This window comes from Manihot esculenta, chromosome 10 (genome assembly GCF_001659605.2).
Source record: "Manihot esculenta cultivar AM560-2 chromosome 10, M.esculenta_v8, whole genome shotgun sequence".
NCBI classification, from domain to species: domain Eukaryota; kingdom Viridiplantae; phylum Streptophyta; class Magnoliopsida; order Malpighiales; family Euphorbiaceae; genus Manihot; species Manihot esculenta.
In genome coordinates this window covers 31,601,757-31,745,461 of record NC_035170.2, presented here as the reverse complement: position 1 = coordinate 31,745,461, position 143,705 = coordinate 31,601,757, and the positions used below count along the sequence as shown (strand labels likewise).

At 36.1% G+C, this 143,705-nt stretch overlaps 9 protein-coding genes and 1 long non-coding RNA gene across 19 annotated transcripts; 9 read left to right on the top strand and 1 right to left on the bottom strand.

Annotated features, from left to right (window-relative positions):
- Positions 1–6,424: 6,424 nt before the first annotated feature.
- On the top strand, positions 6,425–22,352 carry LOC110624372 (beta-glucosidase 13). 4 transcript variants are annotated; one of them, XM_021769466.2, is made up of 11 exons: positions 6,425–6,552; positions 8,406–8,475; positions 18,626–18,738; positions 19,093–19,162; positions 20,012–20,070; positions 20,171–20,246; positions 20,376–20,453; positions 20,546–20,633; positions 20,795–21,035; positions 21,391–21,503; positions 21,603–22,352. In XM_021769466.2, the coding sequence occupies exons 1-11, from the start codon at positions 6,439–6,441 to the stop codon at positions 22,231–22,233; spliced, it is 1,653 nt and encodes a 550-aa protein (XP_021625158.2). In that variant the 5' UTR covers positions 6,425–6,438; the 3' UTR covers positions 22,234–22,352. The 4 variants fall into 4 exon arrangements, with proteins under 4 accessions (XP_021625158.2, XP_043816954.1, XP_021625159.1 ...); XM_043961019.1 differs by having other exon boundaries at positions 21,388–21,503; XM_021769467.2 differs by lacking the exons at positions 6,425–6,552; positions 8,406–8,475 and adding an exon at positions 8,882–9,017 and having other exon boundaries at positions 18,534–18,738; positions 21,388–21,503.
- A 692-nt stretch (positions 22,353–23,044) lies between these two features.
- LOC110625143 (beta-glucosidase 12-like) lies at positions 23,045–25,772 on the top strand. Of its 2 annotated transcripts, none has more exons than XM_043961216.1 (13): positions 23,045–23,246; positions 23,351–23,420; positions 23,498–23,556; positions 23,677–23,752; positions 23,834–23,911; positions 23,998–24,085; positions 24,168–24,423; positions 24,501–24,607; positions 24,675–24,895; positions 24,974–25,005; positions 25,100–25,202; positions 25,286–25,394; positions 25,477–25,772. In XM_043961216.1, the coding sequence occupies exons 1-13, from the start codon at positions 23,106–23,108 to the stop codon at positions 25,643–25,645; spliced, it is 1,509 nt and encodes a 502-aa protein (XP_043817151.1). In that variant the 5' UTR covers positions 23,045–23,105; the 3' UTR covers positions 25,646–25,772. The 2 variants fall into 2 exon arrangements, with proteins under 2 accessions (XP_043817151.1, XP_043817150.1); XM_043961215.1 differs by having other exon boundaries at positions 24,492–24,607.
- Positions 25,773–26,620: 848 nt separating this feature from the next.
- Positions 26,621–29,464, top strand: LOC110625145 (beta-glucosidase 12). Its single transcript, XM_021770692.2, has 13 exons — positions 26,621–26,882; positions 26,962–27,031; positions 27,123–27,181; positions 27,291–27,366; positions 27,500–27,577; positions 27,655–27,742; positions 27,836–28,091; positions 28,168–28,283; positions 28,362–28,582; positions 28,684–28,715; positions 28,796–28,898; positions 28,976–29,084; positions 29,174–29,464. The coding sequence occupies exons 1-13, from the start codon at positions 26,754–26,756 to the stop codon at positions 29,340–29,342; spliced, it is 1,506 nt and encodes a 501-aa protein (XP_021626384.1). The 5' UTR covers positions 26,621–26,753; the 3' UTR covers positions 29,343–29,464.
- A 36,845-nt stretch (positions 29,465–66,309) lies between these two features.
- On the top strand, positions 66,310–70,554 carry LOC110625272 (beta-glucosidase 17). 4 transcript variants are annotated; one of them, XM_021770881.2, is made up of 14 exons: positions 66,312–66,595; positions 67,050–67,244; positions 67,359–67,428; positions 67,562–67,620; positions 67,692–67,767; positions 67,971–68,048; positions 68,134–68,221; positions 68,304–68,556; positions 68,809–68,924; positions 69,003–69,220; positions 69,302–69,333; positions 69,894–69,996; positions 70,117–70,219; positions 70,309–70,554. In XM_021770881.2, the coding sequence occupies exons 2-14, from the start codon at positions 67,083–67,085 to the stop codon at positions 70,529–70,531; spliced, it is 1,581 nt and encodes a 526-aa protein (XP_021626573.1). In that variant the 5' UTR covers positions 66,312–66,595; positions 67,050–67,082; the 3' UTR covers positions 70,532–70,554. The 4 variants fall into 4 exon arrangements, 3 of the variants coding, with proteins under 3 accessions (XP_021626573.1, XP_043817142.1, XP_021626574.1); XM_043961207.1 differs by having other exon boundaries at positions 66,703–67,244; XM_021770882.2 differs by having other exon boundaries at positions 66,312–66,648.
- A 2,099-nt stretch (positions 70,555–72,653) lies between these two features.
- Positions 72,654–85,754, top strand: LOC110625268 (beta-glucosidase 17). Of its 3 annotated transcripts, none has more exons than XM_021770875.2 (14): positions 72,654–72,786; positions 73,237–73,448; positions 73,557–73,626; positions 73,780–73,838; positions 73,932–74,007; positions 74,115–74,192; positions 74,553–74,640; positions 74,779–75,031; positions 75,114–75,229; positions 75,333–75,550; positions 75,644–75,675; positions 85,022–85,124; positions 85,209–85,311; positions 85,399–85,754. In XM_021770875.2, the coding sequence occupies exons 1-14, from the start codon at positions 72,717–72,719 to the stop codon at positions 85,604–85,606; spliced, it is 1,686 nt and encodes a 561-aa protein (XP_021626567.1). In that variant the 5' UTR covers positions 72,654–72,716; the 3' UTR covers positions 85,607–85,754. The 3 variants fall into 3 exon arrangements, with proteins under 3 accessions (XP_021626567.1, XP_021626568.1, XP_043816741.1); XM_021770876.2 differs by lacking the exon at positions 72,654–72,786 and adding an exon at positions 72,811–73,110; XM_043960806.1 differs by lacking the exons at positions 72,654–72,786; positions 73,237–73,448; positions 73,557–73,626; ... (1 more) ...; positions 73,932–74,007; positions 74,115–74,192 and having other exon boundaries at positions 74,554–74,640; positions 74,784–75,031.
- Positions 84,997–85,857, bottom strand: LOC122724874. The gene is made up of 2 exons (XR_006352275.1): positions 85,748–85,857; positions 84,997–85,292 (listed from the first exon to the last, which is right to left on the bottom strand). It is a non-coding gene; the product is annotated as an uncharacterized LOC122724874 (long non-coding RNA).
- A 10,868-nt stretch (positions 85,858–96,725) lies between these two features.
- Positions 96,726–99,992, top strand: LOC110625271 (beta-glucosidase 12). Its single transcript, XM_021770880.1, has 13 exons — positions 96,726–96,915; positions 97,172–97,241; positions 97,323–97,381; positions 97,472–97,547; positions 97,663–97,740; positions 97,986–98,073; positions 98,197–98,452; positions 98,546–98,661; positions 98,764–98,984; positions 99,071–99,105; positions 99,202–99,304; positions 99,400–99,508; positions 99,588–99,992. The coding sequence occupies exons 1-13, from the start codon at positions 96,742–96,744 to the stop codon at positions 99,832–99,834; spliced, it is 1,632 nt and encodes a 543-aa protein (XP_021626572.1). The 5' UTR covers positions 96,726–96,741; the 3' UTR covers positions 99,835–99,992.
- A 13,666-nt stretch (positions 99,993–113,658) lies between these two features.
- Positions 113,659–117,185, top strand: LOC110625269 (beta-glucosidase 24). The gene is made up of 13 exons (XM_021770878.2): positions 113,659–113,854; positions 114,162–114,231; positions 114,466–114,524; positions 114,623–114,698; positions 114,805–114,882; positions 115,110–115,197; positions 115,318–115,573; positions 115,655–115,770; positions 115,865–116,082; positions 116,204–116,238; positions 116,335–116,437; positions 116,536–116,644; positions 116,726–117,185. Exons 1-13 carry the CDS (start codon positions 113,663–113,665, stop codon positions 116,982–116,984), a joined length of 1,659 nt encoding a protein of 552 aa, XP_021626570.1. The 5' UTR covers positions 113,659–113,662; the 3' UTR covers positions 116,985–117,185.
- Positions 117,186–124,265: 7,080 nt separating this feature from the next.
- On the top strand, positions 124,266–127,586 carry LOC110625270 (beta-glucosidase 24). The gene is made up of 13 exons (XM_021770879.1): positions 124,266–124,451; positions 124,639–124,708; positions 124,799–124,857; positions 124,958–125,033; positions 125,155–125,232; positions 125,401–125,488; positions 125,614–125,869; positions 125,953–126,065; positions 126,157–126,374; positions 126,473–126,507; positions 126,706–126,808; positions 126,909–127,017; positions 127,097–127,586. The coding sequence occupies exons 1-13, from the start codon at positions 124,284–124,286 to the stop codon at positions 127,380–127,382; spliced, it is 1,659 nt and encodes a 552-aa protein (XP_021626571.1). The 5' UTR covers positions 124,266–124,283; the 3' UTR covers positions 127,383–127,586.
- Positions 127,587–139,007: 11,421 nt separating this feature from the next.
- On the top strand, positions 139,008–142,623 carry LOC110625267 (beta-glucosidase 12). The gene is made up of 13 exons (XM_021770874.1): positions 139,008–139,200; positions 139,424–139,499; positions 139,867–139,925; positions 140,019–140,094; positions 140,207–140,284; positions 140,526–140,613; positions 140,721–140,976; positions 141,080–141,210; positions 141,291–141,508; positions 141,600–141,634; positions 141,732–141,834; positions 141,933–142,041; positions 142,136–142,623. The coding sequence occupies exons 1-13, from the start codon at positions 139,024–139,026 to the stop codon at positions 142,422–142,424; spliced, it is 1,695 nt and encodes a 564-aa protein (XP_021626566.1). The 5' UTR covers positions 139,008–139,023; the 3' UTR covers positions 142,425–142,623.
- The last annotated feature ends 1,082 nt before the right edge of the window (positions 142,624–143,705 follow it).

Here is a 143,705-nt window from a genome sequence, read left to right as displayed (position 1 = left end):
CTGAGCTTGGCAACCCCTTACTTTGTTCCTGTTGTTCTGTATTGAAAGAGCACTCGACTATGAAGTCAGATAGGGCTTGGGCTTTGATGGTCATCCGAGGTCGGTATTCAAGGCAGTACGGGTTGATTTCGCATCTGTTCTAAGGTTTCAGGTCTGTGTAGAATTTTCTTCAGGGGCTGGTCTATCATCACGACTCCCTGGTGGCTTTCAAGGTATACTCTGAATTTCCTCACTGCTCTCAATAAGGCAAACAATAGTTTTCGATATTCATGTACCTGATTTCGGCATCTTTGAACACCTTGCTAACATAAAAGATTGGCTTCTGCTTTCCCTCTTCTTCTCTCACCAGCACGACACTTATAACTTGTTCTGAGACTGCTAAATATATCAAGAGTTCTTCCCTGGCTAGAGGGCTGCTGAGCATATGTAGTGAACTGAGTTCTTCCCCGGCTTGAGGGCTTAAGGTTTTTGAAGGCCTCTTGGTAATCCTCCGTCCATTCGAAGTTTGGGACTTTCCTTAGTTTTTTGAAGAATTGAAAGCACCTTTTTGCAGACTTTAACATGAACCGGTTGAGTACTACCACACTTTCTGTGAGCTTCTGCACATCCCTGACACAAGTCGGCTCTGGCATTTTCAATATGGCTTCCACCTTCTCTGGGTTTGGCTTAATACCTTTCCCACTAACCATGTAGCCTAAGAAATTGTCCCCTCTGATAGAAAAAATGCATTTAGCCGGGTTTAACCTCATTTTGTACTACTCTAGCACCTCAAACACTTATTTTAGATCGGCAGTGCTGCTGGAAGGTTTGGCTCTTCACCACCATGTCATCAACATATACCTCTATATTTCTCTTTATATGGCCTTTGAAGATCTTATTCATTAGTCGTTGAGTCGCCTTTGCATTTTTCAGCCTCATCCCGCATCTTTGCCAAACGAAGAGTGAGGTCATCGAGCTGGCTCTTGAGTGCAACTATATGCCCCCGAGCATCACCGGTCGCCATGAGATTCTCCTCACGGTGGGCTTCATCAAACTACAGGTCCATTGAACTCTAAAAGGACTAATCTCGAGCATCGATCTCCATATAAATGCCAAGAGCCTAACAGAAAGGAGACAACAAGCAAACTTAGAAAACAATAGAAACAAAGTAGATTCAAAAACAACAAAATGACTTACCATGAGGAGCATCTCTCGGAGGCTATCTCCCAACTCCTCCCAGGACCGCAAGCGAAAAGCCACCTGTTGCTTGGTGGAGCAGGCCAGATGGCTAGCGAGGGCGAGGAAGCGCGAATCAGAGACATCAGATATCTCGCCAAACTTCTTCTCCCGCAACAACTCAACCACATAGATCACTGCAGACCCAGGAGTTATTTCAGCAGCGTTAAGGTGCTCATTGTCAAGGCCAGAAGACAACAGTCCCACAACTTGCTTCCTCTTTTTCATAGGAGGGAGAGTGGCCTCGGGCGACCTAGCCACACGAACCTTCTTGAAGGTTGGGCCCTCAGGAGGGACCTCGGTAGGCAAGGCCCGCTTGCCAGTATCGTCCCGGATCACGATACCACCACTGGCAGCGGCCTATTTGGGCCGAGGTGCAGAAGGGATGACCTCAACCCCTCCCTTTGAGCCACCCTCCGTAGATTCTTCAATGGTAATGGGCTCTTAGGAGATTGGACTGGAGGTCGACTTGGGCTTAGGAGCCGCAGGAGATCTGGAGGAGCTCGGAGTCCTGCCATAGGTGGAAGCTTTAGAGGCCCCAGAATGGGAGCCCTTGGAGACCGGAATGAGAGCACGAGATGAAGCTAGGGCAAAGGGAGTAGTCCGGACAGCTACAGGAGGAGAGATGGCATGAAAGACGTCCCGGGTCACATCAGCCACAGATCGACCGGCCCAGAAGGCCTTCAGAGTGGCCTTCCTGTTCTCCCTGGAGATCATGAAGTTCTTCGGCGGCTTGATTTGTTCCATTGGAAAAGAAGAGGCTGTGAAAGGCAAAAATAACCAAACAGTTAGAAACAAAATGCAAGAAAGGGTAAAAACAGAAGAAAGACAGAATATCAACAAGCAAATACCAGCTTCCTGGCAGTTCTGAAGACTGGACACGATATGCACTTCTCGACATCATACTTCCGAGAGACAGAGGTCAGTCTGAGAAGGCAAATTAGGTCTAACAAGGGCAGCCGAGGAAAGTCATTACGGACATCCCTCCAAGGGAGGTCCACCTCCCAAGATAGTCCCGAGTCTTCCTTCAGCTCCACCATGGCGAAACATTTCGCCCAACCCTTAATGGAGTCTTTATGACCCGAAAAGATAGATAATCCTCCTCGGAGAGCAAAATAATAAAATCCTTAGCTAGTCCTGACCAAGCGAAAAAAGGTGGAGAATAGGGCAGCAGACGGGGCACAATCCCAACACAGGCTAATGGACTCAAAAGAACACATAAAGAGGATGGAGTTGGGCGCAAGCATACGGGGGTTACCCTGAAATAGTGAAAAGCCTCTGTGAAAAATGGGGAAAAGGAAAAGGTCAAGACAAATTCGCGTTGCTTGACAAAGAAAACCAAGCTACAATCCCTCTGGGGATCAATCAGACTAAGAGGTGGAGGAACAGGAAGAACAATCCTCTTGTTATGATGAGCACTAATACAGAATAGGAGGGTATCTAGGTATTCCTGAGAAAAGAAATTGGAAAGAGATGCAGGGGTGATGTTAGACTTCAGATTCATAACATTGGGAAGTCTAGGAATAGCCATTAGACAGAGCAGAAGACGTACCTCAAAGAAATTTTTGCAGAGGGTGATAAGAATGAAGCACACAGAGAGCAAAGTGAGAAGAAGAGTCTGGAGAGGAATGGGGATTTTGAACGTTGCTTCATAAAATAAATCCAAGTCATTCTAGAGTAATCATCCACAAAAGTGATAAAATATCTAGATCTAGTCTTATATTCAACTAGGCATGGGCCCCAAACATCCGAATGAAGTAATTGAAAAGCAGATTCAGCTCGTTTATTGACTCTACGACTTAAAGAGTTTCGATGATGTTTTGCAAAATGACATGACTCACATTCCAGTAAAAATACCTTATGAAATTGAGGGCATAGCTTCTTCAAAACCGATAAAAAAGGGTGTCCCAATCGATAATGTGCTTCAAACGGAGACACGATACTGGAGCAGGTAATAGACCGCGGCATCCATACATAAAAAATGTAGAGACCCCCAGATACATATCCTTTACCAATAATCTACTTCGTCACAAGATTATGAATGAGAAAATGATCAGGAAAAAAGGAAACACAACAATTTAGGTCTTTAATAAGTTTACTTACAGAGATTAAATTAAAGGCAAGATTAAATAAACTTAGTACATATGATAGGATAATAGAAAGAGTAGGTTTAATAGTCCCAGAATCCTCAATATTATAGGTTGACCTATTAGCTATAATAACAGGAGAAAGCTAGTAAAAATATGAGGATTACTTATCATGTGATTCGTAGTACCAGAATTAATGACCCATTTATATGAAAAGGAAATAAGACATGTTTTACCTATCTCAGCCGCTACTAAAGACGTTAGGATAATTTTAATAATATAGGTCTTACTGTCAGAAACCATTTCAACCAAAACCCCTATACTTTAAAATGAATTAAAGAAAGATAACAAAACCTAATCTAGTGAACAGTATCAGAAAAACACCTCCACCCAATATCCAAATGGTAAACGAATCACAGATCTGATAAAAGGGCTGCAAGGCGACTTCTGCGTCCTCCCTAAGTAGACAGTGAGAGACAAATATTACCTTAGATGGGTAACACAAAAGAATAGAAGTTATAAGTCTTAAAAAATTTAAAACTTGACGAGAGAGAAAAAATTAAATTTCTACGAAAATGACTCTAATGCCATGTAATAAGATAAGAAATAATTATGCAATTTAAGTATATTTATCTATTGAAATAAGCGGGTATATATACAGATTACAAAGCCGTATTAAGGTAACTCCTAATAATTCTCTATCAATCAATTAGCATATGATTATGTAATCTCTTATAATTATTTACAGATTATGTTCACATTCTAATACTAATAAAATGATATTGAAATGTGAAGGTATAATACTGATTTCTCATAGCTTGACAAAGAGCATGTAGTAGAGCCCTTGATTTTATGCATGGATGGTGAGTGCATAATCAAATTAAGCAGTAATCAGTATTATTATGAGGCTAATTGATCTTGATTAATCAGGTACATGGACCCATACCTGTGGTGAATACCCACAAGCGATGCTTAACCTTGTTGGAAACAGATTGCCTAAATTGACCAAAGATCAATCTGAAATGCTGAAAGGATCCTTTGATTTTATTGGATTAAATTATTACAGTGCATTTTATGCAGCTGCTGTACCTGCTAATTCTAATCCAATTAATATTACAATGCCTATAGATTATCTGGATAAGCGAAGAAGGCTGCTTACGTGTCCATTCATATAAATAATTTTTTTATATAAAATAATTATTTCACATTTCATATCAAATTAACAAAAAACGATTTTCTAATATAAAATAAAACGTATACAATTATAATAGTTTTAGAAAAATAATATAATGAAATATAAGGATCAGCACAGATGAATGCTTACGTGTTCGTTGTGGATTTTATTTTATTTTTATATAAATTCAAGTAAGATTTGTTTTATTTATTTTATATAAAAAAATTCATTACCATGAAATTTTTACATTTATCACTACCATTTATGTAAAAAAATATTTATTTTTAAAGTAATTATTCACAATTTCATGTTAAATTAACCAAAAAATGATATTGTAATATAAAATAAGATACATGTTTGTAATAATTTTTATACAAGGAAATATTACATAAACTAATAGTAACATGAACTGTTCTCTCAAAAAAAAAAAAATAACAACTGAAATTGTTTAGATTTAATCATAAAAATATAAACAGCATCCTTCAATTTCATTATTAAGAAATTTATATTTTTTAAATACCATTATTAACAAATCAATTTTTATATTTTCAAAAATTTATTAAAATACTTTTATGTTTTCGTCCATCAATAAAATAGTCTTTTCATCCTCTTTTTTATTAAAAATAAATAAAAAATAAGAAAAATTTTTTAAAATCTAATCTTACTCTTAAATAAAACCCTTTATTTAGTTTCTGAATATTATAATTATTAATAAGTCAGTTTTTATATTTTCAAAAATTTATTAAAATTTTTTATTTTTTTTTTAAAATTATTAAAATATATATATATTTTTTCGTGAATGAAATAATCTCTCATCCTTTTTTTTTTTTGAAAAAAAAAAAAGAGAAGGCGTCTAGCATAAGAAGACGAAGAATCAAAATTAAAGAAGAAAAAGAATCAAAATCAAAGAAGAAGAGGAGGAGAAGAAGAAAGAGAAAGCGTCTAAAAGAAAAAGAAAAAAACAAAAGAAGAAGAGGAGGAAGAGGAGGAAATGGCGTTTAGAAGAAAAAGAATCATCAAAATCAAAAAAGAAGAAAGAATAAAATTGATGAAGAATCAAAAAAAAAAAAAAAAAGAGTGGTAATTTGATAGAGAAAAGATAAGGGTATTTTAATAGATTTTTGAAAATACAAAAATTGATATGTTAATAATGGTAATATCTAGAAATTAAATAATATAACTTTCTAAATTTCATATTAATAATAGTGGATATTTTATCCGTTCGATTTAAAATTGAATCAAATTAAATAAATTAAAAATTAAAATTTTAATGTTTATGAAAATTAAATTAAATTTATTAAATCAAATTAAATAAATTAAATTGATTTGATTCAATTTGATCGAACAGACTTTTTAATAATTTTTTTATTTTTTATATTATAAAATTTAATTAAAATAATTTAATTATAATTATAATTTAATTTTTTATATTATAAAAAATAATATATTATTATAATTTATCGATTTGATTTGATTTTTTATTTTTTTATTAAAATTAAACTGATTTAAAATAATTGAAAGTCTTAAAATTAAAATTAAAATTAAAAATTAAATTAAAATAAATAAAAATTTAAATTTAAATTTAATTTTTTTAATTTAAATCAAATACCGATAATTATTAATATTTAAATTGATTAGAATTAATATAAAAATCAAGTATAATTGATGGCCTATATAATAAAAAATATTTTTATATATTTTTAGTATAAAATAAATATTTTAAAATAAATAGAAAAAAAAAATCCGCCTGAAAATTTACTATTTTATATATTTAAAAACTAAGAAAGATAATATCATACTGTTATTAGCAAAAATTAGGAAAAAAGAAATTACCCTTGAAAGTGCAAAAGAATAAAAAACTCATGATGGTAAAAATGGTATTTACCAAGAAAATTGAAATCTATTTATTCTGACGCTGGTGCCATCTTTCTAGCAACTTCAGCGATGAAAAAGAAACTAACCATGAAAGTTATGATCTTTCTTTCTTCTCTATTTCTCCTAGTTTCAGTAGTCTTCAGTGAAGATTCTATAGAGCATTTGGCTCCCGTTCACCGGACTGCATCATCTGCATACCAGGTTTGTCCAAAGTTTCCTGCCTTGTTAACTTACTATTAGAACAACGGAGGATGGAAAATTAATTTGAAGGTCTAGAAAAGGAGATATATAGAGACTATGGTTAAGCTAGAAAATTCATTGAGACTTGGGTTGGTAGATGTGCAGAAGCCGCTTTTATTTCAAATAGGATTAAGAATGACGTTATACATATGTTCTGGAAGTACCAATTTCTCTTATATCAAACAGTACCACATGCGCAAAACATGTGTTCAACTCATATCATCAAAATAACATAGTTTAAATGTTTTAGATGTTCAATATAAAATAATTACAATAAACAGTAAAACGACGTAGTTTTAACACTCCTTTCTTAAGTTGAAACTGATAAAGACAAAAAATTCAACTTGCGGGTGAGAGTCCCACGGTGAGAGGTACAAACTGCCCAATCAGAGTCAAGATGAAATTAGTGTTTTTACTAGGTGCCTTTACTAGGTGCCGAAGTAGTGCCTTCGACAAACTCTAATTTTATCTTGACTCTTAGATCTATTTTAACAACCCTACTCTAAAATATGAAATTAGGTCCTACAAGAGGTCCGAAGACTAGGCTCATACCTGAATGGTCAGATGCTTGAAGATTCAGGGGGTTTCCTATTCCCATATTCGCGATCTGCAATTTTTCTGGTGTTCCGGTCGCCTTCTGTTCCTTGCGACTGCTCGCCATGATCAGATCTCTTAAAAGAATCAAGGATCTCTCGCATGCAGTCGGCGACGGGCCGCCGTGAGCTAGGATTCCCGCTCTGATACCATGTGTAGAAGCAGAAGAGAGAGAGAAAAATGGAGAGCTTTTATTTTAAATAGGATAAAGAATGATGTTTGTGGAAGCATCGCTTTCTCTTATATTTAGGGGTGAGCATTCGGTCGATTCGGTTCAAAATCGAATCGAACTGAAGAAATCGAAAATTGAAATTTTAGTATTTATGAAAATCAAACCGAACTGATTTTGATCAGAAATTGAATCGAACCAAACTGGTCTGATTCAGTTCGATTCAATTCGGTTTAATTGATTTTGATTTTTAATAAATTTTTTATTTTTCACACTTTATTTTTAATATTTTAAATTTTAATTAAAATATTTTAATCTTAATATGATTTAATTTCTCAATATTATTAAAAAAATATATTATTATCACTAATCGGTTCGATTTGATTTTTTCGCTTTTTTCTGATCAAAATCAAATCGAACCGAAATAATCAAAATTTCTAAAATTAAAAACTGAATCGAACCGAAATAAATAAAAAACCGAACTGAATTTTTAAATTAATTCAGTTCGGTCGATTTTTTCGATTTAAATCTGCTCACCTCTACTTATACCATACAGTACCACATGCACAACACGTGCTTAGCTCATACCATTAAAACGACATAATTTAAACATTTGAGATTAAACATTTTAGATGTTTAACATAAAACAATAACACTAAACAGTAAAATGACATAGTTTTAATAATAAAAAAATATTTACCACACATTTTAGTGGATTGAGTATTTAGAAAGAAATTACCTGACCAAAGAAAAATAAATAATTTTGTTAACATTATTAGAAGATTATATGTATTTTGTTAATATTTTATTAATATCTCGATCAAATGATTAAAAATAAATGCTTTTCATGAAAATAATTTAGTTTATTAATATTTTCAAGTATTTTCTGATAAATTTTTATTTGAAATTAAGGAATTTAATTTTTTTAATTTAAAAAAATAAAAATTTTACATAATTTTATAAAAATCTATTTAAATCCTTTTATTACCAAAAGCACATGAATTTCTTGCTGTAAATAAAGGAAGTCTAAGTATCTTATGTGATTGTACAGTATGAAGGGGCAGCACATGAAGATGGTAGAGAAGCAAGTACTTGGGATATCTTCACTCAAAAATACCCTGGTTTTCCTCTTTCTCTCTCATCATCATACACATCTAATTTACATGGATATATATATATATATATAAAAAATTTACCAAACATTTCTTGTTATATAAAATTTTTACGTACAAACTTTCTACCATAAATTTCTTGTTATTAGCTTTCTGTAATGCATTTTCTAACCTAATATTCTCGTCTCTTTCTTTTCTTTCCTTCTATTTTGCAAGTAATTATATGTAAATATTAAAAATTACTCCTTTATAATTCTAGAATTCTGATCTTAACTGTTTAATTTATTTTTTTAATTTGTAAAGATACTTAAAAATAAAACACCAAGATAATTACTATCTGATCGCGATTTATTTTTTATTTGATTTAAAATAATTAATTTAATTTATTTAAAATATTTATTATTTATTTATAAATCCATAATTTTTTTTATAAACAAAGTTGGTTAGAGCTAACCTAGTACGCCGGCCGGCGATCAACTCCACTGATGTTTCTTCTCTTAAACGAAACAGTTTTATCTAAGACATAATATAGATATTAATCAAAAGACAATGTGCGAAAGAGAGAGAGAAAAAACTTTTGAATTCTTATTTCAGAAATAAAATGACGTTACAGAGAGATCCAGAAGCATCCTGCTTCCTTATGTACTCAGACAACTACACATGCACATCTCGTGCCAATTACAGCCCTATTACAATGGAAGGAGAAATAAAAGAAACGACACAGTTTCAAACATATGCATATACATTTAATTTAAAACGATGCAGTTTCAACACCCCCTCCTCAAGTTGAAGCTGGTAGAGGCAGTAAATTCAACTTGCCAGTAAGATTGTCATGGCGAGATGCAGGCAGTGCTTTTGTAAAGATGTCTGCCAATTGTTCTTGAGTGGGGAGATGACTAGGAAGAATGAAGCCTTGTTGGAGTTGGTCCCGGACGATATGACAATCTATTTCAATATGCTTCGTGCGCTCATGAAATACTGGATTAGCAGCAATGTGCATTGCTGCCTTACTGTCACAATGCAGTGGAATGGGCAGCTGGATGTCAACCTGCAAGTCCTGCAAAACATAACTAATCCAAAGCAACTCACAGACAGTGTTAGCCATTGCACGATATTCAGCCTCAGCTGAAGACTTAGAAACAGTGGTTTGTTTCTTAGTCTTCCAAGATATGAGGCAAGGACCCAAGTATATGCAATATCCGGATAGAGACTTCCTTGAGTAAGTACAGGCAGCCCAATCAGAGTCACAATAGGCATTCAAGCATAAATCATTGCTCACAGGGTAATGAAGCCCTTGATAAAGGGTGCTTTTGAGATAACGAAGCACATGTAAAGCAGCCTCCCAATGAGGCTTTCGTGGCATGCTCATAAATTGACTTAAGTGCTGCACAGCATAGCATATATCAGGCCTTGTGAGATTAATATAAAGAAGCCTCCCAAGGAGCCTTCGGTACATGTCAGGCTCATCAAGAGTTTCTCCTGAATCAGGAGTTAAATGTAATCCTTGAGGTAGAGGACAGGATACTGGTTTACAATAAAACATCCCAGCATCCTTTAACACATCTGAAATGTATTTAGTTTGGCTGAGAATAGTTGCTTGAGAGGATCTAGCAATCTCCAGCCCCAAAAAGTATTTCATAGGTCCCAAGTCTTTGATAGTGAACTTTGAGTCTAATGCAAGCTTGCACTTGTTTATAGCATCAATAGAGTTTCCAGTTAAAATGACATCATCAACATATACAAGGAGAATCAGAGTCAAACTGCCAGTGTGTTGTGTAAAGAGGCAGTGGTCATGGGAAGATTGAACAAAGCCTAAATTTTTTAGAAAATTAGTAAATTCAATGTTCCATTGTCTGGAGGCTTGTTTAAGCCCATATAAAGACCTTTTAAGCAAGCAAACTTCCCCTGGTTTGGCTTTGTGATAGCCCTGAGGTGGTGTCATGTACACCTCTTCATTTAGATACCCATGAAGGAATGCATTATTAATGTCCAACTGAAAAATTGGCCACTGTCTAGAGGTGGCCATAACGATGAGAATTCTCACAGTTGTAAGCTTTGCTACAGGTGAAAACCTGTCTTTATAGTCCAGCCCTTCTATTTGATTGTAGCCTTTGGCTACCAATCGGGCTTTATACCTTTCTACATCACCATTGGGCTTAAATTTAACTTTGTAAACCCATTTGCATCCTATTGCCTTCTTATTCTTAGGCAAAGTGGTGAGTATCCAGGTATTATTGGTTTCCAAGGCCTGAAGCTCTTGCTTCATGGCCTCAACCCAATGAGCATCTCTGGATGCTTGAGAATATGTGCAAGGTTCATAAACCTTATTGACATTACAAATATAAGACTTATGTGATGGATGAAAGGACATAGAAGATGTGTACAAAGAATTTACATAGTCCTGCATCCAACCAGGAGTCTGTCTATGTCTTTGAGTCCTTCTAACAGAGGGACTTTTCTGAGGCTCATCATTGATATGACCAGATTTATAAGGAATGGGATTTGGAGACTCACATTCAACCACAGGTATAGGAACCACAGAATCCTCTATTTCACTTGACCCTTGGAAGGGAAAGATATTTTCATGGAAAACAACATCCCTACTGATAAAAAAGGCATTATCAGCAATGTTATAAAGCTTATATGCCTTATGAGTGTTGGCATATCCCATCATTATGGCTTTAATGGCTCTCTCTTGAAATTTATCTTTATGTGTACCCACAGTAGTTGCATAGCACAAGCATCCAAATTTTCTCAAGTGAGAATAGTTAGGTAAGGTGCCATACAGTCTTTCATAAGGGGTAGTCCACTTAAAACCCTCCATAGGCATTCTATTAATTAAGTAGGTGGCAGTTAAGATGCACTCTGCCCAGAATTGGGTAGGGACTTGGGATTGCATTTTCAAGGCTCTAGCAGTGTCAAGTATATGTCTGTGTTTCCGTTCCACCACTCCATTCTGCTGGGGAGTGTATGGACATGATTTCTGGTGTATAATCCCCTTACTAGCAAGAAGAGAGTTATAAGCATGGCTTAAAAATTCCCTTCCATTATCAGTTCTAATGGTCTTAATGGTAGTGTTGAATTGATTTTCTACCATATGAATAAAGTGTTTAATAAGACCAAAAGTTTGGCCTTTTAAGTGCATCATGAAGGTCCATACGGCCCTACTGTAGTCATCAACAATGGTGAGGAAAAATCTAGCTCCAGTGATGGAACTTGTCCTATAAGGTCCCCATATGTCGATATGGATCAATTCAAAAGGCCTTGAAGCTAGAGTATGACTTCTAGGAAAGGGTAATCTAGCTTGCTTAGCAAGAGGACAGATGGGGCAGCAAGTCACAGCATTATCAGTAATGTTTATGCCCTTGATATGTTTGAGTTTGTTAACAGATGCATGCCCTAGTCTATCATGCATGTCATTCATGCTCACAGTATAATTGTGTATCCTTGCACATTGCACAAAGTTTCTTTTATTCAAATCAGATATAGGAACCATGGCATTTACAATGTTGTGAAGATTAGCATCTAAGTTCATGATCTGAATTAGGCAATGTCTAATCTCAGTTTGACAGAAACTCATCTTATTCAGTCTGAATAGATCCCTTTGTTTCTTTCCTATGGCCACCACCTTCTTATTCAGAGGGTCCTGTATAATACAGTAATGATGGCATATCACAATACAATATCCATGACTATTCATCAATTGACTAATGGATACCAGATTGTATTGAAAATGAGGAATATATAGAACATCATTCAGAAGTAATTTTCCAAAGAGGTTTAGCCTTCCAGATTGGGTAACCTGTGTTGTGTTTCCATCTGGAAAGCAAACAGATATGTGCTTGTGTAGTGTTTGTAAAGTGATAAACAAACTGCTGTTTGAGCACATGTGATTAGTGGCTCCAGTGTCTAGGATCCAGCTATCATCAGTGTCCAATTGTGCATAACAAGTTTTATGGAGTTTAGAATTACCTGCAAAGTCCATGAAGTGTGACTCAGGTTCAAGGCATGTTCCAGGGGCTAGGCTCCCTTTCCCTTTGACAAGTTGAGAAACTTCTTGCTTTAGGGAGGTCAACATGGATGTCAGTTCATTTATTTTACTGGATGTATCAGTATAGTCAAGAGGGTTGTCCTCTTCAGGCCTATTTTGTTCTACAGCTGCCATAATTCTGGTGTTTCCATATCCCTTTACACCTTGTGTCCCAATTTTGTTCTTTGACTTGAACCAATCGGGGTATCCAATCAGTCTAAAACACCCCTCCCTAGTGTGTCCATTCATATTACAGAAGGTACAATGTCCCTTCTTGTTGTCAGGCTTTCTAGGTCTGGCCTGACTTTGAGTGTAGGTTTTGTTTAGTAACACAAGGGATTCAGAGTTGTCACTCATGGCTCCCAAAATCTCCCTCTGAGACTCAAATTTCACCACCATTGAGTATGCCTTATTCACTGTTGGCAAGGGATCCATTCCCAATACTTGGTCCCTTACAGACCCAAAAGACTCGTTCAGTCCCATCAGAAACTGCATGAGTCTGTTTCTGTTGGTTATATCTGCTATAGCCCTAGAGGCTCCACATGTACAGGTAGGGAGGGTCTCCATACATCCTAACTCATCCCAAAGTCTCTTTAGCTTAGTAAAGTAGACAGCAACAGGAGCATTCTCTTGAGACATAAGAGAAATTTTTCTGTGCAATTCATATATCATAGGGCCATTGCATTCTCCAAACCTTTCACATATTTCTAACCAGAGATCTCTGGCTGAAGCAGTGTATATAAAACCATCCACCAGTTCCTTGGAGATGGAGTTAAGGATCCAGGATGTGACCATGAAGTCACATCTCTTCCACTGTTCGTAACCCTCAGATTCTTTACTAGGTGCCGAAATTGTTCCTTCGACAAACCCTAGTTTCATCTTGGCACCCAGGGCGATTTTAATCGCTCTGGTCCATGATCTGAAGTTTGATCCTATAAGAGGGGCTGAGACAAGACTCATACCTGGATGATCAGAAGTTTGGAGACTCAAAGGATCTCCCATTCCTTGGGTCACGCCTTGTGGTCTTTCCGGTGCACCCGTTGCCTTCTGTTCCTTGCTACTGTTCCCTCGCTCCGTCGCCATCAGATCTCTCAGCAAGCCTCTAGATCTCACTCATACAACGATTGACGCGCCGTCGTGAGCCGAAACTAGGCTCTGATACCATGTGCGAAAGAGAGAGAGAAAAAACTTTTGAATTCTTATTTCAGAAATAAAATGACGTTACAGAGAGATCCAGAAGCATCCTGCTTCCTTATGTACTCAGACAACTACACATGCACATCTCGTGCCAATTACAGCCCTATTACAATGGAAGGAGAAATAAAAGAAACGACACAGTTTCAAACATATGCATATACATTTAATTTAAAACGATGCAGTTTCAACACCCCCTCCTCAAGTTGAAGCTGGTAGAGGCAGTAAATTCAACTTGCCAGTAAGATTGTCATGGCGAGATGCAGGCAGTGCTTTTGTAAAGATGTCTGCCAATTGTTCTTGAGTGGGGAGATGACTAGGAAGAATGAAGCCTTGTTGGAGTTGGTCCCGGACGATATGACAATCTATTTCAATATGCTTCGTGCGCTCATGAAATACTGGATTAGCAGCAATGTGCATTGCTGCCTTACTGTCACAATGCAGTGGAATGGGCAGCTGGATGTCAACCTGCAAGTCCTGCAAAACATAACTAATCCAAAGCAACTCACAGACAGTGTTAGCCATTGCACGATATTCAGCCTCAGCTGAAGACTTAGAAACAGTGGTTTGTTTCTTAGTCTTCCAAGATATGAGGCAAGGACCCAAGTATATGCAATATCCGGATAGAGACTTCCTTGAGTAAGTACAGGCAGCCCAATCAGAGTCACAATAGGCATTCAAGCATAAATCATTGCTCACAGGGTAATGAAGCCCTTGATAAAGGGTGCTTTTGAGATAACGAAGCACATGTAAAGCAGCCTCCCAATGAGGCTTTCGTGGCATGCTCATAAATTGACTTAAGTGCTGCACAGCATAGCATATATCAGGCCTTGTGAGATTAATATAAAGAAGCCTCCCAAGGAGCCTTCGGTACATGTCAGGCTCATCAAGAGTTTCTCCTGAATCAGGAGTTAAATGTAATCCTTGAGGTAGAGGACAGGATACTGGTTTACAATAAAACATCCCAGCATCCTTTAACACATCTGAAATGTATTTAGTTTGGCTGAGAATAGTTGCTTGAGAGGATCTAGCAATCTCCAGCCCCAAAAAGTATTTCATAGGTCCCAAGTCTTTGATAGTGAACTTTGAGTCTAATGCAAGCTTGCACTTGTTTATAGCATCAATAGAGTTTCCAGTTAAAATGACATCATCAACATATACAAGGAGAATCAGAGTCAAACTGCCAGTGTGTTGTGTAAAGAGGCAGTGGTCATGGGAAGATTGAACAAAGCCTAAATTTTTTAGAAAATTAGTAAATTCAATGTTCCATTGTCTGGAGGCTTGTTTAAGCCCATATAAAGACCTTTTAAGCAAGCAAACTTCCCCTGGTTTGGCTTTGTGATAGCCCTGAGGTGGTGTCATGTACACCTCTTCATTTAGATACCCATGAAGGAATGCATTATTAATGTCCAACTGAAAAATTGGCCACTGTCTAGAGGTGGCCATAACGATGAGAATTCTCACAGTTGTAAGCTTTGCTACAGGTGAAAACCTGTCTTTATAGTCCAGCCCTTCTATTTGATTGTAGCCTTTGGCTACCAATCGGGCTTTATACCTTTCTACATCACCATTGGGCTTAAATTTAACTTTGTAAACCCATTTGCATCCTATTGCCTTCTTATTCTTAGGCAAAGTGGTGAGTATCCAGGTATTATTGGTTTCCAAGGCCTGAAGCTCTTGCTTCATGGCCTCAACCCAATGAGCATCTCTGGATGCTTGAGAATATGTGCAAGGTTCATAAACCTTATTGACATTACAAATATAAGACTTATGTGATGGATGAAAGGACATAGAAGATGTGTACAAAGAATTTACATAGTCCTGCATCCAACCAGGAGTCTGTCTATGTCTTTGAGTCCTTCTAACAGAGGGACTTTTCTGAGGCTCATCATTGATATGACCAGATTTATAAGGAATGGGATTTGGAGACTCACATTCAACCACAGGTATAGGAACCACAGAATCCTCTATTTCACTTGACCCTTGGAAGGGAAAGATATTTTCATGGAAAACAACATCCCTACTGATAAAAAAGGCATTATCAGCAATGTTATAAAGCTTATATGCCTTATGAGTGTTGGCATATCCCATCATTATGGCTTTAATGGCTCTCTCTTGAAATTTATCTTTATGTGTACCCACAGTAGTTGCATAGCACAAGCATCCAAATTTTCTCAAGTGAGAATAGTTAGGTAAGGTGCCATACAGTCTTTCATAAGGGGTAGTCCACTTAAAACCCTCCATAGGCATTCTATTAATTAAGTAGGTGGCAGTTAAGATGCACTCTGCCCAGAATTGGGTAGGGACTTGGGATTGCATTTTCAAGGCTCTAGCAGTGTCAAGTATATGTCTGTGTTTCCGTTCCACCACTCCATTCTGCTGGGGAGTGTATGGACATGATTTCTGGTGTATAATCCCCTTACTAGCAAGAAGAGAGTTATAAGCATGGCTTAAAAATTCCCTTCCATTATCAGTTCTAATGGTCTTAATGGTAGTGTTGAATTGATTTTCTACCATATGAATAAAGTGTTTAATAAGACCAAAAGTTTGGCCTTTTAAGTGCATCATGAAGGTCCATACGGCCCTACTGTAGTCATCAACAATGGTGAGGAAAAATCTAGCTCCAGTGATGGAACTTGTCCTATAAGGTCCCCATATGTCGATATGGATCAATTCAAAAGGCCTTGAAGCTAGAGTATGACTTCTAGGAAAGGGTAATCTAGCTTGCTTAGCAAGAGGACAGATGGGGCAGCAAGTCACAGCATTATCAGTAATGTTTATGCCCTTGATATGTTTGAGTTTGTTAACAGATGCATGCCCTAGTCTATCATGCATGTCATTCATGCTCACAGTATAATTGTGTATCCTTGCACATTGCACAAAGTTTCTTTTATTCAAATCAGATATAGGAACCATGGCATTTACAATGTTGTGAAGATTAGCATCTAAGTTCATGATCTGAATTAGGCAATGTCTAATCTCAGTTTGACAGAAACTCATCTTATTCAGTCTGAATAGATCCCTTTGTTTCTTTCCTATGGCCACCACCTTCTTATTCAGAGGGTCCTGTATAATACAGTAATGATGGCATATCACAATACAATATCCATGACTATTCATCAATTGACTAATGGATACCAGATTGTATTGAAAATGAGGAATATATAGAACATCATTCAGAAGTAATTTTCCAAAGAGGTTTAGCCTTCCAGATTGGGTAACCTGTGTTGTGTTTCCATCTGGAAAGCAAACAGATATGTGCTTGTGTAGTGTTTGTAAAGTGATAAACAAACTGCTGTTTGAGCACATGTGATTAGTGGCTCCAGTGTCTAGGATCCAGCTATCATCAGTGTCCAATTGTGCATAACAAGTTTTATGGAGTTTAGAATTACCTGCAAAGTCCATGAAGTGTGACTCAGGTTCAAGGCATGTTCCAGGGGCTAGGCTCCCTTTCCCTTTGACAAGTTGAGAAACTTCTTGCTTTAGGGAGGTCAACATGGATGTCAGTTCATTTATTTTACTGGATGTATCAGTATAGTCAAGAGGGTTGTCCTCTTCAGGCCTATTTTGTTCTACAGCTGCCATAATTCTGGTGTTTCCATATCCCTTTACACCTTGTGTCCCAATTTTGTTCTTTGACTTGAACCAATCGGGGTATCCAATCAGTCTAAAACACCCCTCCCTAGTGTGTCCATTCATATTACAGAAGGTACAATGTCCCTTCTTGTTGTCAGGCTTTCTAGGTCTGGCCTGACTTTGAGTGTAGGTTTTGTTTAGTAACACAAGGGATTCAGAGTTGTCACTCATGGCTCCCAAAATCTCCCTCTGAGACTCAAATTTCACCACCATTGAGTATGCCTTATTCACTGTTGGCAAGGGATCCATTCCCAATACTTGGTCCCTTACAGACCCAAAAGACTCGTTCAGTCCCATCAGAAACTGCATGAGTCTGTTTCTGTTGGTTATATCTGCTATAGCCCTAGAGGCTCCACATGTACAGGTAGGGAGGGTCTCCATACATCCTAACTCATCCCAAAGTCTCTTTAGCTTAGTAAAGTAGACAGCAACAGGAGCATTCTCTTGAGACATAAGAGAAATTTTTCTGTGCAATTCATATATCATAGGGCCATTGCATTCTCCAAACCTTTCACATATTTCTAACCAGAGATCTCTGGCTGAAGCAGTGTATATAAAACCATCCACCAGTTCCTTGGAGATGGAGTTAAGGATCCAGGATGTGACCATGAAGTCACATCTCTTCCACTGTTCGTAACCCTCAGATTCTTTACTAGGTGCCGAAATTGTTCCTTCGACAAACCCTAGTTTCATCTTGGCACCCAGGGCGATTTTAATCGCTCTGGTCCATGATCTGAAGTTTGATCCTATAAGAGGGGCTGAGACAAGACTCATACCTGGATGATCAGAAGTTTGGAGACTCAAAGGATCTCCCATTCCTTGGGTCACGCCTTGTGGTCTTTCCGGTGCACCCGTTGCCTTCTGTTCCTTGCTACTGTTCCCTCGCTCCGTCGCCATCAGATCTCTCAGCAAGCCTCTAGATCTCACTCATACAACGATTGACGCGCCGTCGTGAGCCGAAACTAGGCTCTGATACCATGTGCGAAAGAGAGAGAGAAAAAACTTTTGAATTCTTATTTCAGAAATAAAATGACGTTACAGAGAGATCCAGAAGCATCCTGCTTCCTTATGTACTCAGACAACTACACATGCACATCTCGTGCCAATTACAGCCCTATTACAATGGAAGGAGAAATAAAAGAAACGACACAGTTTCAAACATATGCATGTACATTTAATTTAAAACGATGCAGTTTCAACAGACAAGGCAGTAATTTATCTAAAATAACAAGTTACTAGGTCACGTGAAAACTACAGGTCTCCATTATCTATTTTTCAGTTTCTTGCTTGCTTGCTCAGTGGCTCACAGTCATCAAGGTACGCCGGCCACCAACACTAAGGGTGCTTATTCTCTTAAGCGAAACAGTTTTCCGGCAGATTTTGTGTTTGGGACTGCATCGTCAGCCTATCAGGTTCTTTCCTCTCGTTTTTTTTTCGTACTTTTTTATAATTCATAAATTGAAGAGTGGGGATTGAACTTCTGCGAATACCGTAATGTATTTGGAGGGAGTGGATGGAGGTTTTACAAAGCTAAGTTAAAGTGAGATAATGGAAGATAATGCTTCAAAATTTGGTCAATTTTTTAAAAATTTTGAAACCTTAAAAAGTCTTACTTCCTCTCAAACAAAAAATCTCTGAAAACTTCCTCCGAACATGGTCCTAAAGTTTTCCGTTTACTTGGTTCATGTTTTTTTAATGGTTTTTAGAGCAATTTTAATTAATGGGAGTTTAAATACTAAGAAAATCTATATGTGTATGATTCACAGTATGAAGGTGCTGCATCTGAAGATGGTAAAGGACCTAGCATATGGGATACCTTCACTCGGAGATATCCAGGTCTCTTTCTCTCTTGATCTTTTCTATAATTTTCTTTTTTTGATAAGCAATCTTATTTGTACGTATTATTGAATATTGGATTGATCTGGTTTAATTATGGTTCAAGTTTTTGTTTGTCACAAGCAAGGCTGTTCTCACCTACTTCAGTGACTAACATAAACTAATGCCGACATTTCTGATGTAAAAAAATGGAAGAAAATTAATGTTAATAAAAACTCAAAGATTGAGATAGCACCACCTAAGGGTCTATCTCAAGATGATGCATCACTGTATACTTGATGAGCTTAAAGTGTTTGGGGAAATGCCTTACAACCCAGCAGTATCTAAGGTTTCCAGTTCTACTTGGGTTTGATTCCTATTTTGCTGCTCTACTGCATGCTGGTAATTCCTTGGGTTGGTTGTTTTGGAATTTGCATTTTCAGTCTCCTTTTCTACTGCTGTGCTTGGTTCATATGAGTTGTTTATCTTTTAATAATTGCCACAGAATTGAATTTCTAGTCATATGTTTCATATTTTGCTAATTGCTCAGCTTCTCTAGCCGTGCAGTATCCTTATCAGTTGTGATAAACTCATTTTAGGTTTTGATTTGGTTTGCTTGTAGTCTATTTCGTCTGGTTTTTTCTGTTATTTTGTTTGTTTTGTCCTAAAATGCATTGCTCCTTTAGCTTTTATTACTGTGCATTCCAGGGGCTCATATTCTATCTGCTTTTGGGCTTCAATTTTCTGTTTTTCTTGGTTTGGCTTGTGCCCTGTTTTGCTTCCATGGATTTTTTTAATAAATTAATCATTTTGCTTATTTAAAAAAAAAAAGATAGACTTCATTTTGTGAAGAACTTGGGTGTGGTGCAGGGGCGATCAAGGACAACAGTAGTGGAAAGATTGCAGACGACTCATATCATAGGTACAAGGTATAATATTCTCTCCATGCAAATTGCATATGTGAACTGAACCACTTTCTTTATTTTTTCTTAATGAATTATAGATTAATCTATTTGATGGATTGATCAGGAAGATGTGGCTCTAATGAAAGGATTAGGTTTTGATGCTTATAGATTTTCTATCTCCTGGCCTAGAATTTTGCCTTGTAAGTTTATGCTGCATTTATAGTTTTTTTTTTTGGTAATTACATAGACTCACAAATCTTATTCTCAAGTGTAGCTCTATATGACATAATTATTATAATTTTTGTTGTTTTTTTTAATCTTTTTTTTAGTTGGTCATGTTAGTGGAGGAATAAATCAAAAGGGTATTGATTACTACAACAATCTCATCAATGAACTCTTGTCAAATGGTATTAATTAATCCTAAACCAACCTCCCTATATTTTCTCTCCTCCTGCTACAGACACCTATTTGTTCATACATATTTATGCCTTAATTACAGGAATCAAACCTTTTGTGACTCTATTCCACTGGGATGTTCCACAAGCCCTTGAAGATGAATATGATAGTTTTTTAAGCCCCAAAATTGTGTAAGTACTAATGACAATGTCAAAGTTTATTTGCAGTCTTTGTAAGGTCTTGATATCGAGTCTTAACAAAGTCAAAATACTTTTTCTTTTTTTTTGCAGTTTCTCAATTATGTATACATATCTTCAATATTTAATCAAGTTATTTGATCATTTCTGCACAGCAAAGACTTTAGAGACTACGCAGAATTATGCTTTAGCAAATTCGGAGATAGGGTTAAGCACTGGATTACGTTAAATGAGCCACTATCCTATGCTGGTACTGTATATGTAGTTGGTAGATGTTCAAAGTCCTTCTCTACAAACTGCAGCGGAGGTGATTCCAGTACTGACCCATACACAGTTGGCCACTACCAGCTTCTTGCTCATGCTGCTGCAGTTGAAGTCTACAGAAAAAAGTTCCAGGTAAATTTATATATATAACTTTACAATAAAAAATTTATAAATAAATAAATCAAAAGACATTGTCCAAGTAATTGAAATATAGGAGAATACTTAAGAAATGGAGCTCAATGGAATAAAGGATTGAGATCCTGCTACCACAATTGAAGGTGACGCAATTGTGCAATTTGTATCATTGCTTAGTTATGAAGTTTCTCCATTTCTTATCAAAAAAGGGGAAAAAAAAAAAAAAGGAATGTGGGATGTGCATCAATTCATGGTTCAGACTGTATATTCGCATTCCTCTGTGTACTTAAATTCACTAGATAATAATATAAATGAGGTTTTGAATAAGAATTTTTTTTCCCATTTCTAGAAGTCTCAAAAAGGCCAAATTGGGATTACCTTGAATGCCGGTTGGTTTGTGCCCTTCACCGAGTCAAGTAATGACCATAAAGCAGCATCTAGAGCCATTGCTTTTCAATATGATTGGTAAGTGTACATTTTATATCCATTAGCAGTTTTATTTATTGAACTAGTAATTTATATGGCTCTTTTACTTCCTATTTTCCCCCCTTCTCTTTCTTGAAGGTTTATGGAACCACTAAAGTCCGGTTCATACCCTATTGATATGGTTAAGCTTGTGGGAAAACGATTGCCAACCTTCTCTGAAAAGGAAGCTTCATTGGTTGAGGGATCTTTTGATTTCATTGGAGTAAACTACTACACTGCAAATTATGCAAAGGATGTTCCTTGCAAAAACAACAGCTTCAGCTACTTAACAGACTCTTGTGTCAATGTTTCATCCTGTAGAAATGGGGTTCCAATTGGCAATAAGAGTGGGTCAAGTTGGCTTTATGTTTACCCAAGAGGGATTCAAGATCTTCTGCTCTATACCAAGTACAAGTTTGATGATCCTGTCATCTACATAACTGAGAATGGAGTTAGTGAGTTGAATACTGGTTCGGTTTCTCTAGAGGATAACCTTAGGGTAGATTACTACCGTGAGCATTTGTCTTACCTTGAAAATGCAATGGCAATTGGCGTCAATGTTAAGGGATTCTTTGCATGGTCATTATTGGACAATTTTGAATGGAATTATGGTTATACAGTTCGATTCGGTTTGATATTTATAGACTACAAGGATGGATTGAAAAGGCATCCAAAAAAATCAGCAAATTGGTTCAAAGACTTTCTTGCTCCTGGGAATCACACAGCATAGGATGAGGAACTTTGAAGCTTTAGTTCAAGGAAACTTGCAATTTAAATTGCAACTCTGTTTTCTATCAAGTGTAGTTGTTTGTAACTCAAACTTTTATCCTTTATATGTTTCAAGTCTGATATCGCATAAAGTTTGAAATTATAAGAAGTAAATAAGAACAGGTTCCAAGGTTTCATGGAAGGAGCAGGTTCCAGGGTTTCATGGAAATGTTTAAAGTTTCAATATCCATCCAACCCAGAAAGAGTTCAAAATGTGGATAAAAAAAAAAAAATTATTTCCCCAAAATTTTATTTTAATATAGTATTAAAATATATATTTAGTGGTTTGTCAATTTCTCATTAATTTATTTTATTAGATTAAATTATATACCTGAATGCAGCAAGCATTTTCTATAATAAGGATTAGTTGAGTTCAGCAATATTCCTTTTCCCACCATTTGGCAGAATTTGTTTTATCCATCATTGAAAAGAATCAAGCAAGATGACAGTGTAATCTTCCAGAAGATCAGACAATGAAATAAATTTATAAACATGGCCTGCAATAAAAATATTAGGTACTAAAATATTTCTAGAAATTAATACATCCTTTGTTTAAAATAATTACAAAAAATTGTCCAGTGGTGTAAATAGGTTTATCTACTTTTAAGGTTTAAAATATATATATGTTTACAAAATGTTAGGGTTTAAAATGTAATTACTCAAATTAAAAATTAATTTTAAATGGTATATCAGCATTTTTTAGTCACAAATAAAATTAGAGGTAGCTTTTTTTTATTATTATTATTGTAATTATCGTCGTTGTTTATGCATGATATTAGTTGATGGGTCTTGAATGTTGAAGAATATATTGAAGGAAAGCATTAGCTTGCCGTAATGGCAAATGAAGGTTCCTCAGGGATAGGGCTGTTGCTTCTGTGCAACCTGTTGGCTCTTACAGGGCTCGTTTCAGCTTCTTTTAATCGCAGCAGTTTTCCACCTGGCTTTCTTTTTGGAACATCTGCTGCTTCTTACCAAGTGCTAATTTCTATATGCAGTTTTTTTTTTTTTTTTTTTTTTTCCCAATGTTGTTTGTGGGAATTTTGATAATTTTTCTCTTTAATATTTTGAATGAATTTTAGTACGAAGGTGCAGCAAGTGAAGATGGAAAGGGACCAAGTATTTGGGACTTCTTTACTCACGAATATCCAGGTTTTTTTTCCTCCCCATTAATCTGTTTATTCAATTTTTTTTTTTTTTTTGTTTAATGGTATTTTGTGGCATTACAGAAAGGATTGCAGGCCGTGCTAATGCAGATGTAGCTATTGATTTTTATCATCGTTATCAGGTTTGCTCAATATAATTTCTACACATATATTCTCTATCTACTTTACTCTTTTGTTTTGTTTTTGCTTTCTAATTATGTTGTTCTTGTAATTTACATAGATAGAATTGAATGTTTTGACAGGAAGATGTTGAGATTATGAAGAATATGAGTTTAGATGCTTTCAGATTCTCTATCTCCTGGTCTAGAGTGTTACCTCGTAAGACACTAACAACTTTTTTTATTGATAATGAGGTTGCAAATAGATTAAATGACAAACTTCCTTCCATTCATTGCACAGGTGGAAAACTAAGTGGAGGAGTAAACAAGAAGGGAATTGAATTCTATAATGATCTCATCAATAAGCTTCTTTCAGAAGGTCAATATTTCAATTAGATTGTTATCAGTTTTCTTAAGCTGTTTTCCTCTAGATATATGTTTGAGGATTTGAATTTGCACGTTCAGGTATACAGCCTTTTGTGACTTTGTTTCATTGGGATCTACCTCAAGCTCTTGAAGAAGAATATGGTGGATTTTTAAGCTCTCACATTGTGTAAGTGAAGAACAAAAAAGGACTATAATTTTTAGCAAATTACTCTCATTTTGTTAATGAAATTTAGTTGGAACTTGCACAGAGATGATTTCAAGGACTATGCAGAGCTTTGTTTCAGAGAATTTGGGGATAGAGTGAAACACTGGATCACATTAAATGAGCCCTGGAGTTATAGCACCACTGGCTATAACACAGGCCAATTTGCACCAGGAAGGTGCTCCAAGTTCATGAATCCAGCATGCCAAGCTGGAGACTCTGCAACTGAGCCTTATTTGGTTGCTCACAACATGTTACTTTCTCATGCAGCTGCTGTAAAACTTTACAAGCGAAAATACCAAGTTAGTAACATCTGCCTGCCTACAACATCTATATAAATTTTCTAATAAAATGATTTTGAAATGTGAAGGGATCTCAGAAAGGAAAGATTGGGATAACACTGATTTCTCATTGGATGGTGCCATTCTCCAACTCTAAGCTTGACAAAGAGGCAGCTAGTAGAGCCCTTGATTTTATGTATGGATGGTGAGTGCATAATCAAATTAAGCAGTAATTAGTATTATTATGAGGCTAATTAATCTTGATTAATCAGGTACATGGACCCATTAACCTGTGGTGAATACCCACAAGCGATGCTTAACCTTGTTGGAAACAGATTGCCTAAATTGACCAAAGATCAATCTGAAATGGTGAAAGGATCCTTTGATTTTATTGGATTAAATTATTACAGTGCATTTTATGCAGCTGCTTTACCTGCTAATTCTAATCCAATTAATATTAGCTACTCCACAGATTCCTTCACTAATTTAACATGTAAGTTTCACTTTTTAGTATTTAATCTCAATTCTTTACTTTCACTCTCTTTTTCATTTTTTCTTTTTTAATTTGCAGCCGAGCGAAATGGAATTCCTATTGGTCCATCAGTATGTACAACAAATAAATTAATATCTTCGGAAAGAAAAAAAAAAAAAAAGAGTTTTCATGTGAATTAATAATTTTGAGTGCATGATATTGCAGGATGGTTCGATTTGGATTCATTCATATCCAAAAGGCCTTGGAAATATTGTCAAATATACAAAGGAACGGTACAATAATCCAATAATTTATATTACTGAAAATGGTAAGAAAAAAAAATATATCTTATTAATTGCATTATAAATTAATCCTGAATTTAGATTAAAAAAATTAGAATTTGAATTTCAGGAATTGATCAGTTTGATGACGGTACCTTAACACTTGAAGAACTTCGAAATGATACATACAGAATAGACTATTACAAGCATCATCTTGTGTATCTAAATAAAGCCATTCAGTGAGTTTTCTTTTTTTTTTTTTTTTGTAAGCTTTTTAATTATGATTATTTTAGTTAAAATTAATTAATGGGTTGTTTACAGGGAGGGTGTTAATATTAAAGGTTACTTTGCATGGTCATTGTTGGATAACTTTGAATGGGCTGCTGGTTTCACTATGAGGTATGGAATTAATTTGGTGGATTACAAAAATGGGTTGAAAAGATCCCCCAAGGACTCAGCTATTTGGTTCACCAACTTCCTCCAGAGATAAGACCAATTATGCAGAGCAGATTCCATTTTTGGCTCAGAAAAAAAACAATTATATATGTTGATGTTGTTTTTCTATCCCATATGTTTTATTAATTAATTTCTCAAAAATAACACCTCCGATCTCTGTTTGCTTGTGATGTTCTAAGATAAAGAAAATAAGATTTTACGATGTGTGTAAGTTTAGGTTGGAAAAAAACGTTGATTCCCTTTTATTCTTTTTTTTTTTTTTTGCTGCTAGTGACGCCTAATGACTTTTCTGCTGTAATGCCACCTCTCTATCATTTAAATCCGTACTTATGACGCGTTAGAGCCCTTCTTTACGTCTAACGACCATTTAATTCTCCTGACGCGCACGCAGGTAGGGTTGCGAAATGACTAGGCCTGCTGTCTTTTCTAGCGTCACGTCACCGGATTGGACTTCTTCCTACTGGTCTTGGACTCGCGGGCGACCCGATCTGTCCCGTGTATCTGTGTCAAGACTAAAGATGCTGGACCGGCTTGATGAAACGAGCCTCCAAAACCTTAGGCCTGCTTCGTTTCTCTGGACTTGGCCTCCTTAATGTAAATAAGGCACCCCGGTCATCAACTTGGTTTGCTCTATAGTCTAATGTAATATTTCCAGAAACAAAAATTAGAATTTAAATCTTTAATAATAATAATAATAATAATAATAATAATTCGAGCTCCTTAAAATTCTGAGAGATCCCATCCTACCGCTACGTTTTCTAATTTCTCTACGTTTGATCATTTCTCCATAGTTCTCTCGTACCCTCATCTTAATTTAGCAACGCTATTTATAACAAAACAAATGTAGTCACCACTTAACCTAGTGCCCACACTTTCTTTCACCATGTCAGCTTCGTGCATGCGATGACAAGATCCATCTCCACCCGCTAAAAGGAAAAAGTTTTTCATCTCCTAGGAGTTACTGGCCATCGCCTCTCATCCTCTTTTTTTCTTTTTTCGAATTTCTTTTTATATCCAACAGGTTCCTGGTAGCCGTTTGTGCATTAGAAACGAGAGAGAGAGGGTGATTGATTTAGAGTAACAAATTAAGCAAGTACCTAATAATATATTGAAGGGTGTATTGAAACCATTAGCCTATTCTAATGGCGATTCAAAGCTCTTCAGGAATAGGCCTGTTGGCCTTGTGCAACCTGTTGGCTATTGCAGCTGCTTTTGATCGCAGCAGTTTTCCACCTGGATTTGTTTTTGGAACAGCTGGTTCTTCTTACCAAGTACTCATTTCTATTAGCATTTCCATTCGCTGTTTTTTCTCTTCATATTTTTTTCTCTAATATTTTGAATGAATTTTAGTACGAAGGTGCAGCAAGTGAAGATGGGAGGACCCCAAGTATTTGGGACACCTATACTCACAAACATCCAGGTTTTTGTTTTTCTTTCCCTCTCTCTTCGTTAATCTGTTGAATCAAAAAAACAAAAAAAAAAAAATTTGATGGCATTTTGTGGCATTGCAGAAAGAATTCTGGGCAAGGGCAATGGTGATGTAGCTAATGATTTTTATCATCGTTATAAGGTTTTCTGAATATAATCTGTATATTTACATATTTGTTGATTTTTATTTTTTTGCTTTCTAATTAAGCTGTGCTTATGATTTATATTCATAGAATCGAATGCTTTGACAGGAAGATATAGCCCTGATGAAGAATATGAATCTTGATGCTTTCAGATTCTCTATCGCCTGGCCTAGAGTGTTACCTGGTAAGTCATTACAACAACAATTTAATCCTAAAAATCTCCAACGAACCTCGTAATTGGACAATTCTGGAATAAATACTATAACAAATGTTGTTAACTGAAGGAACAAAACTCCTAACATTAATTTATTGCACAGCTGGGAATCTAAAAGGAGGAGTGAACGCCAAGGGCATTGAGTTCTACAATAATCTCATCGATAAACTCCTGGCAGAAGGTCAACATTTATATATTCGAAAAATTACAATTTGATCATTGAATTTGTGTTTTAAGTGAGAATGAAATGATTTGCAGGTATACAGCCTTATGTGACTTTATTTCACTGGGATCTACCTCAAACACTTGAAGATGAATACGGTGGATTTTTAAGCCCTCGCGTGGTGTAAGTGAAGAAAGAAACACACAGTAATTAATTAACTAAAATTATATATATATATATATGGTGTAAATTGAAATGTATTTGGAATGTGGACAGGGATGATTTCAGAGACTTTTCTGACGTTTGCTTCAAAGAATTTGGGGACAGAGTGAAGTATTGGATTACATTAAATGAACCTTGGAGTTATTGCAACCCTGGTTATAACACCGGCCTATTAGCCCCTGGAAGGTGCTCCAAGTACATGAATCCAGCATGCCAAGCTGGAGACTCTTCAACTGAGCCTTATATGGTTGCTCACAATTTGTTACTTTCCCATGCAGCAGCAGTTAAACTTTACAAGGAAAAATACCAAGTTAGTATATATATATAAACATTTTTTTTTGCTATCATAGCAGTAAGTGCTAATCAAACCATATTGAAATGTGAAGGAGTCTCAGAAAGGGGAAATTGGGATAACACTTGTTTCTCATTGGATGGTGCCATTCTCCGATTCTAAACCTGACATGGAAGCAACTAAGAGAGCCATTGATTTTATGTATGGATGGTGAGTGAATAATCACAATCACAATCAGTCAAGCAGTCATTAGCATTATTATAAGACTAATTAATCTTAAATAATCAGGTTCATGGATCCATTGACATCTGGTGCATACCCAGAAAGCATGGTTAAACTTGTTGGAAATAGATTGCCTAAATTCACCAAAGAACAATCTGAAATGGTGAAAGGTTCTTTTGATTTCCTTGGATTAAATTACTACAGTGCATTTTATGTATCTGATATGCCTGCCAAGCCTACTCCAGTTAATGTTAGCGTCTCCTCAGATTCGCTTGCTAATTTAACCAGTAAGTTTCACTTCTCAATAATTCATCTATTATTATTATTATTATTATTATTATTATTATTATTTTTAACTTTCACTCTCTTTTTTTTCATTTTGGTTCAGACCACCGAAATGGAATTTTTATTGGTCCATTGGTATGTACAACAAGTAAATTAATATCTTTAAAATATTTTTTTTTTCAGAAAAATGAATTTTCTTGTGAATAATATTGCAGGGTACTTCGCTTTGGATTCGTGCATATCCAAAAGGCCTCGGAGAATTTGTCAAATATACAAAAGAAAAATACAATAATCCAATAATTTATATTACGGAGAATGGTAAAATAATTACGATATAAATTAATATTAAATTTACATTTAAAATTAAAATTAATATATTTTAATTTATATTTCAGGAGTTGATCAAAATGATAATGGTACTTTTACATTTGAAGATCTTCAAAAGGATACATATAGAATAGAATTTTTCCAAACACATCTTGAGAGCTTAAATAACGCCATTAAGTGAGTTTTTTTTTTTAAATCTTTTTATAAGCTTTTTTAATTATGATTAATTTAGTTAATTTTAATTAGCGAGAGTGGTTAATTTGCAGGGAGGGTGTTAAAGTCAAAGGTTATTTTGCATGGACATTATTGGACGACTTTGAATGGACCGGTGGTTACATTATGAGATACGGACTTCACTTGATAGATTACAAAAATGACCTCAAAAGATCCCCAAAGGAGTCAGTTACTTGGTTCACCAACTTCCTCAAGAAATAAAGGAATTGTTTTAATGATGTTTATGTTTGCTAATTAATTTCTCAAATGTTCTTTCTTTTATTATTCCTTGTAAATTTATTGTTTAATTAGAGAGCGAATAACTCATGTTATTACATTTTTTGAAATTAATAAATTTCACCTATTCAATTTATATTAAATAAGATCATATTTATGAGTTTAATTATAAATAAATTATCATAAAAAATGCAATTAAAAAAGTTCAATGGTTGTGATGTAACACAACAATCGTTCAAAATAAATTATAAGTTATCATTATAAGATATAGCAAGAGTCTAATAAACTGATACACGGTCCCACTTGTAAAAAAAGGACCTGAACATAATAGCATTTGTTTCTTTATTAAGAATCGCCCTCACTTAAAGAGGTTGAATTTTCATATAAAGTTATGGTTAGCAGACATAATTCAACAAATTTTCGTTACGTCTGTAATTATAGAATTACCGAACATTTAGCTTGTGAAATCTTCTATCAATTTGTCAGCACCAGTCGAATTTTCCAAGAAATGTTGTAATTAACTCCATCTTCTTATAATATAACAATTAATGACCACAGAGAAAAAAATACGCAATTCTTATACAACTACTCTAGAGTTCTAAGAAATTCCTTATATTCACCCTTTCACTTTAGTTTACTGACTTACTCGTCGGAATGACTGTCATAGGCGCCAATCACCTCACATTCTCTTTCTTGTAGGATTGACCAATTGCAGCACAGCTCTATTTTGACCACATTATTTGGTTTCGTTGCTGGAAACTCCATTGAAGTCTCTCTGATTCATTTAGATTAAAACTAGTCTCTTATCCCCTTTCTCTTAAAAAAAAAATATTTCTTTTCTCTTTCTCGAAATGGCCGACAGTTCACGAGTTGCTGCTAAAATTGCTACCAATGAGGGCGCTATCATTTCTTCCGCCCCTGGCAGTGGACAAAACATACCCTCTATGGTTAACGAAGTAGATCTCAATAATCTGAATAATTAGCAAATGATCCAATACATCAAAAGGTTGCAAGTTGTTCTTGAGTAATATAAAGCTCGGGGGAGGCATTATTCATGACTCCTAGAGAGAGGAAGGAAGCCTCCATTGATACTCCAAGAACTCGGACAGAGGCAATCCAGATGTGGTCCAAAGGGAAGACTAAGTTCAAGGAAGAAGAATCATTAGACGAGACTCCGAAGGATATCGACTAGAAGCTGGTATGGGCTATTCAGAGCTACCAGAAAGAGGAATTTGACCTGGATGATGTCTCACCTCTTTCAAAAGAAATCTTCGCAGAGACATTCCCCTCTAAGCTCAAACTCCCAAGTTTGGACAAATATGATGGGATAGCAGATCCCAAGAGTTACCTGGCGATATTTAAGATGACCATGCAGCTTTAGGATATCAATGACTTTGCATTGTGCCGAGTGTTTCCGTCAACACTCACAGGTTTGGCTTAGAAATGGTATCAATATCTGAGTCCAGGTTTAATTAAAAACTGTATGCAATTCGCTATGTTATTCAAATTCAGGTTTATTACTTGTATACCTCCTAAAAAACTCTCATCTGATTTACGAAAGATGCGCCAAGGAGAGGACGGGTCTTTAAGGAGATTTATCTCATAGTTTAATGCAGAAGTAATACAGGTGGAGGAATTAAAATCATGAGATATGACTGTGCGGTTGTCAAAGCCGGTTAAAAATAACCTTTCTAGTTATCAACAATCTTACAACTGTAGATAGTGGTGAAAGGATCGAATCCACGGGGAATTGAAAACTTACCTATCTTCCTTATCAAGACCAAGAAAATAAACTAAAAGCAAATAAACTGAAAGCAAATAAACTGAAAATAAAGTAAAAGAGAGGTTATGAGATTGATTCAATTAAACTAAGACTGAAAGCAATAAAGTAAAGCGAATAACAAAAATAAAGAGATTCAATAATGAGAGAAGCTCTAGTTGAAGAATTGGATCCACTTCAGTTGTTCGGATTGATCATTGATACTTAGGTTCCTTTATTTGATTCAATAAATTAGTTATGGAGATGAAAGACGCTTCTCACCACCATGTCTCTCCTTAAGCATAAATTAATTAGGGAACGTCCTTTAACCAATCACTAATCAACAAGTTGCCAAGGAACGTCCTTTAACCAATCACTAATCAACAAGTTGCCAAGGAACGTCCTTGGGCCTTAGGCATCAAAACAACTGTCAATTGCATTAAGAAATAGAGAGATCTAATTCTAGCTACCCAAACGCATGGAGATATCGCTAGATCATGCAATTTCCTTAGTTTTTACACTAAGAGTTACTTGTGTTTGAACAATCCAAGCAATTATGGACTTAAGACTATCCAAACTAACAAATTATTACCTTGCAATCAAGAATCAATTAGCCATATTGATCAAAATAACAAAGCAACAATGGAATTAAGCATGAGATTGCATGAATATTGAAAAATAAAAGATAAACAATGTATGTTCAGATCTCCCAATCCATAAAACAACTAAAGTATCAACCAATCTTCAACTAGAAATAAAGGTTTCAACCATTCATGGCTGAAACAAAACCAAAAATAAAGAAAGAGATGAAGAACAGATGTGGCCACTTGCAATCCCGTATGTGTATCCAAGAGAGAGTAGAAAAAGCATGGGGAGGCTCCTTATGTGTCTTTTTATAGTCAAAAGTATTACCCTATGTCTCATTGCTGTCCAAGTTGGTCTTCCTTGCTGCCCAAGTTGGTCTTCCTTGCTGCCCAAGTTGGTCTTCCTTGCTGTCCAAGTTGGTCTTCCTTGCTGCCCAAGTTGGTCTTCCTTGCTGCCCAAGTTGGTCTTCCTTGCTGCCCAAGTTGGTCTTCCTTGCTGCCCAAGTTGGTCTTCCTTGCTGCCCAAGTTGGTCTTCCTTGCTACCCAAGTTGCTGCCCTTGCCGCCCAAGTGTACATTAATGAAGTGGAGCCTCCTTTTGAATTTTGAATTTTGAATGTGCAAGACTTGGGGGCCAAGTATGTCTTCTTTGGCTTCTTTAACAAGCTCAATTTTGAATTTCAAATTTTGAATGTGTATCTTCTTGAGATTTGGCTTCCTCAATAAGGAAAGAGATTCTTGAAAATTTGAAATTTGAATTTCAAATTGCTCTGCTGACTGCACTTTCCTTATTTGCCACTTTTCTTATTTAGCACTTTCCTTAATAAGCTGAATCTTGAATTTTGAATTTTGAATTTTGAATGCTCTTGGAGATTTGAAATTTGAATTTCAAATTACTTTCCTTGTTTATCTCCTCTTCAGTTGCAACTTGGCATGCTTGCTCTACTTTGTTCCATTTTAGGCAGTTTTAAGGGCATTTTCTCCAAATTACCTCTTTTACACCACTTTCTGCAAAATAATATCAAAACCACAAAATTAGGCAGAAAAAGTGTAGATTAACATCAATAACATCATGATAAAAAGGTCTAAATTTGGACTGATCAAGATAGCATGTAAAGCATTAAAAAAAGGGACATACAACGTCAAGTTCATGGATTCCCTAATCAAGAACCCAGCCGCTATGTACCAACAGCTAATAGATAAAGGCCAGAAGTATGTATGGATGGATGATGAAGTCCAAGTATTGAGAGAAGACAAAAGGACGAGTTAAAAGCAAAACCAAAAGACAGAGAGGCGATGATATAGAGGAGACCACAGAAGTTATCTGGTATCCCGAAGGTGCGATTACTAAAGTAAGTATGAGATTTATACTCCATTGAATGACTCACGAACACATATTCTAATATGGATCAGGAAGAATGACAAAGAGGTCATGTAGCCTCCCAAGCTCAACCTAGAAAGCAAGATAAGACTAAGTACTGCCTCTTTCATGAAGACCACAAACATACAATAGAGGAGTGTTGACAGTTAAAAGACAAGATCAAGAGATTAATAAGGTATGACACACTTTGAAACTTTGCCAAAAAGAGTAGAGAAGAAAGGAGGCCCAAGCCCGAGGTAACAACTCCTAAAACTATCTCTGACAATGAACCTATAGAGGTTATATATATATATATAATTATAGGAGGACTCATCGATGGCAAGGGAAAGAATAAACGTGTCACAGAGAACGTCCTATTGGTTGAGCAAGAACTATAGGCCAAACAGGAAGTAAGGTTCAGACTTGCAGACAAGGCAATAGGACTTTTTCAAAATGACTCGCTGATCGTCGACATCCATCTAAACAATATGAAGTAAGGCGAGTCTTGTTGGATACAGGTAATTTCATTAATGTAACGACCCGAAAATCCGGACCGCTACCTACGCTAGGATCCAGGTCGACTTAAGGTCGTCGGGACCCGTAGCAAGCCTAACATACATCCTGTATAGCTGGTATAATCCCAAACATGATCAAACATAACCATAAAACATTTAAAACTTTACCTTTTACCCAGCTTGACCTGTGTATGCACTATGACTGAACTCATAGAACCCCTAGGGTCAGCATACCCTATGTCAAACTCGGTTCAACACATATATCGACATGAAATAAAACTCATGTATAAAGGGATTAACCAACTCGGGCCAAGCACAATACTATAACTCTGAACATATAACATAATATCATTATGCAATACAACTCTTTTTACATCAATACATAACCTTACATTACATCATGTCCACTACTATTCTATTACATGCCATAACCATAACCGTATCTCGTCGTCTTCCTGAACTACCTCTGACCCTGCAAGCCTGGGGTTAGGGGAGAGGGGTGAGCTAAAAAGCCCAGTGAGCAGAAACCATAAAAGAAAACAGTTCATTTTAACGTATGCTATCATGGAATGCGTCACATCACAAATATATCACCTCAAGGATGAACCTGTCACCAATAGCCCTCTACATATCAATCTCGTACCATAACAAGTCAACAATACTCTATGCCAGGAGCGATACGGCCACGCCTGGACTTCATATGCTCTATGCCAGGGGCGATACGGCCACACCTGGACTTCACATCTCATATCATATCATTCCACATCATGTCATAACATACTGAGGGCTAGAGGATCATCCAGTATCCATCCACATCATTATCATCGTATTATGCAATGCATCATATTCGTGAATTCTAATGCAAACAACCTATTGCATAACATGGTATTCATGATGCATGAACATGCTTGAACATGCTGAAAACATTTGATTTAAAACATAAGGGTTAGTTCCACTCACCTCTGGCTAGCTCTGGACTAACTTTGAAGCAGCTAACACTGCTAAACACCTCGGTTCCTCGGGTCCGATCCTACACAGGTGGACTCCAGTGAGGTGCCAAACATACTCTAAACAACTACCCAAAAACCCCCTAAAGCATCACTTAAACATGCATAGAAAACACTCATGAAAAGGCTGGACAGGGCACTTTCGGCGGCACCTTCGGCGGCCGAAAGTCCCAGACAGAGACGAAAGTCAGGCAGGTTCGGGGGCACCTTCGGCGGCCGAACCCTCTCTCCAGAGACGAAAGTCAGGCACTTTCGGTGGCCGAACATTACCTTCGGCGGCCGAAAGTCTGCTTTCAAGCCAAAACTCAACTTTTGGGGGCAAGGTTAGGCGGCCAATCCCTGCATCCTCAAGCAGGTTCGGCGGCCGAAACCACCTTCGGCGGCCGAACCTGAGTTCATCCAGAACTCAGCCTTTGTGCATTTCAAGCCTCCCAAACCTTCCATACACCCCAAAACAAGCACCCAACTTCTCAAACACATGCATACATCCTTAACCATGCACAAAGGAGCTCAAACAAGCTTAAACTCCCAAAAACAACATCTAAAGCATACATAGATAGTTTATGACCCACATAGGCCAAAACCATCAAAACAAACCAAACCTCACATACTCTCTCCCAATCATGCATACTCTCTCCCATATGCTCAAGGGGCTTGAAAACTGACCTAAACCCCAACACAAACATCACATGAACATACATTATCATACATTGGGCATAAAACCCACATAAACCCTAACATGCATATCTACCCATACTCAACCATCAAAACCATCTTAAAACTCACTTAAAACTTCATGAAACGTAAAGGAAAGCATAGATCCACACTTACCTCTTGAAGATCGAGGGTTTGTGCGAGCTCTAACTTGGAGATGGGAGGAAACTACTCCTTGGGTCTCCAAGCTCCCAAAACTTGATCTAAGCTTGAAAACTCTTCAAAACAACCATGGAACTCATAAAAATATGAAGGAGATGAAGAGAAAACATGAAAATGACCAAAGGAGGACATGAACACACCTGAGCTCGAGAATGGGGAGAAATCTCGCCCATTTTCAATCTGAGGGGCTTTTATAGGTGGCCAGCCAAACCTCCTTCGGCGGCCTAACGTGCATGCAAAACACCCCCATGTTCGGCGGCCGAACTTGAGGTTCGGCGGCCGAACCTGGTTTGTTCAAACAAGGCTTTCGGAGGCCAAAAGCACTCCCGAAACCTTCCCATGTTCGGTGGCCGAACTTCACTTTCGGCAGCCGAACCTGGCAAAAACCTCCTTGGTCTTTTCTTTTCAAAACTCAATTCTTTTTCATTTAAAACCATGAAATCAGTAAAAATCATTTTAGAAATCACATCTTACCTGTAATACCCGGCTAGACTCCGGTATCGGAATTCCTACCGTCCGGTGGAATCTCGGATGTCGGAAACCTCTAAAATGGGTAAAACCATGTTTTATGAAATGTTTTTAATGTATTTTATGCTTTTAAGTGAAAAGGAATTGAGTTTTTAATGAAAAAGACCAAAGGAGGCTTTGCCAGATTCGGCCGCCGAAAGTCAAGTTCGGCCGCCGAACATGGTGGGGTTTTGGGAGCGCTTTAGGCCTCCGAAAGCCTTGTTTGAAAGACTCAAGGTTCGGCCGCCGAACCTCATGTTCGGCCGCCGAACATGCATGAGATGTGGGGGCACGTTAGGCCGCCGAAAGGTGGCAGAACCAGCCCTATAAAGGACCCCGTGACCGAAACAGGCGAGGTTTTCTCTCCCATTTCGGCCGACGGTAAGCTTTAGCCCTCCTATGGTCATTTTAAGTGTTTTTCCTCAAATCCTTTAGATCTTAACAAGTTACATCTTGTTTTTGAAGAGTTTTAAAGTTTAAGCAAATTTTGGAGCTTTGAGGTTCAAGAACTCGAATCTCCCCATCTTCGAGCTAGGATCGTTTCTCTCTCGATCTTCAAGAGGTAAGAGCCGATCTCTAGTTCTATATGTGTTTTAAGTAAGTTTTATGCAAGTTTTTGGGGTAGAAATGCATGAGTAGGCTTGATGGGTTTTTATGAGAAATCCATGGTTTTAATGTGTGTTTATGTGCAATGTGGCTTGCTTGTGTGTTGTAGTTGGGGTTTAAGTTAGTTTGAGGCCCCTAGGAGCTTGCATGCTTATGTATGAGTGTTGTAGAAGAGTTTTATGCATGATTAGGAAGTTTGGGAAACTTGGAGGCAAGAGGAGCCAAGTTTCTGCCCTTTGGCAGAAACCAGGTTCGGCAGCCGAAGGGAGTTTCGGCCGCCGAACATGGCTTGTGAGGCAGCTTTAGGCTGCCGAAGCTTGCCCCCGAAAGTTGGAGTTTCGGCTCTGTCCGAGACTTTCGGCCGCCGAAGGTGCCGCCGAACATGCATGAGTTTCGTCTCTGTCTGGGAGTTTCGGCCGCCGAAGGTGCCGCCGAACCTGCCTGACTTTCGGCTTTGGAGGGACTTTCGGCCGCCGAAGGTGCCGCCGAAAGTGCCCTTCCCAGCCTTTTCTTGCATGTTTTCTATGATGTTTTGAGGTGTTTCTAGGAGGTTTTTGGGGGTATGTTTAGAGTGATGTTCTTGTTGTTTGGTGCCTCATTTGAGTCCACCTGTGTAGGTTCGGACCCGAGGACCCGAGACCCCCGGTTGTGAGATAGTCTTTCAGAGTCCGTCGTTAAAGCTTCGGTCACCAGGTGAGTGGGATTATTTCCCTAAGTTTTTAAGTAATGAATAAATGAACAAATGAATGAATCTGCTAGCATACTCATGCATCATTAATGCCATGCGATGTTTCAGGATGTTTGCATTAGAAATTCACGAATATGTTGCATTGCATAATTTGATGTTGATGTGGATGGTTATTGGGTGATCCATAGTCCTCTAATGTTATGTTATGATGATATGTTATGGAAGACCAGTGAGGCCCATTCTACGCCCCTGGCACTATGTAAGAGAAAGACCAGCGAGGCCCATTCTACGCCCCTGGCACTTTGGAATGTTATGTTATGTATGTTATGTAAGAGAAAGACCAGCGAGGCCCATTCTACGCCCCTGGCACTTGGAGATGTGAGGACTAATGGTGACAATACCATCCTTTATGTGATTAAATGTGATGTGTTGCATTTCATGAAAGCATGTAAAGTAAAAGTCATGTCATTTAATGTTATTAATAAAATGAATAATAATATACCTAAAAAGTGTGGAATTAAAGCAAATGATAATAATAATAAAATGAAGAATAAAATACCTAAAAAGGGAGGAATTAATATCATGTTTTTACTTTTTACTCACTGGGCTTTTTAGCTCACCCCTCTCCCCTAACCCCAGTCTTGCAGGTACCGTGTAGATAGAGAAGTCAGAAGAGTAAGAGAAGTTCATGTAATAGCATAGCTGTGGACATGGTTTATTCATAATGTAAAAGTATGTTATATTATGTAATGTAAGTTTTATAGTGTGCTTGACTAGAGTCTGTTGTAATCCCTTAAATACATGAGATAAATGTTTTATGATGTTTATGTAACCCAAGCCTGCTATATGTTATGTACCCCATTGGAGTATTTGTTGAGGACTCCAATGAGGGGTTTATGTTATGTTTATGCATGCACAGGCTAGGCTGGGTAAAGAAATGTTTGAATGAAAGAAAAGTTTTAATTTTTATGTATGTTTTGGTTCATGTATGGGATTGAACAGGTTCACAGGATGTATGTTTGGCTTGCTACGGGTTCTGGCGGCCTTAAGCCGACCTGAATCCTAGCGCCGGTAGCGGTCCGGTTTCCGGGTCGTTACAGAATGGTATCAGAGCCTGGTTCATATGGTCGGACCTAGAGTGTCGGGCTCATAGATGTGATAGAAATGTCAAGCACAATAGGAAATCATGTCCACTAGGATAGGATGTAGAGTCCTGTCTAGAATGCAAGTATGTATGCCATGAGATATGCTATGAATATGATGTGTATATGATGTGGGTTCATGTGTTTCCACATGAACCATTTGATGCTAATGTTTGTTATCTGTGCTGTTTTTCAGTAATCAGAATGCGAGGAACTCGTCGATCAGCTAGATTGACTAGAGTACCACCGGAGGATGAGGGCACGAGTGCCCGTCCTCCAGCATTGCCAAGGGCAATGTCAAGCAGGTCCAACAGGGACAGAACAGTGAGGGACCCTAGAAGGTCCTTGGATCTGGGTAGAAGCAGATCAGTAAGGGGTACAGTTCAAGAAAGGATGTCAGTTGATGAAGAAGTAGAGATGGATGTGGATCAGAGGAGGGATGGTAACCTTGGTGTAAACATGCCAGAAGAGGGCATGGGTGAGTCACAGGGAGGCACTCAGGCCTCGGGGTTTGTTCTACCACCCCAGTACCCACCTTTTTCACCATACCCCGGGTATTCGATGGGAAGTACATCGGATTACCCCAGTTTTAATCCTTACCCTTCTCACATGCCATACCCACCTTTCTACCCCCAGTATCCACAGTACCCTATGTACCCACCTCCATCCTTCCATCCAGGCACAGCAAACCCTATCCCAGGGGATGTCGCACCACCACCACCAGCAGAACCCACAGTTCCAGAAACCCAAAGACCTCAACCTACCTCATCTAGAGGGAGCAAGGCCAAGATGACCGACTACATGAAGTTGGGTGCTCCCCAGTTTGATACAGGTGATGATCCGTTTGTGTACCTGGAGAAGGTCAAAACAATTACAGATGAGATAGGTGCTGATGACAGCAGAGCCATTCAGATGGCTGGTTTCACCCTGAAATGCAAAAAGGCCCGTGAGTGGTTCAAGGGCTATGTGAAACCAAGGGTGGACAGTCTTTCATGGGAGGAGTTTGCGAATGAGTTCGCAGGATGGGCGTTCCCTGACAGTTCCAGGGAGCTGAAGATGATTGAATTTGAACAGCTGAAGCAGACAGACGAGATGGGTGTCGATGAGTACACCGATAGATTCTTAGAGTTGTTGCCGTTTGCCGGGCAGCATCTGGACACAGATTCGAAAAAGTCGAGGAGGTATATCATGAGGCTAAATTCCAGGTATTCCTCCTTGGTTCAGTCAGCTGATAGAGAAAGTTTCCATGCCATTGTAGACATGGCCAGGAGAATGGAGGCTAGTGCAATCATCGAGGGGACTGTTAAACAGTCAGTGACACAGCCTTCAGGTTCTAAGACCCCAGGTGGGGGAAGGATAGACCCTTCATCCTTGAGTTCAGCTAGTAAGAAGTGGAGCAGTACCACTAAGAAACCAAAGAAGAGTAAGTTCTGGAGCAAGATCAAATCAGGTCTGGGACTAGGAAGTGGCTCAAGCTCTGGTGCTGATAATGCAGTGTGTGCAAGGTGTGGTAAGCTACACAGAGGGGTATGCCGTTTTGGGACAACAGCCTGCTACAGGTGTGGGCAGGAGGGACACATGTCCATGGAGTGTCCTAGAGCAGTTCCTATGGCACGGCCCCAGCAGACTACTTCAGGTAGTGTGGCACAGCCAGCAGCTTCAGCCGCAACACAGGCTAGTGGCAGAGGCCGAGGGAGAGGGTCAGCCTCTTCTTCATCAGTTTACAGAGGGGAAGGTCCGTCAGCTCCAGCACGGATCTTCACAATGACTCAGCAGGAGGCAAACGCATCCAACACCGTGGTGTCAGGTAATATCATCATTGGTTGTTCAGATGCTTATGCCTTAATGGACCCGGGTGCATCCCATTCTTTTGTTTCTCCGAGAGCGGTCGAGAGGTTGGGTTTGATGGTCTCTGGGTTAGAGTGTCCCCTATGGGTCAGTGGACCCAAGTGTGACCCGTCAGTGGCAGAGTCAGTCTGCCAGTACAGTCCAGTTTTCATAGAGGGAAGATGCCTATCCGCCGACCTTGTGGTTCTAGACTTGACAGATTTTGACGTCATTCTAGGGATGGATTGGCTATCTACCCATGGTGCTACCTTGGATTGCAGAGACAAGGTAGTTAAGTTCAGATGTCAGAATGGGTCAGAGGTTGTCTTTAGAGGAGACAGGGGGAGTACACCTAGAGGTTTGATATCAGCCCTACAGGCTCGTAGGCTGCTCAGGAGGGGTTGTCAGGGTTATCTAGCTCATGTGAGGGAGCTAGACAGAGATGTCAGAGAGCCCGCCTCAGTGCCTGTGGTTAGAGAGTTCTTAGATGTCTTCCCAGACGAACTGCCAGGTTTACCGCCTCCTAGGGAGATAGAGTTCGAGATAGAATTGATGCCAGGAACCAGACCGATCTCTATCCCTCCCTACAGGATGGCGCCAGCAGAGCTGAAGGAGCTTAAAGAACAGTTGCAAGAGCTGGTAGATAAGGGTTTCATCCGACCGAGTACCTCACCCTGGGGTGCTCCAGTGTTGTTCGTGAAAAAGAAGGATGGATCCCTTAGACTTTGTATCGACTACAGACAGTTGAACAAGGTCACTACCAAGAACAAGTACCCGTTGCCTAGGATCGATGATCTATTCGACCAGCTAGCAGGAGCAGGTTGTTTCTCCAAAATAGATCTGAGATCTGGGTATCATCAGCTGAGGATCAGAGATGAGGACGTGCCGAAGACAGCTTTCAGAACCAGATATGGGCACTATGAGTTCCTAGTGATGCCGTTCGGGTTAACAAACGCCCCTGCAGCATTCATGGACCTCATGAACAGAGTATTTAGCCAATACCTGGATCACTTCGTTATTGTCTTCATAGATGATATCCTAGTGTATTCCAGGAATGTAGAAGAGCATGCCCATCATCTGCGGTTGGTCTTGCAGACTTTGAGGGAACATGGCTTGTATGCCAAGTTCTCTAAATGTGAGTTCTGGCTGAGGAGCATTTCGTTCTTGGGGCATGTAGTGTCAGAGAATGGTATTGAGGTGGACCCCAAGAAGACAGAAACTGTGGCTAACTGGCCTAGACCCACTTCAGTAACAGAGATTAGAAGTTTCTTGGGTTTGGCAGGTTACTACAGGAGGTTCGTCCAGGATTTTTCAAAGATAGCAGCTCCTCTGACCAGGTTAACCAGGAAGAATCAGAAATTTCTGTGGACCGACCAGTGCGAAGAGAGTTTTGAAGAGCTTAAGAAGAGGTTGACTTCAGCACCAGTTTTAGCTCTGCCATCTAGTGATGAGGACTTTACAGTCTTTTGTGATGCGTCCCGTGTGGGACTAGGTTGTGTACTGATGCAGAACGAGAAGGTGATTGCTTATGCTTCTAGGCAGCTGAAGAAGCATGAGTTGAATTACCCCACACACGACCTGGAGATGGCAGCAGTAATCTTTGCACTCAAGATGTGGAGGCACTACCTCTATGGGGTAAAATGTGAGATCTTTACAGATCATAAGAGCCTGCAGCACATCCTGAGTCAAAGAGATTTGAATTTGAGACAGAGAAGATGGGTAGAACTGCTCAGTGACTACGATTGCAAAATCCAGTACCATCCGGGTAAGGCTAATGTGGTAGCTGATGCCTTAAGCCGGAAATCACTCGGCAGTCTATCCCACATCACAGCAGAACGAAGACCAGTAGTAAAGGAGTTCTACAAGCTCATCGAAGAAGGGCTACAGTTAGAGTTGTCGGGTACAGGTGCCTTGTTGGCTCAGATGAAAGTGACACCCGTGTTCCTTGAGCAAGTCGCTCAGAAACAGCATGAGGACCCCGAGTTAGTGAAGATTGCCAGGACTGTTCAGTCAGGCAATGATAGTGAGTTCAGATTCGACAGTAAGGGGATCCTCCGCTATGGGAGTCGATTATGTGTACCAGACGACATAGGGCTAAAAGGAGACATTATGAGAGAGGCTCATAATGCAAGATACAACATTCACCCCGGAGCCACCAAGATGTACCAAGATCTGAAGAAAGTTTATTGGTGGCCAGCAATGAAGAAAGAAGTGGCACAGTTCGTGTCAGCCTGCGAAGTGTGTCAGAGGGTGAAGCTGGAACATCAGAAGCCAGCTGGAATGCTTAACCCGCTACCGATTCCAGAATGGAAATGGGAAAATATAGCTATGGACTTTGTAGTAGGGTTACCGGCGGCGTCCAACAGAGTGGACTCCATATGGGTGATTGTGGACAGACTCACCAAATCTGCTCACTTCATTCCTGTCAGGAGTGGCTACTCTGTGGACAAGTTAGCGCAAGTATATGTGGATGAGATTGTCAGGCTGCATGGGGTTCCAGTGTCTATAGTGTCTGATAGAGGGCCCCAGTTCACTTCCAGATTTTGGCGGAGTCTGCAGAATGCCATGGGTACTAGGTTGGATTTCAGTACTGCCTTCCACCCCCAGACTGATGGACAGTCAGAAAGGACCATCCAGACTATCGAGGATATGCTCAGAATGTGTGTGCTGGACTTTGGCGGTTCTTGGAGGCAGCATCTACCTTTGGTGGAGTTTGCCTACAATAACAGCCATCATGCTAGCATCGGGATGGCTCCATATGAAGCTTTGTACGGAAGGAAGTGCAGATCACCTGTTTGCTGGGAGGAAGTTGGAGAGAAGGCCTTGGCAGGGCCTGAGCTAGTAGAGATTACCAGCAGGGTGGTACCCATAATCAGAGAAAGAATCAAGACTGCTGCAAGCAGACAGAAGAGTTATACAGACTTCCGCAGAAGGCAGTTAGAGTTTCAGGAGGGGGATCTGGTATTGCTTAAGGTGTCTCCAATGAAGGGAGTGGTTCGCTTCGGGAAGAAAGGTAAACTAGCCCCACGATACATCGGACCCTTTGAAATCTTGCAAAAGATTGGGAATGTGTCGTATAAGCTAGATTTGCCTGCTTCAATGGCAAGAATCCATCCGGTTTTCCATGTTTCGATGTTGAGGAAGTTTGTGTCAGATCCGAGCAAGGTTCTTAGTGAGCCTGATGTGGAGGTCCAAGAGGATCTCACCTATGTTGAACAGCCAATACGGATCATAGACACACAGATCAGAAAGTTAAGAAACAAGGAAATCCCGATGGTGAAAGTCCTGTGGAACCACCACAACTTGGAAGAATGCACTTGGGAGACACGGGAGTCTATGCTCCAGCAGTACCCTCAGCTCTTTTAAGGTTAGATCCCTATGTGTTGATGTGCTTTGTATGAATGTTATATGTTTGCCATGTTATGTGTTGTTTGGTGAACATTCGGGGACGAATGTTCTTAAGGGGGGGAGAATGTAATACCCGGCTAGACTCCGGTATCGGAATTCCTACCGTCCGGTGGAATCTCGGATGTCGGAAACCTCTAAAAGGGGTAAAACCATGTTTTATGAAATGTTTTTAATGTATTTTATGCTTTTAAGTGAAAAGGAATTGAGTTTTTAATGAAAAAGACCAAAGGAGGCTTTGCCAGGTTCGGCCGCCGAAAGTCAAGTTCGGCCGCCGAACATGGTGGGGTTTTGGGAGCGCTTTAGGCCTCCGAAAGCCTTGTTTGAAAGACTCAAGGTTCGGCCGCCGAACCTCATGTTCGGCCGCCGAACATGCATGAGATGTGGGGGCACGTTAGGCCGCCGAAAGGTGGCAGAACCAGCCCTATAAAGGACCCCGTGACCGAAACAGGCGAGGTTTTCTCTCCCATTTCGGCCGACGGTAAGCTTTAGCCCTCCTATGGTCATTTTAAGTGTTTTTCCTCAAATCCTTTAGATCTTAACAAGTTACATCTTGTTTTTGAAGAGTTTTAAAGTTTAAGCAAATTTTGGAGCTTTGAGGTTCAAGAACTCGAATCTCCCCATCTTCGAGCTAGGATCGTTTCTCTCTCGATCTTCAAGAGGTAAGAGCCGATCTCTAGTTCTATATGTGTTTTAAGTAAGTTTTATGCAAGTTTTTGGGGTAGAAATGCATGAGTAGGCTTGATGGGTTTTTATGAGAAATCCATGGTTTTAATGTGTGTTTATGTGCAATGTGGCTTGCTTGTGTGTTGTAGTTGGGGTTTAAGTTAGTTTGAGGCCCCTAGGAGCTTGCATGCTTATGTATGAGTGTTGTAGAAGAGTTTTATGCATGATTAGGAAGTTTGGGAAACTTGGAGGCAAGAGGAGCCAAGTTTCTGCCCTTTGGCAGAAACCAGGTTCGGCAGCCGAAGGGAGTTTCGGCCGCCGAACATGGCTTGTGAGGCAGCTTTAGGCTGCCGAAGCTTGCCCCCGAAAGTTGGAGTTTCGGCTCTGTCCGAGACTTTCGGCCGCCGAAGGTGCCGCCGAACATGCATGAGTTTCGTCTCTGTCTGGGAGTTTCGGCCGCCGAAGGTGCCGCCGAACCTGCCTGACTTTCGGCTTTGGAGGGACTTTCGGCCGCCGAAGGTGCCGCCGAAAGTGCCCTTCCCAGCCTTTTCTTGCATGTTTTCTATGATGTTTTGAGGTGTTTCTAGGAGGTTTTTGGGGGTATGTTTAGAGTGATGTTCTTGTTGTTTGGTGCCTCATTTGAGTCCACCTGTGTAGGTTCGGACCCGAGGACCCGAGACCCCCGGTTGTGAGATAGTCTTTCAGAGTCCGTCGTTAAAGCTTCGGTCACCAGGTGAGTGGGATTATTTCCCTAAGTTTTTAAGTAATGAATAAATGAACAAATGAATGAATCTGCTAGCATACTCATGCATCATTAATGCCATGCGATGTTTCAGGATGTTTGCATTAGAAATTCACGAATATGTTGCATTGCATAATTTGATGTTGATGTGGATGGTTATTGGGTGATCCATAGTCCTCTAATGTTATGTTATGATGATATGTTATGGAAGACCAGTGAGGCCCATTCTACGCCCCTGGCACTATGTAAGAGAAAGACCAGCGAGGCCCATTCTACGCCCCTGGCACTTTGGAATGTTATGTTATGTATGTTATGTAAGAGAAAGACCAGCGAGGCCCATTCTACGCCCCTGGCACTTGGAGATGTGAGGACTAATGGTGACAATACCATCCTTTATGTGATTAAATGTGATGTGTTGCATTTCATGAAAGCATGTAAAGTAAAAGTCATGTCATTTAATGTTATTAATAAAATGAATAATAATATACCTAAAAAGTGTGGAATTAAAGCAAATGATAATAATAATAAAATGAAGAATAAAATACCTAAAAAGGGAGGAATTAATATCATGTTTTTACTTTTTACTCACTGGGCTTTTTAGCTCACCCCTCTCCCCTAACCCCAGTCTTGCAGGTACCGTGTAGATAGAGAAGTCAGAAGAGTAAGAGAAGTTCATGTAATAGCATAGCTGTGGACATGGTTTATTCATAATGTAAAAGTATGTTATATTATGTAATGTAAGTTTTATAGTGTGCTTGACTAGAGTCTGTTGTAATCCCTTAAATACATGAGATAAATGTTTTATGATGTTTATGTAACCCAAGCCTGCTATATGTTATGTACCCCATTGGAGTATTTGTTGAGGACTCCAATGAGGGGTTTATGTTATGTTTATGCATGCACAGGCTAGGCTGGGTAAAGAAATGTTTGAATGAAAGAAAAGTTTTAATTTTTATGTATGTTTTGGTTCATGTATGGGATTGAACAGGTTCACAGGATGTATGTTTGGCTTGCTACGGGTTCTGGCGGCCTTAAGCCGACCTGAATCCTAGCGCCGGTAGCGGTCCGGTTTCCGGGTCGTTACATTACCCCTCTAGAAGACTCTGGCATCATCAAAATTCCACATTCCAACGGAGATTCCGCCGGAAGGTAGGGATTCCGATGCCGGAATCTAGCCGGGTATTACATTCTTCCCCCCTTTAAGAACATTCGTCCTCGAATGTTCAAACAAACAAACAGGCAACTCCAACATAGCATCAAACATACATCAACAAGCAAGCAAAACTTAAAAACCTCTCTCCTAAAAGAGAGACACGGTCATTGCTGGAGTATAAACTCTCGGTCTCCCCGGTGAACTTTTCATCTTAAGGTGATTCTAAGGGGTTTTCGCCATCGGGATTTTGCCATCGGGATTTCCTTGTTTCCACACTTTCTGACTTGTGTGTCTGCAGTCCGTACTAGCTGCTCAACCTAGGTGAGATCCTCTACGGTCTCCACCTCTGGTTCCTTTAAGAACCTCACTAGGACCCGACACGAACTCATACATCGTGGAAACATGGAAAAACGAATGGATCTCTTCCATTGAAGTGGGTAAACCTAACTCGTGGAATGCATTCCCAAATCCTTTGCAGGATTTCAAAGGGTCTAATGTATCCGAGAGCTGATTTACCTTTCTGCCCATAACGAATCACCCTCTCTTTAGGAGACACCTCCAGCAAACCTCAACTTCCTTGAGAACCTCAACACGCTTCCGCCGTGCACTCTGACAAAAACTCTTCTTCTCTTCTGAAACTCTACATGCCTCTTGCGGACGACTTCATACTCTCCTGCCGACTCACAGCAGTTCTGATTCTTCTCATCTTCTGACTATTGGCTTTCTTCTTACTGTACTAAGGGATGGGGTAAGCTGCCAAGTGGTTTCCGGTTGAGGGCATCTATCGAAATATCTGCCTCAGCCGAATATACCGAACCTTGAAGTCGCGAATACCACGCAGTTTTTACCCATCTCCTATACCTCATGTTCTTCTCCCTTGACTCAAGATGTATTGCAAGCTCTTTCGATCTGTAAGGATCTGTCCACATACCTTATACAGGTATCGCCTCCACATCTTGAGTGCAAGTATTACCATTGCCATCTCTGGATCATGTGTAAGATGATTCAACTCATGCTTCTTTAGCTACCTAGAAGCATAAGCAATCATCCTACCATTTTACATTAACACACAACCTAGTCCCACACGGGACGCATCACAGGACACTGTGAAATCTCCATCACTGGCGGACAGAGCCACCACTGGTGCTGACATGAACATTTCCTTTGGCTTTTCAAAGCCCTCTTCACTCTGAGTAGACCACACACCCTCTGGTTCTTCTTGATCCATCTGGCCATAGGAGCTGCAACTCTAGAGAAGTTCTAGATGAACCTCCATTAGGTAACCTGCCCAACCCAAAAGTTCTTAATCTTTGTCATTACCATGGGCCTGGGCTAGTCGGCTACAACTTCAACTTTCTCAGGTCTACTTCACTTTCCTTTCTCCGACACACATGACCCAAGAAGGATATGCTCCTTGACCAGAACTCACATTGGAGAACTAGGCATCCAAGCCATGTTCCCTCAGGATCTGCAATCCTGATTTCAGATAATGGGCATACTCTTCTGCATTTCTGGGACTCACCGAGGTACCGTCAATGAAGACAATAACGGAGTGATCCAGAAACCGATTAAAAATCTGCTTATGAGATCCATGAATGCTGTAGGGGCGTTCATTAACCCGAACGACATTCCTAGAAACTCATAGTGCCCATATCTGGTTCTAAACACTGTTCTCTGTACATCTTCCTCCTTGATCTTAACTGATGGTACCTAGACTTCAGATCTATCTTGGAAAGGCAACCAGCTCCTGCTAGTTGGCTTAAAATAGATCGTCGATCCAAGGTAACAAATACTTGTTCTGGTAGTGACTTTGCTCAACGACTAGTGGTCGACACAAAGTCCTAGGGATCCATCCTTCATCCTCATAACAACACTGGAACACCCCAAGGCGAAGTGCTCAGTCAGATGGGAACCCTTAACTACCAACTCTTACAACTGATCCTTATAACTCTTTTAACTCTGTTGATACCATCCTGTGGGGAGGGATAGAGATTGGTCCAATTCCATGCATTACTTCTATTTTAAACTCTATCTCCCTGACAGGTGGTAGTCCTGGGAACTCATCTGGGGAAACATCTAAACTCTCTAACAATGGGCACTGAGGCGGGCTCCCTGACCTGACTGCTATACTCTCTCTGAAAAGCTAGAACCCCTGACCACTTTTCCTGAACAACCTACGAGCCTATAGGGTTGATACTGAACCTCTAGGTATCCCTATTTTGTCCCTTCTAAGGACTACCTCTGATCCATCCTGACCTCTGAACCTGACTACCTTGTCTCTGCAGACTAGGCAGTACCACTAGTAGAAGAACCAATCCAACCCTAGAATGACGTCAAACAGTCAAATCTAGAACCACTAGGTCAGCTGGAAGGCATCTACTCACAACACATACTCTGACTATACCGACAGACTGACTCTGCCACAGATGGATCACACTTGGGTGCACTGACCCCAAGGGGATACTCTAACCCATAAGCTATCAACCCAACCTCACAAGGGCTCACAAGCAAAAAAAAAAAAAAAAAGAGAAACATCAGGGTTCATAAAACAGACATATCAGAACATACCAGAGTGAGATTACCTGATCCCATCGGGTTCGATGTGTTAGCCTCCTGCTGGGTCATGGCGAAGATCCGCGCTGGAGCTGATGGACCTTCCCCACGGGAACCTGCTGAAGAAGGGGCTGTCCCCTGTCTCCGCCTCTACCACTGCCCTGAAACATGACTGGAGCTGATGGCTGTGCCATACTGCTTGGAGTTGTCTGATGGGACGGTGTCATAAAAGCTGCCTTAGGGAACTCTCGAGCTATGTGCTCCTCCTGGCCGCATCTGTAACATGCCGTAGTCCCAAACCGACAGACTCCCTTGTGCGACCTACCGCACCTCGTACACTCTGCAACTTCTGTGCCTGAGCTCGAGCCACCTCCTAATCCCAGACCAGACTTTATCCGATTCCAGAACTTGTTCTTCTTTGATCTTCTGAGACCTCTGTCTCCCTTCTTACTTTTTGTGACAGCCTCGCTCAGAGGGGAGAGATTAACATCACTTGTCCCCGGGAGTTTGGAACCCGAAGACTGTGCCACGTACTGTTTAACTGTTTCTTGTATAATAGCACTAGCCTCCATTTTCCGTGCCATATCCACTATAGCATGGAAACTCTCCCTCTCTGCTGCTTGAATCAACGAGGAATACTTGGAGTGAAGCTTCATAACATATCTGTAACGACCCGGAAACCGGACCGCTACCGGCGCTAGGATTCAGGTCGGCTTAAGGCCGCCAGAACCCGTAGCAAGCCAAACATACATCTTGTGAACCTGTTTAATCCCATACATGATCAACAACATACATAAAAAATAAAATTTTTCTTTCCAAGCCTAACCTGCACATACATAACATATCATAAACCCCTCATTGGAGTCCTCATCAAATACTCCAAAGGGTAACATAACATATGATAGGCTTAGATAACATAAACATCATAACAACATTTTTGGATCATATACACAAGGGATTAAAACAAACTCCAGTCAAGCACATTCTAAACTTTCATTACATTACATAACAAACTTTTACATTACAAATAAACCATGTCCACCACTAGGCTATTACATAAACTTCTCTTACTCAGCTGACTTCTCTATCTACTCTGCACCTGCAAGACTGGGGTTAGGGGAGAGGGGTGAGCTATAAAGCCCAGTGAGCAGAAAGATAAAAACATGTGATTTAGTTTCACCATTTTTATGTTTATTATTATTTATTTTATTATTCTTATCATAATTATTATTATTATTAATATTCATTTTATTTCTTATCACCAATTTAATTAACCTTTTCTTTTTCTTATTCATGCTTTCATGAAATGCAACACATCACAGCTAATCACATAAAGGATGGTATTGTCACCATTAGTCCTCAACATCTCCAAATGCCAGGGGCGTAGAATGGGCCTCACTGGTCTTTCTCTTACATAACATAACATTCTAAAGTGCCAGGGGCGTAGAATGGGCCTCGCTGGTCTTTCTCTTACATAGCACCAGGGGCGTAGAATGGGCCTCGCTGGTCTTCCATAACATATCATCATAACATAACATCAGAGGACTATGGATCATCCAACAACCATCCACATCAACATCAAATTATGCAATGCAACATATTCGTGAATTTCTAATGCAAACATCCTGGAATATTTCATGGCATTAATGATGCATGAGTATGCTTTCAGATTCATTCATTTGTTCATTTATTCAATTACTTTACTTAGAAACTTAGGGAGTTATCCCACTCACCTGGCGACTGAAGCTTTAACAACGGACTCTGAACGACTATCTCACAACCGGGGGTCTCGGTTCCTCGGGTCCGAACCTACACAGGTGGACTCAAATGAGGCACCAAACAACAAGAACATAACTCTAAACATACCCCCAAAAACCTCCTAAAAACACCTCAAAACATCCCTAGAAAACATGCAAGAAAAGGCTGGGAAGGGCACTTTCGGCGGCACCTTCGGCGGCCGGAAGTCCCTCCAGAGCCGAAAGTCAGGCAGGTTCGGCGGCACCTTCGGCGGCCGAAACTCCCAGACAGAGGCGAAACTCATGCATGTTCGGCGGCACCTTCGGCGGCCGAAAGTCTCGGACAGAGCCGAAACTCCAACTTTCGGGGGCAAGCTTCGGCAGCCTAAAGCTGCCTCCCAAGCCATGTTCGGCGGCCGAAACTCCCTTCGGCTGCCGAACCTGGTTTCTGCCAAAGGGCAGAAACTTGGCTCCCTTAAGCATTTTTGCCTCCAAACTCACCAATCATGCATAAACCTATTCTACAACATGCATACTCAAGCATACAAGCTCCTAGGGGCCTCAAACTAACTTAAACCCCAACTACAACACACAAGCAAGCCACATAAACAACATACATAGTTCATCAAAACATCAAAACCCATAAACTCATCAACAAGCCTAAACATGCATCTCTACCCATAAAACAACTTAAAACTTACTTAAAACATGTAAGGAGCTTAAGATCGGCTCTTACCTCTTGAAGATCGAGAGGGAGACGACCTAAACTTGGAGATCCACGAAAATGAGCTCCTGGGTTCCCAAAGCTCCAAAACTTGTTTCAAAAGTTCAAAACCTTCAATGCAAGCTTAAAACTCAAGAAAAAGGGTGGGGATTTGAAGGAAGAACACTAGATTGGGAAGAGGGAGGTCGGAAGCTAGCTGTGGCCGAAAATGGGAGAAAGCTCGCCCATTTCGGCTAAGTGCCCCTTTTATAGTGGCTGGCCAGACCACGTTCGGGAGCCGAAAGTGCCTCCGCACACATGCCATGTTCGGCGGCCAAACTTGACTTTCGGCGGCTGAACCTGAACTTCCCTCACTCATGCTTTCGGGGGCCTAACGTGCCTCCAAAACGCATGCATGTTCGGCGGCCGAACTTGACTTTCGACGGCCGAACCTGGGTTTTCCTCCAAAGACTTTTCATGCAAAAACTCATTAAATTTTCATATTTAAAACCATGAAATGCTTTTAAAACATTTTATGAAAACATGTTTCTACCCTACTAGAGGCTTCCGACATCCGAGATTCCACCGGACGGTAGGAATTCCGATACCAGAGTCTAGCCGGGTATTACATTCTTCCCCCCTTAAGAACATTCGTCCCCGAATGTTCACCAAACAACACCTAACAAGGCAAACATATAACATACATATATAGCACATCAACACATAGGGATCCAACCTTAAAAGAGATGAGGGTACTGCTGGAGCATAGACTCCCGTGTCTCCCAAGTGCACTCTTCCAAGTTGTGGTGGTTCCACAGGACTTTCACCATCGGGATTTCCTTGTTTCTTAACTTTCTGATCTGGGTGTCTATGATCCGTACTGGCTGTTCAACATAGGTGAGATCCTCTTGGACCTCCACATCAGGCTCACTAAGAACCTTGCTCGGATCTGACACAAACTTCCTCAACATCGAAACATGGAAAACCGGATGGATTCTTGCCATTGAAGCGGGTAAATCCAGCTTGTACGATACATTCCCAATCTTTTGCAAGATTTCAAAGGGTCCGATGTATCGTGGGGCTAGTTTACCTTTCTTCCCGAAGCGAACCACTCCCTTCATTGGAGACACCTTGAGCAATACCAGATCCCCCTCCTGAAACTCTAACTGTCTCCTGCGGACGTCTGCATAACTCTTCTGTCTGCTTGCAGCAGTCTTGATTCTCTCTCTGATTATGGGTACCACCCTGCTGGTAATCTCTACTAGCTCAGACCCTGCCAAGGCCTTCTCTCCAACTTCCTCCCAGCAAACAGGTGATCTGCACTTCCTTCCATACAAAGCTTCATATGGAGCCATCCCGATGCTAGCATGATGGCTGTTGTTGTAGGCAAACTCCACCAAAGGTAGATGCTGCCTCCAAGAACCGCCAAAGTCCAGCACACACATCCTGAGCATATCCTCTATAGTCTGGATGGTCCTTTCTGACTGTCCATCAGTCTGGGGGTGGAAGGCAGTACTGAAATCCAACCTAGTACCCATGGCATTCTGCAGACTCCGCCAAAACCTGGAGGTGAACTGGGGCCCTCTATCTGACACTATAGAAACAGGAACCCCATGCAGTCTGACTATCTCATCTACATACACCTGCGCCAACTTGTCCACAGAGTAGCCACTCCTGACAGGGATGAAGTGAGCAGATTTGGTGAGTCTGTCCACAATCACCCATATGGAGTCCAATCTGTTGGACGCTGCCGGTAACCCCACTACGAAGTCCATAGCTATATTTTCCCATTTCCACTCTGGAATAGGTAGCGGGTTAAGCATTCCAGCCGGCTTCTGATGTTCCAGCTTCACCCTCTGACAAACTTCGCAGGCTGACACAAACTGTGCCACTTCTCTCTTCATAGCTGGCCACCAATAAACTTTCTTCAAATCTTGATACATCTTGGTGGCTCCGGGGTGAATGCTGTATCTTGCATTATGAGCCTCTCTCATAATGTCTCCTTTTAGCCCTATGTCATCTGGTACACATAATCTGCTCCCATAGCGGAGGATCCCCTTGCTGTCGAATCTGAACTCACTACCATTGCCTGACTGAACAGTCCTGGCAATCTTTACTAATTCCGGGTCCTCATGCTGTTTCTGAGCCACCTGCTCCAGAAATACAGGTGCTACTCTCATCTGGGCCACCAAGGTACCTGTACCAGACAACTCCATCTGTAGACCTTCCTCAATAAGCTTGTAGAACTCCTTCACCACTGGCCTCCTCTCTGCCGATATGTGGGATAAACTGCCTAGTGACTTCCGGCTTAGGGCGTCTGCCACGACATTCGCCTTACCCGGATGATACTGAATCTTGCAATCATAGTCACTCAGCAGCTCCACCCATCTCCTCTGTCTCAAGTTCAAATCTCTTTGACTCAGGATGTACTGCAGGCTCTTATGATCTGTAAAGATCTCACATTTTACCCCATAGAGGTAGTGCCTCCACATCTTGAGTGCAAAGATTACTGCTGCCATCTCAAGGTCATGTGTGGGGTAATTCAACTCATGCTTCTTCAGCTGCCTAGAAGCATAAGCAATCACCCTCTCATTCTGCATCAGTACACAACCCAGTCCCACACGGGACGCATCACAAAAGACTGCAAAGTCCTCATCACTAGATGACAGAGCTAAAACTGGTGCTGAAGTCAACCTCTTCTTAAGCTCTTCAAAACTCTCTTCGCACAGGTCGGTCCACAGAAATTTCTGATTCTTCCTGGTTAACCTGGTCAGAGGAGCTGCTATCTTTGAGAAGTCCTGAACGAACCTCTTGTAGTAACCAGCCAAACCCAAGAAACTTCTAATCTCTGTCACTGAAGTGGGTCTAGGCCAGTTAGCCACAGTTTCTGTCTTCTTGGGTCCACCTCAATACCATTCTCTGACACTACATGCCCCAAGAACGAAATGCTCCTCAGCCAGAACTCACATTTAGAGAACTTGGCATACAAGCCATGTTCCCTCAAAGTCTGCAAGACCAACCGCAGATGATGGGCATGCTCTTCTGCATTTCTGGAATACACTAAGATATCATCTATGAAGACAATAACGAAGTGATCCAGGTATTGGCTAAATACTCTGTTCATGAGATCCATGAATGCTGCAGGGGCGTTTGTTAACCCGAACGGCATCACTAGGAACTCAAAATGCCCATATCTGGTCCTGAATGTTGTCTTCGGCACGTCTTCATCTCTGATCCTCAGCTGATGATACCCAGATCTCAGATCTATCTTGGAGAAACAACCTGCTCCTGCTAGCTGGTCGAATAGATCAACGATCCTAGGCAACGGGTACTTGTTCTTGGTAGTGACCTTGTTCAACTGTCTGTAGTCGATACAAAGTCTGAGGGATCCATCCTTCTTTTTCACGAACAACACTGGAGCACCCCAAGGCGAGGTACTCGGTCGGATGAAACCCTTATCTACCAGCTCTTGTAACTGTTCCTTAAGCTCCTTCAGCTCTGCTGGCGCCATCCTGTAGGGAGGGATAGAGATCGGTCTGGTTCCTGGCATCAATTCTATCTCGAACTCTATCTCCCTAGGAGGCGGTAAACCTGGCAGCTCGTCTGGGAAAACATCTAAGAACTCTCTAACCACAGGCACTGAGGCGGGCTCTCTGACATCTCTGTCTAGCTCTCTCACATGAGCTAGATAACCCTGACAACCCCTCCTGAGCAGCCTACGAGCCTGTAGGGCTGATATCAAACCTCTAGGTGTACTCCCCCTGTCTCCTCTAAAGACAACCTCTGACCCATCCTGACATCTGAACTTAACTACCTTGTCTCTGCAATCCAAGGTAGCACCATGGGTAGATAGCCAATCCATCCCTAGAATGACGTCAAAATCTGTCAAGTCTAGAACCACTAGGTCGGCGGATAGGCATCTTCCCTCTATAAAAACTGGACTGTACTGGCAGACTGACTCTGCCACTGACGGGTCACACTTGGGTCCACTGACCCATAGGGGACACTCTAACCCAGAGACCATCAAACCCAACCTCTCGACCGCTCTCGGAGAAACAAAAGAATGGGTTGCACCCGGGTCCATTAAGGCATAAACATCTGAACAACCAATGATGATATTACCTGACACCACGGTGTTGGATGCATTCGCCTCTTGCTGCGTCATCGTGAAGATCCGTGCTGGAGCTGACGGACCTTCCCCTCTGTAACCTGATGAAGAAGAGGCTGACCCTCTCCCTCGGCCTCTGCCACTAGCCTGTGTTGCGGCTGAAGCTGCTGGCTGTGCCACACTACCCGAAGCTGTCTGCTGGGGCTGTGCCGTAGGAACTGCTCTCGGACACTCCCAAGACATGTGTCCCTCTTGCCCACACCTGTAGCAGGCTGTCGTCCCAAACCGGCATACCCCTCTGTGTAGCTTACCACACCTTGCACACACTGCATTATCAGCCCCAGAGCTTGAGCCACTTCCTAATCCCAGACCTGACTTGATCTTGCTCCAGAACTTATTCTTCTTTGGTTTCTTAGTGGTACTGTCCCACTTCTTACTAGCTGAACTCAAGGATGAAGGGTCTATCCTTCCCCCACCTGGGGTCTTGGAACCAGAAGGTTGTGCCACTGACTGCTTGACTTTTCCCTCCATTATGGCACTAGCCTCCATTCTCCTGGCCATGTCTATAATGGCATGGAAACTTTCTCTATCAGCTGACTGAATCAAAGAGGAATACCTGGAATTGAGCCTCATGATATACCTCCTTGACTTCTTCGGATCTGTGTCCAGATGTTGCCCAGCAAACGGCAACAACTCTAAGAACTTGTCGGTGTACTCATCGACACCCATTTTATCTGTCTGCTTCAGCTGTTCAAACTCAATCATCTTCAGCTCCCTTGAACTGTCAGGGAAAGCCCATCCTGCGAACTCATTCGCAAACTCCTCCCATGAAAGACTGTCCACCCTCGGTTTCACATAGCCCTTGAACCACTCACGGGCTTTTTTTGCATTTCAGGGTGAAACCAGCCATCTGAATGGCTCTGCTGTCATCAGCACCTATCTCATCTGTAATTGTTTTGACCTTCTCCAGGTACACAAACGGATCATCACCGGTATCAAACTGGGGAGCACCCAACTTCATATAGTCGGTCATCTTGGCCTTGCTCCCTCTAGATGAGGTAGGTTGAGGTATTAGGGTTTCTGGAACTGTGGTTTCTGCTGGTGGTGGAGGTGCGGCATCCCCTGGAATAGGGTTTGCTGTGCCTGGATGGAAGGATGGAGGTGGGTACATAGGGTACTGTGGATACTGTGGGTAGAAAGGTGGGTATGACATGTGAGAAGGGTAAGGATTAAAACTGGGGTAATCCGATGTACCTCCCATCGAATACCCGGGGTATGGTGAAAAAGGTGGGTACTGGGGTGGTGGAACAAACCCCGAGGCCTGAGTGCCTCCCTGAGACTCACCCATGCCCTCTTCTGGCATGCTCACACCAAGACTACCATCCCTCCTCTGGTCCACTTCCATCTCTTCTCCCACATCCACTGACCTGCCTCCTTGAACCGTTCCTCTTACTGATCTATTTCTACCCAGATCCAGAGACCTTCTAGGGTCTCCCACTGCTCTGTCCCTGTTGGACCTACTTGACATTGCCCTTGGCAATGCTGGAGGACGGGCGCTCGTGCCCTCATCCTCCGGTGGCACTCTAGTCAATCTAGCCGATCGACGAGTTCCTCGCATTCTGTTTACTGAAAAACAGCACAGATAACAAAACATTAGCATCAAATGGTTCATGTGGAAACACATGAACCCACATCATATACACATCATATTCATAGCATATCTCATGGCATACATACTTTCATTCTAGACAGGACTCTACATCCTATCCTAGTGGACATGATTTCCTATTGTGCTTGACTTTCTATAACATCTATGAGCCCGACACTCTAGGTCCGACCATATGAACCTAGGGCTCTGATACCACTCTGTAACGACCCGGAAACCGGACCGCTACCGGCGCTAGGATTCAGGTCGGCTTAAGGCCGCCAGAACCCGTAGCAAGCCAAACATACATCTTGTGAACCTGTTTAATCCCATACATGATCAACAACATACATAAAAAATAAAATTTTTCTTTCCAAGCCTAACCTGCACATACATAACATATCATAAACCCCTCATTGGAGTCCTCATCAAATACTCCAAAGGGTAACATAACATATGATAGGCTTAGATAACATAAACATCATAAAAACATTTTTGGATCATATACACAAGGGATTAAAACAAACTCCAGTCAAGCACATTCTAAACTTTCATTACATTACATAACAAACTTTTACATTACAAATAAACCATGTCCACCACTAGGCTATTACATAAACTTCTCTTACTCAACTGACTTCTCTATCTACTCTGCACCTGCAAGACTGGGGTTAGGGGAGAGGAGTGAGCTATAAAGCCCAGTGAGCAGAAAGATAAAAACATGTGATTTAGTTTCACCATTTTTATGTTTATTATTATTTATTTTATTATTCTTATCATAATTATTATTATTATTAATATTCATTTTATTTCTTATCACCAATTTAATTAACCTTTTCTTTTTCTTATTCATGCTTTCATGAAATGCAACACATCACAGCTAATCACATAAAGGATGGTATTGTCACCATTAGTTCTCAACATCTCCAAATGCCAGGGGCGTAGAATGGGCCTCACTGGTCTTTCTCTTACATAACATAACATTCTAAAGTGCCAGGGGCGTAGAATGGGCCTCGCTGGTCCTTTCTCTTACATAGCACCAGGGGCGTAGAATGGGCCTCGCTGGTCTTCCATAACATATCATCATAACATAACATCAAAGGACTATGGATCATCCAACAACCATCCACATCAACATCAAATTATGCAATGCAACATATTCGTGAATTTCTAATGCAAACATCCTGGAATATTTCATGGCATTAATGATGCATGAGTATGCTTTCAGATTCATTCATTTGTTCATTTATTCAATTACTTTACTTAGAAACTTAGGGAGTTATCCCACTCACCTGGCGACTGAAGCTTTAACAACGGACTCTGAACGACTATCTCACAACCGGGGGTCTCGGTTCCTCGGGTCCGAACCTACACAAGTGGACTCAAATGAGGCACCAAACAACAAGAACATAACTCTAAACATACCCCCAAAAACCTCCTAAAAACACCTCAAAACATCCCTAGAAAACATGCAAGAAAAGGCTGGGAAGGGCACTTTCGGCAGCACCTTCGGTGGCCGGAAGTCCCTCCAGAGCCGAAAGTCAGGCAGGTTCGGCGGCACCTTCGACGGCCGAAACTCCCAGACAGAGGCGAAACTCATGCATGTTCGGCGGCACCTTCGGCGGCCGAAAGTCTCGGACAGAGCCGAAACTCCAACTTTCGGGGGCAAGCTTCGGCAGCCTAAAGCTGCCTCCCAAGCCATGTTCGGCGGCCGAAACTCCCTTCGGCTGCCGAACCTGGTTTCTGCCAAAGGGCAGAAACTTGGCTCCCTTAAGCATTTTTGCCTCCAAACTCACCAATCATGCATAAACCTATTCTACAACATGCATACTCAAGCATACAAGCTCCTAGGGGCCTCAAACTAACTTAAACCCCAACTACAACACACAAGCAAGCCACATAAACAACATACATAGTTCATCAAAACATCAAAACCCATAAACTCATCAACAAGCCTAAACATGCATCTCTACCCATAAAACAACTTAAAACTTACTTAAAACATGTAAGGAGCTTAAGATCGGCTCTTACCTCTTGAAGATCGAGAGGGAGACGACCTAAACTTGGAGATCCACGAAAATGAGCTCCTGGGTTCCCAAAGCTCCAAAACTTGTTTCAAAAGTTCAAAACCTTCAATGCAAGCTTAAAACTCAAGAAAAAGGGTGGGGATTTGAAGGAAGAACACTAGATTGGGAAGAGGGAGGTCGGAAGCTAGCTGTGGCCGAAAATGGGAGAAAGCTCGCCCATTTCGGCTAAGTGCCCCTTTTATAGTGGCTGGCCAGACCACGTTCGGGGGCCGAAAGTGCCTCCGCACACATGCCATGTTCGGCGGCCGAACTTGACTTTCGGCGGCCGAACCTGAACTTCCCTCACTCATGCTTTCGGGGGCCTAACGTGCCTCCAAAACGTATGCATGTTCGGCGGCCGAACTTGACTTTCGGCGGCCGAACCTGGGTTTTCCTCCAAAGACTTTTCATGCAAAAACTCATTAAATTTTCATATTTAAAACCATGAAATGCTTTTAAAACATTTTATGAAAACATGTTTCTACCCTACTAGAGGCTTCCGACATCCGAGATTCCACCGGACGGTAGGAATTCCGATACCAGAGTCTAGCCGGGTATTACAATATCTCCTAGACTTCTTCAGGTCTGTGTCAAGACCTTGTCCTGCAAACGGCAACAGCTCCAGGAACCTGTCCGTAAACTCCTCTACGCTCATCTCTTCCGTCTGCCTTAGCTGCTCAAACTCAATCATCTTCAGTTCTCTGGAACTATCTAGAAAAGCCCATCCTGCAAACTCATTGGCAAACTGCTCCCAGGATAAGCTCTCCAACCTTGGGTCCACATAGTTTTTGAACCACTCCCTTGCCTTCTTGCATTTCAATGTGAACCCTGCCATCTGAATGGCTCTACTGTCACTTGCTCCTAGCTCATCTGTTATCATCTTTACCGTTCTGAGGTACTCAAAAGGGTCATCGCCTGCTTCGAACTTGGGGGCATCCAACTTGAGGTAATCTGTCATCTTTACTTTACCCCCAACTGATGAACCAGGTTTGGGTATCCGGACATCAGGGACTATTGGTTCTGCTGGTGGAGGAGGAGGTGCAGCATCCCCTGGGTTAGGGTTTGCTGGACCTGAGAAAAAGGGTGAGGATGGAAACATGGGGTACTGTGGGTAAAAGGGAGGATAGGGCATAAAGGTGGGATATGGGTTATGGCTAAAGAAATCCGATGTACCTCCCATCGGATACCCTGGCCCTTGCGGGTAGGGTGGATACTGTGGTGGAACAAAGCCCGAAGCCTGAGTGCCTCCTTGGGACTCTCCCATATCCTCTACTGACATACTCATGCCCAAACTACTATCTCTTCTCTGGTTATCCTCCTCTGTTTCCATCACATCCACTGACATACCTTCATGAACTGATCTCCTCCAACCTGCATCAAAAGACCTTCTAGGGTCCCTTGATGTACTTTCCCTGATTGTCCTACAAGATCTTGCCCTCTGCAGAGCAGGGGAATGGGCATCCATGCCCTCATTCTATGGCGAAGCTCCAGTCAATCTAGCAGATCGACGAGTTCCTCTCATCTTGACTTCTGAAAGCATAACATAGCACATAAACATTAGCATTATATGGTTCATGTGGAAACACATGAACCTGCACCACATACATAACATACATATCATAGCATTAATGCACATGCTCATTATCATGGCATTTCACATCATTATACAAGACAGGACTCCATATCCTATCCTAGTGGACATGATCTTCCTATTGTGCTTGCCCTACTATAACCTTTATGAGCCCGACACACTATAGGTCCGACCATGTGAAACCAGGCTCTGATACCATTCTGTAACGACCCGAAAATCCGGACCGCTACCGGCGCTAGGATTCAGGTCGACTTAAGGTCGCCGGGACCCGTAGCAAGCCTAACATACATCCTGTATAGCTGGTATAATCCCAAACATGATCAAACATAACCATAAAACATTTAAAACTTTACCTTTTACCCAGCTTGACCTGTGTATGCACTATGACTGAACTCATAGAACCCCTAGGGTCAGCATACCCTATGTCAAACTCGGTCCAACACATATATCGACATGAAATAAAACTCATGTATAAAGGGATTAACCAACTCGGGCCAAGCACAATACTATAACTCTGAACATATAACATAATATCATTATGCAATACAACTCTTTTTACATCAATACATAACCTTACATTACATCATGTCCACTACTATTCTATTACATGCCATAACCATAATCGTATCTCGTCGTCTTCCTGAACTACCTCTGACCCTGCAAGCCTGGGGTTAGGGGAGAGGGGTGAGCTAAAAAGCCCAGTGAGCAGAAACCATAAAAGAAAACAGTTCATTTTAACGTATGCTATCATGGAATGCGTCACATCATAAATATATCACCTCAAGGATGAACCTGTCACCAATAGCCCTCTACATATCAATCTCGTACCATAACAAGTCAACAATACTCTATGCCAGGGGCGATACGGCCACGCCTGGACTTCATATGCTCTATGCCAGGGGCGATACGACCACACCTGGACTTCTCATGCTCTATGCCAGGGGCGATACAGCCACACCTGGACTTCACATCTCATATCATATCGTACATGCCATATCATATCATTCCACATCATGTCATAACATACTGAGGGCTAGAGGATCATCCAGTATCCATCCACATCATTATCATCGTATTATGCAATGCATCATATTCGTGAATTCTAATGCAAACAACCTATTGCATAACATGGTATTCATGATGCATGAACATGCTTGAACATGCTGAAAATATTTGATTTAAAACATAAGGGTTAGTTCCACTCACCTCTGGCTAGCTCTAGACTAACTCTGAAGCAGCTAACACTGCTAAACACCTCGGTTCCTCGGGTCCGATCCTACACAGGTGGACTCCAGTGAGGTGCCAAACATACTCTAAACAACTACCCAAAAACCCCCTAAAGCATCACTTAAACATGCATAGAAAACACTCATGAAAAGGCTGGACAGGGCACTTTCGGCGGCACCTTCGGCGGCCGAAAGTCCCAGACAGAGACGAAAGTCAGGCAGGTTCGGGGGCACCTTCGGCGGCCGAACCTCTCTCCAGAGATGAAAGTCAGGCACTTTCGGCGGCCGAACATTACCTTCGGCGGCCGAAAGTCTGCTTTCAAGCCAAAACTCAACTTTCGGGGGCAAGGTTAGGCGGCCAATCCCTGCATCCTCAGGCAGGTTCGGCGGCCGAAACCACCTTCGGCGGCCGAACCTGAGTTCATCCAGAACTCAGCCTTTGTGCATTTCAAGCCTCCCAAACCTTCCATACACCCCAAAACAAGCACCCAACTTCTCAAACACATGCATACATCCTTAACCATGCACAAAGGAGCTCAAACAAGCTTAAACTCCCAAAAACAACATCTAAAGCATACATAGATAGTTCATGACCCACATAGGCCAAAACCATCAAAACAAACCAAACCTCACATACTCTCTCCCAATCATGCATACTCTCTCCCAATCATGCATACTCTCTCCCATATGCTCAAGGGGCTTGAAAACTGACCTAAACCCCAACACAAACATCACATGAACATACATTATCATACATTGGGCATAAAACCCACATAAACCCTAACATGCATATCTACCCATACTAAACCATCAAAACCATCTTAAAACTCACTTAAAACTTCATGAAACGTAAAGGAAAGCATAGATCCACACTTACCTCTTGAAGATCGAGGGTTTGTGCGAGCTCTAACTTGGAGATGGGAGGAAACTACTCCTTGGGTCTCCAAGCTCCCAAAACTTGATCTAAGCTTGAAAACTCTTCAAAACAACCATGGAACTCATAAAAATATGAAGGAGATGAAGAGAAAACATGAAAATGACCAAAGGAGGACATGAACACACCTGAGCTCGAGAATGGGGAGAAATCTCGCCCATTTTCGGTCTGAGGGGCTTTTATAGGTGGCCAGCCAAACCTCCTTCGGCGGCCTAACGTGCATGCAAAACACCCCCATGTTCGGCGGCCGAACTTGAGGTTCGGCGGCCGAACCTGGTTTGTTCAAACAAGGCTTTCGGAGGCCAAAAGCACTCCCGAAACCTTCCCATGTTCGGCGACCGAACTTCACTTTCGGCAGCCGAACCTGGCAAAAACCTCCTTGGTCTTTTCTTTTCAAAACTCAATTCTTTTCCATTTAAAACCATGAAATCAGTAAAAATCATTTTAGAAATCACATCTTACCCCTCTAGAAGACTCTGGCATCATCAAAATTCCACATTCCAACGGAGATTCCGCCGGAAGGTAAGGATTCCGATGCCGGAATCTAGCCGGGTATTACAATTAATCTCATCACCTTAGATGTTTTTAATAAATTAGACTTGAATAAAAATAACTTGTTAAAGTCTCCTATCCATTAGTAGGATTAGGAGATAAAATTGTGGCAGTATTGGAGTTTATGGTGGTAGATATCTCTCTTACGTACAATGTGATACTCAGTCGCCCAGTTCTAAACTATCACGATATAGTTATTAACATGGGTGCTATGTGTCTTAAGTTACCAGCTCTAGGAGGATTAGCCATAGTCCGAGACAATCAAAAGTCGACCCAAGAATGTTACAGACACTCCACAAAAAGCTTTGAGAAAGCAACAATGCCTATCAACTTGCTAGAAAGGCCTGATTCCCATATAAAGCTAGAGCCAGCAGACCCGGTAGAAGAGGTCTAGTTAGGTAAGGATCAAAAGATACGATTCGGTACTGCATTAACTAGTGAAACAAAGAATCATTTAATAGAATTACTAAAATACAGAGCAACAACTTTTGCTTGGTCTCTAGAGAATGTGACAGGAATGGGCCCGACTCTTATCACCCATAAGCTTTCTATTGATAAAACAATAAAATTGGTGCAACAGAAGAAAAGAAAGTTTGCATAAAAAAGGCAATAGGTGATTAAGGAAGAGGTTAATAAGTTATTAAATATAGGATTAGTAAAGGAGGTCCAATATCCTACATGACTCACCAATATAGTACTAATAAAGAAGACTAATGGAAAATGGAGGATGTACGTGGATTTCAATGACTTGAACAAAGCATATCCAAAGGATCATTACTCACTTCCATCTATCGACAGGTTGATGGACTCGACCCCGGGTCATGTAGCAATTTCTTGATGCCATTTCAAGTTACTATCAGATCATGATGGACATCGAAGATACAGAGAAGATTGCGTTCATTATCGACGTATGAGTTTTTTGCTACAAAGTGATGCCGTTTGGACTAAAGAATGCAGGAACAACTTATTAAAGGCTAGTGTCAGACATCTTCAAAGATATGGTGGGGTCAACAATTAAGGCATACGTGGATGACATGGTGTAAAGAGCATAACCTTAGAAGATCATCCAAATAATATCTGAAAAGTTTTTAATATACTGGATAAGGCAAGTCGAAACTAAATCCTGAAAAATATACCTTTAGGGTAAAAGCTGAGTCTTCACATAATGCAGATAAAGTTACTGTTAACAGGCACAATCCAGCAGATTTCCATTACGCCTGTAATCACGGGATTACCAATCAATTAGCTGATGGAGTATTCTATTAATTAGCTGGCACCAGCTAAATTTTCAGAGAATGCTATAATTAACTCTGTCTTCTTACAGCATAAAAGCGAATGATCATATAGATAAATGTACGCGATTGTTATACAACTACTCTTGAATTCTAAACAATTTCTTATATTTGTCTTTTCTCTTTAGTTTACTGACTTGAGTATCAGAATTTTAAGTAATTTCTTACAATCACAATACAAGTCTATTTCGACCACATTAATTTTACACAACCGCCTATTATACTGGATTTCATGGTATCTCTTCTCTTTGAAAAGAATGTCTTCCATAGCATATATTTATTTTGTTATTATAAATTGTGTGTATCATCATGATATTTAGAAAATGATAATGATAATTTTTCTGATAAACAAATTTGATGGTATCAATTAAAAATTAAAAATTGTCTGTATTATCCTGATATTTAGAAAATAGTAATGATAATTTTTCTAATAAACAAATTTAATGATATCAATTAAAAATTATACATATGATGGAAGCATCCTTTTCAAAGAGAAGGGATGCCATGAAATCCAGTATGGCACATACAATTTAATTAATAACCGGCATTTTAGGCTCATATAATAATTCTCTTTTAAGGAAAAAAAAAAACAAAGACAAGAATTAATATATTCTTAAATTAGATAAATCTTTTGAAATCAAAATTTTGTGAGAATTTGATTTAGATTTTTAAAAATTTATTTAATTTTTTTTATCTTGTAAAATAATCGTTTCAAAATGAAGTGTAAAAGAAAAAAAATCTTGATTCGCAAAATTTAGAAGAGAAATTATGCTATTTTGACTAATGGCCTTGTATATAAGCAAATCATTTTTATATTACAATAGGAGAAATACCTTTTTTTTTTTTTATTTTGAATACTATATATATTATATCAGGTAAAGTGTCCTAATATATACCAATATTAAATATTATAAATATTGTTATCCCACTTATAATTAAAAATGATAAAATAATTTGATATTTTATAATTAAGTTAATAAAAAAATATATGAATAAAAAATAAAAATAATATTAAATTATTCATAATATATATATAAAATAGATATAACTCTATTTATAATATATTTAAAAAATAATAAAAATATGTATAAAATTAATTCTCAATTTAATTCTGATATGATACGAATTTAATACAGCTTCGAAACGATTTTAATACTATGTGAGTTTGATAGAGTTTTGAAAAGATTTTAATATAATTTTCAATAAAAAGTTAAAAATAAATTAAAATAGCAAAATAAATTTGATTTATATAATTTTTAATATTTTGTAGTTTTTCAATTCTGTTAACTACTTCCAATAACGGTGCACATGGAGCCTACGTTTGTTAGTTATGAGTGGCAGGCAAGAATGCGAGATGAGTTTGCGACTGAAGGATAGATATCTAACAACACAGCCTGTTGAGTCACTGTCAGCCTGCTTTGAGTCACTGTCAGCCTGCTTTTTCTTCCATAACGGTTATCCAATTAAATTAATTCACACAAGAAAAAGCAATAAAAGGAAATAGCATATCTTGTCAAAATTAATTATGCGGTTCATATTTTTATATCACTTAAATTAAAATATTTATATGTTTTATAAAATCAAATTTTTTATTTCTATTATTAAATAATATATTAATTAATTTATTTTAATTTTAATAAAAGACTAAAACATAAATAAAATTATAAAAACTAAAAGGTATAATGTTCAAGCACAAAACAATTTGTTTTAGTTTTTTCTGTTGGCAATTATATAATCTCATGGCGTCAATAAACAATTATGATGACACTGCCAGAGAATGGGAGTAACCCAGACCCATACCTATCCACTTTTCCAACCAAAAACCATTTTTTCTGGCGATTTTTTCACCTCCACGACTCATCCTGGTAGACCAGTCTCCCCTTTCAACCAAAACCCAGAATCAGACTTTTCTACTTGAGCTAAAACCCAATACCCAGATTACCAATCTACATTCTAGCCCTCTGTTTCCTGGAAACACAAGTCACTGGAGGCATAAGTATGTTTAGTTTCTGCTTTCTTCCTTGATTCTTGGATTTTAGCATCACTGAGGTTCAGCCATCATATGTTTATTGATTCTTTTACTTCTTTATTTTTATTTTATAGAGATGGATGCCAATGAATTTTCTTCTCTAAGTATGTGGTGCTCTTAACAAAATTGGAGAAATAGATGGTGCTATGTTAAGTTTTTATTGGCTTTATTGAGAGAATTTTTCTTATTGAAAAGAAAAAACAAAATTGGAGAATGCAATCTGGAGGTCTGGGGATGGGGATGCTTTAACAGAGTAGCTTTTGTATTTTATTTGTCAGAGAATAAACCAGCACTTAGCTTTTGTTATCCTGCGTTTATTGTTTCTTCAAGTGATTGACAATCTACAGGCTCATAGCATTATTTTTGTTTGAATTATGAAGATAATTCTTGAATTCACTAATCCCAACTGTTATGATTACAGGGAGTTTGGATATTAAATAATTGTAGGCAAATAATGAAAATTCAACCGTATCTTCTTCTCTTCCTTATCCTATCATTCACATGTTTATTGGGTTATGATGAGGGATTCCAACCTTATCTTCACAGCTCTATTGCTCTTAGTAGGAGCAGTTTTCCCAAGGATTTTATATTTGGAGCAGCAACTAGTGCTTACCAAGTAAGCATGTATTTAATTTGCTGGCAGGAAAATATATAATAATTTAGGCTAATTACTATCTGAATTGATCATTTGGTTCTAATGTTATGTATATCACATCAACACTTGCTTTAGATTGAGGGAGCAGCAAATTCAGATGGCAGGAAGCCAAGTATTTGGGATACCTTCACCAAGGAAGATTCAGGTTCCTCTCTCTTGTTATTTTTTCTTCCTCCTTACTGTACTTAATGCTTCATAACTATCAATTAAGATTTTCTCCTCTGCAATTTATTCATTTTCTATTGTGGCCTCTGAGATGTGATTAATGGAAATGACAGAAAAAATATTGGATCATAGCTCAGGTGATGTTGCTGAGGATTTTTATCATCATTACAAGGTAATTTAATCAAAGCCAATAATTCCTTGTAGCTTATAGTATAATAGTAATTCTAATTAAAAATATTACAGGAGGACATTGCTGTGATTAAAGAAATTGGTTTGAACTCCTTCAGATTTTCAATCTCATGGTCAAGAGTATTACCTTGTAAGACCATTAATTACTCTGCACTTCAATCCAATGTTTAAAAAGCATTTGGATTATTGATTAATGTGGGTTCCACATACTTTATATTGTGAGATTTGCATCAATCAACAGTTCAGATTGCACGTTCAAACAGAGCACGCAGATTATACTTGTTGTTTGTATGACTTCATGTATTCTGTTGTTACTTGCTGGATTGTCCTTAGATGGAAGAGTCAGTGCAGGAGTGAACCAAGAAGGTGTCAATTTCTACAATTCTATCATTAATGAGCTCCTGTCAAATGGTTAGTTTTATATGTATGCAAATCAATGTAATTGTAGTTTCTACTGTTAATGGGGAGTTTAATTTCTTTCCATGATTTTGTGTAGGCATAGAGCCCTTAATAACTTTATTCCATTGGGATCTTCCACAAGCCCTTCAAGATGAATATGGTGGATTTTTAAGCCCCAAGATTGTGTAAGCCATACCTAATTATTTTTAAACCATTTTCACTTCACTGTAGTTTAAATTAACGTGTTGATCATTGCTAATATTTTAGGGATGATTATCATGATTATGTAGACTTCTGCTTTGAAGAGTTTGGAGATAGAGTGAAATATTGGATCACTATTAATGAGCCAAATTATTTTAGTTGTTTCGGATATGCAACGGGAGATACTGCACCAGGTCGATGCTCCAATTATATTGGAAATTGTACGGTTGGAAATTCTGCAACAGAACCTTACATTGTAGTCCACCACATGATTCTTTGTCATGCAACTGCTCTTAAATTATACAAACAAAAGTATCAGGTATGCATCTTTTTCTTTTCTAAATAGATATACATTTTTTTTGGTCCAAACTCGATCCATGATTTGCTAAAAACATCAATATATATCTTGAGTCAATGAGGGACTAAGTCTAGACAGGAATTTCCCCTTCTTTTAGTGCCATAATGGTTCAATTAAAGTGAAAATAATGAGTCTAAACTACAGAATTTTATGTAATTGAACTCATATTTGAGGAAATATTTCTACAACAATTAACATCTAATGAATAATTAGGCTTCTCAAAAGGGAACAATTGGGATTATTATAACAGCATTCTGGAAGGTGCCCAAATTTGAAACCACTGCCAGCAGGAAGGCTGCCTCTAGAGGCCTTGATTTTACCATTGGATGGTGGGTTTTCACTTTTTATAGTTACTAATTTACAGGAGAATTTATTGATTTCACCGCTGGATGATTCTCCCTGTACAGGGTTCTCCACCCTCTAACATATGGAGACTACCCTGAGAGCATGAGATCTTTGGTGGGAGAGAGACTGCCTAAATTCACAGAAGAACAATCCAAGATGATACAAGGATGTATTGAATTCGTTGGAATAAATTACTATACAGCAAGATATGTTGATGCATCTCCATCCTCTACCAAAGTGAACTTGAGTTACACAACAGATAGTCAGACTATTGAATCCAGTAAGTTTCCAAATTTCTATTTATTGCAATTGATTTGCATATTTTCACCTTATTTAAGGTTTTCTGTTGTTGTTCTTTCAGCTGAGAAAAATGGGATTCCTATTGGACAACAGGTTTTCTCTCTTCCTCAAATTTGAGAGCATAGATATATAAATATATGAAAGTTGATGTTATTGTTGGTGTTGGATGCCTAATTAATATGCCTAACTAAGATAGGATTTATTTGAAATTATTGCTAAAGTTGGCATTGAGAAAAGTAGTTCTTTAAATGTGATATGTTCCTTGCTTGTGGAGTGGCTTGAGGTGTTTAGCATTTTGTCTTGGATGTGCTGATTAAAAGACTCTTTTCAACATTTAAAATGGTATAGTTATGTGCTTTTTTTGTTTGAGACTTGATCAAGCTGTGAGTTGAGCTTCGCCCAGCTTGTATATTCATGCCTAGTAAGTTTTCATATCTCATAGGCCAGACTCATCAAACTTTGAACTCAGGAGTTAGTCTGGTTAACATGTAGAAAGTAAGTGAGTGAAATTTCGAATTGGAGTATTTCCATCTACTTATTCTAAGTTATGAACTTTATAGTGAGAAAGAGAAGACTATCTCTTATTATATAACCTAAAATTATAAACTTTTTTTTTTAATCTTTTATATGAGTTAATTATAATAGCTTTGTAGGCTGGATCTAGCTGGATATACATATACCCAGAAGGAATCCGAGAAATAGTGTTCTATATAAAGAGAAATTTCAACAATCCTCCAATTTATATCACTGAGAATGGTAAGAATATCATCAATCTGTTATTATGGTTATTATTTTGAATCGTGGAACAAGAAAAAGCAGAGCTTCAAATGCATGATAATTCACCCATTTCCATTTTTTTTTTGTTTTGATGCGAAGGAGTGGAAGATAATAGCTCCATGGCAATAAACGAATCACTGAATGATAGCTTGAGGATAAAATATCACTATCTTCATCTATCTTATCTCCTTCAGGCGATCAAGTGAGTGCTAGTTAACATAATCATTCGTTTATTTTTCAGAGTTCATTCAATTCAATTAGCTTGAACTTGAATTGATATGATTTTGGCAGGGAAGGAGCTGATGTGAGAGGGTATTATGTGTGGTCATATCTGGATGATTTCGAGTGGGAATTTGGCTATACGGTTCGGTTCGGACTCACTTATATCGATTACACAAATGGGTTGAAAAGAATTCCAAAATCATCTGCTTTATGGTTCAAGAATTTCCTCAATGGGGAAAATGTCACTACACATTCATATTCTTTCTTGTACTCTGCAAAGAGTTCAATTTAATAACAAATATCTAATCATCATCATGTGGGTGTTTTTTCTAGATTAAAGGAAACATTATTTAATCAATTGCCTTAATAACAATATATATTCACTTCACTTTTTGTAAAAGAATTTGATGATAAGCTGTTTTCAAGTCATTAAACGAGAATACTAGCTAATTATAAGCTTCATTAGCAAGCCAAATCCCCCAAAATTAAATGGTTTAAAATATAATTAAGCATTAATCTCGTTTATATTAATTATTAGATTTTTATGTTTTACTTCATTTTATACTTTTGCAAAAACCAATCACACATCAATTGATTGTGTATTGATTTACCATTTTTGCAGAGAAATTTGGAATTAAGATCCAAGATTAGATAAAATCTTGATTTTCTTATTTGGTGAAAAGCTTTTTATGGCTCAAAGACATACTCTTGGCCTATGCATAATTAGAAAACAACCCATCTTTTTGCAAGTTTTGCTAAAAAAGTTTGGTTTGAAAAGTCTCAATTTTTTTAAAAAAAAATGATAATAATGTGGGTGATATAATATTATATGTTTTTTTTTCTAAGATAAAAATTTCATTAGAAATAAAAGAGGTCTAAAATCTAATACAATACAGGACCAAAACATAGACTATACAACAGTATGCCATGGCTAAAAGAAAAATTAAACTCAACTCATCCCTATAAACAAGCTCCAAAGGAAATCCTGGCTGCAGACTAGTAACATAGAGCAAAGGGGTTGTCAAAACTTCTAAGGATCAAAGAACTGCCAACAGCCATAAGAAGAGACTTGCAAGCAAAACTCAGAGAAAAAAGAGGATACGAAAGCTCAAACTTAGTGTTGGAGGGACTCGAAATTGGCTTAGGATTCATAAAAGAACTGAAGCTATAGAGAGAAAACTACTGATCTATCAAATGTCGGCAAAAGGTGGAGGTGGTAGGGTTCTCGGCGCCTCACTCGCGCCTTCCGGGCCTTCATCCATCCCTGTGAGATTACCACCAATAATACAAGGCTTTTCTACGTCTTTCAATGAAACTTGAAAAAAGAAAGCGCCAATAATACAAGGGCTTTTCTACATCTATCAATGAAACTTGAAAAAAGAAAGCACCCATAGAACTGCTTTCTCTGAGAATGATAAGAAGAGAGTAGGCAGAGCTCTAGTTTTTTACTGTAGTCTTAGGACCAAAGCGAAACCAGAACGGCTGTCTCTCCTCCATTGGAATTGCATGCTACAGAAGTAGAGGATCTCCTGACCACTAAGAGTCCGTGCATGCAACAACCCACACAGCCTAACAAGAGTGTATTTAGAAAATAAAACTCCATTACAATATTCCACAAAGCTACAATAAAAAAAAAATACAAAATAAAAAAATATTTATAATCCACTCAAAAAGAGAGTGAAAGAAAAATTCCGAAAAAGAATTATCCAACGGAGACAAAATTTTCTCTCCTAAACAAAAGAGAAAACGTTATCGGATATAATATTATATGCAAACTTTTTCGTCATTATTTTCTTAAATTTGTAATCTAACAGACAGAATTTAGCTCTTGAAGGTACAATTAATTGAATTTTACAATCAAATAAACTCTTATTAATTTTTTTGAGTATTATAATATTAACTTGTGTTTTTTTTTTTCTTTTTCCATTCAAAGTTATCTATTTTGGCTTAAGTTGGCAATATTATCCATTCTCTAGTAGATAGTTTTGTTTTTGATTTTGCTTCTTTTGATTATTCTTTTAGCTGTATTTTGTTGATTATTAGGTGGTTCTGAGTTTTCTTCTTTGACTAAATAAATGATTCATATCTTTAGAATTTATTTTATCTAACTTAATATAACTCACTAATTATCTCATAGTTGAAAATTATTGTTGTAACTAATAGTAGATTGCTATATATTATTTATTTTATTATGAATTTTTATAAATCGATAAAATTACTCAGAATATAATTTTATTATTTTTAAAAATTTAAATTTAAATTAGTAAAATTTTTAGTAATAAATATTTTTCTTTTTATAAATTTTCAATGATATGGTTAATGTATGATTAATTATTATAATTTGTATAAATATTAATTAAGTTTATTGCTTGGGACCTAACCAAATTCAAATATCCGTTTCTTGTTCCCTCCATGTGACTAAAAGCGCGTGGAAATGTATTGCCCTGACTCTTGACGTTCCTTTAACTTGATTTTACATGAAAATGGCAGACACAATTTCTCCAAGTATTCAGCTGAGTCTCCTCCTCTGCCAAAAACAAACAAAAGGTATGATAGATTTTTTTTGCCCTCCTTTTTTCTCAGGTGTCAGATTCCACAGAATGCTTCAACTTCTTTACCAAAACCCACCATATTTTCTTAGTGAATTTTCTTGTTTTCTTCTTCACCTCATGACTATCAAGAGTTTTTAAGAGAATGGCCAATGATTTGAGGCTAAACTCTAACAGTTAGATATTGGATTTGGTAGCAATTGGATGCCATCTTCAACAAATTTATTATTGTTTGAGTTTGTAAACGTGGATGAGAAATCAGAAGACAAGTTCCATCTACCATTTTTTTAAAAGAAAATTGGTTACCCAACTGGATAAAAATGTAATCACTACTCTGTTTCCATGAAAAAAATTGAAGTTAAAGCTTATAAACTAGATTTTTTTTTTTTAATTTCTAACTTTTTGATATGATTGGAAGAATTAACTGAATTACTTTTCTTGCTGGCAGTAACATTTCAATCCCTTCATCTTCTACGGGATATAGAACAAAATTTGTTCCAGTCAAGAATGAACAGACAATACTCTCTCTTCTGCCTCTTAAATCTTGCTTATTTGCTTGCTTTTGCTGGAGGGAAGAATACAATTCAGCTTTCTTCCGAATTTAGTAGGCGTAGTTTTCCTGATGGTTTTGTGTTTGGAGCAGGATCAAGTTCATACCAGGTAAATGCCAAATCTGTTCAATTATATTCACATTTCCCTCAAATGTTAAACCTGACATGTTGTCTTCTTCTTATTCTTCTCTCACACTCTCTCTCTTTTGCATCATAGTATGAAGGAGCAACAGAACAAGATGGCAGGAAACCAAGTATATGGGATACTTTCACTAGGGAACATCCAGGTCTCTTATTCTCTCCATCTCTCTCAACATGCAGACGGATCGAATTCAATGCATTTATTTCTTTTTATATGAATTAAAACTTGGTTCTTCAATGATTTTATTAGACCCAACAAGTTATTTTTCTAAGACAGTTTATGGTGTCAATCATGGCAGAAAAAATTGCAGACCATAGTAATGGGAAAGTTGCTGAGGATTTCTACCATCGTTATGAGGTCTTACCTTACTAAACTACATTTCCTGTGGTCTTTATCTGCAACTTCTTCTCATTCGTGATTGTATAATTTAGAAATGTTATACATGCACAGGTAGACATTTCTCTTTTGAAAGAAATTGGTTTAGACTCTTACAGATTCTCAATTTCATGGCCAAGAATATTGCCTGGTAAAAGAAAATATAATTACATTCTTGAGAAATATTTTTGCTTAATCTTTTTATCTATATATTGAATGCATCATTGTTGATTCTAAATGGAGCTTTTTGTTCTCAAGGGGGAAAGCTTAGCAGGGGAGTGAACTGGGAAGGAGTCAACTTCTACAATTCTCTTATCAATAATCTCCTTTCCAATGGTAAAATTCTGAATCTTCCTCTCATTTTGGACTCCCTTTCTAATATTCTGTTATTTATGTGGTTTGAATTTTAGGTATATTTTCTTATAAGCCGAATTTTTATCCGACCTGAAAAATTCTGCATTGCAACCCATATTGGCTAGTAAAAAATGGGAGTATGTGTTGGGAGTGGAGGATTATAAATAATCTATCTAGGATTATGAGAAATTTCAAAAAACACACATAGAATTTTGAGAGTTTTGAGAGTTTGTTTGAACTACATTAACTTTCTTATATCTCTTTCTATAAGATTGTGATTTTGAGTGCGTGTTTGTTCCTAGTTTTGTACATTTATCTCAACATATTCTCTGTATTGATCAGGCATACAGCCCCTTGTGACCCTATTCCACTGGGACGTCCCACAAGTCCTTGAAGATGAGTACAAAGGACTCTTAAGCCCCAACATTGTGTAAGTCAAAAACATTGTATTTCAACCACCTAATCTACAGCCAACATTGATGTGCCTAGAGAGAGCACTTAGTCTCCCTGAATTTATGTTAAAAATATGTCTATTTACTTCTGAGAATTGGTTGTGCTTCTTAATTAGGAAAGATTTCTACAACTTTGTGGACTTTTGCTTCAAAGAATTTGGTGACAGAGTGAAGCATTGGGTCACTATCAATGAGGCTAATTTAATGAGTATATATGGATATGCATATGGACAAAATGCACCTGGCCGGTGCTCGGATTATATCGGAAACTGCACTCAAGGCAACTCTGCAACAGAACCATACATAGTAGTTCACCACTTGATTCTTTGCCATGCAGCTGCTGTGAAATTGTACAGACAAAAGTATCAGGTTTGTTACTTGTTTTTATTTGTCAAAGAAATGAATGTCTTGTAATCGATGTTGTGTCACAAGTGGTTAATTGAAAATTTAGGCTTCTCAAGGAGGAATCATTGGGATTACAGTTTTTACAGCATGGAGAGTTCCCAAATATGATGATGTTTCTTGCAGGAGGGCTGCCTCTAGAGCTCTTGATTTCTTAATCGGATGGTGAGTTCTTTTTGATAGATTTTCTTTCAAACCCTGATTGGATATTGGGAACAATTTTTTATTTTTCATTGCTAAAAGATTTTTGTGCACATGATTTCTGCAGGATTATGCATCCAATCACTTATGGTGACTACCCAGTAACCATGAAATATTTGGTGGGTGATAGACTGCCAAAATTTACAGAAAAACAAGCAAAACTGGTGATAGGTTCTTTTGATTTCATTGGAATAAATTACTATACAGCATCATATGCTGAAGATCTTACATCTTACAGCAATGTCAATCTCAGTTATACAACAGATAGCCGAGTTAATGTAACAAGTAATTTCAGAAATTCTGACCTTAATCAAATTTGACATGGGAATTTCAATTTATATTTTCTAATTATACACTTGTTTTTCAATTTCATCTCAGCTGACAAGAATGGGATTCCCATTGGCGAACCAGTAAACCCTTTCTCACTCTCTCACTCTCATATACACATGAAGAAAATGAAAAATCACACTGAGTGTAACAGCCCGGAAACCGAACTGCCACCGGCACTAGGATCCAGATCGACTTAAGGTCGCCGGGACCCGTAGTAAGCCTGCTATCCTGTCTGTAGACCTGTGAACTCCCATACATGATCATAAACATACAACAATAAAGAAACATACATAAACTGATCATGTGACTCCAAGGGATTACAAGTCTTATAAATCAAGCACCATTCTATACACTGTACATATACATTATCTCTGTCCAAATACATGTCCACACTAGCTATTACAAAACTCTGTACTCTTCCTGTACCCTGCTGAGTTCTCTCTGATCTCTGAACCTGCACAACTGAAGTTAGGAGAGAGGGATGAGCTACAATAGCCCAGTGAGTAGAATAGGCAAATACAGGTGATAAAACATGCTCTCATGGAATGCAACACATAATCACATAACCTCGGCCGGACGGATCAAAACTCCCTCTATCTCATCTGGGGTACCTAAGTACCATTTGCCTGGTCCCCGTAGGGCTGTTCCAGGTCTTTATGCCTGGTCCTCGTAAGGCTGTTCCAGGTCTTTCCTCTGAGGGCTAATGAATCCTCACGAAGTCCGTGCCGTCTCACATAAGCAATGTACAAGGAGCAATGCCAAGTACAAGGATCAATGCAATGCATCATCTTTGTGTACACTAATGCACTCACCCTAAAGCATATTCATGATGCATGAAGCATGATAAAATATCAGTTTTCATATTAAAACATTAAGTTAAATTCCACTCACCTGTAGTTCTCTCTGAACTGACTCTGCAGGTTCTGACACTGAACTCACTGCTGATGTCCCTGATTCCTCTGGTCCGTACCTACACAGGTGGACTCAAATGAGGGACTAAACTCACTCAAGAACATCTCTAAGAAACTCCCCAAAACCCCTCTAAACAATCCTCAAACCATCACATAAAACATGCAAAAGGAAGCTGGACAGGGCACTTTCGGCGGCAGGTTCGGCGGCCGAAACCCCACTCCAGAGACGAAACTCATGCATGTTCGGCGGCACCTTCGGCGGCCGAAGGTCTCGTCCAGAGACGAAACTCACACACTTTCGGCGGCCGAACTCCCTCTTTCGGCGGCCGAAAGTCCCTTTCTAAACCGAAAGCCTAGCGTTCGGGGGCAACCTTTGGCAGCCGAACTGCCTCCACAAAGGGTTCGGCGGCCGAACCTTCCTTCGGCGGCCGAACCTGGTTTTGCCCGAAGGGCAGAACCCTGCTCTGTTTCATGCAAACTTTGCCCAAAAACCTACCAACATGCATAGCAACTACTCCCAACTAGCATATACACATATATATGCACAAAGGGGTCTAAAACTATCCTAAAACCCCAAACAAACATAGCACATAACACTTAATCATGCTAGAACACCACAAATCACCAAAACCTCACCTAAACCTAAACATGCATACTACCCATACAAACTTCATAAAACCTTTCAAAATCATCAAAGAAGCTCAGGATCTTCACTTACCTCTTACACAACTTGAGGATGAAGGATCCTAACGTGGAGATATGAAGAAAAGCTCTTCCAAAGCTCCAAGCTTCAAAACTTGGTTCTTTTGCTCAAAACCTTCAGAAATCACCAAAACTCTTAAAACTCTTGAAAGATTTGATGAAAATCATGGAAAACAGGAAAGTCAACGTAGGAGAGGCTGGAACTCACCTCTGGCTGCAAGTGGAGGAGAAATAACCTCCTTCCACCGACCCTTGGCCCTTTTATAGGTGGCTGGCCAGACCACCTTCGGCAGCCGAACGTGAAGCCGCAACCATGCAATGTTCGGCGGCCGAAAGTTACCTTCGGCGGCCGAACCTTTGCATTTCTCCCTTGTTGCTTTTCTTTCAAAACTCAAGTCTTTTAACCCTTCAAACCATGAAAACAAATGAAAAGACTTTAGAAAACATATGCATTACCCTTCTCGAGGGTTCCGACACCCGAGATTCCACCGGACTACAGGAATTCCGATGCCGGACTCGAGCCGGGTATTACATTCTCCCCCCCTTAAGAACATTCGTCCCCGAATGTCCCTAACACAACATAAACACATAGAAAAAGGGAAAACTAACCTCAAAACAGATATGGGTATTGCTGGAGCATGGACTCCCGAGTCTCCCAAGTGCACTCTTCTAGGTTGTGGTGGTTCCACAAAACTTTCACCATTGGTATCTCCTTGTTTCTCAGCTTTCTGATCTGGGTGTCAAGGATCCGCACTGGCTGCTCTACATAGGTGCGATCACTTAAGATTTCCACCTCAGGTTCACTAAGAACCTTCTCTGGATCTGACACAAACTTTCTCAACATAGAAACATGGAATACCGGGTGAATTCGTTCCATAGAAGCCGGTAAATCTAGCTTATACGATACAGGCCCGATCTTCTGCAAGATCTCAAAGGGACCAATGTACCGTGGGGCTAGTTTACCCTTCTTTCCAAACCGAACCACTCCCTTCATCGGAGACACCTTAAGCAATACCATATCCCCCTCCTGGAACTCTATCTGCTTCCTACGGATGTCTGCATAACTTTTCTGTCTGCTTACAGCTGTTCTGATCCGCTCTCTGATGATAGGCACTAACTTGCTGGTTATCTCAACTAACTCTGGCCCTGCAAGAGTTTTCTCTCCTACTTCTTCCCAGCAAACAGGTGTTCGGCACTTCCTCCCATACAAAGCTTCATAAGGGGCCATCCCTATGCTAGCATGATGGCTGTTGTTGTAGGCAAACTCCACCAAAGGTAGATGCTGCCTCCAAGAACCGCCAAAGTCTAACACACACATTCTCAACATATCTTCAATGGTTTGGATGGTCCTCTCAGACTGACCGTCTGTCTGTGGATGGAAAGCAGTGCTGAAATCCAACCTTGTGCCCATTTCATTTTGCAGACTCCGCCAAAACTTGGAGGTGAACTGAGGTCCTCGATCTGATACTATCGACACTGGAACTCCATGCAACCTTACTATCTCGTCTACATACACCTGCGCCAACTTGTCCACAGAGTAGTTACTCCTGACTGGAATGAAGTGAGCAGATTTAGTGAGTCTATCCACAATCACCCATATGGAGTCTAGTCTGTTAGACGTCGCCGGTAACCCCACTACAAAATCCATAGCTATGTTCTCCCATTTCCATTCTGGGATCGGCAGTGGGTTAAGCATTCCAGCCGGCTTCTGGTGCTCTAGCTTCACCCTTTGACATGTCTCGCAGGCTGACACGAACTGTGCCACTTCTCTCTTCATTGCTGGCCACCAATACACCTTTCTCAGATCTTGATACATCTTGGTGGCTCCCGGGTGAATGCTATACCGCGCATTATGAGCTTCCCTCATAATGTCTGCCTTCAAACTGCTATCATCTGGTACACATAACCTCTTACCGTGCCGAAGAATCCCCTCACTATCAAATCTGAACTCTGTACTGTTGCCCGACTGAACAGTCCTGGCAATCTTCACTAACTCGGGGTCTTCGTGCTGTTTCAGAGCCACTTGCTCTAGAAACACTGGTGTCACTCTCATCTGTGCGATCAAAGCACCCGTACCAGATAACTGCAATTGTAACCCTTCTTCTACGAGCTTGTAGAAATCCTTCACCACCGGTCTTCTCTCTACTGCAATGTGGGATAAACTGCCAAGTGACTTTCGGCTTAAGGCATCAGCGACAACATTAGCCTTACCCGGATGATACTGGATCTTACAATCATAATCACTGAGCAATTCTACCCACCGTCTCTGCCTCAAGTTTAACTCTCTCTGACTTAAGATGTGCTGCAGGCTCTTATGATCCGTATAGATCTCACACTTTACCCCATAGAGGTAATGCCTCCACATCTTAAGTGCAAAGATAACAGCTGCCATCTCCAGATCGTGTGTCGGGTAATTCAGCTCGTGCTTCTTCAGCTGTCTAGAAGCATAAGCTATCACTCTATCATTCTGCATCAACACACAACCTAATCCCACTCGGGATGCATCACAGAACACTGTGAAATCTTCATCACTGATCGGCAGCGCTAACACCGGTGCTGAAGTTAACCGTCTCTTCACCTCTGCAAAACTTTCCTCACATTCCTCTGACCACACAAACTTCTGATTCTTTCTGGTCAGTCTGGTCATAGGAGCAGCTATCTTCGAAAAGTCCTGAACGAACCTCCGATAGTAGCCTGCCAAACCCAGAAAACTCTTGATCTCGGTCACCGTAGTGGGTGTAGGCCAGTTGGCTACTGCCTCTACCTTTTTGGGATCTACGGATATACCGTCCTCTGATACAACATGTCCCAAAAAGGAAATGCTCCTTAACCAGAACTCACACTTGGAGAACTTGGCATACAAGCCATGCTCTCTCAAGGTTTGCAGCACTATCCTCAGATGCTGGGCATGGTCCTCTGCATTCCTGGAGTACACCCAGATATCATCAATAAAGACGATCACAAAACGATCCAAGTACTCCCTGAAAACCCTGTTCATGAGATCCATGAATGCTGCAGGGGCGTTAGTCAACCCGAACGGCATCACAAGGAACTCATAATGCCCATATCTGGTTCGGAAAGCAGTCTTGGATACATCTCCTTCCCTGATCTTCAACTGGTGGTATCCGGATCTCAGATCTATTTTAGAAAAACAACCTGCTCCTGCCAGCTGGTCGAATAGATCATCGATCCTGGGTAAAGGATACTTGTTTTTGATAGTGACTTTGTTCAACTGTCTGTAGTCGACACAAAGTCTCAGAGGTCCATCCTTCTTTCTGACAAATAATACTGGAGCACCCCAGGGTGAGGTACTCGGGCGGATGAAACCCTTAGCTACCAAATCCTGTAACTGCTCTTTCAACTCTCGCAACTCTGCTGGTGCCATCCTGTAGGGAGGAATAGAGATCGGTCTAGCATTGGGCATCAACTCAATCTCGAACTCTATTTCCCTATCTGGTGGCAATCCTGGAAGCTCTTCAGGAAACAAATCTGGAAAGTCTCGAACAACTGGTACTGAGGATGGTTCCCTAACCTGACTGTCTAGCTCTCTCACATAAGCTAGGAACCCCTGACACCCCTTCCTTAACATTCTACGAGCCTGGAGGGCTGATATCAAACCCCTAGGTGTCCCTCTCCTGTCTCCTCTGAAGACACACTCTGATCCATCCTGGTCTCTGACACTGACTACCTTGTCTCTACAGTTCAGGGTAGCATCATACGTAGATAACCAATCCATCCCTAGAATGACATCAAAATCTGTCAACTCTAGAACCACCAGGTCAGCTGGAAGGTATCTACTCTCTATGCACACTGGACTGAACCGACAGACTGACTCTGCCAAAGATGGATCACATTTGGGTCCACTGACCCATAGAGGACACTCTAACTCAGACACTATCAGACCCAACCTCTCTGCAGCTCTAGAAGAAATGAAAGAGTGAGAAGCACCGGGGTCCATTAAAGCATACACCTCTGAACACCCAATGATGAGATTACCTGACACCACTGTGTTCGACGTGTCTGCCTCCTGCTGAGTCAGGGTGAAAATCCGTGCTGGGGCTGACGGACCTGCACCTCGGGAACCCATCCCTGATGAAGAGGCTGCCCCTCTTCCTCTTCCTCTGCCACTGCTTGGTGGTACGGCTGAAGCTACGGGCTGAACTACACTGCCCGTACTCATCTGCTGGGATGGTGCAACCAAAGTCGCCTGAGGACATTCCCGTGCATAATGTCCCTCCTGCCCACATCTATAGCAGGCTGTGGATCCCAACTGACAAGCTCCTCTATGCTGTTTACCACACCTCTTGCACACTGGAAAATCTGCGCCAGAACTGGAGCCACTACTCATTCCTAGACCCGACTTAAGCCTGTTCCAGAACTTGCCTCTCTTTCCTCTGAATTTCTCCCATCTTCTCTTACTTGCACTTACTGTACCCTGTGAGGAGGAACCTGGTTTACCACCAGAAGACTGTGCCTTGACTACACCTTGACTTATGGCACTGGCCTCCATCTTTCTAGCAGCATCCACAATAGAGTGGAAACTTTCCTTCTCCGCATGAAGAATCAAAGAGAAATACCTGGGATGAAGCCTTGTGGCATATCTCTTTGCCTTCTTCTGATCTGTATCATATGCTTGACCGACATATGGCAACAATTCCAGGAACTTATCTGTATATTCATCAACGCTCATCACCTCCGTCTGTCTCAACTGCTCAAACTCCACAACCTTTAGTTCCCTAGAACTGTCAGGAAAAGCCCATCCAGCAAATTCATTGGCGAACTCTTCCCATGTCATACTCTCAAGTCTCGGGTCCACATAGTTCTTGAACCATTCTCTAGCTTTCTTGCACTTTAACGTGAACCCTGCCATCTCAATGGCTCTACCATCATCTGCTCCCAACTCACTTGTTATCATTCTGACTGCACTGAGATACTCAAAGGGATCATCTCCTGTATTGAATTTCGGAGCATCCAACTTTAAGTACTCGGTCATCTTCACCTTACTTCCCCCTGACGAACTGGGTTGCTGTGCTTCCACAACAGGGGCTACTGGTTCAGGAGGTGGTGGTGGAGGAACTGATTCCCTCACTTCAGGCTGTACTGGACTTGGATGAACAGGTGGGGGTGGATACATGTGATAGGGTGGATAAAAGGAAGGATAGGGCATATATGGCATGTAGGGTGGATATGGGGCAAAACTGGAGTAATCCGACGTGCCTCCCATCGGATACTCTGGGCCCTGTGGAAAGGGTGGATAGCCAAATCCCGAGGCCTGCATGCCTCCCTGGGACTCCCCCATACCTTCTTCTGACCTTCCTATACCCATGCTTGCATCTCTACTCTGATCCTCTTCCCTCACACCTCTTTCTTCTACTGACCTTCCCCCTCTACTTACTCCTCTCCTGCTCTCGTCAGAAGACCTTCTAGGGTCTCGTGACGTTCCTTCCCTGCTTGACCTGTGAGATCTTGCCCTTGGCAAGGCAGGTGGACGAGCAGCTGTACCCGCACTTACGGGTGGGACTCCTGTCAATCTCGCGGATCGACGAGTTCCTCGCATCTTCACTCTCTGGAACACAACATCACATAACACATCAGCAACACATCAAAAACATGCACATGCATAACTCAGGGCATTGCACATCAGCATATAGACAGGACTGACATCCTATCCTAGTGGACATGTTTTCCTATGGTGCTTGACCTACTAAACTTCTCTATGAGCCCAACTCTCTCTATAGGTCCGACCATGTGAACCTAGGGCTCTGATACCAATCTGTAACAGCCCGGAAACCGAACTGCCACCGGCACTAGGATCCAGATCGACTTAAGGTCGCCGGGACCCGTAGTAAGCCTGCTATCCTGTCTGTAGACCTGTGAACTCCCATACATGATCATAAACATACAACAATAAAGAAACATACATAAACTGATCATGTGACTCCAAGGGATTACAAGTCTTATAAATCAAGCACCATTCTATACACTGTACATATACATTATCTCTGTCCAAATACATGTCCACACTAGCTATTACAAAACTCTGTACTCTTCCTGTACCCTGCTGAGTTCTCTCTGATCTCTGAACCTGCACAACTGAAGTTAGGAGAGAGGGATGAGCTACAATAGCCCAGTGAGTAGAATAGGCAAATACAGGTGATAAAACATGCTCTCATGGAATGCAACACATAATCACATAACCTCGGCCGGACGGATCAAAACTCCCTCTATCTCATCTGGGGTACCTAAGTACCATTTGCCTGGTCCCCGTAGGGCTGTTCCAGGTCTTTATGCCTGGTCCTCGTAAGGCTGTTCCAGGTCTTTCCTCTGAGGGCTAATGAATCCTCACGAAGTCCGTGCCGTCTCACATAAGCAATGTACAAGGAGCAATGCCAAGTACAAGGATCAATGCAATGCATCATCTTTGTGTACACTAATGCACTCACCCTAAAGCATATTCATGATGCATGAAGCATGATAAAATATCAGTTTTCATATTAAAACATTAAGTTAAATTCCACTCACCTGTAGTTCTCTCTGAACTGACTCTGCAGGTTCTGACACTGAACTCACTGCTGATGTCCCTGATTCCTCTGGTCCGTACCTACACAGGTGGACTCAAATGAGGGACTAAACTCACTCAAGAACATCTCTAAGAAACTCCCCAAAACCCCTCTAAACAATCCTCAAACCATCACATAAAACATGCAAAAGGAAGCTGGACAGGGCACTTTCGGCGGCAGGTTCGGCGGCCGAAACCCCACTCCAGAGACGAAACTCATGCATGTTCGGCGGCACCTTCGGCGGCCGAAGGTCTCGTCCAGAGACGAAACTCACACACTTTCGGCGGCCGAACTCCCTCTTTCGGCGGCCGAAAGTCCCTTTCTAAACCGAAAGCCTAGCTTTCGGGGGCAACCTTTGGCAGCCGAACTGCCTCCACAAAGGGTTCGGCGGCCGAACCTTCCTTCGGCGGCCGAACCTGGTTTTGCCCGAAGGGCAGAACCCTGCTCTGTTTCATGCAAACTTTGCCCAAAAACCTACCAACATGCATAGCAACTACTCCCAACTAGCATATACACATATATATGCACAAAGGGGTCTAAAACTATCCTAAAACCCCAAACAAACATAGCACATAACACTTAATCATGCTAGAACACCACAAATCACCAAAACCTCACCTAAACCTAAACATGCATACTACCCATACAAACTTCATAAAACCTTTCAAAATCATCAAAGAAGCTCAGGATCTTCACTTACCTCTTACACAACTTGAGGATGAAGGATCCTAACGTGGAGATATGAAGAAAAGCTCTTCCAAAGCTCCAAGCTTCAAAACTTGGTTCTTTTGCTCAAAACCTTCAGAAATCACCAAAACTCTTAAAACTCTTGAAAGATTTGATGAAAATCATGGAAAACAGGAAAGTCAACGTAGGAGAGGCTGGAACTCACCTCTGGCTGCAAGTGGAGGAGAAATAACCTCCTTCCACCGACCCTTGGCCCTTTTATAGGTGGCTGGCCAGACCACCTTCGGCAGCCGAACGTGAAGCCGCAACCATGCAATGTTCGGCGGCCGAAAGTTACCTTCGGCGGCCGAACCTTTGCATTTCTCCCTTGTTGCTTTTCTTTCAAAACTCAAGTCTTTTAACCCTTCAAACCATGAAAACAAATGAAAAGACTTTAGAAAACATATGCATTACCCTTCTCGAGGGTTCCGACACCCGAGATTCCACCGGACTACAGGAATTCCGATGCCGGACTCGAGCCGGGTATTACACTGAGATTTTATACTTTTTGTGTGTGTGTTCTGTAGACTGATTGCAGCTGGCTCTACATATACCCAGAAGGACTTTACAAACTTCTGCTGTATCTGAAGAGAAAATACAACCATCCTGTCATTTACATCACAGAGAATGGTATTTAAAGTCCATTCACTTCTTGAAAGGTTAAGATTTCAGAGATATTTTCTTGTAATATTAATTCTGTTTTCTCCCTCTCAGGAATGGGTGACAGAAGCTCATTGTCAGTTGCTGAAGCTCTGGAAGATAAGTTGAGGATAAAATATCACCATCTTCATCTGCTATCTGTCTTAGAAGCTATCAAGTAAGTTGAGGCATTGAAAAAAAATATATATTTATTCTATATGATTGTAGAAATTGAATCAGCCTCATATAATTTGTTGGGATGCAGGGAAGGTGTTGATGTGAAAGGATACTATATTTGGTCATTTCTTGATGATTTCGAATGGGATTTGGGTTATACCATTCGGTTTGGAATCACTTATATTGATTACACAAATGAATTAAAAAGACATCTCAAACACTCAGCTTTGTGGTTCAAGAAATTCCTCCACGAGGAGAATAGAACCATTGCATCTTCTTTATTGTACTCAGAATGATTAGAGTTTTTTCTTTTATTTAAAAAAAGAAAATTCTGTAAATTACCTCTAGAATCTCAATTAATTGATACTGAATAGTGATCATCTAAAAAAATAAATGATAATTTGATTAAAGCATTTCTGCACCTTTATGCTAAATACCTGGAATCTATGCTTGATACCATGCTCAAGGCAGTAGAGCTTTCGGTAGGCATTGCAACCTGGATACCAGTCTAATCAATGTGAATCAAAATGCAATCTCTCATTTTTACCTGCTGATTTCACAAAAACAAGAAATCTTGCAAAGAAAAAGAAAGAGATTCAGAAAAGCTAGAAGAGAGGCGTTTATGGAGACACCTTCTTGTTCAACCATAGGAATGGATCGGTAAGTTTGGGTGTTGAGAAATTTGAGAGAGAAGCTTTGGATGCGTAAATACCTGAGTGTTTCAAAAATAAAGTTGATTGAAGTTCACAATCAAATTTAGGAGAATTCTGGGTTTGGGAAAATCTGTTGAGGTTTTTTAAATGGTAGGTTTTTAATTTTTAAATAATAAATAATTTAAATATTTAAATTATAAATTAATATTTAATTATTACATTACGAAAATTGTATTCTATTATTAAAAAAATTTAATTTTATTATTTAAAATTTAAAATATTTAATATAAATATAAACGACAGTAAATATTTGGATATTTTTTTTAATATTTCAATTTCTAAAATATTTAATTAAAGATGATCAAGAATTTAAGGATGATTTTTTTTTTTTGAGATGAGAATCGGAAATGAAAGATTAGAATTTAAAATTTCTTAGATTTATATTTATTATCGGATTAAATTTATGAGTGTTATTTAAAGGTGATTTAAATTTTAGTATTGAGTGAAATGATATTTTTAATAATAAAAAATTTTAGATTGAACACATTTTCTTATAATCAATTTCAATTTTAGATAAAATTTTTCAATATTTTAAAATTTAGTTGATTATAAAAAAAAAATTAAATTAATTTGCAAATCGATGCAAAGTAAAAAAAATAATATTTGATCCAGTTAAGAAAAATATTTTCATAATAAAGTCTTCAAATTCTATGTTTTTTTGCATCCAAATGAGCATCATGCGGTGGTTATTGTTTGGCCAACTCTTACAGGCAGCGCAGCACCAATTATCACAATAAGGATGACTTTGAGAATTTGAAATTGGTAGGTGAGAATTTGAGTTTGGTAAATCTGAAAAAATATATATATATATTTTTTTGAAAGAGTGGGCTAACCTCTCTCCCATGCTGTATCAAAATATTTCTTTTTTAATTATATCTACTTTTTTATAAAAAATAACTTCAGTATTTATTTATCGCACATTTTCATGTCATTTCATTTAAAAAATAAATCTTCATTTATTTAAAAAAATATTTTTATTATTTTTTTAATATTTGATGCACTCAAAAAATTTATTAATAAAAAATATTTTCATAGTTGAAAAAAATAATTTTCACTTTTAAAAATAAAAAGTTATTTTATAAATTTTATTCATGCTATTATATATAAATTTATTAATATTTTTTATTTTTTAAATCATAATAAAAATATTAAATCATTTTTCAGAAACCAACGCAAGTCTAAATACGTGCTATAAATTGAACTTATAAAAGTATACACAACTTGGTTAACGTTAGACTTTGGACGAGCTACATAGTCGAAATTATCTTTTTTTTTTATAAATATATATATATATATATACATACCAAATATAAGAATTTTGCAATCAAGACTTGTTTCCGCAGTCCGAACAGACTCAAACAATTAAAGAGAATGATCTCTATAAAAGTCAGGTAAGCTGATCATAACTTGATTTGATCATAGGATAAATACAGACTTTTATAGCAATAGTCCGCTTCACTTACTCACATCGAAGTAATAAATATACGTATCGAGAATCAGATTGTTGTGATACGAATAAATAGACAAAAAATGAATTAATCGACTCCATATTTATTAATTGACTGTTCATCGTTAATCTGCTCAAAAATATTTTTATCCGATTTGATGAGACGTGTCGCAAGGAGATGAGTATTTGATCAATTCAGTTTAAAATTGAACCGGATTAAATAAATTGAAAATCAAAATTTCAGTATTTGTAAAAATAAATCGAATCAATTTTAAATATAAATCAAATCAAACCGATCTGATTTAGTTTAATATAATTCGATTTGATTGGTTAGACTTTTTAATAGATTTTTTATTTTTTACACTTTATTTTTAATATTCTAAAATTTAATTAAAATATTTCAATCTTATTATAGTCTAACCTCTATATTATAAAAAATAATATACTATGGTTTGATTTTTTTAATTTTTTCTGATTAAAATCAAATCGAATTGAAATAATTAAAAATTTTAAAATTAAAAATCGAACCAAATGAATAAATTAAATTAAAATTTTAAATTAATTTAATTCGATTAAATTTTTTGATTTAAACCGAATATTACACATTTTTATATGTCGCAAGCTATAAGAATATCAAACCATATATACTTTTAAACCTAACTCAAATTTAACATCCTTAACTCTGCTAGATAACTGTTTCATAAACCTTCACCCATCCAAACTAAAACGCTTAGTTTTATTAATTTTTCAAACGACAATTCCGATTCATTATTTCATCATGAAATCGAATTTTTATTTAGATACCTTAATATGATAAACCCACTAAATCTCCTTATTTATGTGGATTATTATCAAGAAGCCTAACACTGCAAGAAACAAGCTGGCAAACAAAATCCAAACTTATCAGCATAAGGAAATAATAATAAAAAAGCACAAGTGACCTGAAAGATGGTTAATTGATGAAGAAAAGATTAACAAATTTGTCAAAAACATTGTTGATTACTATTTCTTACTTTAAAAGGGATTAGTTTTCAATTTTTATTTTATTAGTTTAGACCCAATTTTGGGAGTGTTATTTACTTCTTCTGTTTCTCAAGCTAACCTTGTATACTCCGTTTGTTTGTAAAGAAAATTTTTTATTTTTATTTAAAAATAAAAATATAATAAAATTATATATATATATATACTTTGAAGTTTCTTTTTTAATGGGAGCGAATGACTTTGAATTGAATCAATCTCAAACTTCTTGATTATTTGTCATGAAATAATTAAATAATGTTTTTTTTTTTTAATAAATTTCGGCCGTCCTAGATCTTCTTATGGCTCATACGAGAAGAATTTCCACTTGTCATGCCTTTTTGGGATCACATCTGAACGTGAATAGTTGCATTAAAAAATGGAGATTGCTAAATTAAAGATTATCGGCAGCAGAGCTAACTAGATAGTGCCAAATAAATTAATAATATTTTGCTGCAAAAGAAGACAAAAAAAAAAAAAATTTGTTTAATATCTACTGTATAGATAGATGTAGCCAAGCATGAAATTATTTTTTAAATAGTTAATTTTTATAATAAAGATAAGACTGGTCTACTTTTTCAGGCTGTTTAATATAGTGATTGAATAAATTAATTGTTTGATTTCAACAGAAAAAAAAAGTTTTAATAGTTAATAATCTCTATTGGTTTTGTCTGTGACCCTATAATAAATAATTTCCAAATTCAATTTCAGAATTTGATAAAAATTGCACGCAATTTGAAAATATAAACTATTGTGTTAATATTTAAAAAATTGAGACCAATATCTTTTTTAAAAAATAATTTACTTATTAACTTTTAAATATATCTTGTTTAGTGTGTGAAAATATGAAATTTAAAGATTGGTGGGCTTAAAGTATGTACATATAAGTTTAGTTTGAATAGTTCTGTTATCTTTCTTTATTTTATTTTATTTTTCTCTAATAATATGTAACCGCTATTTTATTACAATATCACATATTATTATCATGCAAAATCGTATATATAGATGTACTGCCTATTTCTTTATCATCAGACGGCTATTTAATTCCCTTCGGTGCCTGTGCTAACATGATCTGGATATGGAGGGGTCTGTTTCTCCACTGACCCATCAAGTCAGGTGAGTTAAATCCTTCTCTGTTGGACTCGAGTCTTGTTCTGTCCGACCTGACCGAGCGTGGTCTGGGTTGTGTGCTAAAGGATAAGCCTGCGTATTGGGTTTTGATGGGGTTACGGCCTGGCTTTCTTATGTGGGATCGACTACGATCCGGATAGCATCCAGCGGTCATCAAGTGTCCATTTACCTGTTTAATAGTTATTCCATGATTAATGAGGGGTAAATCCCAAAACCTCAATTATAACCGCGCGGCTCTAAGAATACTTTTGTCAAAACGTCTTCTCTCTGCCTTTATCCATTTTAAATTCATACTCTCGATTTTGCTCTCAACTCTTCTCCTTGCTCTGCTCCCCTTAACTTGTTCTCTTTCACCTCTGCAATCTCTGCTCTGAGGTATATCCCACTCTTCTCATGGCTTCCGTTAGAATTTCTAATGTCGTGGATTTGATATCCTCTGTCACTCCTTCTTCCCTTTCTAATTTTTTCTCTAGCGAATATATTGATACCTCCATTTATAGAATTAGGGCTTCTCTTCACAATGAGAGGATTGTCCTTCCCAACCCACCTTCGACGGGCTTGATAGACCCCCAGTAAGGTCGTAGCTTAGTTTTCTTCGTTAAGCAACGTGATTTTGGGCTGTCATTCCCCTTCACCCCCTTTTTCATCGAGGTTTTTAATCATTTTAGCATGACCCCCCGTATGTTATCCCCAAATTCCATTCTCTTCATGTGCTCCTTTGAGTCGGTTTGCCTGTGTTGGGGTTTTGCCCCTTCTGTTGCTTTGTTCTCCACTTTCTTTCGCCTCGTCCGAGCTAACCATGAGTTTTACTATTTTGCTCCCCAAAGAGGGTTATCGATTTTTGCTAGGTACAAAGATTCAATAAAAGGTTGGACTGAGGCTTTCGTGGTGGTCGAGCTAAAGGAGGGCTCGGAGATCAATTGGGATGTTGATCTCTCTTGGAGGGAGGTCCTTCAAGACTGCAATGACCTTCCCCGGCTGACCCTGGTGGACCAGATTTGCCTTCTCTGATTGACCTTTATATGGAAGAAATATGATGTCAAGAAGTGCATGTTTATGTCTAACATCCGGGATTGCCGGAAGCTAGTACTGTTAATGATTGTTTTCTTGCCTTTTCTTTTCTGGTTGTATTTTTCTTCTGTTGTTCTGAATTCTAACTTGTATTGTTTTCTCTTTTTCAACTTCTGCCTCGCCCATGGACAACATCAGATTGCCAAAGAACTTTACCCTGTCTAAGGAGAGCATGAAGGCCACGCTAGAAGCCTTCAAGGCTGACAAGTCCGTGGCGAACGTGACTCGCAAGGTTTTCCAGGTCGTTGCCCCTGCCTCTACGAGCCGGACTCTTGCTCCTGCCCCTGGTCTGGCATTGGCATTTGCTGCAGGGGGCTCTATTTCTGCAGCTTCAAAGGCCTCTGTTCCTGCTAAGGCATCAGCCTCGGTAAAATCCCCAGTAGCCTTCAAGCAGACCTCCAAGGAGCCCATCGCCATTAGTGAATCTGTCGAGGGCGGTTCTAAGGGAGGTGTTGATGTCGCTCCTTTGGACATCCATACTCTTCAGACCGTCAATGCCATTGTGATTAGAGGGGTCGCTAGTAAGCGGGCGTGGACCTCGAAGCCCATTTCTGAGGGTAGAGCTACTAAGAGGGACCAGGCCACAGGGCCTGCAAAGACAACAGCTCCCTCCTCTACTGACAAAGGGAAAGGAGTTGTAGAGCTATTTTCTTCAGGTCCTGACAATGAGTTTCTCAATGCTGCCGAGGTGACTCCTGAATCTACGTCGGCTTTATTTCTTCTGGTAGGATGCTTGGTTGTTCTACAGTGGCCAAGTATATGGCCCGAGCCTCCTCCTGCCTTCCTCGCACTATGCCTACCCCTGACTCTGTTGGAAACTTTATGGTCAAGTATCGGATGGTGGTTACTGCCTCGAAGTCATACAACATTGGCCTTCCCAAAATAGCATTATAATTTAGGGGCAACTTTACCACAAGGAATACTGCATAGTGGGTGCGAGTCAGGGGTGGTTCTCCCAACGTCAAGGCTACTTTCACCTTTCCTTCTACCACCACGGGGGTTTCGCCTATCCCTTTAACTGGGGCTTGATCCCTTACCAGTTGCTCTTCGAGTATGTTCATCTATTGAAAGACCCAGTAAGGTAGCAGACTTACCTTGCTTCCATCGTCCACTAGAACTTTGCAAACCTAGAAGTTGTAAGTGATGGCCTCGATGACCAAGGCATCGTCATGCGGCATTTGGACTCCATGGGCGTCTTCTGGAGAGAAAGAGATGGTCACAGGGGAGTGTTCTACTATCTGCATGATCTCGGTATTGCTCCCTTCTCTATTCCTGCTCCTCTTCTTCCCCCTCCTGCTCATTCGTCCCCCAGTTCCTCCTACTATCATGTTGATCATTCTGTTGGAGCCGTCATTCACAGGTCCTCCTGTTTGCCTATAGGATCTCTCTACTACCGTATTTTGCTTAGGTCTCTGCCCTTTTGGTTTCTTCACAAAGTTCCTGATATGCCCCCTTTTGATGAGTCTCTCTATCTCATTTATCAGTTGGTAGCAGTCGTTAGTGTCGTGGCCATGCGTCCGGTGATATTGAAAGTATTTGTTCGGATCCCTTCGGCTGGCCTTAACTTTCATGGATTTGGGCATTGTATTAAATCCTTGTCCTGTACAACCATGAGCACCTTGGCCCTAGACACATTCAGAGGAGTAATTACCTCGGGGATCCGGGGCTGGTACGGCCTTTGCTCTTTCCTCTTCCACGGGTGCTTGTTCAGCGTCTTCGGCCCTCGATTTTGTCTCCTCTCCTGCCTTTCAGGTTGTCTGTCCTCCACTATCTTCCCCCTATCTCCCATTTTCATGGCGAACCTACTGGTGGCTAAGGCGTCATCTTGCCTTATGTATTTCTCAGCCCTTTTCATCAGTTCGGCCATGGTGGTGGGTGACTTTCTGCATAACGAGCCAAAAAACTCTAGGGATGTGGTCCCTTTCTACATGGCCTCTACCGCTCTAGCCTCAAGCTCAAGAATATGCAGGGCCTCCGAGTTGAATCTGGCTACATACTCCCTCAGAGACTCATTCCTTCTTTGCCTGACTATCTCCAAGTAGTTCTTTTTTCTTTCCGCCGGGACTTTTGTAATGAACTTGTTGATAAATACACTAGCCAGGTCTAAGAAGCTTTTAATGCTCCCTGCTTTTAGGGTGTTAAACCATGCCCGAGCTGGTTCAGTGAGGGTGGTAGGAAAGACTTTGCACATCAGAGCATCAAAATGGGTCTGAAGCTCCATAAACGTCTTGTAGTTGAGGACATGCTCTCAGGGGTTTCCCGTGCCATCGTATGCAACCGTTGGTGGCAGCATGAACTTCTTAGGAAGTCTCCTGCTGCATCTATCTCGCAAACTAGGGTAAGGTAGGTAGCAAAGGGCTGCTGTTATCCCGTGCCCCAGTTCTGCTAGGAGTTGCTCCCTTAGTCTCTCCAATTTTTGGTCTAAATTCGCCTCTTTCATTCTCGGCCACTTCTCTAAGCGGTAGCTTCCCCCCCGCTCTTTACTTCCTGATCCTCGCATTGGCTTGGAGGAGTAGCTTTCAACTTCGTTGTTTTCGATGAACTCTCTCACTACTTAGCCCCTTGCTCTAACTATGGGCTCATTTCTTCTACAAGCCTCTCCATCTTCTTCCCCTATCCTCCTGCTGCTTTGCTAAGGAACTTGGTGGTTTAAGGTAGGCAGTATTTATTAACGTTGAAGCCCTCGGCCACGAGTGGTACGCTCAATAGGGTGTTGAGTTCCCTTTGCTATAACATTTGCCCCAGCCAATGGGCGGTGTTTTGTAGTTGGTGGGCCATGTTTTGTAGCTCTTGGTCAGACAGGGTGGTTCTAGGCACGTTCCCTATCGAGCTTGGTGAGGGATTAAACAATACAGGTGGTTGGTTTAATGGGGTTGTAGGACTGAAGAATGAAAACTGTGGACCTTCAAGGATGGAACTCAGGTCGTTTGTGGTGTTTCTAGTGTGGTTTTCGCCGTGGTTGGCCATGTGGATTTCAATGGGTGTTATGGAGATGAAAACTCTGGTGATGAAAAGATCTCCTTCGGTTTCCTACAGATGGCGCCAATTAATAATCTGAGATCCAAAAGAGGGTAGGATTAGGGTATGTATGTGTAAGCTTAGTCTAAATAGTGCACGCCCTCTTCCTTTATTCTTTTTTCCTCTTGTCCTCTAGTGACGTGTAACCGCTACCTTACTACAGTACCACCTGTCGCTATCATGCAGAGCTATACACATGGATGTATTGCCCCTTTCTACATCATCAGGCGACTATTTAATTCTCTCTGGCGCCTGTACTAACATAATCTCGGATGTGGAGGGGTCTATTTCTCCACTGACCCATCAAGTCAGGTGAGTTAGATCTTTCTCCGTTGGACCCAAGTCCTATTTTGTTTGGTTTGTCCGAGCATGGCCTGAGCTGCGTGCTAAAGAACAGGTCTGCGTATTGAATTTTGATAGAGTTACGATCTGACTTTTTTATGTAAACTCAACTACAGTTCGAATAGCAGAATCTAGCGATCGGATCTACATAAAAAAAAGTGAATTCAAGAATAATTTAATCAGGAATCAATCTCGATGAAAGGTATGTTGATAAAGACAAAAGTAAAATTTATTACTTTAATTGTATTGACTATTTTTTAATGTCAATGAAAGTAGTTATTTCATCTGTCTCGTTTCATTTCAAATGATGTTTTAGATCTTTTTTTGTCTCATTACAAATGATGTTTAAAAAAGCATTAATTTTGTTTTTAGCTTACGATGTGGCAATAAATTTTATTTTTGTATATACTGCTTTTTATAGTTTATTATCTGTAGTATCATAAAAAATTAGGGTTTTAATAATGGATACTTTTAATATTTATTTTCATATTTTATAGATTTTATTTTAGTTATTTTTTATTGATATAATAATTAAATTCTATTGAAGATATTTATTATCATCTAATTAATAACAGTATTATTTAATGAATTTATACTATTTTTTATAATAAAATCTGCTGTAAATTTTGATAATATAATGCAATTATTATTTGCAGATAAAAAAGCATTAATTTTATTTCACTTTTAATTCTTTTTATATTATTCCCAATGCATTTTTTTATATCATATTGCTAGATAAGTATAATAAAAAAAATAAAAGAAGGATATTTTAGTTAATTATTAATATATTACAAATTAAGATAAGGTTATTTAATCATTCTTATGCAAAAATCTTAAACATTACTCTTTTTTTTTAAAGCAATCTTAAACATTACTTGAATTACAAAAAATGCAATTTCTATCTATATTTATGAAATAGGAGAAATAATATTTTAAGAGAAAATATAAATTATTAGATATAGCTATTTAGTTATAACATAATTCGAAATTAATACTATTTAATTTTTTTGTTAATTAAAAGTTAAATAAATAACTTTACATGAACCCTTATTTAATTATTCTATTTTTTTTATAATTAAATTCATTTCAATACTAAATAAACAAGTATTGCCGCACTGTGATTTTTAACTCCCATGGCTATTGCTTCTTGTTGTGTTGCGCAAAACGAAACGTCCAAGAAACGATTCCTAACTTCAAATTTCACCACTTCCATCGATTTTAACATCCCCTTTTAAAGCGTAGGCTTTCCTTATCCAGTTTTAAATATTTTTTCCTTTCGAAGCTTCAAAAATTTAAATTTTTAAATTTTCAATTTACATATATAATTAATACTATTTAATTAATTAATTAATTAATTAATTATACACTCACAGAATTAATCGGATGATAAATTAATCTGAATAAATATGAGAGATTTTAAATTTTATTTTTTTAATATCTGATTTCTATTTTAAAAAAGAAAATCGTGAATTATAATTTTTTAAAAAAAGAGTTTATATGGTGAAAATGCTAAACTCAGTTTGAAATAAGCTTTGCCGAACAAAGCCTATCGTGTAGGGTCAATAGTAAATAAACAAGTATTGACTCCTATAATGCATTTGCTGCTTATTGTGCTCCTAAAAACGTCTAAGAAACGTTTCCTAACTTCAATTTGCCCACTTTCATCGATTTTAACATCCTTTTTTTTTTTTTTAATATTTCAAAAAAAAAAAGAGTCGGCTGCCACTATGCATTTTAAAATGTACTTCTACATCGTAAACAAGGAAATTTTATAAGTAAAAAGAAAATAATTTTGTATGATTTTAGACATATTTAGTATATACTAAATTAATCTATTAACTAATTGTAATTAAATAACTTAAAAATCATAGTTAATATTTGATAGATTATTGTTTCTTAATTTTCGTGTAAAATATTATATTTCCAAAGATAAGATCTAAAACTAAGTCTATAAAATTATTTGAAGTTCCATTAAATTAAATTTATTTCTAAAAGAAAGTTGATGGAATATTCTTGCTCAGCTTGCATGTATGGAATTGAGGCACCACTTGTATATTTGAATATTAGGATACATAAAAGACAAAGTTTACCCTTTTAATTATAGAGTTTTTTTTTTTTATTAACTTTTCGTTTTTAAACTTCAAAATATTTAAACCCTTTGAAAGGAACATATAACCCTTAAAATAGTTTGCCATTTTTTATTTTTTATTTTAAAAAATTAACAATTTAAAATCATTGGCATGCCATCTCTGAAACTCTCTGTTATGGCGTGCAAAATGCCCTTACGCTTCTTCATCGTCAACTACTACCCGTTAACTACAGCAATTAGATCAAATATGGTTTTTTTTATTATTATATTTATAGAATAATGTATATATATTTGCAGAGATTATAGTTATTTTATTTATTTTAATAATTAGAGGATATTAATTTTATAACAAAAACAAATGGAAACCTAGGTTGAATTAAAAAAAGAACAAGTAGGGCAACAAGCCATGGAAGATGTCGAGGAATCTTACTAAGGCTTATTATAATACTATATTAAAGAATACATAGATGCAGAAACCATGCATGCAATTCATCACGTTGACGAAATTTACAATTTGATGCCTGTGCATGAACTTCTATATAAAGAGGTCATTGCCAAGAAGTGAAAACCACACAACCACTTTGAAATCTTAATACAATCAATATGGCTTTTGAACACTCTCTTATGCTGTTAGGGATTCTTATCTTCCTCATTAGCATGTTGCTTCTTACTAAGCCATCAATGGCAGAGGGTGATCAAGATATCATCCCTGCAAACTTTAGCCGTAGTTATTTTCCTGATGATTTCATTTTTGGTACAGCTACTTCTGCTTATCAGGTATTTATAATATATGCATATATTTGTTGTAGTAGTTATGCCGATTTTCTCCCATGCAATACCCCTTTCTTCACTCTAAAGTTAGTGAGCAAATTGTTCAATCTTTTTGTTTTCTGCAATTCTACCATGTTTTTTTCCCTTGGACTTTGTGCCTGGATTTAGTTTTTTTTTTTTTCCTGATTTCTCATTAATAAATTCTGATTATTTATTCACTTGCTATCCTTTGACTGATATCTTGTTTGTGGCATTCATTCAGATCGAAGGTGAAGCAAATAAATCAGGTAGAGGACCTAGCGTCTGGGACACATTTACTCATAAAACTCCAGGTATTTTTATAAATATGCATGTCGGTTATAAAAATTCTCTTACATATGCAAATATTAATTATTTTATATACAATTTTACAGAAAGAATATTGGATAGAAGTAATGGAGATGTTGCAGTTGATTTTTATCATCGCTACAAAGTATATTATTCATAACTTTTATTATTATTTTTTTTTTCAAAATCCTTATTTATTATTAAAAAAAAAATAAACAATATCAGTGAATTGCAGGAAGATATTTTAAATGTGAAGAAGATGGGTTTTAAAGCTTTCAGAATGTCCATCTCATGGTCTAGAGTTATTCCTAGTAAGTAATTGATCAATCTTTTGAACCTTTAAGCTTCAAACGAATTTTGTTAAAATCTAAATTAGTAATTTTCTTTATTTTTCTACTTTTTAACTTTCAAATTTTGAATTTTCAGGTGGAAGAAGAAGCAAAGGAGTGAACCACAAAGGAATTAAATTTTACAATGATGTTATTAATGAAATTATAGCAAATGGTGATAATTATATCCTTTCTTCCTAAAAAATTCAAATCGAGAATAGAAATATTCTGTTTTTAATATTTATACAACAGGTTCAAAGTGGTAAAATTGAAGGATTGTATGCCATGAATTTTTTTTTTTTCATGTTAAAACCATAAAACACCAAACAAATATTGGAAAAATCTTGACCAACTGCAACTAATTAAGTAGTTAACTACTAATTACACTAAACTTCTATTTGTTTTGCTAAAACATTTCAGGACTAGAGCCTTTCATTACTATTTTTCATTGGGATACTCCTCAAGTTCTAGAGGATGAGTATGGCGGCTTTTTAAGCTCTAATATTATGTAAGTACACACTTTCATATCACATTCCTAAATTCTTAAAAGTTCAAAATTTCATATCATTTTTTATAATAATATTCTCATTTAACTATTAAAACATCTCATTAAATGATTGCATAAATACAGAAAAGATTATCGTAATTATGCGGATCTTCTTTTCAAACAATTTGGTGATCGAGTGAAGTATTGGATGACTTTCAATGAGCCATGGGCCCTTAGTGGGTTTGCTTATGATGAAGGCATTTTTGCTCCTGGTCGATGCTCATCATGGGTAAATAGGCAATGTCGTGCTGGAAATTCATCAACGGAACCTTATATAATTGCCCATCATCTACTCCTTTCTCATGCGGCAGCGGTACGAGTATATAGAAAACATTACAAGGTATATATATGTTTAGCTGTTTAGCTAATTATTTGTTTTTCTTTCTGGGAAAAGTATATGTAGATTGACTTTATTATTATGTTGCATGTACAGCCAATTCAAGGTGGTCAAATTGGCATAACACTTTTTACTTTTTGGTTTGAACCTCTCTCTAATAGAACAATTGATATTGAAGCATCCAAAACAGCTCTTGATTTCATGTTTGGATTGTAAGTCTTTTTTTTTTCTCTAATTAAGCTATAAGTAAATCTTTATTATGTATGTGTTTTTAAATGATATATATATATAAATTTTTTTTTATATATTTTCAGGTGGATGGATCCTCTAACTCATGGTCAATACCCAAAGCGTGTGCAGAATTTAGTGGGAGACAAATTGCTCAATTTTACTCATAAAGACGTTCAATTGCTTATAAAATCATATGATTTTATTGGATTACAATATTACACTTCATATTATGCAAAACCAAAACTTATGATTCATGATCCAAATCATGTTAGATACAAAACTGATAGTCACGTTAATGTAACTCGTAAGTCTATAAACTAAGTATATATATATATATTGATAATTTATTATTTTCATAAAAAAAACTAACAAATTTCGTTTATTTTACAGCTTATGATTATAATGATAAACTCATTGGTCCACAGGTTAGTATAACATGTAAAAGAATTATAGATGATTAAAATATAAAAAAATAAATTATAAATTTATAGTTGATCACTAACATAAAATAAAATTTGCAGGCTTATTCACCTTGGTTTTATATTTTTCCAAAAGGTATTCGATATCTTTTAAATTACACCAAGGATACATACGATAATCCAGTAATTTACATTACTGAAAACGGTAAGTAATTGATGTGTTAACTCCTACTTATACTAGCTAATTAATTAGAAACATATATTGATCTAATTTCTTTAATTTTTTATTCTCTAATTTAGGGATTGATAGTAAGAATAACGAAACTCAGCCGATTAACGAAGCAACTAAAGATTCATTCAGAATAGATTACTATAAAAAGCATATGTGGAATGCCTTAGGTTCACTCAGGTAAGTATAATCTCCAAAATACTAATATGGAGACTTTTGATAATCTTTAATTAATTTTTCTATTTGTTGGTTTCAACAGGGATTACCACGTAAATGTAAAAGGCTATTTTGCATGGTCCTATCTCGATAATTTTGAATGGAATATTGGTTATACTTCAAGATTTGGTTTGTATTATGTAGATTACAAAGATAAACTTAAAAGATATCCCAAAGATTCAGCTTTTTGGTTCTGCCGATTCCTTTCTACAAATTCAAAGCTGTGTGATAATCTCAGTTCAAACAAGTTTGCCAAGATCTCTTCAAGGAAGCTCGGCAAGAATAACTAGATCATCTGAAGGTGCCATTATTAATCTGTGTAATTTTGAGTTTCTTGTACTTCAAATAATATCATTGGATTACTGCTTAGTTCCAAATGTAATAAATTTGTTTGATGCCTTAATGCATTATTATTTTATCTTCGAAATAAATTCTACAGTTGCTTGACTCGGTGTTTATTGGTGGAAATTAATTTGAATTTGAAATATAATTTCTATTTATTTAAAATATATTAATAAATTTATATATAATAATATTAATAAAATTTTCATATATTTTTTTTATTTTCTTTGTTTGATAAGTAAAATTTTTTTAACCAAATATAAGATCAAAATCAAACGAAAAGAGCTAGCAAAAGAGAGAAAAATATGGATTCAAAGTAGCAAATAAGCATGATAAAACTAAAGAAAGATTAAAACTAAGCCACAAAATTCTTATCTCGACAAATCTCTCGTTCGGCTAAAAGCATCAGCAGCCCAATTTGCCTTCCTAAAAGTGTGACAATCAATATCATGTTAATAGAATGGGCCAGGCCTAACATTGCTTTAAGATTCAGCTCATAAGAGGAGGATATTGCTTAAGTTCTTAGTTCTTACATTTAGTATTTAAGTGCATCTCTCAAACTAAATGTGAGATAATACAAAGCCTCATGTTTAGGCATCTGAAGTGTGAAGTTTACAACTTTACCAGTTTCTATTAATATAAGAATGTCAAGACCTTAGTTAGCATCCAAGAATAAAGCGAGTGTTTTTTTTTCCAAACAATGTCAATCGATAGGAAACAACTACAGGAGATAAGATTTCCGAATGTTAACGATGACCGGACGATTAGAAGAGATGCCACAGATGAGAAGACAACCGGAGGAGGTGCAACAGATGATGAAGCAATTGGAGAAGATGCCAATGTTGGTGCAGCTGAGACAACTGGTGGACAAAAATCTCCTCTGATGGAGATAATAGTTGATCTTACAGCCAAACACGAGAATTCATATTTGTGTGTGCAGTTATATTCTGGCAAGCCCCACTTCTCATGCGGTAATTAAAATCTCTCTTTCTCGTAAGTTGTAAATTTTTTTGAGATAAAGAAAAATTAAACTTTTATTTCAATGCTTGAGGTGGGGCTACAGGTGGCGGGCCGACTGGTGGTGGTGTAACAGGACATGATGAGGTGACCGGAGGAGATGCTACTGGTAGTGGTGCACATGGTAGAGAAGAATCTCCTGTGGTGCAGATAATAGTGGATCTTACAGCCAAACACAAAAATTACTCGTATTTATGTGTGCAGTTATATCCTGGAAAGCCCCCCATCTCATGTGCAATTGGAGATGGACCTAATTGTGCTGCTGGGGCAACCGGTAGACAAAAATCTCCGGTGGTGCAGATAATAGTTGATCTTGCAACAAAATACATAAATGACTCATACTTATGTGTGCAGTTATATCCGGAAAGCCCCAATTCTAAGCATACACTGCTTATGTAATCCAAGGCATCATTGATGAGCCTATGTCTTAGATGATGATATGGTCACTTTTAGTATTCATGCTTTCTTTCAGTAGATTTAGCATTGTTTTATTTAATTTTCATTTAATTTTCTATTTTTTTCCGTTAATCTCAAGCTTGGTTAATTTGAAATCAATTAGGTCTAAAAACTCTCTACAGAAGAAATATAATTGAAGCATGACTGAATCCACTGAGAAATAGAGAATACAAAAAGAGCATATCAAGAAGTCCGAGCATAAGCAAGGGTGTGCAGGAAGAGCTAGAGCACACCCTAAAGGCGTGCAGAAAGTCCCGAAGCATACCTTAGGAAAAAGGAAGCCCAAAATACCAAATTAAACGCTAGGAAACACAAACAAAAAGGAAACTAAAGAAAAACCATATGAGAAAACTAGAAGACTTGCTAAGCTTCACAAGCACCTCACACAAAAACAGCAGCAAACACTTATAATTAAAGGGAACCTGCTTTATCGAAAAGAAAATCCAACTTGGAAACAAAACCACTCTCCCAAGCACTTCAGAACAAACAACCTTTGATTAACAAATTTTAATGAGATGAATGTGACGCTCATTATAATTAACAATATGTGTTTACGAATGTTTTATTATTTCCAAATATTCTTTTTTTCTTTTTTTTTTTCTTGTTGTTAATTGTATCTTATTGTTCAATTTAAAATTAGCATTTATTAGGTTATTAGTTTTTATTTTAATGTTTGCCCATGACTACTGAAAATTTTAATTTTAATAACAAAATTATAAAAATAATTAACTACGAATTTTTTTTTTTTTTGAAAAAAATGGAAGGTTTTAAAGAGCATAAGTTATATTGATCAAATGATCGTTTCTTCAAATAATAATTAATAAATAAAATACTTTTAGGAAAAACAATGAATTGATGATAAGCAATATTAATAGTTAAACGAAGAAAATATTATCAATTGTGTCTAAAGCGTGATTGAAAGAGATCAATTCTCTATTTTTATTATGTGGTTTAGACCATATTGGGAGTGTTCAGAAGGATCCTATCCAAACTGATCCTAAATCTCTTATATGATTTTTTTTGCTCAACAATTAACTTTCTTCTGAATTATCACATGGATTTAGCTTGTGAAGAATGCAATTATGCATCGTCTCAAGAGATAGCTTGAAAAGAAAGAATAATATATCGAAATGCTTTCAGTTAATGAATAATTAAGCAGAAACTAATATGATCAAATCAATCTGAATGATAAGAAGATTATGAAGAGAAAAAAAAAAAGTAGTTTAGCGTAGAAGCAATATAACGTATGTCAGTCAACCAAGTAGCTAGATAAAGCATCTCAAACTCCAGCAATTACCCAAGTTAATCTGAATCCAGATTCCCATTTCTATTAATCCATCTTTCAATATATATTTATAATTGTTGGGTTGTTTCAATAATTAAAATTAAAGCGTAAATTTTTTATATGGGCTTATTATTTATTGTTTTCCAAACTACGTACGCCAATGGAAAGATTCTATGGCGCCTCTATATAAGGTGGATGCCAAGGCCTTCGTTAGAATCAAGGAGAAAGAGAGTGAAAAGCATAAAAATTCCGAACAATGTCGAGCGGCGAGCCCCAACAAGAGAACGTGCAAGCTGGAGGAGATAATGCCACAGGTGGTAATATTGCAGCCGGAGTTGAGGCTGCAAGTGCTGGGAATGAGAAGGGACATAAATGTAGTTGTGGAGAAAAGTCTCCTGTTGTGGAGGTATTAGCTGATCTTGCATCAGAAGAGAAGCTTAATTCATACTTGTGCGTGCAGTTATACCCCGGAAAGCCCCGCTTCTCCTGTGGCAACTAAGCCTCATTGGCATTAATAATAATGCGCCACGTATATCTATGAATAAAAGTGGCCGCTAGCTTCTCATGCTGCTGGTTATCCTTGATATTACCAGTTTTCCCAATAAAAGCATAATATGCAATGTATCGTTACTATTTTATGTTGTACTCTAAGTTGTATCCAATAATAACTTCAGTGTGATCTTCAAGACAAAACCATTTTATAATCGAGTTATTACCTTCTTCTCTTAAATAAACTACACATATAACCCTGGAGAAATATTGAAGTAATATACAATTAGAATATCAACTAAACCAACGAGTATTGTAATGAGTGGTTCGATATTCTTCTCTCTTAAGTGAGGTCAAATATTTTATTCTCATGAATGGGAGCAAATACTCGTTGAAAACAATTTATCCCTTAGTGGGCCGACTCGATGCGAACCGAATTTAATCTCAGTGCAATGAATTTTTAGGATACGTATGGTCAAGATCCAAATCATTTCAAATTAAAATTAAGATTATCTAATTAAAATAATAAATTAAATGAAAATTAAATAAAATCATATAGTAACCTATACCATCCACTAAATGAGTTAATAAGAGATGTTTGATGATCAGAGTTCAATTTCCTCTCTCACGTCCAAGTGTTTATATGGAAAAAAGAAAAATCATATGCTAAATTTGATGAGTCAAACCATAACTATTAACTAAAGATATACAAAAAGTGATGTTACTACCACATATAGGCTTATCGATCTTCCTGATTAGATGCTACTTTCATGTTCAGTGGGTGTAAAGTAACGGATTCCAATAGAGCAGGGATGTCTTTTATGGCACTAAGAAGTTGGTGATAACAACTTGTGAAACTTGTGAAAGAAGTTCTTATGAACTTGAATAATCCTCATCCGCATTTTAACTTGAGAATGTGAAAGAAAAAAAAAAAAGAAGAATAAGAAGGTGGACAAAGAAATTATTCAACATTAGAATTTGTTGAAGTTGATGAGTTTTTTATTGAGTGAAAATAAATAAAATCTCTCTAGATATGAGCATTTATATTGACTTGGTAAGATTTACATTTGCTGATAAAAAAGGGTTATAGCCGGAAAAAAAAAAAAAAACATTAGAGAGAGATAAAGTTTTTATAAAGAGTTCTTAGAAAAAAAATAGTGTTTATATTACTTTCTGTTTTTAATGAAATTTGATATTTTTGTCTATCTATCTTTTCTCTCTTTTATCGTGATAATCTCATATATCTGAAATATTTTGTTAAATTTATATTTTTTTCACTATAAAAAGTAAATTATCAGCGACGGAAATTTTTATTTTTGATAGTTCAAAATTCGTCGCTGATACTTTCAGTGATGAATTTTTGACAGATTCAAATCCATCGCTTAAGTAATGCCGCTATTTCCAATGGATTGTGAGAAAAATTTATGGCGGATGTCTGACAGATTATTCCATCTAAAAAATTTCTGATAAAGCTTATTCGTTACTAAATCCGTCGAAAATTCTAAATTTATCCAATAACTATTCCGTCACTAATCTATAGAAAATAATTAGCAACGCTTATATTCGTCGGAAAAATCAAATTATTTCCAATCAAAATTTTCACTAAACTTATTTATTTTCAAATATCTTTTATTATTCATATAATCTCAAAATAATGCATAAATAAATATAATATACTATTTATGATAATTTTGATCAATATAAATAAATTGTATATATTATTAAAATTAAATGATCTATACAAAAACTGTAATACTTATAAAAAAAATAAATTAAAATATTATTGCAATATTCAAATTAAATTTATGGCATTATCTAGCCATAAAACTAAGTATACAATTTACTCTTCTTATCATTAGCAATAATTGATGTAGATTATTTTAGCCCACCATTTGTATTATTTACCGAATAAGACACGCATTACTCTTTTTATTATCAGCAATAATTGATGCAACATCATTTTAGCCCACCATTTACATTTTTTGCTAAGTAAGACTCAGAGAATAAACACGAAATCGAAAAAATGATATTTTTGCTTGATTGAAGGATAATAGAATAGCATGAAATTACAATTTAAGAAAGTGAAAATTGTATCCCATTCAACTGGAAACACAGATATCAATTTGATTGGATAAGAAAATAAAAAAGAAAGATTCCACAGATAATTTGAATCCTCGTTTGCAAAGTATGCAACTTCAAAACTACCAAAACATTGGAAACAAAACTTGCAAATAGCAGTAGACTCGAAGAAGAATGAGAAATCAAATTAAGGAGTGTGAATAGGTATGAGAGGAGACCTTCGTTGGTACGACAAGGGGTATTAGCACGTGAATTTCGACGTGGTTGCATGGCTATAGCTTGTAGCCATGCACTGGGTCGTTGGTGGTCGCGTGCACTCCAGATACTTTGTGGCTGGTCGCAATTTGAGGAGGAGACTGGACTGCTGATCGATTGTGCTTTTCTCGATGGCGCCTTATTGCTGCTGGCCTGACGACAGCTGTCGAAGGAGGCTACTGGTGCGTCTTGCTGGTAAGATGTGCTTTTCTCTTTAGGTTTATCTTGTTTGATGGATTAGCAATGGACAAAAATTCGTCGCTAATTAGTTATTTCTCCATTGCTAATCCTTCAAAAATCCATTAGAAATATCTCACTATAATATCCATCGCAAATTCATCACTGTTTCTGTTAATTTTTTTTCCGACAAACAAATTTCATCGCTAATTCCATCACAAATACTTTAATTTTTGTAGCGGTTATTTTTACCTTTGTTTTGTTGTTGTATATTTCACAGAAATTTTAATTTTTTATTTGTTTTCGTAATACTTTATTTTTTGGATTATTCCTATCTAATTTTAAATATTCATTTTCTAATTTGAATGTTTAATTTTAATTTTAGACATTTATTTTCATTCTAAATCCAACATATTATTAGAGTTTATAAAACTTTATGTTTTCATTCCAGTAATTATAACAGAGTTTATTTTGATTTTCCAATAGAATTTCATATATCCAAGAATGAGATGGACCCTCCTAAAAAACTACTCTCACTCTCGAACTCGGCACTGACCTTGGGTTGGTACTTGAAGGTGATGATAAGTTCCCGTTAGTGGCACACGAAGTACACATTAGAATTTCCCAAGAACCTCCCATTTGTAAACATGGTCAAATAGCTCAAGTATGCTTTTCCATAATTAAATTCCAAGCTTCAACGGTATAACTTGTGATAATTTTTTTGACTTAATAAGGGAATGAAATGAGAATAATTAACTCTGCTGCTTATATGATTTGTGTGATTCATGCTGTATCTCTTACAGTGAAATCATGGAGACGGCATGGAAGCTATCTTCATGATCTGATTGGGTAAGTGCAATAGAGCTTCTTGCCCGAGTCAGCCTCTCGCAAATCAAGGGCACAGCTCTTCTCCATCTACTGCCAAAAGCCTGGTCTTGGTTACTCTCGTCGAAGGCGATTCGACCTTGAAAAATGAAGAGCCTGAATGAGTAGATTACATCAGAAAAAGCTCGAGGAACCAGCCCGAGACTGCAGACGAGTTTTATGACGAAAAGGCAAATCAAGCTCGTAAGTAAAGCTGAAACTACAGTTTGGGAAGATGAGAATGATAGACCCAATTTGAGCTTTACAAGTGCTGCAACCAGTAACCCCATCACCATGGAACTGCACAGAGAAGCTTCTTGCGATAGAGTTTTTGAAGCTCAAGGAAGGGACGTGATAGTTCTGAAACCAAGTTCTGAGTTTTTTTCCTTCTCACTTACGTGGGATTATTTATAGGAGACTTTCAGTTTCGCTTCATAATTGCTTAATTGCTTAACATATAGTCTTTCATTCCATAATTTTTATTATATTTATATAATTTTTTAATTAATTTTGTATAAATATCAATATAAATTCTTAATTGATAGATTATTAACCTTAGTCTCATGAGGTGAGATCCAATTTATATTTTATTGAACTCTCCTTAGCAATGTTTTTCAAATACTGCAACTTCTTCACCTTGGAAGAGATGATGGGTTTTTGATCGATGCAAAGTGGTTCATTAGTTCTTGCAATGTCACTGTCAAGGGCAAGAGAGAGATTTTTAGCAGAGGGTTTATCTGATTTGGGCTTATTTTTAGAGCCAATTTATAATAAAAGTCAAGAGATAAACAATGGGCCTTCTTTTTCCTCGTATTTCTCAAGACTTTGTTTGGTTCTAGTTGCGGGAGAGAAACTTCCAAATCACTGCTGGACCCAAGGAAACGAAAATTTTTGTTTAAATAGGTTCAGTGAAATCCACGTATTTATATTATAAATCAATCTAAGACTCTGGTCTAATTAAATTTTTCTCTCGAACTCAAAAGACAGACCACTTGGTGTAAAGACTGAACAAGACATATATATGAGATTCTGAAGTTGGGTCACAATGGGTAGGGGAAGTTCAAATTCTGCCAAATTAGTGGATGTGGGGAGCTCTTCATCTTGCTTATGCAGATTTGTTGAATTTTATCACGTTGGTTGTTAATATTTTTTTTTTATGGAAAATTTTATTTTTAATATTCAGAAAAAAAAAATTAGTATACGAATGCACTTATAGCCCATATACAAAGAGTAGAAAATCTTAATATAAATATTTAGATGTTAAATGAAAAACCTGAAGAATCTTAAAAATAAAAAAGGCAACACAAAAATCGAAAAAAGTACAAAAAATAAAATCATCAGCAAGCTTTCAATCCCCTATTGATTTAGTAAAAAATCAATACTAATTGGCTACTGCATAATTATTATTTATGAAAAATTCACAAAATTAATGTATTTAAATATATACCCTCTATTTGAAAAATTAAGAATTTTGAAGACATTCAATTGATTTATTTCATAATAATTTTATTATTTAAATAAAAAAATTTAATTATTTTTTAACTAAAATAAATTATGTCAAACACGAAAGCAAAATATATTTTTTTTTTTAAATAAAAGAGATCAAATGATCTGTGAAGATAAGAAATGATTCAAAATCTGAATTTCACTATCTTTTGTATATATACTAGTTCATTAGATATAATTATGTATATTACCTTGTATACTCTATATGTATCTCTATACCAGAAAGATCAATATTCAACATAATTGAAATTTATTTATTCACGTTCTTATTCTCTTCATGGTATACAAAAGCCGTAGCTAATTAGTTAAACTCATTTTACAGGATTGATTCAATCCAAATCCATCTCAAATCTCTTACTTATATATATTTTTTATTTTTTTTTCTTATTCAATAATTTTCTTCGGTATTTTCATATGGATTTACTCTGTGAAGCATGCAATTATGTATCGACTCCATAGCGGCTTTAAAAAAAAATACGTCGAAATGTTTTGAATTAATAAATAATTAAGTAGAAACATGATCAAAGCAATCTTAATTAATTAATAGAAGATTATGAAAAAAAAAATTAATAAATATGTAGTTTAGCGTAAAAGCAATATGACGTATGTCAGTCTACCAATTACTAATAGTAGATACTAGATAAGCATCTCAAACTCCAGCTGTGACCTTTGATAAACTTTTTTTTTTATAAATAAATATATTATTAAAAAAAAACCAAGAAAAACTTAGTATAAAAATTAAACTGCATCCGATCATCAAAACCCCATTACATCCATTCCAAGATCTATCGTGCTAAGTGAAAAAATCTTGATAAGGGATACAATACAACAAAATCAAAATAAAATAAGAACTAACCAGATAAACCAAAAATTCAAACAAGAAAGCATTGAAAACTGATAAAGCTACAAAATCTTCATACTTGGTTATATCCTGTTTTGCTAGAAAGTCAGCTAGAGAGTTTGCTTCCCTTAAGATATGGGTTAAAACAACCAAAGACAATGATTAAAGATGAAGCAAAATATTATTAACAACTCTTGAGAACTTCCATGGAGCTGATTCTGCATTTTTCACATAGCATATAACATTTTTTGAATCTAATTTTAGAATTAATGAGTTTGTAGAGATGAAAAGCTGAGATCTAGATATTGATATTTCTACTGCTTTGTTGATAGCCAATCGTTCAGCTTCATTGGACTGCATTATCTTAATTGGATAAGAGAACATGCATTTAATATGACTTTGCAAGTTTCTTAGCATCCCACCCACTGCACTTCTGCCAGGTTTTCTAAGAGAAGATGCATCCAAGTTCCATAAAATTTGATTATGGATTTTATATTTAAATTATTATTATTATTTTAAAGATGGGAAAACTTCTAATTTTGTATTTCAATCAACATTGCATTTGTTTCTGTTAAATTTGTGAGATACCATTTCCTAATTAGAATGAGATAATCAATAGTTGAAGATTTCAACTTAGAATGGGTAGACATAGAAAATATATTAAGATTCCCATTTCCATTAACCTTATATATATTTTATAAATCTTTAAGCAATAATTTAAAATTAAATATCCAAATTAAAAAGGCAAACAAATTCGGACAACCTTTCCACATGGTCTTTTTATTTATTGTTTTCCCATACTACGTACACCAATGCAAAGCTGCTTTGCTTCTTCTATATAAGGATGTGAAGGCCTTCGTTAACATCCACCAACAAATACAGTGAAAGAAAAATTCAAAACAATGTCAAGCCCCGACGAGACTCAACTGCAGAGCAAGCAAGATGCCACAGGTGGAGTTACACAAGGTGGTGGGACCCCTGGAGAAGAGGAAGCTGTAGTGAAATGTGGTGGAAAAAGGTCTCCTGTGGTGCAGGTAATAGCTGATCTTGCAGCAGAAGAGAAAACTAATTCATACTTGTGCGTGCAGCTATACCCTGGAAAGCCCCGCTTCACTTGTGGCAACTAAGCCTCTTTGGTTACTAATTGTAATAATAATGCGCCACATATATTAAACATATATGAATAAAAGTTGGCGCAATTGTCGTGATATTTGCAGTTTATGAAATAAATGCTATGCAATGTTTTATGACGGGGGAGATGTTATATCCAAGTTATATATGTTTTGTTTGGTATTGTTTTTCTTTCTGGTATACTTGATGATAGGTTTTTTTCTTTTATAAAAAGATGTTTTATTTAAAAATAGAAAAAAAAAAATCAACTAACCGAACCATCAGACTCGATTGATCCATCTAATTTAGGATAAATCATGCTAAGAGAAAAAACTTGATACTGAAGATTAATCAACCTAGACAAACTTACAGCTGGAGATTAAGAAAAAAAAAAAACCAAAAGTCCATAAAATACGCTGAAATCAAAGGCTAAAACAAATATATAAAGACCTAACAGATTCTTGATTAATCATTGTGACATGAATGACTGGTAAAGATAAACAGGAGACTTGGTTAGCCACACAAATGAGTATGAAATCTTTCATTGAATGATCTACTAGAATCTGCTTCATCAAAAGCCAAGAATGGAAGCATCGATCCATTAGAACGATAAATTGAAACTTTTTGTTTTAAAAATAAAATTTCGATAAAATAAAATTTATTTATTATCAATTTTATAAAAATTGACACTAAAGAGTGATTTAGTATACGTATATGTTGTAGCATTTACCTTGAATTAAGATTCTTTCGAGGCATATCCATAGATTGGTCCTTCAAATTTTACATTTTGAATATGCATGTCAACTTATATACCATTAAGAAAATTTATTAAAATTATCGCCATTTTAATTTAAATTTAGTACTTGTGATCGGTGCATATAGACGTGTAATGGATTCTTTTTCCTCTTATTTCTCAAGACTTCGTGAAAGAGGCACTTCCAAATCCAGAGCTGCCATCAATTCCTTCAGCTTCAGCGTCATTACTAGGTATAAAAAGAAAATCCCAAGGTTGAAAGTGGGCAATGGCCTCTCCAAATCTTTCAAATAATCTTCTCTTCAATTAAGTTGTTTAATATTGTGGCTTTAAAGTTGAAAGATTTATGATTTAATCCCTAAATTTTAACACTAATAATAATTTAGTTTTTATATTTTAGAAATATTAAGTTTATAAATTTTGCTTCCATCATATATCTTCTGCCATCTTTTCATTAGCATTAAATTTAAATTACTACGTAATCACTGCAACAATGCAGTTAAAATTGGGATAAATAATTTTAAATTTATTTTTTTATTTGAGAAAAATTATTAATTTAAATATAATAGAATAAAAATAAAGAGCGAATTTATATTTATTTATTATTATTTATATATATAAATTTAAGCTTAAACCCCTACCCTAAAAAAAACATATAGGCAAGTCTGCAACTGAATATAAAATAATTATATAAACAGTACCCTTTTTTATTATAAATTTATCTTATGGAAATATATAAATTAATTTTAATTTATAAATTATTTTTCCTCAAATATTATCTTATCAGCTCCTCCAACAAGAAATTAATATTAATTACTTACAAAAAAAGGGATTGTTTTCAATTTTTATAATATAGTTTACATCATAATTGGAGTATTATTTACTTCTTCATCTTCTCCAGCTGATTAAACTCGATTTTCCAGGATAGATTCGATCCGATCCAATCCAGACCTCCAAATAAATTTCTCTTTATATATACATATAATATTTCTTACCATTTACTCTACAGAAATTTTCTATTCAATTTTCTCACCATGGAATTTTCTATATATAAGCATGTGAGAGTTTTCTTACCACTAACTCAATAATTTCTTTTGAATTATCACATGGATTTAGCTTGTGAAGGATGCAATATGCATCGATTCAAGAGTTAACTGGAAAATAAATAAGAATACATCGAAATATTTTCAGTTTCTTTTTATATATATATATATATAAATATTTTAAATTTATAAAAATAAACAAGAATACATCTATTTTTTTTAAAAAAAATAAATTATCTAATTAAATTTTAACTTCAAATTTTACTATATATAAGATAATAATTCTAGTACAATTAATGATATTTTTCAGTTTTAATTATTTGAGTAATATATATATCTCAAAATTACAATTTTTATGAGAAAATAGCATTATTACAATGTTAATTAATTTTTTACTACTGACTGCAGAGTTACAGGATAGTTTCTTACCACTTACTCCACAACAAATTTCTGAATTTTCACATGGATTTAACTTGTGAAGAATGCAATAATGCATCGACTCAAGAGCTGCCTTTCTCAAATTAATTATAGAATATTTATTATTATAAACAGTAAATAATATTGAAGAAAAGATTAAAAAAAATAAAAATAAAAAGAAGTAATCTAAAGAACGTACGGGACCATTTATGATTTTGAGTCCTACAATATAATTGCTTTTTTATTGTGTCTATCGCTCATTGATTACTAGAACCCAAACGTCTAAGAAACAATTTATAAATTCAATTTTGTCTGTCGGATTCCATTTGCATAGATTTTGTCATCAATTTTAAACAATGCATTACCATATGCTTATACATATTTTTTACTTAAGCCTTAATAAACTCATGCATGCATTAAGATGATTATGATTTTACATCAATGTTTCAAAAATTTTATCATATATACAATTCTCAGAATTTTTATAGACTTGAAATCATAAATTTCATTCTAATTAAATAAAAAAATACAATGTATATACTATTGCCCAGCAGTCGTATAGAGTATTTTCTTTTCTTTTAATAGAACAATCATGAACTAATTAATTAGTGGAACAAGAAAATATTTTCTTGAACATATAAACATTTATATCAGTCGATTTAGGCTTTACAAGAAAATGCCCCAACCTCTTACTTGTAAATTATCAATAGTACATATATAATATATTTTTGAAAATAACTTTAAATTAAGTAGTTTAAATTTGATTCACATATTTATTTTATTTTATTTTATGTATAACTATAAATACCGAGTTGGTCCACTCAAAATAAAATATTTCTGGTATATATTTGTATTATTCATAAAAATCAAATTCTTAATTTTAATTTAAAAAAAAAATCAAATCAGTTATCTCAATATTAATTGGATAAATTTATAAGAAAATAAATCTAAAAATTTCAAATTAAGTCTAAAAACTAAATTACAATTATTTCTAAATGAAAGTTGACAGAATTTTGCTTTGGCTTTGATACCAAGATACTCAGCTAGTATTGAGAACCACCATTTGTACTGAATCTTACTTAGAAGTGATTAATATTTATGTGGCATTGTATTGGAAGGAAATACAAATCAATCAAAAAGTTAAAATTAGTTCTAAAAAATCATCTAAAAGTTCTATCAAATTATGTTTGAAAATAATGAATCAAGTTGCATGGCACGAAGAAATAAACCTTCATAAAATTTTTTATTAAATAAAAAAAGGACAAGTCGGGCAACACTTAAAAAAAAAAAAAAAAGGAGTAGGGCAACCATGGAAGAGATATCGAGGAATCTTACTTTGGCTTATTTTAATGATAATTGACACAGTAATCATGCATGCATTTCATCACGAGGACAAAATTTAGAGTTCCATGCCTTTGCATGAACTTCTATATAAAGGGGGCATTGCCAAGAAGTGAAAATCACACAAGCCCTTGAAATCTTAATGCCATTAGTTATGGCTTTGGCTACTAAACACTCTCTTCTGCTGTTTGGGATTCTCGTCTTTGTCATAAGCCCGTTGGCTCATACTAAGCCAGCAATGGCAGATGATGATGACGCTGTTGTCCCTGCAAATTTTAGCCGTAGTTATTTTCCAGATGGTTTTATTTTTGGAACTGCTACTTCTTCTTACCAGGTATAAACCTGTATTCTAGGATTGTAGCATTTTAGTGGTCTCATCTGCAATATCTCTTTTTTCACTCTCATTTTAGAGTGAAAGTTCTTCAACTTTCATATTTTATGTAATTTTGCCAAGCCTTTTCAATTAGCTTGTTGTACTCGGATTTAGTTTTTATAAGGGCTTGAGTTGGAATTTCAATCAATTATATCAAACGAAAAAAAGAATATCTAAAAAGATTGAAGAAAAACTACTTAAGATTTAGTTTTTAGTGTTAATTTTTAACAATCTATTGTCTAATTTTTCGCTACTTTGTGGCATTCAGATCGAAGGTGCAGCAAACATATCGGGCAGGGGACCTAGTGTTTGGGATATATTTACCCATGAGACTCCAGGTATATATCTTTATAATATGTAAAGAAAAAAAATTAATTGGATGCTCATAAAATTAATGCTCATTCTCTCACATACTTAGAGGATTCACCATCCATATTCTAAGAAATAAATAAACATTTTTGTGAGTATGAAGTGTATTAGTTGTTACTGCACTCAAAACATCTTATACCTTATCATGTTCATATATGTATGTGTTGATGCAAAATGTTACTTGTTTCTATATAATCTTGCAGAGAGGATAAGAGATGGCAGCAATGGAGATGTTGCAGTTGATTTCTATCATCGCTTTCAAGTAAAATAGTTAAAATTTTTTAATTTTTATTTTTTTTCTTTAAAATCTTTATTTTTGAATAATAAACTTAAATAAGTTTCATAAAATTGATATTACAGACTGATATAAAAAATGTGAAAGAAATGGGTTTTGATGCTTTCAGACTATCCATTTCGTGGTCTAGAGTTATACCCAGTAAGTATTTATCATTATTTTAAATTTATAAACTTGTGGTTGCCTCATTTTTCTCCATTACACTAATAAATTTTAATTTTTTTTCTTTTAAATTTTGAATATCTAGGTGGAAGGAGACGTGAAGGAGTGAATGAGGAAGGGATTGCATTCTACACAAAAGTGATCCAAGAAATTATAGCAAATGGTGATATTTTAATAAAAAATAAATCTAACTATTAAAATTTTCTTTCAACATAGTAAAATTGAAGGATTGTAAGCAACCTGCAACTAATTAAGTAGCCAAGAACGATATTGCCTTTCAATTCCTTAATTTTTTTTAAAAAACTAAATTACTTTCATCTTCAAGCTAACTCCTAAATGAAGTTAGAAAACTAAACTAAAACAGCTGACATATTTTGTTATAAAATGCAGGGCTAAAACCTTTTGTCACAATTTTTCATTGGGATACTCCTCAAGCTTTAGAGGATAAGTATGATGGATTTTTAAGTCGTAATATTGTGTAAGTATAGAACTTTATATTACATTTTCAAAATTATTAATGGTTCAAAATTCCATATCAATTTCTTTTGTATTTGTATCTAATTAAAAAAAATTTATTCACTGTTTACATAAAATATAGGGATGATTATCGTGATTATGCGGATCTTCTGTTTGAAAGATTCGGTAGACATGTGCGATATTGGATGACTTTCAATGAACCATGGGCTCTTAGTGGATTTGCCTATGATGATGGAGTTTTTGCTCCCGGACGATGCTCACATTTTGTGAATTCTCAATGTAGTGCTGGAAATTCAGCCACTGAACCTTATATAGTTGCACATAATCTACTCCTTGCTCATGCTGCAGCTGTACAAGTATATAGAGAGAAATATAAGGTATATATGCAAGTGTGTATAATTAGTTACTTTGTTTTTTTTTTCTCTAGAATATGTATTCAATTTACATTGATTGTGCAGAAAACTCAAGGAGGGGAGATTGGGATAACTCTTTTTACCTTTTGGTTTGAACCACTCTCTAATAGAACCGTTGATATCGAAGCGTCTAAAACAGCTCTTGATTTCATGTTTGGATTGTAAGTTTTATTGTACATATTAAGCTAGCAACTAATTCTTATTATGCATAAAAATATTTAAATAATATATACATTTTTATGTAATATTTTCTAGGTGGATGGATCCTTTAACCTATGGTCGATATCCAAGAAGAGTTCGAGATTTAGTTGGAGATAGATTACCCAAATTTACTGACAAAGAAGCCGATTTGCTTAGAGGATCATATGATTTTCTTGGGATACAATATTACACCGCATATTATGCAAAACCCAATTATACAGTCCCTCAAGAAAAACTTAGATATAAAACTGATAGTGGTGTTAATGTAACTGGTAAGTTGTTATACAATATGCGTGTATATATATATATATGTGTATATATATATATATATGTGTAATATATAATTCATCTTTTAATAAGTAAATAAAATCATGGTTTTTTCTATTTTTTCAGAATATGACTATGACGGTAATCTCATTGGTCCACAGGTTAGTATATGGAAAAATAGATTGTGCATGAATCAAATAAAGAAATAATTATATAATTATGGACAATATTTTTAATATAAAAATTATAATTTGCAGGCTTACTCACCATGGTTTTTCATTTTTCCAAAAGGCATTAGAAATCTTTTGAATTATACTAAAGATACATACAACAATCCAGTAATTTATATTACTGAGAACGGTTAGTAGTTATATTTTTTTTTTTTTGGTGTAGAAATGCTAGCTAAATGATTAAAGTTGCATGGGTCTAATCTATTTAAAATTTTCATATCTAACTAGGGATCGACAATTTTAATAATGAAACCCAACCCATTGAGGATGCGCTTAAGGATCAATTTAGAATAGACTATTATAAACAGCACATGTGGAAGGCATTGGGATCCCTCAAGTGAGTAAAATCTTCAAACTACTCATATAGAGTTTTCTATAATTCTTGAATAATTTTCCTAACAATAGTTGGTTTTGGCAGGAATTACGCTGTTAATGTCAAAGGTTATTTTGCATGGTCATATTTGGATAATTTTGAATGGAATATTGGTTATACTTCAAGATTTGGTTTATACTACGTAGACTACAAGAATAACTTGACAAGATACCCCAAGGATTCAGCAAAATGGTTCAAACAATTTCTGCATAATGATTTCACTAACAGGTCACTGCCTTTGGACAAGATCACCGAGGTTACTTCAAAGAAACCAAGGAAGTTTGGCAAATTCTACATAATGTGAAGGTGTCATATCTATATGCGTAGCTTTTGTGTTTTCTTGCAGTAAAATAAAATCACTGAACTACTGCTCAGCTCCAGTGATCAGCCTGTGTTGTAACAAATGCTTGGTGTGGAGTTCCTCTGGTAGAATTCCAAGCAAGCCTTATTGTGTTGCTATTCTATCTTGGAAATAAAAGCTATTATCCTTTTGAGTTGTGTTTTATTTTTATTTTTTTTTCCTTTTAGTATTTATGGTTAATTATGCCATTTTTTAGAATTTATTGATTCGCTAATTCTACTGTTTTAAAAATTAATGATTAAAAAATAATGATAATTATCATCCTTTAAAATAACCTTGGACACGTAGTCCAAAGCTCAGGAAAAGCCAAAATGAGCCCAGCACTGGTCAACTACTAATAACATGAAGACAACGTACTTATTTTTTGGAATAGAATATTATTTAAAATTTGATGATTTTTCTTTTCTGAATTAAATAATAAAAAAATTCACAAGCGGTTTTTGATAAGATGCATTAATAGCTGAAATAAATACATCCCATTTCCTTCTGTTCCTCTCTCGGCCTGGCACCAGTAGCTATCTTCATGCCGGCGTTATTAGTCGTCCCTACCTCGGACAGTCCCGAGTTTCCCACCACCATCAGAACCGCCGCAATCTAATGTGGGAAATTGTCAGTCGCAGAAAATTTCCCTGGAGTTGGGAACTCTGAAGATCAGAGGTTTTCAGCTCTGGACTTGGTAATTTACAAGTTTCTCGTCTTATTCTAATTGTAGTTTTAGCTTTCAGTCTTCTTCTTTTTCATTTTTTTTTTGGCTAATTCAAGAGCGGTTATTTAATTATTCAACTGGGTAACTAATGATTTTTTAGTTTACAATTTGGGATCCTAATTCTAGTGAAACTAAAGAAGACAACTTAGTGAACTTCCAGTGATGTCCCACTTTTTGAGTTGCATCATATAATCAGTGAGATCACAAAAAGATCACCCAGAAAATAAAAAGAAACATATATACATATATGGTTTATTGAAATTGGTGGCTTATTTTTGCACTCTATTAATCACTTGCGCTTCAAAACTTGTAAGTATTGATTTAGGAAATGCTATAGAATCCAATCCATTTGGAATATGTTAACCAATTATTTTATGTGAGTGTTTAATAGATATTCTATCCATTTGCATCCTTGTTTGATTGTTTCTTTCCTCCTGTTCTGTTGTTTCTTTCCTCCTTCAATGGTGCTTTTGCGGTATAATTCTTTTTTTTTTTTTTTTTGTTAAATATTTGGTGGCTAGTCATCGAAAATTTTTTAAATATGACTTGTTAATCCATCCAATAGATAATAGGTTTTTTGCAGTGTAATTCATGTTAGGATACAGAGCATACCATTATCTTTGTTCCTTACTGATAATTCTCTACATCTTGCAAATGTATTATTCATTTTTTTTTTGTTTCTCGTTGGTTGTTTTTGGCTTGTATTCTCGTAAGTTTTAATTTGGACTGGACCCTGCTTTTTCTTTGTGTAGGTTTGTTTTTAAATTTTATTACTTAACATTCTTCCAGAGTTAGGGTTTTGTATATCGAAGTTAGATGGATGCAGCATGAAAATTTTTATTTGGACTTGACCCAATATAATTTTAAAATATATCTAAGTAATTTTTTTCTCGTATGTCAAAATTTTATATACTATCAAATTAGATACTCGGACAATTTTATTCAAATTATTAGATAATGAGTTCCACATTCATTTCATTATTATAAATTGTTAAGTTATATTCATTGTATTATAGACTAAAACCCAGATCCTGGGTTCAACTCCAACCCCCTCCCTTCCCTCCTGATAAAAAAAAAAGATCAACAATACACTATGTTTGTTTTTTCTCATGCACTTTGATCATAAATTTAACTTGTAAAAATAAGGAAAAAAAACTTGATTAACTTTCTGATTTAGAGACGTCCAACGTAGATCTTATCTTCAAATATTAATTAATAATATATCTGTTAAAAAAATGATAATTAGCAAGATCAGAATCTCTGGTGAAAAGATAGTCCATTAATGAAATCGTGTCTAGAACGTTGTTGATAAGCTCATTATTGTCAGAAATATACTAAATTAGTTGTCCATGTATCGCAGATGAGTGATTGTCTTTTGAGAGTTTATATTTTTTTTATTTATTTTTTTAAGCCAAAGTCTTTGAAAGCAATTAATATTTCTTGCATAAAAAGGGATTGCTTTCAATTTCTATTACCATATAGCTTAGACCATATCTGGAGTGTTCTTTACTTCTTCATCTTGTGCAGCTAACTAAACTCGTTTTTCTATGGAATTTCATCCCCTACTCAGAAATATTCTATTCAATTTTCTCACCATCAATTTAGCTGATCTTATATATCTATATGAGAGAGTTTTCTTACCACTTACTCCATATAGTTTTATTTTAAAATGTCACATGGATTTTGCTTGTGAAGAATGCAATTGAAGTTTTTCTTTTTCTTTTTTTTTTCGAAATAGATCGAATCCAGATCTTCCAAAATTTCCTTTTTTTTTATATACATCCTTTACATGTTTAATTTCTTGCAACTTACCCACCATGAATTTAGCCGATCATAGAAACAGTTTCATTTATGTTTCTTACCACTAATTCAACAATTTTTCTTTGGTATTCTCACATGGATTTAGCTTGTGAAGGTTGCTATTATGCATCGACTCAAGAGCTAACTGAAAAATAAAGAATGAAAGTGATAATATTTTAAATTTTCATTTTAATGCGTGTGAACTTGAATAGCTTGAAATGAAAGAGAAATTTTTAATTAATAGTTTGATATGCTTAAATCTCAATTTGTAAAAGATTATACATTTATTATTTAATTTTCTTATCTTAGCTGATCATATACATACATGCACATGTGATAATTTTCTTTTTATGGTTTTCGCCGATCGTATATGTCTTTATGTGATAGTTCGTTTACCACTTACTCCATAGTAATTTTATTTTTCAAATGTCATATAGATTTAACCGGTAAATAATGCAATTAAGGAGAATTCTTAATTATTGGCATCAAAGTAGCTAACGCAAAAAAAAAAAAAAGCAATTTAATAATTAATATTTTAAATTATTAAAAATAATTAATAAATTATTTTATTGAATTTTTTTTTATAGTTCTATGGCTAAATTTAATTGTTATTTTTTTTTATTTTTATCTAGATGGAATCCAAACACCTAAATTTTTAATTTTAATATATATTAATTGTACATTTAATTTCTTATCACTTGTTCTTAAAGCATTTTCTTCTCAATTTTCTCGCCATGAATTTAGCTGATGATATGCGTTGATTCAAGAGCTATTTGTGTGATAGTTTCATTTACATTTTTACCACTAACTCAACAATTTTCTTAAATTATCTTATGGATTTCCGTTGTGCAGAATGCAATTATGCATGGACTGAAGAGCTAGCTTGCTTTAAAAGAATGAAGACTATGTCGACATTGTTTACAGCAATTTATATTAAATAATTAAGCAGAAATTATTATATATGTTTCTTTTTAATGTGAAATGTGAGAGAATAACTTAGAACTGAAACCGTCGTACTCCAGCTTTGACCATGAATTTAGCTGATCGTTTATATCCATGTGTGACAGTTTTCTTACCACTTACTCCATTGTAATTTTATTCTTGAAAATTCACATGGATTGAGCTTGTAAAAAATGTTATTAAACTTGGTTTTTTTTCTGTGAAATAGATCGAATCTAGATCTTCTAAAATTTTCCTTAAATATATATATATTTGTTACATGTTTAATTTCTTGCAACTTACTCTTCAAGCATTTTCTTTTCAATTTTCTCACCATGGATTCAACTAATCCTGGAATATATATATTTCTTTTGCATTATCACATGGATTTAGCTTGTGAAGAATGCAATTAAGCATTGACTCAAATGCTAGCTTGCTTCAAAAGAATGAAGATTACGTCGAAATTTTGTGTTTTTAAATATTTATTTTCATACACATTGTTTACAGCAGATGTTATTATATATGTTTTTTTTTTTTTTTTTTTTTAATATGAAATCTGAGAGAATCACTTAGAACTGAAAATATGTAGCTTGGAATAGAAGTAATATAACATATATGCATTCTAACAACAGTAGATAAGCATCTGCACTCCAGCTTTGACCATGATAATGGAAAATTATCCTAAGATCTGATCATATCCTCAAACCATTACATGTCATGGGTAGGCGATGTGTGGATTTTAAAAAATAATAATAATATAAAAAATTTACCACACTTTCCTATATTGTAGTTTAATTTTATTTTTGAAAAATGTTAAATATTTTAAAATATTTAATTCATTTAAAAGTTTATCAAAAAATTTTACGTAGATTGGGGTCCGGAACCTTTTACATTTCTTGATGGACATGGCCTCGATTCAATAATATCATCAAAACATTTTGAAACGAAAATTTATCATGTCACAACAACTCCTCATTGTATGTCAAATTGGAATTATTGAAACTAAAGCTACAATCCTGGAACAAGGATGTATTTGGTTTTGCAGGTTCTAATCTTACTAAGATTAATCAGGTGGCAACTTCTTGGATAAGCAACTTAGATGAATGTCCTTGCAGTTTATCTTATTTTGCAAATCTCATTAGCTCATGCCTTTGCATGATTCCATATATTGTTTTCTGTTATACTCTAAGAAGTGGAAATTCAATAGCTGATGCTCTTTCTAAGCAAGGTTTTAGCATATCTCAAGACTTTATTCCCTTTTTCTAGTTTCTCTTTGCTGTAAGAATTGGATGCTTGTTTTGGATGTTACGTTAGTTTTTTGAATTCTAAAGTCTTAGTTACCCAGTTACAGGATCCTTTTGATTTTTCTACTACTTTGATGTACTAAATTTGATATGTATCTGATCTTGTTAATCTGTTTTGATGTATTCTTTTATTTTAAAGATGATAAAATATCATTAAAGAAAAAATAGACTGAAATAAATATTTATATCATGAATTTGATGGGTGTGGTATTTTCTCTTTAAAAAGACATTAAATTTTAATATTTTCCAGATAGAGCTCCTAAAAGATGTTGGAGTTGAATAGTAATCTATCTCCACTAAGCGGAGAATGCTTCCATTGAAGAGTCCACTCAAATGTTTGTCAATATGATTAAGCCCTGCAAATTTAAATAATTAAATAATAATAATAATAATGATAAATGATTAATTAGACTCCGTGAGGAGTTTTAATTAATATCGTTTGATTAAAATAATATAAGAGAAAAGATAAAACGATATAAGAGAAAAGATAGATTGAAAGATGAACAATGTTATTAAATTTTTCAAACATTGTAAATTGAATTTCTAATAGTTAAAGGGGACTATTTATAATAAAAATAAAACTATAGTATTTAAAATTATAAAAATATTTAAATTATAAAAAAATAATTAAAATGCAAAATTAATCGTTAAACGTTGAAATTTTCATATTCAACTTTGTAATTAGATTTGCGGCTCTCGTCACACTTTTGAAAGTCGTGCATCTCGAAATTTTATTTTTAAAAAGTCATTATGGATCTCTATTAGATATCGGCAGTAAAAGTTAAGTTTAGTTTAAATCTATCTTAAAATTTAAGACTAATTGTTTCATGTCAAAAAAATCTATTTTTATAAAATGATGAGTATTATATAATAGATATAATGTAAAACGGCAATAATAAATGAAAAATGTAAACTTATTTTTGCATAACATAAGGGTTAAAATTAATTAAAAAAAGAAAAGAAAAGAAAAGGAGTTATTTAAAGAACGGGACCACTACCCATTTAATTATGATTTTGAATCCAACAATACTATTGCTTCATTAATGCATCTATCGCTCATTAATTACTATATCAAAACGTCTAAGCAACAATTCATAACTTCAATTTTGTCTGTCGGTTTCCTTTTGCATCGATTTTATCATTTACTTTATAATGTTGCCTTCCTTTTGCATCTGAGTTAGTCATTCGGTGGGAAGCATGCACCACTGCAAATCTTTTTACGAGTTGGATTTGAAAATCATCAAACTTTAACATTTCATCTAACCATTCCATACTATAGAATGAGAAAAGAAAGATCCTCACAACAAAATGCCAAACATTTATTTTTTGGAATTAAATAACTTAAAAATAGTTGAAATTAAGATAGATTTATCCAATCTTATTTTATCCTAAGATATACTCATAATTTTTCAAATTGACCTTAAAGTTTAAATCACGACTAAACAAATTATTTAAAGTTGAATTAAATTAAATTTATTTCTAAATAGAGTTGATGGCTTTGATGAAGTATTTTAATTATCCGGTGAAAGGTTAAGTTTTCCTACATTTATGAATATATGAGAAATTAAGTGATAATTTCATTGGGGTTTTTTATTAACTACTGATTTTTAGAGTTTTAATTATATTTAAGCCTTTAATAAACATAGAATTCAGAAAATAAATTGTCAAAATTTAGAAATAATTAATAACTCAGACTTATATATATAATATATATACACTAGAATTAATTTTTAAAAATATTTAATTTTTGATACCATATTAAATCAAACTCAAAAGAATATTTTCAATTTCAAATCGATGTAGAATTCAACGGATATTTATAGATTTCGTAATATTTATAGATTTTGAATTAAAATGAAAGTATAATTATGTCTATTATATTTATAGACATAGTAATTATTTTTATTTTTTTTTATAAGCAAGGAGAAATTTTATTAATAATTAGAAAGGGTTGAACAAGGAAGCACTCACATAACACCTGAGCCAAACGCGAACCAAAAGATTTGCAGCTAAAATATTTGTCTTAATCAATTGAGTTAATGATCAGTTGATTTGGCCTATATTAAAACAACAAACTTTTATAGATTTGGCTAGTTCAGCTTTCCAAGCTCTTACTTGCAAGTTATTAATATTTATATGGTATTATTACTATTGGAAAGAAATAAACATCTAAGTTAAAATTTGTAGTTCTTATAAAAATTATCTAAATTTCAATCAAGTTATGTTTAAAACTGTATTTGATTCTATAAAAAAAAAAAAAAAAAAAAGTTGCATGTTACGATGAAGCTTTTTATTAAATAAAAAAAGAACAAATAGGGCAAACATGGAAGAGATATAGAGGAATCTTGCTTAGGCTTATTTTAATGCAGCTATCGATATTAGACACAGAAGCCATGCATGCAGTTCCATGCCTTTGCATGAACTTCTATATAAAGCCGGCGTTGCGAAGAAGTGAAAACCACACAAGCACTTGAAGTCATACTACCATAAATTATGGCTATGGCTACTAAACACTCTCTTCTGCTGTTAGGGATTCTCATCTTCTTCAAAAGCTTGTCGGCTCTTACTAAGCCAGCAATGGCAGATGACATCCCTGCAGACTTTAGTCGCAGGTATTTTGGAGATAATTTCATTTTTGGAACAGCAACTTCTGCTTACCAGGTATATATATACATATGTATGAACCTTTATTCTGGGATTATAGTAACTTACTTCAATCTTCATGTTTTTTTTTTCAAGTTTTCCTGTGGTACCTAGATTTATTTTCTTTTCATGGTCTTCCATTAAAGATTCCAACTCTTTCTTCACTAGCTATTGTTTAACCGATATGTTGTTTGTTGGCATTCAGATCGAAGGCGAAGCAAATAAGTCAGGTAGAGGACCTAGTGTTTGGGATATATTTGCCCATGAGAGTCCAGGTATTTGTGTGTATGAGTAAATTTAATTTTTAATTAAAAATATAATATTTATGTGTGCAAAATTTTAATAATTTCCATATACTCTTGTAGATAGAATATTGGATGGCAGCAATGGAGATGTTGCTGTTGATTTCTACCATCGTTTTAGAGTATAATAGTCAAAACTATCTCTTTTTTTCTTTTGTTTAAATCTTATTAATGTACCATTAATAATAAAATTAAACATGATTTGTGAAAATGATGTTGCAGGAAGATATTCTAAACGTGAAAAATATGGGTTTTAAAGCTTTCAGGATGTCCATTTCATGGCCTAGAGTTATACCCAGTATGTTTTTAACTTTTAAATACACATGCAATTCTATTGACAGATAAATTTTGCTACACTATATATTAATAATTTTATATATTTCTCATTTTCTAAAACTTTTTAAATTTTAAATAATCAGGTGGAAGAAGACGCGAAGGAATAAATGAGAAAGGAATTCAATTTTACAGTAATGTCATCGATACAATTATAGCAAATGGTAATAGTTATCCCTTTTTTCTCATTTAAAAAATATAAAATAGTGAATATTGTCTCCTAGTTCCTTAATTATTTTTAAGATGATGAAAATAAACTTTATGTTCTAGCTAATCACTTGATGAATTAAAATTTACACCAAACTTCTGTTTTATTTTTTTGCAAAATTAAGGATTGGAGCCTTTTGTTACTATTTTTCACTGGGATACTCCACAAGCTTTGGAGGATAAGTATGGTGGTTTTCTAAATCGTAGTATTGTGTAAGTATATATACAACTTTCACTTTGTATTTACAGAAAAAAAAATAATATCAAGTTTTTGTTTAAGAATAATATTCTTGTATATACCTAATAAAACATTTATTATTTAATTGTATAAAACATAGGGATGATTACCGTGATTATGCGGATCTTTTATTTGAGAGATTTGGTGGACGAGTGAAATTTTGGATGACATTCAATGAACCGTGGGCTCTTAGTGGATTTGCTTACGATGATGGAGTTTTTGCCCCTGGTCGATGCTCAGCTTGGGTGAATCGTAAATGTGATGTTGGAAATTCATCCACTGAACCTTATATAGTTGCCCATCATTTACTTCTCGCCCATGCTGCAGCTGTACAAATATATAGAGAAAAATACCAAGTATGTATACATTATAATAAATTAATTTTTCTCAAGTAGAGATATATGTATAATTGAGTTTGTAAAACATATTGCCTATGCAGACAGGAGATCGTAAAATCGGGATAACTCTCTTTACCTTTTGGTTTGAACCTCTCTCTAATAGATCAATTGACATTGAAGCATCCAGAACCGCTCTTGATTTCATGTTTGGATTGTGAGTATTTTACAAATTAAACTACTACAACCAAGTCTTTATTACATATACAAATCTTTAAATAATGTACCCATGTTTTCATATTTTGTAGGTGGATGGAACCTTTAACCCGCGGACAATACCCAGCTAGTGTTCAACGATTAGTTGGAGATAGATTACTGTCATTTAATGCCACAGAAAGTGCATTACTTACAAAATCATATGACTTTATTGGGTTACAATACTACACTGCATATTATGCAAATCCAAATATTGTCATTGATCCAAATTTTATCAGATACAAAACTGATAGCCACGTCAATGTAACTCGTAAGTTCATCTACAAGTATAATATGCTAGAATATTTTATATATAATTATATCCTTTGTTGGAAATTTTGATAACATTTTCTTATGCTTGTTTTGCAGCTTATGATTATGATGGTAATCTTATTGGCCCTCAGGTTAGTAGAGTAAAGAGTGAATTATAAATAAGAAAAAGATAACAGAAAGAAAAATTATATATTTATAAATAGTATCAATAATATAAAATTTTGGCCTCAGATTAGTCGCAAAGAGTGAATTATAAATAATAAAAAGATAATAGAAAGAAAATTATATATTTATAAATAGTATCAATAATACAAAATGAAAATTTGCAGGCCTATTCACCATGGTTTTATATTTTTCCAAAAGGAATTCGGAGTCTTTTAAAATATACTAAAGATACATATGATGATCCAGAAATTTATGTCACTGAGAATGGTAAGTAATCTATGTCTTTATCTTATATGAAGTTTAGCTAGTTAATTATAACTACTCTTTGTATAATTTTTTTTATATAATTTTTACATCTGAAAATTAGGTGTTGATAATGGAAATAATGAAACTCAACCCATCGAAGAAGCGGTTCAAGATGGATTCAGAATAGATTATTATCGGAATCACACATGGAATGTGCTAAAAGCGATCGAGTGAGTATAATCTTTGATGTACTAATATACAAGTTTTCTACTATCCTTAATTAATTTTGCTAATTGTTGGTTTTGACAGGGAAGATAGAGTTAATGTCAAAGGTTACTTTGCATGGTCATACTTAGACAACTTTGAATGGAATATTGGTTATACTTCAAGATTTGGTTTATATTATGTTGACTACACAAATAATCTAACAAGAACCGCCAAGGATTCGGCTATTTGGTTCTGCAAATTCCTTAATTATACAAATTCAGAGCCATGTAGGAACCTACGTCCAGAAAATATCAACCAGGTTACTTTAAACAAGATCATCGAGGTTGCTTCAAGGAAATTAAGGAAGCTTGGCAAATTCTATATATAATGCGAAGGTGTCATATCGATTAGTGCAACTTGTGAGTTTCTTGAAGTTAAATAATGTCATTGGACCACTGCTTAGCTCCAGTGACCTTGCTTGTGTTGTAATAAATTTGTTGGCAATGCAGTTTCTCTTGCGGGAATTCCATGCATGCCTTACTTTACTGCTATTCTGTGTTTGAAATAAATGCTCTTATCCTTTGAGCTTAAATTAATGTTCTTTCTTTATTATAATTAAATGTATTATTGGTGATAAAACTAATTATTTTTTTAAAATAATTTTAAAAGTGTATTCATATATATATATTATTGATTAATTAAATATGATGAGAGACATTTTAATAATTAAGATACACCAAAAGTATTAATTTTTTATACATATTTTAAGTTGATATGAAAAATTATATGATAGAATATAATTGTGATAATAATTACTGATCCATTTTACCATCTATAGACAGAAAAAGCAAAAATGAGCAAGATTGGTCAACTATTGACGAGAAGTATATATTTGTTTTGGACTAAAATATTGAATTCAATATTAATTCATAAAATATTATTATTTATTAATGTTTTATCCTTTTCTTTTCTGAATTAAACAATAAAAAAATATTCACAAAAGGTTTTTGAAATGATATTTTTAACAGCTGAGATAAATACATCCCAATTCCTTCTGCCTCTCTCTCCGACTTCTTGGCCTGACACCGGCAGCTGCCTTCTTGACCGGCGTATCTATTTTCACTACCGTCGGCAGCCTCGAGTTTCCCACTACCAGCAGATACACCGTGATATAATATACCGAACATTGTAGAGCATTTCAGTTCTGGATTTGACGGTAATCCTTCTTCCATTCGTACGTAGTGTTACTTTTTAATCATTTTCTTTCGCTAATTCACGAGTGATGAGCTGCAACTTTCCAGCCGTCACACCAGCAACCACCAAAGAGAACTCATCGAAGACAAGTTCAGCTCCCAAAGGCAAACACAAAACAATGCAACAAGCACCCAGATCAAGTTATTATTAGTAGGAGGGGCACAGACCAGTAAGCGGATGGTCGGCATAGAGACCTCTGAGTTTTCCTTCCTCCTGCCGGCGTGCATCCAACTGTTGGATAAAGAGAGCAACTTCTGTTTCGGTGCACCAACACGGGTCTTAAGAGGAAAATGCCTAGGAGATATGAGATATATAAAGTGGAAATAGACTTCAATATGCTTTGTGCGGGCGTGGACGATCAGCAGGGAGATACGTAGCTGAAATGTAAGCAGTACTAGAGTGGTGGAGGATTGAAGTTGCAGCTCGTTGAGTAAGGTTTGAGTCCAGATGACCTCAATTGTTGCGGCACCAAGTGTTTGATATTGGCTTTAGAGGGTGTTTGGATAGCGATCGGCACCCAAATAGCTTAGATGTTTGGTAACCTTCGTTAAAAAAACAGCTGATAAGTAATAGGTATCTTATTAATTATTCTCTTTTTTATTAGCTCTAATTTTAAAATTTTTTTATTAGTTGATAGCAAATGAGATTTTATTTTTTATTGAGATTATATTGTTTTTTTAGTATTTATTAATTATAAATTTTTATATTAACGTAAATTTTAATATATATTAATAAATTATTTACGCTTATAAAATAAATATAGATATTATAAAAATAGTTATACTAAATTATAATATTTTTTATATAAAAATACAGATATATATAAAAAATAAAATTTATTTTATTAACAATCATGTGATTAAATTTATATATATATATATATATATCCTTATTCGTCAGTAATTAATTTATCAAATTTTTCAGATACTTTTCAGTTATAATTTTTTTTTAAATTTTCAGTTATAATTAGCCATCAGTTATCAACTATTAACACCAGCTATAATTCATTAACTAACATAATTTGCAGCCTCTGTTGAGATATATATGTTTCTACTACCCTTCTATATATTTGATAAAAACTTATCTATTTATTATCTTGTATCCCCACAAAGACATATTATTAGAAATATTAATATTTATTCACAATTGCAATAATAGTGAAAAAAATACAATAAAATTAACGTGTTTCTATCATAAGGTCTTATATTTACCGATAAAATAGAGATAAAGTTTCACCATGATAAAAAAAAAAATGTGATACAACCTTTAGAACTCTTAAAACTCTAATCTCAATATATTTTTTGAAATCTCACGTGATATAGAAAAAAGTTTTCAATCAACCCTTACTCTCCATTTATAATATAAATTTTCATTTCTTATTTAACTTGATGAATTGTAGTGCACAACTTTTTAATTCGAGTCACAATTGATTTATAAAATTCAAGTTTTATAATTAACATTGTTAATAGATAAAATTTCCAATAAAAATATAGTCATATTATTATATGGAATTGCTAATCCATATAGAGAGAGTTTACTTATCATCCATATAATATTTTTATGTTTATTTATTATTCTTTATAATTATAAATAGTTTATTTATAAAAATAATTTGTTTGAAGGAAAAAAAATTTTTTTAACAAACTCGTCTCCAATCATTTATGTCCATATTTTTATTTTCGTTTTGCTTTTACTGATTCTTTTCCACTACAAGGATGTAATTTTTTTTTTTTTTTTGATGAGCAAGGATTTAATAGTTATACAATTGGTAAACTGATAGAATACATGAGTAATTTGTCAATGGATAACCAAACGTCTGGATTAATCACAGCTAATTTTGTTAATAATTATTTATTAGATTATAAATCTGTTGATAGTTAGCAACAAATTTACCAACCAATTTTTATTGGTATTACCATTTAATTTAAAATTTATTGACAAATGAGTAAAAAAAATATATTGTTTTTTAACTTAAAATGGCATAATTTGATAAATTTGTTAATAAATTAAAAAAAAAATTAACAGACGATTTCTCAAACTCCATTCGTACATTAAACATCATAACACATTAAAGTTCTTGTTGCACATAGCTGCTTACACATGATAACAGGAACGATAAATCAATAGATTATTTATTTCATAGGCTGCTAACATCAAGGATAAGAACCACCATGATAATTAAGCGCCCTCTCTTATTCAAACACAACAGTTTATGAATTAAGACAAACACATTCACGGCGCATTATTGAGATAATCAAGCCAATGAGACTTAATTACCACATGAGAAGTGGGGCTTTCCAGGGTAGAATTGCGCACACAAGTACGAGGCATTCATGTCTTTTGCTGCAAGATCAACTATTATTTGCACCACAGGTTGCTTGACAGTTTCGAGTAGGCTTGAAGAAACATCTTCCAGTTGGCTTGACACATTCTCCAATTGGCTTGACACATTCTCCAGTTGGCTTGAATCGATTGACCCCTCTCTTAACGCCTTTTCCAACTCGCTTAACACCTTTTGGAGTTCGCTTATCGCCTCCCTCAGTTGGCTTGACACCTCTGGAGTTGGATTGACACCATTGAGTTGGCTTGACACCTTATCCAATTGGCTTAACACCTTCTCCAATTGGCTTAAAACCTTCACCAGTTGGCCTGACTCCTCCAGCAGTTGCCCCGACTCCTTTAAAATCTTCAGCAGTTCGCTCACCACCTCTATGAATTGGCTTATCCCCTCATTCGAACTCCCATTTCCTGGCCTGATAGCTTGACCTCTACGTATTATGTTTCCTAGTTGTTCCCTGTTAATTGACATTGTTCGATTTTTTTTTGGGGCTCTCTTTGTTCTTGGATGCTAACTGAGGCCTTCACATCCTTATATAGAAGAAGCTTATTAGGAGCTTTGCATTGCTTTAGTCTTGAAAAACAATAAATAATATGCCAATTTACAATTTAATTTAAATATTTAAATTTTGAATAAATTAAATCAATATTTATATTTGAGTATGGATAATATAATAATAATGACTCCCGATAGGATTATGATACATATACGAGAGAAGCAGAAAGATCCACACCAGATATATGATACTATAGAAGGCCCATCAGTCGTAGGATGATGATCAGACCGCCTACACATCCAACCTTACCGATATATATACAAGCTAATCTCATCGATATTCGGAAGAAGCAAATCAACCTCTTTAAGACACGTAAATCTCTTTTTTAGGGTTATAATTACACATGCAGTAAAACTGACATAAAAGACGCGCGTGATGAATAGGATATAGGTGAAATAGCTCAATATTTATTAGCAGACTGTTTACCATTAATGAGTTGCACTTCTGCCACGACATTTCACTTTCATATCTGATAGAACAATATGTTAAAAGGATCAAGGTGTTAATATTCCTGGACCGATTATATTAAGGGACTGATTTGAGCAATCCCATATCCTACAACCTCTCAACCTCTCTCAAGAACCTCAATCTCCACAAACAAAAAAGGCAAATCCTATAACTCTCGACTTTCAACTATCTAATCAGATCTTTAACTTCTCCGTGAATCAAACCTTAGCCTACATGTCATCATCTCTCTATCCTATTGAATTTCGTGCATATCAAGTATAATTTTAATTAATTTCTAAAATCAAAATTAAAGATAAATAATCCAATGGTTAAATATACGGTCTACCATTCCAATAGTGAGACGTAAAATTTAATTTAATTGAAGTTGAAATGATATTGTCAAATTTTAATTAATCTTCTTTCAGGAATTGTCATGGTATGTATACCCATAACTCAATGTTTTAATTAATCTTCTTTCAGGACTTGATAGCTAGACTGACATACGTTATATTGCTTTTACGCTAAACTACATATTTATTATTCATTTTCTTATAATCTTGTATTAATTGAGATTGATTTTTATTAATTGAGATTATTTAATTATTATTTCTACAAGTGATGTTTTTTTAAACTAGTATATCTACAAGTAATTAATTGTATATAAAATTTTCTCTTTGAATTAGAAATCATTAATTCCTTTTGAATTTACTTATTAGAAATTGCTGCAAATAATTTCTATAAAAATAAATATTAAGTAGAACCCATAAATGCACTCACAAACTTAGTTTGGTAGTGAGTGTATTTGAGTAAATTTGAGAGATCTCAAGTTCTACTCCTCCAATTTTCAATTTAAAAAAAAAAAAAAAAAAGTTCATAGTCACAAAGCTAACACATAAATATGCCTTCTTAATTAACTTTAAAGGTTTTAGAAATCACAAGTTATATTGTCAAATTATCTTTAATTTTTTAAATATTGCATAATTTTTATTTATTTTAGAAATAAATAAATTGATGTATAGCAAGATTGGAAACTCTTATAAAAAAAATAGTAAGTTGATTAATAAAGAAGTGATAAACAATTGTGTCTAAACGTTGTTGATATATAAGTTTATTATTGTCAGAAATCTGAACAGATCATAGATCAGTGATCGTCTTTTGAAAGCAATTAGCATTTCTTACTCAAAAAGGGATTGTTTTCGATTTTTATTACATAGTTTAAACCAGATTTGAAGTGTTATTTACTTCTTGTTTTTTGTCCAGCTAATTGAACTCATTTTTCTAAAGGATAGACCCAATCCAAATCTCCTAATTAAATTCCTTTAATTTCTTCCCATTTACTCCAAATAATTTTCTATCCAACTTTCTCACCATGGATTTAGCTGATCATATATATATATATATTCACACACACACAGGACAGTAATTTTCTTTCTGAATCTTCACATGGATTTAGCTTGTGAATAATGCAATCTCAAGAGGTAGAATGAACAGAAAGAAGATATCGAGATGCTGTAAAAAAAAAAAAAAAAAAAAAAAGAAATCTTTAAAATTTTTTAACAAAAATATTTTTTTTTAAATAATGTTTAATTATTTTAAAGTCTTTAAAGTAAAAGAAGTAAATGACGTAGAATTAGATGATTGAATTCTAAAAATGCACTACCTTTATAATTAAAAGTAAATCTAAAAAAACAGGACCACCGAAGCATTTATGATTTTGAGTCCCACTGTGTTATTGTGTCTATCGCCTAATTAATTACAACAACCGAAACGTACGTTTAACAAACAATTCATACTTAAAAAAAAAAAAAAAAAAAAAAAAAAAAAAAAAAAAACCAAACAAACAAACAATTCATAACTTCAATTTTGTCTGCCGGTTTCCATTTGCATCCATTTTATAAAACAATTCTTGTACCCCTTCTTTTTAACCAATATTGATTCATAAACTTTATCATAAAATTATCAAAATTTAAAGATAATTGACATATACTCTGTATTATAATTAATTATATTCACACAATGTTTATAATAATTCTTTTAGTTTTTTTTTTTATATCAAACGGAAACTTATATATACTCAAGTTTTTTTTTTTTCTTATAAACGTATAAACGTACATATATATATATAGTGAACTAATTTTATAAAGTTTTTCCAGTAACACATCATAAACATATTTATTAGTTGACGTAGGGTTTACAAAAGCTATTACCCAACCTCTTAGGTAAACTATCAATATATATTATATGGTTTAATCATGAAAATAATTTAGATTTCATTTATTTGCGGAAAATAACTTGAAGTTGAAAAATATTTTAATTTTATATAATTTTTTTTAAAATATTTTTATGAAAATATATTTTAACAAAATCACTTATTTAATTTTTAGGGGATTAGAACGAAACTATACTGTGATTGGTCAATTCTACAAGAAAGAGAATATAAGATAGTTGGTGTTTATGACAGTCACTCTAACGCTCAAGTCAATAAATTAAATAGTAAGACAAATATAAGAAATTGCTTCAGAGTTTAAGAGTAATTGTGTAAAAAGTGCATACATTTATCTTTGTGATCGTTAGTCTTTTATACTGTAAAAGAATGAAATTAACTATAGTATTCTCTAGAAATTCGGTAATGATGTGGTGATCGGCTAAATGATAAGGGATCTTACCGTCTAATCAGTTAGGAATCCTGCGATTACAGGCGTAATGAGAATCTGCTAAGTTGTGCCTACTAACGGTAACTTTATGTGAAGACTCAACTTATTCAAGAGAAGACGAGTTTTGATGAGAACCGGTACCACGATGTTTGACTCTTCTTTTCTGCGGGTGGGATTGAGTACTGGCTTATTAGATCCTTACCACATAACCCTGTGTTATGGTGATAACTCATGGCTTACTTTGGGTAATTATTGTGCAATATCAGAAGTTTCTCTATTGGTCTTCGATTCTTTAGATTCGAAACTGATAGTTGTCTTCACGTTTTCGGGCACATGGCCTATTTAGATTGGCCTTCCACGCTCGCATTGTTTTGCCTTCTCTTGCTCATAAATGACCATTGCCCTATTTTGAATGAGGAATTTTTCCTTTTTCCTTCTATACTTTCCTTCATTATTTTCGCTAGGTGCTTAAATGCTTGGTGCTTAACCATATCTCTCGTTCGACCATAGCCAAATAATAATTTCTAAAAAATTGCTATGGGGTTAATGCCCGATTAATGAAAGAACTTCGGTAATCATTACTTTTGTCAAAAAGTGACTAAAACGGGCTTGCTAAACAGACTTATCACTCGATCCCTAACTTAATTAGTGGTCAATAAATAACTTCAAAAAGTCGTAGAACGAGATTAGCATCTAGACATGTGGCCTAACGGTTACCCCATTGTGGTGTTTTTTGGCAAAAACTTACCTTTATTTTTTGGGTCTAAGACTTGAAAACTCGCTTGGCAGTTACTCGACTTGTGGTACCTTTTAGTAGAAATTTGTCTTTATCTTTGTCTTTTGGGACTAACACCCATTCATGTGGCCTAACAAATATCAGCCTCATAACCTGGGCATGTAATGCCTTAGAAACTTTTTGCGAAACAGGAAATAATACTTGGTCGCGTGGCCTGGCTAACATTCGCCTTATGGCCTAGGCATAAAATGCTTATCAACTTTTTATGAAGCGGGAGTAACACTCGGTCACGTGTGCCTTGTCTAGTGGGATTAACACCCGTTCACGTGGCCTGGTTAGCACTTGCCTTATGGCCTGGGTATAAAACGCTTTAAAAAATTTTTGTGAAGTGGGACTAACATCCAGTCATGTATGACTTGTTTAGCAGGATTAACACCTAGTCATGTGACCTGACTAACACTCGTCTTATGACTTGGGCATAAAATGCCTCAGAAACTTTTTGTAAAGTGGGACTAATACCCGGTCACGTATGACTTGTTTAGCGGGATTAACATCCGGTCATGTGACCTAACTAACACTCGCCTTATGACCTAAACATAAAATTCCTTAGAAACTATTTATAAAGCGGGACTAACACCTCGTCATGTATGTTTTGTTTAGCAGGACTAACATCCAGATTATGGTCTGATAAATTTCTACCTTGTGGCTTGGCATAAGATGCCTTGTTTATTGGAACTAACACTTAGATTATGTCTTGATGGATCCCACCTTGTAGTCTGGCATAAAATGTCTTGTTTATCGAGACTAACACCCAGATTATAGTCTAAAGAATCTCCACCTCGTGGCCTTATTTAGTGGGACTAACATTCGGATTGTGACCTGATGGATTTCATCTTATGTCCTTGTTTAGTGGGACTAACATTTGGATTATGACTTGATGGATTCCCAACTTATGGCCTTGCTTAGTGTGGCTTGATGGATTCCCACCTTGTGGACTGATGGATTCTCATCTTATGGCATGGCATAAGATGCCTTATTTATCGAGATTAATATTTGGATTATGGTCTAATGGATTGTCACCTTGTGGCCTAGCATAAGATGCCTTATTTATCGGGACTAACACTTGGATTATGGTATGATGGATTTCCACCTTGTGGCCTTACTCAATAGGACTAACATCCAGATTGTGGCTTGATGGATTTCCACCTTATGGTCTTGTTTTGTCTCTTTACTCTTTTTGAAGAAGGCAACCCTATCGTTTCTTGTCACTGAATAACACAACACACACAAAAAATATATCGTTAACTGTTATTGATAGAATTTTCTTAGATTACAAATATTCCAGGAGTGGGGAATAACTCGGTCATCTAATTTGGCCAATTTATAAGATCCTGGATGAATAACTTTCGAGACCTTAACTGGTCCTTTCTAGTTTTTACCCAACTTACCATACCTGCCATTACCACCTGTTACATCTATTCTTTTAAGGGCTAAGTCTCCTACATTAGAGACACATGACCTGACTCTTCTGTTGAACATCTGGAAAATCTTTAGCGATTTTAAGGGCTAAGTCTCCTACATTAGAGACACATGATCTGAATTTTCTGTTGAATATCTGGGACATCTTTGGCGATTCGTTTATTTCATCGCTGGATCCTCCTGCAATTACGTGTATAACCCCTACAGGTTCCTGGTCAGGAGTAGTTTCGAGAGTTATTTCCTCAGGTCCAGACCTCTCTTCTTTTCTATTTTTTCTGGAAAACTTTTGAAGTGTATTGTCTCTTATTAACCTCTCGATCTCGTCTTTTAACTGTCGACACTCCTTTGTAATATGTTTCTAGTCTTTATGAAAAAGTAGCACCTGGTCCTATCTCGCCTTTCAGCTTTCTTAGGGTTGAGCTTGGGAGATCACCTGATCTTCTTGTTATTTTTCCTAATCCATATTAGAATATGTATTCTTGAGTTATTTAATGGAGTATAATTCTCATACTTACCTTGATCATTCATTTTTCGAGAGACTGGATAACTTTTATGGTCTCCCTCGTATCCTTGTTTCTCCAGCTTTTGGTCTTGCTTTTGACTCGTCCTTTTGTCCTCTCTCAAATCTTGGACTTCGCCAGATGTATTTTTGGGTTTTGTCCATTAGTTGTTGGTATGTAGTGCCTAGGTTCTTGATTAAGGAATCCATTAGCTTGACATCGCACGTTTCTTTCTTCAATGCTTCACATGCTAGTTCATGATTTAATTCCTCCACCTGTATTGCTTCTGGATAAAACCATAAGATAAATCTCTTTGAAGACTCGCCCTCTCCTTGGCGGGTCTTCCGCAAGTCAGAGGAGAGATTTTTAAAAGATGAACAAGTAATAAACCACTTCGAAACTCAAATCAGTAAACTAAAAAATAGGGCAAATGTAAGTAATTATTTTAGAGTTCAAGAGTAGTTGTGTAAAAGTTACGCATGTTTATCGTTGTGATCGTTAACCTTTTATACTGTAAGAGGATGAAATCAATTATAGTATTATCTGGAAATCTGTCAATGACGTGGCCGGCTAATTGATAAGGAATCTCACCGGCCAATCGGTCGGAGATCCCGCGATTATAAGCATAATGGAATCTGTTGGGATATGCCTGCTAACAGTAACTTTATGTGAAGGCTCTACTTATTCAGGAGAGGACGAGTAACTTTATGTGAAGGCTCCACTTATTTAGGAGAGGGCAAGTCTTGATGAAAAATCAAATATCACATTATCTGAGTTTTCCTTTCCACGGATAGGGCTGATCAAGTACTGGCTTATTAGATCGTTGTCACGTGATCCTTTCTTATGGTGATAGCTCATGACTTATTTTAAATGATTATTGTGCAATATCATTTTTATTATTTTATTTTAATTTAAAAAATAATATATATATATATATATATATGACTAAAATGAAAAAATGACTTTTTTTAATTATTTTTTTTAAAAATGGATTAATTTTTTATTTTATTAAAAAATATTTTTTATTTATTAATTTTTTTAAGTATCTTAAATACTAAAAAATATAAAAAATATTTTTCTGCAAAATATTCTATGTCAAACAAATTAACAATGGCTTAAAAATAGATGAAATTTATACGTAGTATATTTAGGATATCATGAAATACCCTGAAAGATAATTAATCTGAATTTTCGAATTGGTTCAAAAAGGTTATTTGAATTTCAACTAATTATAGAAAAACTTATTTATTTTGCAAGTATATGAACAAATGTGTTGGATACTTTAAAATATCTTCTAATTGTTCCTCATTTATTTTAGCTATTAGATATTTTATTATTTAGTTTATGTGATATGAATAAATTTATTAATAGTTGATATTTTAATTTAAAAAAAATAAATTAAAAATATTTATGAAATTTTAAAAAGATTTAGTAACTATTTTCTTTATATGAAAAATATTTTAAACTTTTTTTAAATATCTAACTTCTAAAATTAATGAATCCACTAATTAGTATATACATACTATTGAAAACTTCATAACAATTTAATACGTCATAACAATTTAATATATTTTTTAAAATCGAAAAATTAATTAATAAGTTTTCATATCATAATTATTAAATAATATTTTTACTCAAATTAAATATAGTAAAATAAAGTTGATGGAATCTTGCTTTTGGCTTTGATGCCAAGAGATTGAGGTAGCATTTATGGCTTTGAGGCACCATATGTATTGAATATTAGGGTAAAATATTAAGTTTAGCGTTTAATTATTGAGTAAAGTTTAAGCTATTCAGATGGACAAAAATAAAATACTCCTTTCATTTAGTTTTTGTATTAACATTTGATCTTACAGTCTCAATTGCATTTTAACCGTGGAAGATATCGAGGAATCTTACTGGGGCTTATTTTAATGCTACATTATAGATTAGACGCAGCAACCATGCATGCAATTCATCACGTGGGGAAATTCTAAACTTCATGGCTTTGCATGAACATCTATATAAAGGGGGCATTGGCAAGAAGTAAAAACCACACAAACACTTAAGTCTTAGTTCCATCAATATGGCTATGACTATGGTTTTTAAACACTCTCTTCCGCTGGCAATGCTCGTCTTCCTCGTAGGCCTGCTGCCTCTTACCGAGCCAGCAGAGGTTGATGATGATTGTCCCCCACATGACTTTAACAAGAGTTATTTTCCACAAGACTTCATTTTTGGGACAGCCTCTTCTGCTTATCAGGTTTATATACACATGTGTAATCTTTGTTTTGGTAGTGGTTTTGTAGTCTCCCATGCAATACCTCTTCCTTTACTATTCTTCGATCTTCATGTTTTATATGATTCCATCAGGACTTGTCTTCCTAATTTTTCATTAATAGCATATAAAAAATCATGTAAGGGTGAAGGTAGACAATGAAGGATTAATCTAAGTATCTTTTTAACTTATTGATCGTGGTACTCAGATCGAAGGTGGAACAAATCAGGCAGAAACGGGCAGAGGACCTAGTGTCTGGGACACATATGCTCATGAAAGTCCTGGTATATGTCTTTATATTTATCTATATGAATAAATAATTTAGATTATATTTATTTGTGAAAAATAATTTATATTTGAATAGAGAAAATTATTTTTTCTACTTTAAAAATCTTATTAGTTTTTTTATATATAAATTTGTTAATTTATTTTATTTTTAAATTAAAATTAAATGATAAAAAATAAATTATTTTATTAAAAAATACTTTTTTAAAAATTATTTTTCTACTAATTAATTTTCATAAATTCCTCACACGCTACAAAATGTAAAAAATATTTTTCTGCAAAATATTTTTTAAAGCAAATGGACTCTAAAATTCTTTATACTTATACATAATATAAAATATTTCTTGTTTTTATATAATCTTGCAGACAGAATAAAGGACGGCAAAAATGGAGACGTTGCAGTTGATTTCTTTCATCGCTACAAAGTATATTACTCTAATTTTTTTCTTTTCCTTCAAATTCCTTGTTACCATTATTGATAATAAAATTAAACAAGATTTGTGAAATTGATCTTATAGGAAGATATACAAAATGTGAAGAATATGGGTTTCAAAGCTTTCAGAATGTCTATCTCATGGTCTAGAATTGTACCAAGTAAGAATTTTATCAAAGTACAAAACCCTTGAACTTGTTGTGGCTTCATATAAATTTTACTACATTACATATTTATATTTCCTAACTTATTTTTGTTACTTTAAATGTTTAGCTGGAAGCGTAGAGGACGGATTGAACGAGCAAGGACTTGCCTTTTATGAAGCTGTTATCGATGAAATTAAAAAAAATGGTGATAAATATCTCCTTTCCTCTTAAAGGATTGAAAATGGTGAATATAAAATTTATGTCTATAATATTTAGCAAATATGTTGAACTGATAATTAATAATATTGATGGGTTTTTTTAATCCCATTTTAAAAGCATAATAAAACACCAAATATTTATTGAAAATTTTGAACAAACTAAAATTAGTCCTCTAAATTATGTTAGAGAATTACTCAAATTCTTACATATTTTGTTGTAAAATTCAGAATTAGAACCTTTTGTTACTATCTTTCATTGGGATACTCCTCAAGCCTTAGAAGACAAATATGGTGGCTTTTTAAGCCGTTCCATTGTGTAAGTATATAACTTCATATATATTGTATTTACAAACCATTATTTGTTCAACAATAGTATTTATCTAACAAACAAAATATATTTTCAAATAATTATACAAATTATAGGAATGATTATGCGGATTATGCGTATATTCTCTTTGAGAGATTTCACGAAAAAGTGAAGTATTGGATGACTTTCAATGAACCATGGGCTCTTAGTGGATTTTCATATGATTTGGGAGTTTTTGCACCTGGTCGATGTTCATATTGGGTGAATCGTAAATGTCGCGTTGGAGACTCGGCCACTGAACCTTATATAGTTGCACACCATATACTCCTTGCTCATGCTAAAGCTGTAAAGTTATATAGAAAGTTTTTTCAGGTATGTCTATATATGTATTTAACTAATTACTTTTTTTTGTTCTGAAGTAACAATATATGTTTATACATATGTATGTATTGAGATTATTATATTCACTGTGTAGGAAAAAGAAAAAGAAGAAGAAAAACGTGGAAAAATTGGAATAACACTCTTTACTTTTTGGTTTGAACCTCTCTCTAATAGACAAGTTGATGTCGATGCACAAAAAACAGCGCTTGATTTTATGTTTGGATTGTGAGTCTTTCTTCAAATTAAGCTAGTAGCAAGTCTTTATTATGCATACAAGCCTTTGAATAATGTATTTTTTTTTTTAGGTGGATGGACCCTCTAACTTATGGTCGATATCCAAGACGTGTCCAAGAATTAGTTGGAGATAGATTGCCCAAATTTAGCAACAATGATATTGAGTTGCTTAAAAAATCATATGATTTTATTGGATTGCAATACTACACTGCACGTTATGCAAATCCAAATGCTCATATTGATCCACGGTTTACTAGATACGAAACTGATAGTCGTGTCAATATTACCGGTAATTTAATGTATATGCATTATATATATATATATATATATATTCATATTCTTATAAAAAAAAGTTCAATAACAGTTTGTTTTCTTTTCAGTATATGATTATAATGGGAATCTCATTGGTCCAAAGGTTAGTGTAAGAAAGTGAGAGTATAGATGACAAACATATTTAAAAAATAATTAAATATTTATAGATGATATTTCTAATATAAAAATAATATTCGCAGGCATATTCAGATTGGTTTTATATTTTTCCGAAAGGTATTCGCGCACTTTTAAAATATACCAAAGAAGAATATGATAATCCACTCATTTACGTTACTGAGAACGGTAAGTAATTGATGTCTTTTATCTTATAGGAATTATAACTATTTAATTATAATTATATTATGATATAATTTTTCTGAGTTTTTCATATTTGAGTTTAGGAGTTGACAATAAGAATGATGAAAATGAACCCATTGAAGAAGCAGTTAAAGATACATTCAGAATAGAGTATTATAAACAACATATGTGGAATGTGCAAAAATCAATCGAGTGAGTACAGTCTCCAACATAACGATATACAAGTTTATCTCTTTCTCTTTTTTATAATTCTTAATTAAGTTTTGCGTTGTTTTGGTTTTGATAGGGTTGACAAAGTTAATGTCCAAGGTTATTTTGCATGGTCATACATAGATAACTTCGAATGGAACTTGGGTTATACTTCGAGATTTGGTTTATACCATGTAAACTATGCAGATAACCTGAAAAGAACAGCCAAAGATTCAGCTATTTGGTTCTGCAGATTCATTAATTACAAGGATTCAGAGCCATGTAAAAACCTGCGTCCAGAAGAAAATATCCCACAGGTTACTTTAAGCAACATCATCGAGAACACTTCAATGAAAGCAAGGAAGCTTGGCAAATACTACATGTAATGTGAAGATGCCATATCGATCTGTGTAACTTTCGAGTTTCTTGCAGTTAAATAATATCACTGGACTACTGCTTAACTCCAGTGAGCTTACTTGTGTTGTAATAAAGTTGTTGAAAATGCAGTCTCCCTTGCGGATTCCATGCCTTACTGTATTGCTGTTCTATCTTTGAAATAAAAGCTGTTGTCCTTTTGTGTTTAAATTAATATTTTATTCTATTCTTGTCCGTTTAGATATATCCTTAATCCACCTCTAAAGTTAAAAATAATTAAAATTTTTCAACAATTAAAGCATTTTTTTATATATTTGAACTCGAAAACTTTAGGTTCTAAAAAAATCAATCCAATATTAATAAAGTAAAGTCTATCAATAAAAAAAAAAAGTATTCAATGAAACCATTATATTTATATAGATTACATACTGTAATCAACTGTTAATTATAGTGAAATTTATATCACATATCTACCATAATCAATAGCCATAATTTCAACTATTAGTTTTTCTCCAATTACTCAAATTGGAGATCTTAAATCTTTAAAGGTAGTTCTAGTAAAAATATGAATATTTTAATAAATAATAAATATATAATAAACTATAATTGTGATAATAAATTAAATAGATTTTTTTCTATGTAAATTTTATTGTATTAAAATGCTTAAAAAGGCTCAAAACAATACTACTTAAAGATGTTATAAATAGTCCAAAATTAAGCCTACACAACACACTGATTAAAAAAAACTCAAAAAAATAAACAAGTTCAATCTATCAATTCACCGTTCAAACGATTCCAAAAAGAGATGAAGAGGTCGGCATGTACACCATAGGAATCCAATACCACTCCGATACACTAAAATTCAGAGATAGAGAAGTACAAATAGACTCTTCAAATGTCGAAAAATTGTAAGACATGCTCAACGAGAAGCCATACAACCCTTGCATGTGAAGAAAAACAAGGCAAACACCACAAGGAGAAAGCAACCGGGAACCACCAGACTAACACAATAAACCATAAAATTAATTCCAATGTTTGCCGTGAATCAAAAGACCAATCGCCATCAATTACTAGACTAAGAGTCGATCTATATATGACTGTTTTACTCTCATACAGTCATAAAGCAGCCTTAACGGAGCCAAACGAGCTCCAACATTAAATAGCTCGCCTGCCTTATCTTAAATATATCAACAATAAAACACCATTGCACAACTTCAAGCAAAATCAGCATCAACACGAACAAGGAATAAAATAAACAAAAACAACAAAATAGAAAAACAAAAAAAAAAGAG

Bases quoted from the DNA above. Each gene is read 5' to 3' on its own strand.
- LOC110624372 (XM_043961019.1), top strand. From the start codon at position 6,439: ATGAAAGTTATGATCTTTCTTTCTTCTCTATTTCTCCTAGTTTCAGTA. The intron at 8,476-18,625 runs GTTTTCCTCTTT...TTGCTTGCTCAG, and splicing joins CTTCACTCAAAAATACCCTG to TGGCTCACAGTCATCAAGGT. The intron at 21,036-21,387 runs GTAAATTTATAT...TCCCATTTCTAG, and splicing joins TCTACAGAAAAAAGTTCCAG to AAGTCTCAAAAAGGCCAAAT.
- LOC110625143 (XM_043961215.1), top strand. From the start codon at position 23,106: ATGGCAAATGAAGGTTCCTCAGGGATAGGGCTGTTGCTTCTGTGCAAC. The intron at 24,086-24,167 runs GTAAGTGAAGAA...GAACTTGCACAG, and splicing joins TTTTTAAGCTCTCACATTGT to AGATGATTTCAAGGACTATG. The intron at 25,203-25,285 runs GTAAGAAAAAAA...TTTGAATTTCAG, and splicing joins AATTTATATTACTGAAAATG to GAATTGATCAGTTTGATGAC.
- LOC110625145 (XM_021770692.2), top strand. From the start codon at position 26,754: ATGGCGATTCAAAGCTCTTCAGGAATAGGCCTGTTGGCCTTGTGCAAC. The intron at 26,883-26,961 runs GTACTCATTTCT...AATGAATTTTAG, and splicing joins CAGCTGGTTCTTCTTACCAA to TACGAAGGTGCAGCAAGTGA. The intron at 27,032-27,122 runs GTTTTTGTTTTT...GTGGCATTGCAG, and splicing joins CTATACTCACAAACATCCAG to AAAGAATTCTGGGCAAGGGC.
- LOC110625272 (XM_021770881.2), top strand. From the start codon at position 67,083: ATGAAAATTCAACCGTATCTTCTTCTCTTCCTTATCCTATCATTCACA. The intron at 67,621-67,691 runs GTAATTTAATCA...AAAATATTACAG, and splicing joins ATTTTTATCATCATTACAAG to GAGGACATTGCTGTGATTAA. The intron at 69,334-69,893 runs GTTTTCTCTCTT...ATAGCTTTGTAG, and splicing joins GGATTCCTATTGGACAACAG to GCTGGATCTAGCTGGATATA.
- LOC110625268 (XM_021770875.2), top strand. From the start codon at position 72,717: ATGAAAATGGCAGACACAATTTCTCCAAGTATTCAGCTGAGTCTCCTC. The intron at 72,787-73,236 runs GTATGATAGATT...TCTTGCTGGCAG, and splicing joins CTGCCAAAAACAAACAAAAG to TAACATTTCAATCCCTTCAT. The intron at 73,627-73,779 runs GTCTCTTATTCT...CAATCATGGCAG, and splicing joins TTTCACTAGGGAACATCCAG to AAAAAATTGCAGACCATAGT.
- LOC110625271 (XM_021770880.1), top strand. From the start codon at position 96,742: ATGGCTTTTGAACACTCTCTTATGCTGTTAGGGATTCTTATCTTCCTC. The intron at 98,074-98,196 runs GTAAGTACACAC...GCATAAATACAG, and splicing joins TTTTTAAGCTCTAATATTAT to AAAAGATTATCGTAATTATG. The intron at 98,453-98,545 runs GTATATATATGT...TTGCATGTACAG, and splicing joins TATATAGAAAACATTACAAG to CCAATTCAAGGTGGTCAAAT.
- LOC110625269 (XM_021770878.2), top strand. From the start codon at position 113,663: ATGCCATTAGTTATGGCTTTGGCTACTAAACACTCTCTTCTGCTGTTT. The intron at 113,855-114,161 runs GTATAAACCTGT...TGTGGCATTCAG, and splicing joins CTGCTACTTCTTCTTACCAG to ATCGAAGGTGCAGCAAACAT. The intron at 114,883-115,109 runs GTGATATTTTAA...TATAAAATGCAG, and splicing joins CCAAGAAATTATAGCAAATG to GGCTAAAACCTTTTGTCACA.
- LOC110625270 (XM_021770879.1), top strand. From the start codon at position 124,284: ATGGCTATGGCTACTAAACACTCTCTTCTGCTGTTAGGGATTCTCATC. The intron at 124,709-124,798 runs GTATTTGTGTGT...ATACTCTTGTAG, and splicing joins ATTTGCCCATGAGAGTCCAG to ATAGAATATTGGATGGCAGC. The intron at 125,034-125,154 runs GTATGTTTTTAA...TTAAATAATCAG, and splicing joins ATGGCCTAGAGTTATACCCA to GTGGAAGAAGACGCGAAGGA.
- LOC110625267 (XM_021770874.1), top strand. From the start codon at position 139,024: ATGGCTATGACTATGGTTTTTAAACACTCTCTTCCGCTGGCAATGCTC. The intron at 139,500-139,866 runs GTATATGTCTTT...ATAATCTTGCAG, and splicing joins ATATGCTCATGAAAGTCCTG to ACAGAATAAAGGACGGCAAA. The intron at 139,926-140,018 runs GTATATTACTCT...TTGATCTTATAG, and splicing joins ATTTCTTTCATCGCTACAAA to GAAGATATACAAAATGTGAA.